At 43.5% G+C, this 144,179-nt stretch overlaps 2 protein-coding genes and 1 long non-coding RNA gene across 3 annotated transcripts; 1 reads left to right on the top strand and 2 right to left on the bottom strand.

The window, feature by feature from the left end:
- Positions 1-27,252: 27,252 nt before the first annotated feature.
- Positions 27,253-37,767, top strand: cd36 (CD36 molecule (CD36 blood group); the record flags this gene model as incomplete). Its single annotated transcript, XM_080754373.1, has 12 exons — positions 27,253-27,375; positions 27,831-27,991; positions 28,691-28,835; positions 30,970-31,125; positions 31,526-31,617; positions 32,031-32,080; positions 32,215-32,284; positions 33,497-33,684; positions 34,316-34,434; positions 35,192-35,265; positions 35,760-35,814; positions 37,591-37,767. 12 exons carry the CDS (start codon positions 27,253-27,255, stop codon positions 37,765-37,767), a joined length of 1,410 nt encoding a protein of 469 aa, XP_080610499.1.
- A 4,628-nt stretch (positions 37,768-42,395) lies between these two features.
- sema3c (sema domain, immunoglobulin domain (Ig), short basic domain, secreted, (semaphorin) 3C) lies at positions 42,396-113,321 on the bottom strand (the record flags this gene model as incomplete). Its single annotated transcript, XM_080754632.1, has 17 exons — positions 42,396-42,821; positions 50,594-50,724; positions 52,015-52,082; positions 53,829-53,986; positions 54,503-54,544; positions 55,147-55,235; positions 59,751-59,973; positions 60,547-60,691; positions 63,959-64,028; positions 65,059-65,173; positions 66,720-66,862; positions 67,790-67,909; positions 69,421-69,511; positions 72,967-73,086; positions 80,000-80,062; positions 82,165-82,325; positions 113,192-113,321. 17 exons carry the CDS (start codon positions 113,319-113,321, stop codon positions 42,396-42,398), a joined length of 2,295 nt encoding a protein of 764 aa, XP_080610758.1.
- LOC308309242 lies at positions 100,008-102,832 on the bottom strand. Its single transcript, XR_013963320.1, has 6 exons — positions 102,702-102,832; positions 102,018-102,091; positions 101,805-101,913; positions 101,139-101,214; positions 100,455-100,531; positions 100,008-100,171 (listed from the first exon to the last, which is right to left on the bottom strand). It is a non-coding gene; the product is annotated as an uncharacterized lncRNA (long non-coding RNA).
- Positions 113,322-144,179: the final 30,858 nt, after the last annotated feature.

The raw sequence follows: 144,179 nt of genomic DNA, 5'->3' as shown, positions 1-144,179 counted from the left end.
CTAATCAAATATGTCATGGTGATCATGATGAGGGCAATTAAGGCCCCGTACATACGGCAACGCTCTGTAGAGAAAGCGGTGAGGTCCCGGGATATTGCCGTTGCGTTTTGCCTTTTTATCAAGCGTTCATATGAAGCCGAAATGATGTAGTGTCCATGTCACCGAGTGAACGGCAGAAACGCAAGAAGCAACAACGCATGTTAGGCTTTTTCTCTCCTACAAATAGATACTGAACACCCTCCTCAACGTTGTGGTTTGGTGGCCGAGCGGTTAAGGCATTCTGTTTTCGGTCCATGAGCCCAGGGTTCGCGTCCCCGCTTGCCCACCGCAGACGTCTTTTTTTTTTCCGGCGATAAAGTTATTATTATTATTATTACATTATTCACATAACTCGGAAACGGCGCTGAGTCAGTTCATCGCCTCCGTCATGGATAATAATAACTTTATGGCCGCAAAAAAATAAAAAATAAAAGTTGTTCGTGGTGGTGAAAAGAAGTGACACAAGAGGGACGCGAGCCCGGGACCCGTGGATCGAAAACAGCATGCATTAACCACTCGGCCAACAAACCACAACGCTGAGGAGGGTATTCAGTATCTATTTGTAGGAGAGAAAAAGTCTAACATGCGTTGTTGCTTCTTGCGTTTCTGCTGTTCACTCGGTGACGCGAGGGGAGAGAGGAGTCAGCTTTTCCACCCAAATCTGCGGATCCAGATCGTTCCGTTTTTAACCCCCGAAAATGCCGTTGTCGTCTGAACGGAAGGCTTATCTGACTTTTCCTTTTGCGTTATTCTCGTTGCCAAAATGCAGTGTGAACGGCGCCTAAAATGAAGCAATAAGCCACAAGAGGCATGTGGTTACCTGGTATTTTAAAACGGCTGAGAGACGTAGTGAGACACGAGGCGAAGCCGAGTGTCTCCAACCCTCTCAGTCTCTCTTTCCCGGTCTGCGGACTTCAAAATAAAGGTTTTTACTTATTTATTTATTGTATTATTTTTTATAAAACTTTATTTTTTTTATAAGACCAAATGGACCCTTATTTGGTTTCATTTTATGCTCCCAAAAATCGTGAGAGAATCGTGATCTAGATTCTTGTGGAGGAAAATCGAGATTCTCATTTGAGCAAGAATCGCCCAGCACTACCGTGGACTTTGGACATGTAAAACTAGACTTAAAAGACTTAAAACTAAAACAGGAGAAAGGTGAGGGGAGTCTTTGGAAGGCTACAATTCAACTACTGGACTGGACTACTGTAGAGCATGCTCACCTTGAATGTCAACCCTTTTCTTCAGGATATCAAACATATCACGCAGCTTGTGCAAAGGCTACAACAAGAACGATTGTAGAGTGAAAGACAAATACAGAACATATTGATATGGCTACCATTCCATTATCACCAGATGAACACAATATACAGCATATGATTTGTGAAAGTGACAAACGGGCTTCACAGTTATGTCAGGTGTGTTCATATGCTAATGGTGAGCTGATTTCAGATCAATTGCTCCAGCCACCGAGGAGAAACGCTGTGACAGACAGACAGACAGACAGACAGACAGACAGACAGACACTCACTCAGACAGACAGACAGACAGACAGACAGACAGACATTTGGAAAATTATATGTTTGATATACCCAGCAGTAGATGTGTTAAATTACTGGCACTTGCATGTTATTTGTGAACAGGTTTAAGTACCTCGTCCATCAGTTTGACACAGTAATCCAGAGCACAGATCAGGGCTCGGTGGTAATCGTCATCGTTCTTGTTGGTCCAGTCGGGACCAACAGGGAGGGGAGGAGGCCTCTCATGCATCGGAGGACGCTTGTAAGAGATGCCCTTAGATTCCCGCCATTCTCTGAGCTTCTGCCTTTAGAACAAACAATAGAGGGAAAAGCTGATAATTAGCTGACATTTGACAGGTCAAAGACAGGATATTTACAGGTTTATGCCAACTAATTTAAAGACACTCTTAATATGTGTAATTGCTATAAGATAGAGTGCTATAATAGAGTAATCTACAAAGAGGGGAAAGTGACAATAATGTTCTTGCCTCAGAGCAAGAGTGGTAGGTTTGTGATATTTAAGTTAAATTGCCAAAAGACAAATTTATTCCTTTAAATTATTAATTAAAAACCTGACCACTGATATGGTCTACTCTAATACTTATGTCACCTGTTATGTTTCTGATACTTTTCTTGGTAAATGTTAATGTATTATAATTAACCTATATCTAAAATCTGAGCTGCTGAAGCAGGCCTTAATTGAACTTTTCACTCAAGTAGTTCCAGAGAGACGCAATGAGTTAGGGGCCAAAATACATCTGACTTGTTCTTACATTTATTACTGCTCAACAAGTCACAGTTCATCTGAGACTGGTATACAGTACAAACTGTGCCCTGAGTTAGAGTAAAACATGGTAAGGCAGCATTTAGTTCTTTCACAGCAGATAATTGACCAGTTGCTAATCGCTCCTACGTCTGGCTTTGTGTGTAGGTCCCTATGTATGAGTGTCCGTATATGAGCACGGAACTCCATGTATGGAAATAACCGATGTCACGGACATAACAACCCATAAAAGGAGATGTGCAGTGCACGCGTGTCGTGTTTGGTACCATGCGAAGTGAGCACCGCTCACAGGTGTGATCTTTTTGGTTAGAAAGACTTCCAGAGCCAGAGGATCTGGGGCTTTCTTTAATGCGTTCATTCAGTAACAGTCTCTCCAGCTCTTTAGTAAAGAGAAAACACTTTTTCAGGTAGGCTACAAATTTCAACTAATCAGGAGAGAGAGAAACACACAAAGATTATTTTTTCAACTTTTGTTCCAGTTCCAATTTCCCAGATTGAGTGAAATTGGCATCCTGACCTGAAAATGTATTTTCTGTGCTGGAGCGATATGAGACCCCTGTTATTGAACAAACACTCTATAGCAATGATTGCTATGGGAAATGTGGGAATATAGATCTATTTTACACTTAAACAAAATAAATAATATCACAGTCAAACAATACTGTTAAATGTGAACTCTGGCTGAGTATCAATTGTGCTTGGCTACAACAGTAATTTGATGAGTATAGTGACAGTGTCATGGACATCTACTCTGTGCACAACACTGTATGTGACTGTGAGAGGAAACAAACTTACATTCTATCCTCCTGAGCTGCTGTCAAGTTCTGTTTCTCTGTCTGAGGCATAACTGTGGCCTGTGCTCTAGGGGTCTTCGTGTCTGTGAACCATTCCACTGAACTGAGACTCTTCGCTACATATGGAACACCAGCTCTTTTTGAACTTGTACACTCCTCTCTCTTGTTATTACTCGCCCCTCCATGCACCCTGTCTTTCTCTGTCAGCTCAGCAGTATGCGTGGCCCTCTTTGAAACCCTGTTCTGCCGCTGGCATCCTGCCTCAGAGGTTCCGCCGGCGGCGCCTAAAATGAAGCAATAAGCCACAAGAGGCATGTGGTTACCTGGCATTTTAAAACGGCTGAGAGACGTAGTGAGACACGAGGCGAAGCCGAGTGTCTCCAACCCTCTCAGTCTCTCTTTCCCGGTCTGCGGACTTCAAAATAAAGGTTTTTACTTATTTATTTATTGTATTCTTTTTTATAAAACTTTATTTTTTTTAAAAGACCACCCTTATTTGGTTTCATTTTATGCTCCCAAAAATCGTGAGAGAATCGTGATCTAGATTCTCAAGATTCTCATTTGAGCAAGAATCGCCCAGCACTACCCTGGACTTTGGACATGTAAAACTAAACTTAAAGCTATACTGTGTAAGTTGCTCAACTAGTGGTCAGTAGCGCTATAGCAAACCGCGGTCGCGTCTGCTTTTTTCGGCCGTTTTTCGCCGCGGACCGGGCCTTCAAACCCCCGCGTCCGCCTCGCCCGCCCCGCCAAGTCGCCACGCATCCGTAGTGTCCCTCTGCGGAGCGCTGGGGAGGTTTACAAGCTAGACTTCCAGACCAGTGTGTAAACAAAGCTGTTGAAGCAAACTATTTCCTGAAGAGACCTCAAGATGCACTGTCATTGGCCGGTAGTGTATCATGTGTGTATGATCTGCAATGTGATTGGCCAACGTATACACAACGTATACGGATGATGCAGATGACATCATTTTGCCGCGAAATCCCGCCCCTGTCACGGCTAAGTAGAAAACATATAAAGAAAAGGCTTTTGGGGCTGAAATTAACGGAGTAGGGGTTCTAAAACTTTTGCGATTTAATAGTTAGGACAATTTTAAGATATGTTTTATAACAAAAGTTACATAGTATAACTTTAACAGACTTAAAACTAAAACAGGAGAAAGGTTGGAAGGCTACAATTCAACTACTGGACTGGACTACTTACTGTACAGCATGCTCACCTTGAATCTCATCCCTTTTCTCCAGGATATCAAACACATCACGCAGCTTGTCCAAAGGCTACAACAAGAAAGATTGTAGAGTGAAAGACAAATACAGAATATATTGATATGGCTACCATTCCATTATCACCAGATGAACACTATGGGTGTGCATCTGTGACGTCATCATTAAATGCTTTGGCAATGACCTTTACATGTAAACATAAAATAGTGGATATGGTGGATACCTAAAGGGTCCAGACACATTAAAACACATTGTGTGAGTGTTAACTAATAAAACACCTAGGTGCTGTTTGAGATAGTAGACAATACTACTATGCATTACCTCTATTTGGATGGCAAGGTAACTACACAACCCAAACCTATACAAGTGTATTGTGCTTTAAGACAGTGGTTCTCAACCTGCGGGTTGGGTATTGCCTGGCTCCAGCCAATAGACCCGCCCACTCTCTGAGTGGACTGCTTCTCTTAAGTGGCATATGACGCGCATCTTTCTGTCGGTGTCTTGGCGCACTGACCAATGAAATCAATGCAAGACGGAGGAGGGGTGGGTCTAACTTTGAAAATCAACAGAAACAGTGGAGGGAGGGGTGGCTCACCAGAGCTCTTAATTTCTCCCTTTGAACTTCAAAGGGGTTCTGAACTGCAGTCATTGATTGAGCCATACAAGTGTAAATAGCTCGTTAGTGCTTCTCTCTAATCAATGAAACATCAAAGACAACAACTTGATTCCTGTCATACAGGGGGAGGGGGAATGTTTTGTGTACACAAGTCAAACACAACCCCTCCCACCAGATCTCTTGTGATTGGGAATTTCAAAATGTAAATCCCCTCCCCTTTTAAATCAAATAGAATAGGGACAACTTCAGACTCAAGCTCCAGCGCAGAGTCTGAAATCAGGCTAGGTCGGGTATGATTAACTCAATGTGCAACATTGTTTTCTCACTCAACAGTAAACAAACCAACATACAGTTTACGTGTATAGAGGGTATCTGCAGATTTCAAAAATGACAAAATTAAACATTGGTCAAATTGTCACATATCAGAGTCAGAAATTGTGCTCGTCAGGGTGGGGGGTCCCCAGTTCAAATATGATTATTCTGCTCTGGGAGGCAACCCTGCAGGAGCAGACCAACATCACTAAACAAACCTCGTTCAGAAATAAACACACCCTGCATGTCTCTGAAGAAACTTCTTCAGAATTCACAGAACATAAAAGAAATTACAATTTAGGGATACAATTTCACAGACAAGCAGTTTTGCATCATGGCATTGATTCATTGTATTATTATTATTATTTTTAATAATTTTTATCCCACGATTTTGTAACCCATTTTCACCCAGTGCACCCCAAAAGCCATTTGGACGGTGGTGCGTTGATGGAGCCTCGAAAACAAGGTAACAACGCTGAAAACCCCCGTCAGAATCTACTGAATTAATTAATCATATACCCAGCAGTAGATGTGTTAAATTACTGGCACTTGCATGTTATTTGTGAACAGGTTTAAGTACCTCTTCCATCAGTTTGACACAGTGATCCAGAGCACAGATCAGGGCTCGGGTGTCATCGTCATCCTGTGGCACCGCCACAGTAGTACGCCTGACGGGAGGAGGCCTCTCATGCATCGGAGGACGCTTGTAAGAGATGCCCTTAGATTCCCGCCATTCTCTGAACTTCTGCCTTTAGAACAAACAATAGAGGGAAAAGCTGATAATTAGCTGACATTTGACAGGTCAAAGACAGGATATTTACAGGTTTATGCCAACTAATTTAAAGACACTCTTAATATGTGTAATTGCTATAAGATAGAGTGCTATAATAGAGTAATCTACAAAGAGGGGAACGTGACAATAATGTTCTTGCCTCAGAGCAAGAGTGGTAGGTTTGTGATATTTAAGTTAAATTGCCAAAAGACAAATGTATTCCTTTAAATTATTAATTAAAAACCTGACCACTGATATGGTCTACTCTAATACTTATGTCACCTGTTATGTTTCTGATACTTTTCTTGGTAAATGTTAATGTATTATAATTAACCTATATATCTAAAATCTGAGCTGCTGAAGCAGGCCTTAATTGAACTTTTCACTCAAGTAGTTCCAGAGAGACGCAATGAGTTAGGGCCAAAATACATCTGACTTGTTCTTACATTTATTACTGCTCAACAAGTCACAGTTCATCTGAGACTGGTATACAGTACAAACTGTGCCCTGAGTTAGAGTAAAACATGGTAAGGCAGCATTTAGTTCTTTCACAGCAGATAATTGACCAGTTGCTAATCGCTCCTACGTCTGGCTTTGTGTGTAGGTCCCTATGTATGAGTGTCCGTATATGAGCACGGAACTCCATGTATGGAAATAACCGATATCACGGACATAACAACCCATAAAAGGAGATGTGCAGTGCACGCGTGTCATGTTTGATACCATGCAAAGTGAGCACCGCTCACAGGTGTGATCTTTTTGGTTAGAAAGACTTCCAGAGCCAGAGGATCTGGGGCTTTCTTTAGTGCGTTCATTCAGTAACAGTCTCTCCAGCTCTTTAGTAAAGAGAAAACACTTTTTCAGGTAGGCTACAAATTTCAACTAATCAGGAGAGAGAGAAACACACAAAGATTATTTTTTGAGCGGTGGTCACACCGTCTCCATAGTGTGGCCGTGTGTGTGGGTGTGTGTGTGTGTCTGTCTGCATGTAGCCTCTGGTGTGTGGGTCTATCTGTATGTAGCCTCTGGTGTAGCCTGAGTACCCTGGGTGACCAGAGAGGTGCTGTTGAGTCTAGCCTGCCCTGAGCATCAACTGCAATACACACACACACACACACACACACACACACCCCCCCACCCCACACACACAGGCACCCCCCCCCCCCCCCCCCCCCCCACGACCACCGCTCAGTTCACACGGGTGTGATTTTTCAACTTTTGTTCCAGTTCCAATTTCCCAGATTGAGTGAAATTGGCATCCTGACCTGAAAATGTATTTTCTGTGCTGGAGCGATATGAGGAGACCCCTGTTATTGAACAAACACTCTATAGCAATGATTGCTGTGGGAAATGTGGGAATATAGATCTATTTTACACTTAGACAAAATAAATAATATCACAGTCAAACAATACTGTTAAATGTGAACTCTTGCTCTGAGTATCATTTGTGCTTGGCAACAACAATAATTTGATGAGTATAGTGACAGTGTCATGGACATCTACTCTGTGCACAACACTGTATGTGACTGTGAGAGGAAACAAACTTACATTCTATCCTCCTGAGCTGCTGTCAAGTTCTGTTTCTCTGTCTGAGGCATAACTGTGGCCTGTGCTCTCTGGGTCTTCGTGTCTGTGAACCATTCCACTGAACTGAGACTCTTCGCTACATATGGTACACCAGCTCTTTTTGAACTTGTACACTCCTCTCTCTTGTTATTACTCGCCCCTCCATGCACCCTGTCTTTCTCTGTCAGCTCAGCAGTATGCGTGGCCCTCTTTGAAACCCTGTTCTGCCGCTGGCATCCTGCCTCAGAGGTTCCGCCGGCGGAGCCTAAAATGAAGCAATAAGCCACAAGAGGCATGTGGTTACCTGGCATTTTAAAACGGCTGAGAGACGTAGTGAGACACGAGGCGAAGCCGAGTGTCTCCAACCCTCTCAGTCTCTCTTTCCCGGTCTGCGGACTTCAAAATAAAGGTTTTTACTTATTTATTTATTGTATTATTTTTTATAAAACTTTATTTTTTTTAAAAGACCACCCTTATTTGGTTTCATTTTATGCTCCCAAAAATCGTGAGAGAATCGTGATCTAGATTATCGAGATTCTCATTTGAGCAAGAATCGCCCAGCACTACCGTGGACTTTGGACATGTAAAACTAAACTTAAAGCTATACTGTGTAAGTTGCTCAACTAGTGGTCAGTAGCGCTATAGCAAACCGCGGTCGCGTCTGCTTTTTTCGGTCGTTTTTCGCCGCGGACCGGGCCTTCAGACCCCCGCGTCCGCCTCGCCCGCCCCGCCAAGTCGCCACGCATCCGTAGTGTCCCTCTGCGGAGCGCTGGGGAGGTTTACAAGCTAGACTTCCAGACCAGTGTGTAAACAAAGCTGTTGAAGCAAACTATTTCCTGAAGAGACCTCAAGATGCACTGTCATTGGCCGGTAGTGTATCATGTGTGTATGAGCTGCAATGTGATTGGCCAACGTATACACAACGTATACGGATGATGCAGATGACGTCATTTTGCAGCGAAATCCCGCCCCTGTCACGGCTAAGTAGAAAACATATAAAGAAAAGGCTTTTGGGGCTGAAATTAACGGAGTAGGGGTTCTAAAACTTTAGCGATTTAATAGTTAGGACAATTTTAAGATATGTTTTATAAAAAAAAGTTACATAGTATAACTTTAACAGACTTAAAACTAAAACAGGAGAAAGGTTGGAAGGCTACAATTCAACTACTGGACTGGACTACTGTAGAGCATGCTCACCTTGAATCTCATCCCTTTTCTCCAGGATATCAAACACATCACGCAGCTTGTCCAAAGGCTACAACAAGAAAGATTGTAGAGTGAAAGACAAATACAGAACATATTGATATGGCTACCATTCCATTATCACCAGATGAACACTATGGGTGTGCATCTGTGACGTCATCATTAAATGCTTTGGCAATGACCTTTACATGTAAACATAAAATAGTGGATATGGTGGATACCTAAAGGGTCCAGACACATTAAAACACATTGTGTGAGTGTTAACTAATAAAACACCTAGGTGCTGTTTGAGATAGTAGACAATACTACTATGCATTACCTCTATTTGGATGGCAAGGTAACTACACAACCCAGTTCAAATATGATTATTTGGGGGGTCCACCACCTGCTCTGGGAGGCAACCCTGCAGGAGCAGACCAACATCACTAAGGCCGGCTTTACACTGCAGTCAAATCCAGCCCAAATCCGATTTGTTCTCAAATCTGATCTTTTGGCCCGACTTTTCACACTGCATTTGCAAGTGACACAGATCTGATCTGTGCGTTCAGACAGCGTTAGCCCAAAGCTGCCCTGCGGCGACATGTATGCTTTGGTTACCGTGGTAACGACGTAGGCGTCATGACGTTACGTCACTACGTCGACGCTGGTTGATTACGTTCTGATTACGTTCAGGAAATGCGACATAATAGACCATAGTAAACACACGTTAATATTGTTTTCTCTCTTCTTTTCTTTACTCTTGTGTTTCGCTCTTCTCTCTCGTTTTCACTGTTTAGCTCACGTGTTTTTTCTCTTCTCTTTTGTTTTTCTCATGTGCTCAGTGGGCTGTAATCAAATAGTAAATACTCGCGCTCTGTAATGATGTAATTTACAGCCGCGATCGGGTCGCGCTGCTCGCGCAGCAAGTGACGCTTGGGCCAGTTTGATGTGACTTGAATGTGACCTGCATATAAGTCAATGGGGTGGATGTGGTTGCTGCTTTCAGACTGAGTCAGATGTCCTCAGATCCGATATGGATCGGATTTGAAACTACCTCTGGATGTGGTTTTTCAAAATCGGATTTCATGTGACCTGAATGTGACATGTTTGGATTTAGACTATTTTTAAAAAATCGGATTCCACTTTTGAAGTGACTCAGATCTGATTCAGGCTAGATTTCAGTGGCAGTGTAAAGCCGGCCTAAACAAACCTAGTTCAGAAATAAACACACCCTGCATTTCTCTGAAGAAACTTCTTCAGAATTCACAGAACAAAAAAGAAATTACAATTTAGGGATACAATTTCACAGACAAGCAGTTTTGCATCATGGCATTGATTCATTGTATTATTATTATTATTATTATTTTTAATAATTTTTATCCCACGATTTTGTAACCCATTTTCACCCAGTGCAGCCCAAAAGCCATTTGGACGGTGGTGCGTTGATGGAGCCTCGAAAACAAGGTAACAACGCTGAAAACCCTGTCAGAATCTACTGAATTAATTAATCATATACCCAGCAGTAGATGTGTTAAATTACTGGCACTTGCATGTTATTTGTGAACAGGTTTAAGTACCTCTTCCATCAGTTTGACACAGTGATCCAGAGCACAGATCAGGGCTCGGGTGTCATCGTCATCGTTCTTGTTGGTCCAGTTGGGCTGTGGCACCGCCACAGTACGCCTGACGGGAGGAGGCATCTCATGCATCGGAGGACGCTTGTAAGAGATGCCCTTAGATTCCCGCCATTCTCTGAACTTCTGCCTTTAGAACAAACAATAGAGGGAAAAGCTGATAATTAGCTGACATTTGACAGGTCAAAGACAGGATATTTACAGGTTTATGCCAACTAATTTAAAGACACTCTTAATATGTGTAATTCCTATAAGATAGAGTGCTATAATAGAGTAATCTACAAAGAGGGGAACGTGACAATAATGTTCTTGCCTCAGAGCAAGAGTGGTAGGTTTGTGATATTTAAGTTAAATTGCCAAAAGACACATGTATTCCTTTAAATTATTATTAATTCAAAAACAATGAATTATTGATAAGCTAGATAAGGTGTTACCTGACCACCGATATGGTCTACTCTAATACTTATGTCACCTGTTATGTTTCTGATACTTTTCTTGGTAAATGTTAATGTATTATAATTAACCTATATCTAAAATCTCAGCTGCTGAAGCAGGCCTTAATTGAACCTTTCACTCAAGTAGTTCCAGAGAGACGCAATGAGTTAGGGCCAAAATACATCTGACTTGTTCTTACATTTATTACTGCTCAATAAGTCACAGTTCATCTGAGACTGGTATACCGTACAAACTGTGCCCTGAGTTAGAGTAAAACATGGTAAGGCAGCATTTAGTTCTTTCACAGCAGATAATTGACCAGTTGCTAATCGCTCCTACGTCTGGCTTTGTGTGTAGGTCCCTATGTATGAGTGTCCGTATATGAGCACGGAACTCCATGTATGGAAATAACCGATGTCACGGACATAACAACCCATAAAAGGAGATGTGCAGTGCACGCGTGTCGTGTTTGATACCATGCGAAGTGAGCACCGCTCACAGGTGTGATCTTTTTGGTTAGAAAGACTTCCAGAGCCAGAGGATCTGGGGCTTTCTTTAGTGCGTTCATTCAGTAACAGTCTCTCCAGCTCTTTAGTAAAGAGAAAACACTTTTTCAGGTAGGCTACAAATTTCAACTAATCAGGAGAGAGAGAAACACACAAAGATTATTTTTTCAACTTTTGTTCCAGTTCCAATTTCCCAGATTGAGTGAAATTGGCATCCTGACCTGAAAATGGATTTTCTGTGCTGGAGCGATATGAGGAGACCCCTGTTACTGAACAAACACTCTATAGCAATGATTGCTGTGGGAAATGTGGGAATATAGATCTATTTTACACTTAGACAAAATAAATAATATCACAGTCAAACAATACTGTTAAATGTGAACTCTGGCTCTGAGTATCATTTGTGCTTGGCAACAACAGTAATTTGATGAGTATAGTGACAGTGTCATGGACATCTACTCTGTGCACAACACTGTATGTGACTGTGAGAGGAAACAAACTTACATTCTATCCTCCTGAGCTGCTGTCAAGTTCTGTTTCTCTGTCTGAGGCATAACTGTGGCCTGTGCTCTCGGGGTCTTCGTGTCTGTGAACCATTCCACTGAACTGAGACTCTTCGCTACATATGGTACACCAGCTCTTTTTGAACTTGTACACTCCTCTCTCTTGTTATTACTCGCCCCTCCATGCACCCTGTCTTTCTCTGTCAGCTCAGCAGTATGCGTGGCCCTCTTTGAAACCCTGTTCTGCCGCTGGCATCCTGCCTCAGAGGTTCCGCCGGCGGCGCCTAAAATGAAGCAATAAGCCACAAGAGGCATGTGGTTACCTGGCATTTTAAAACGGCTGAGAGACGTAGTGAGACACGAGGCGAAGCCGAGTGTCTCCAACCCTCTCAGTCTCTCTTTCCCGGTCTGCGGACTTCAAAATAAAGGTTTTTACTTATTTATTTATTGTATTATTTTTTATAAAACTTTATTTTTTTTATAAGACCACCCTTATTTGGTTTCATTTTATGCTCCCAAAAATCGTGAGAGAATCGTGATCTAGATTATCGAGATTCTCATTTGAGCAAGAATCGCCCAGCACTACCGTGGACTTTGGACATGTAAAACTAAACTTAAAGCTATACTGTGTAAGTTGCTCAACTAGTGGTCAGTAGCGCTATAGCAAACCGCGGTCGCGTCTGCTTTTTTCGGCCGTTTTTCGCCGCGGACCGGGCCTTCAGACCCCCGCGTCCGCCTCGCCCGCCCCGCCAAGTCGCCACGCATCCGTAGTGTCCCTCTGCGGAGCGCTGGGGAGGTTTACAAGCTAGACTTCCAGACCAGTGTGTAAACAAAGCTGTTGAAGCAAACTATTTCCTGAAGAGACCTCAAGATGCACTGTCATTGGCCGGTAGTGTATCATGTGTGTATGATCTGCAATGTGATTGGCCAACGTATACACAACGTATACGGATGATGCAGATGACATCATTTTGCCGCGAAATCCCGCCCCTGTCACGGCTAAGTAGAAAACATATAAAGAAAAGGCTTTTGGGGCTGAAATTAACGGAGTAGGGGTTCTAAAACTTTTGCGATTTAATAGTTAGGACAATTTTAAGATATGTTTTATAAAAAAAGTTACATAGTATAACTTTAACAGACTTAAAACTAAAACAGGAGAAAGGTTGGAAGGCTACAATTCAACTACTGGACTGGACTACTTACTGTACAGCATGCTCACCTTGAATCTCATCCCTTTTCTCCAGGATATCAAACACATCACGCAGCTTGTCCAAAGGCTACAACAAGAAAGATTGTAGAGTGAAAGACAAATACAGAACATATTGATATGGCTACCATTCCATTATCACCAGATGAACACTATGGGTGTGCATCTGTGACGTCATCATTAAATGCTTTGGCAATGACCTTTACATGTAAACATAAAATAGTGGATATGGTGGATACCTAAAGGGTCCAGACACATTAAAACACATTGTGTGAGTGTTAACTAATAAAACACCTAGGTGCTGTTTGAGATAGTAGACAATACTACTATGCATTACCTCTATTTGGATGGCAAGGTAACTACACAACCCAGTTCAAATATGATTATTTGGGGGGTCCACCACCTGCTCTGGGAGGCAACCCTGCAGGAGCAGACCAACATCACTAAGGCCGGCTTTACACTGCAGTCAAATCCAGCCCAAATCCGATTTGTTCTCAAATCTGATCTTTTGGCCCGACTTTTCACACTGCATTTGCAAGTGACACAGATCTGATCTGTGCGTTCAGACAGCGTTAGCCCAAAGCTGCCCTGCGGCGACATGTATGCTTTGGTTACCGTGGTAACGACATAGGCGTCATGACGTTACGTCACTACGTCGACGCTGGTTGATTACGTTCTGATTACGTTCAGGAAATGCGACATAATAGACCATAGTAAACACACGTTAATATTGTTTTCTCTCTTCTTTTCTTTACGTTTTTCTCATGTGCTCAGTGGGCTGTAATCAAATAGTAAATACTCGCGCTCTGTAATGATGTAATTTACAGCCGCGATCGGGTCGCGCTGCTCACGCAGCAAGTGACGCTTGGGCCAGTTTGATGTGACTTGAATGTGACCTGCATATAAGTCAATGGGGTGGATGTGGTTGCTGCTTTCAGACTGAGTCAGATGTCCTCAGATCCGATATGGATCGGATTTGAAACTACCTCTGGATGTGGTTTTTCAAAATCAGATTTCATGTGACCTGAATGTGACATGTTTGGATTTAGACTATTTAAAAAAAATCGGATTCCACTTTTGAAGTGACTCAGATCTGATTCAGGCTAGATTTCAGTGGCAGTGTAAAGCCGGCCTAAACAAACCTAGTTCAGAAATAAACACCCTGCATTTCTCTGAAGAAACTTCTTCAGAATTCACAGAACAAAAAAGAAATTACAATTTAGGGATACAATTTCACAGACAAGCAGTTTTGCATCATGGCATTGATTCATTGTATTATTATTATTATTATTATTTTTAATAATTTTTATCCCACGATTTTGTAACCCATTTTCACCCAGTGCAGCCCAAAAGCCATTTGGACGGTGGTGCGTTGATGGAGCCTCGAAAACAAGGTAACAACGCTGAAAACCCCCGTCAGAATCTACTGAATTAATTAATCATATACCCAGCAGTAGATGTGTTAAATTACTGGCACTTGCATGTTATTTGTGAACAGGTTTAAGTACCTCTTCCATCAGTTTGACACAGTGATCCAGAGCACAGATCAGGGCTCGGGTGTCATCGTCATCCTGTGGCACCGCCACAGTAGTACGCCTGACGGGAGGAGGCCTCTCATGCATCGGAGGACGCTTGTAAGAGATGCCCTTAGATTCCCGCCATTCTCTGAACTTCTGCCTTTAGAACAAACAATAGAGGGAAAAGCTGATAATTAGCTGACATTTGACAGGTCAAAGACAGGATATTTACGGGTTTATGCCAACTAATTTAAAGACACTCTTAATATGTGTAATTGCTATAAGATAGAGTGCTATAATAGAGTAATCTACAAAGAGGGGAACGTGACAATAATGTTCTTGCCTCAGAGCAAGAGTGGTAGGTTTGTGATATTTAAGTTAAATTGCCAAAAGACAAATTTATTCCTTTAAATTATTAATTAAAAACCTGACCACTGATATGGTCTACTCTAATACTTATGTCACCTGTTATGTTTCTGATACTTTTCTTGGTAAATGTTAATGTATTATAATTAACCTATATATCTAAAATCTGAGCTGCTGAAGCAGGCCTTAATTGAACTTTTCACTCAAGTAGTTCCAGAGAGACGCAATGAGTTAGGGCCAGGCCTGGAATTTCGTCATTTTAGGGGCAAGGCCATTTGGCCTTTGGTGTTGTCCTATTTTTTAGGGCACAAAGGCCACATGTCAGGGCAGGAAGGCCAACAAAAGACACTGGAGTCTACATGACAAGAAAGAGACACAGGTGTCTTCCAATAAGGGAAGGATTCCAAATAAGACTGATGGCTTCTTCCTTTCCTCGCACTGTATTTTGTTCCCATGTATATGTAATGTTACATGTTTTATATGATGTGCTAATAAACTAAACTAAACTAAACTACAACATATTGACAAGAAAGAGAAGCCACTGTGGCCTCAGGGCATGCCATTGGTTTGAGGGGCACAAGGCCAAACAGAGGGGCAACAACGGCCATGGCCTTCATGGCCTCCATGAAATTCCTGCCCTGGTTAGGGCCAAAATACATCTGACTTGTTCTTACATTTATTACTGCTCAACAAGTCACAGTTCATCTGAGACTGGTATACAGTACAAACTGTGCCCTGAGTTAGAGTAAAACATGGTAAGGCAGCATTTAGTTCTTTCACAGCAGATAATTGACCAGTTGCTAATCACTCCTACGTCTGGCTTTGTGTGTAGGTCCCTATGTATGAGTGTCCGTATATGAGCACGGAACTCCATGTATGGAAATAACCGATGTCACGGACATAACAACCCATAAAAGGAGATGTGCAGTGCACGCATGTCGTGTTTGATACCATGCGAAGTGAGCACCGCTCACAGGTGTGATCTTTTTGGTTAGAAAGACTTCCAGAGCCAGAGGATCTGGGGCTTTCTTTAGTGCGTTCATTCAGTAACAGTCTCTCCAGCTCTTTAGTAAAGAGAAAACACTTTTTCAGGTAGGCTACAAATTTCAACTAATCAGGAGAGAGAGAAACACACAAAGATTATTTTTTCAACTTTTGTTCCAGTTCCAATTTCCCAGATTGAGTGAAATTGGCATCCTGACCTGAAAATGGATTTTCTGTGCTGGAGCGATATGAGGAGACCCCTGTTATTGAACAAACACTCTATAGCAATGATTGCTGTGGGAAATGTGGAAATATAGATCTATTTTACACTTAGACAAAATAAATAATATCACAGTCAAACAATACTGTTAAATGTGAACTCTTGCTCTGAGTATCATTTGTGCTTGGCAACAACAGTAATTTGATGAGTATAGTGACAGTGTCATGGACATCTACTCTGTGCACAACACTGTATGTGACTGTGAGAGGAAACAAACTTACATTCTATCCTCCTGAGCTGCTGTCAAGTTCTGTTTCTCTGTCTGAGGCATAACTGTGGCCTGTGCTCTCTGGGTCTTCGTGTCTGTGAACCATTCCACTGAACTGAGACTCGTTGCACGCTGAGGCACGGCCTGTGGTACATATGGTACACCAGCTCTTTTTGAACTTGTACACTCCTCTCTCTTGTTATTACTCGCCCCTCCATGCACCCTGTCTTTCTCTGTCAGCTCGGCAGTATGCGTGGCCCTCTTTGAAACCGTGTTCTGCCGCTGGCCTTCTGCATCGGAGGTTCCGCCGGAGCCAACCTTCTGTGACCGGGGATTATTACCTGTCCCTTCAACCCCAGATCTGCGCTCTGAAGCCTTCTTTGATGGTTGAACTGATTTAGCATATTCTGGCACTCTCGCCTTCTGCTCTGGCTTGGCGGGTGCTGTTGTGGGTCTGGTGGAGACACATGTCGCTTTGAATGCTGTAGGTGTAGGAGGTTGATTCTGCTGCGATTCCTTTGTTGAATCAATAGCACTCTTGTTGTCCGCCCCTCTATGCACCTCGTCTTTCGCTTTCAGCCCAGCAGTAGGCGTGGTCCTGTTCGAAGCTGTGGTCTGCCGCTGGCCTCCTGCCCCAGAGAATCCTCCTGAGCTAACCTTTTGTGGTTGGGCATTACCAGTTCCCCCTTGAACTGATTTAATGGATTTTGGCGCTCTCTCATTCTGATGTGGCTTGACGACTGCTGCTGGTGACCTGGTGGATGCTGCTTTGAATGCCGTAGGAGGACGATTTTGAAGTGACGGCTTAAGAGATTTGACAGGAGGTGGTTTTGAAATGGTCTTGTTCAGTGTCTTGGTTTTGATGTCAGCAACTGAAGCCCCAGTGGCCGTGGTCCTTGTATGCTTGAGAACATCTGTGAAGGAAAATGGTTTCCCTCGAGCCACGGTGGATTTTTGGGCAACTGTTGAGACTAATCTTGTGGTATTATTGGAGTGTTCTCTGTTAGCCGTGGAGCTGGTGGTGGTGGTTGCTGTTGGGATGGTGGTTCTAGGCTGCAGGATAGAAGGAATGAGGCTGGTTCTGGTTTTGGCAAGGGGGCCAAGGCTCATTCTGGAACTGCACGTCATCTGGGGTGCTGATTTGGCTTCACCTGTAGGCCAACTGGCTCGATACTTTGGCTGTGATGTAGTTTGTTGGGGAATGTTTGAAAGGGACTTAGATGAACTAGGGCGAACAGGTGGTTTAATTCCCATATCAAGCTGCATTGAAGCTCCCTTGGAGGACTGAGGTTGGACTTTTTGGGCATCATTTCTCTTATTGGCTGCATTTGGAGGCCGGTTCTCTTTACTCTTGGCTGACTGTGAATAAAAAGAAAACGTCAAGTAAATCCATTCACAACACAAGTATGTATTTATAGTGAATGGCAGGTTCTTACAGACAAGACTCCATTGGAAACATTGTTCTTCATGATAGAGTTCAATGGAACTAAAGCTTGTGAAATTACTTACAGTGTGATAAAATATGAACCAAATTACTCCTCCGTGCTATAGGAGTAAAATGCACTGATCTAATCGGTGAGGTGAGAGATGTACACCACTGCAATAATTAAACAATTACAATACTCTCAATGAAGCCATGATTGTTGTACGTCAAAACCGGGTTCACCTTGGTATTCTTTATCATTATATAGTTTTCTATGCAGATTTGTTGTCAGTCAGAGCCATTCCTTTATTTAAAAAATACAATAATGAACATTTTTAAAAGCGGAGATGGTCTTCCATCCTGCTGACCTTGAGGTCATCCCTTATTTTATCTCATCTTGGTTAAAGGTATATTCAGTGATTGTATTTCATTCAAATAAAAATATAATTGGTACATTTTCCATTCATTCTCCTCACTAGAATGTGTCCTGACCATAAGGACTTCCACCATGGCCCATGTTACGAGCATAGCTAGATTTGGTTTTCAGAGGTGGCCAGGCAGTCCTCAACCAATCAGGGTAGAGTATGGCCGTAGTTATGTTATGATGTTTAGTTATGATGGTCAAAATAAAAGTTTGAGAACCACAGTCGCTCTGAATTAAGAACGTCTGCTAAATGCCTCGATTGTAAACTACTGAACTCAGTAGTCAACTCAGTAGAACTCATAAAATGCCAGTCTCGTAGTAAATCAGTATCATACATATCCTGAAGCTGGAGACGTAGGCCTACCGATATACAGTGATTGGGTCTAATGATCAAAACGAGAATATTATAATGGTGTAAAAAAATCTACTTCGATATTATTGAATGTTTTCTTTGCTTGCTATTTATTATGTGCATGAATTAAATACAGAGGGCTTCCAATGTAAAAAAGACCGTTAAAGGTCTTATTTGGGATGTTCCTTTTAGGCAGGGTGTTTAACTGTACTTGTACTGTACTACATTTCAATTGTATTAACTACACTTGTACTGTTCTCCATTTTTGTCTAATAAAATAATCAATCAATCAATCAAACTACTGTTATTTTCAAAATACAATAGAAAGAGTAAAATTAAAATGAATACAAGAGACAGTGTGCATTACACTTACGTCAGGCTTTACTGTGGACATGGCAGGCTTCTTAGCTTCCAGCTGTCCATCGCGGAGATATGGCCTGAGGAGGTCAATTAATGAATGTTAGATGTGTGAATGAATGCACAAAGAGGCATATAAGGATGTCAATCATAGGGCTGTCACGATTTCTGTTTGGCTTTTAGGCTTAGAAGTTGCACATGGTAGATATGACACATAACCTAAATATACAAAGACATTTACTGACATATTTGACAACTTTATACTTAAAAAAGAACATTGATAGTGGAAATAGCCGATCTACAAGCTCACAACGTGTTGCGACGCGTTAAGAGCTTGTAGATCTGCTATTTCCACTATTTTTTACTTTAAAAAAAATATCTGAACATTTTTCAACATGGAAACAATTATGATGATTAAGAAAACATAATCGTGATTATGTCAAATAATCGCGATTATGTGAAATAATTGCGATTAGACGATTATGTAATAATTGTGACAGCCCTAGAGGTCAATCATGAATACAAAGTTATCTTACTTAGGGTTGGGCGGTTTCAGCTTCCCCTTGGCTGCCAAGTATTCCATTAACTGCTGCTTCCGTAACTCTGTGACACACAAAAACAGACACATTATGTACTTAAACTCTACATTCTTCGTTGACCGGTGTCCCCAGGGGTCTATCCTTAGCCCACCCCCTTTTCCCTCTAAACACCAAATCTCTTCGCAGAAAAAGCAGACCCACATGCTAAATAAGAGCTTGTAGATCGCCTATTTACTCTATTCAATGTTATGTACCCCAAGACATCGCCAGAAAAGGGAAGCCAGGGTCCATGTGGTTGAAGTTTTCCTATGCACAAGCAGTACAATCCAACTAAGTACTCAGTGAGTACTCATGCAGTTGCTAAACAATGAAGTGTTGGGATAGTTTTGTGTTTTTTTCTCCTGCTGTACAAATTTACATAATAGGCCTAGTTGTATTCTTTAGATTAAGTACAGCCTGCCATTTGACTAATTCAGATGAACAATTATCTGATTATGCTCTTGAGCACGTTGTTTTTATTTAATTAAACTAGGTTTCCAATTCCTTTACTAGTCATCATGATTATTGTAGTTTCTTCCATTTACACCACAGAGTAGAGACAGTATATGATTTACAGTACTCCTTGGTGTTCATGTGACCTGACCTAAATCGTAAAATAAATACTGCCATTTGTTCCAAAAAGCTTTATACCCTGTATATATTTACCAATACAATGTGCCATAGCTCTGCCTCTGTTTACACAATGCTGTGTACCCCTTCCAACTGTATATTATGTTTTCTCATGCCAAGCTCCTTTGAATTGAGTTGACCTGATCAAATCAAGGTTAAGATTGAATGTGCGTTTGTCTTTATGCACTATCCAGGTCCCATTTTAACGTCAGGTTTCTAGATATGTTGAAATAGGCTATTCGATAATGCAAGATAGATCAAGACAGATGCTAATCAATACAAAAAGATACTTTGTCGTAAATCATTGTAACCACGCTATAACGTTACTGTAGCGTTACTGTCGCTAACGTCCGAATATAACGACCTCTACTGGAGTTATGATTTATTGCTAACGTTACTGAATGCCTTAATTTATATGTTCACATCAACATCAGATGGAGGATTTCACCCATGCTGGCCATCTACTCAATTCAATTCAATTCAAATGAGCTTTGGCATGAGAAAACATACGTTTGCCAAAGCAAGTTTTAAAACATAATAAAAACAGTTGAAAATGGGGAACATAATATTATACAGTTGGAGGGGGTACAGCATTGTGTAAACACTAACAGAGATGTCACATTTGTCGTTATACGCGTGTACAGGTCTGAAGCTGAAGATTTCTTTCTTCTCAATACAATTTCACTAGCATACAAATGAAGGAAAATAAAAAAGCCTCATATTTAAAACGTGTTTAAAGTTAGCAGCTCTGTTTTTATGCCTATAGCCTTCTTTTATCGCAACGGTTCACAAATCTTGCTGCTGAGTTCGCACATTTTTGTATTTCTCCCATTTTTTTGTCGTGCATGGTGACGGTTGGTAATTTTTACAAACTCACTCAACTCAAAAATATCAGAACAGAACGGGTTAGTTAGAACATCAATGAATGGTTATTGGCCCAATGAATGTTTTTTGTGTAAAACAAATGCTTGCAATGGATTCAGAATAATTAAAAACACCTAGTTAGACCCCTAGCTCTGGTCCATCGCGTCTCCTCCCGGAGACTTTATGTCGACCATAACATTAATGTTAAAATACAGCTAACCAGCTTAGCTAGGTCAGCTAGCCTCCAACGTTTACCTTTTTTGGAAAGTTTCGGATGCGGCTCCGTCGCGGTCTCCTCCTCGTCCATGATGGCTAGAATCCAATGTTTTCTTCTCTTCTTCTCTGTCACTGTACTGTTTTGTTTACCCGGCTACACACACCATGTGCTGCGCATAACAAGCCAAGCCTCCTCTCAACCGTGACGTTGCACAGCCGTGTTTAGTTCCTCAGCTCAGCTGATCAAGACTTCACGACGCCCTCTGGTGGCTCAAGTGAGAGTTGTTATAACTATTCACCTGGGATTTTTTATTATCAAACTTTTTCATGTCAAGGATCCCCAAATTGACACTTATTAGGCCGCGGACCCACCATTTGAAAAGATATGCCATATGGGCTACAAATGCATTTTCCATCCATTCCTCCCCACTAAGCACGCCGTCTAAAAGTGGTCTAATAGATGTATAGATTTGAAAGTTTTTAGTGGTCTAAACTTAGACTAGACGACTAATAGACTTCTAATAGTCGTCTAAATATAGACCGTCTACATTTAGACGACTATTAGAAGTCTATTAGTCGTCTAGTCTAAGTTTAGACCACTAAAAAACTTTCAAATCTATACGTCTATTAGACCACTTTTAGACGGCGTGCTTAGTGGGCCTCTCGTTGAATAGGCTACTGACCAATTTTGATTGAAATTAGACGCAAATACTTTTACAAAACCTCACTCACAAATATCAGTCTGCACAAACATTTCCATTTGAAAAACATGGCCCCTTCCCATGAGAGAGAGAGAGAGAGAGAGATAAAAAATTATATCATATATATATATATATATATATGTGGGTCAGTGACGTGACGCCCCAAAAAATGTGTTTTTAAAAAAACTTTAAATTGCAGGCATAAAAGTTATTTACTTTTGTTCTACTCACTCTCAACCTTATGGAAATACATTTTGTTTTTAGATATTTTATTGGAATCAGACTTTATTCAGCAGTTTGTTGTACTTGTGCCTAAAATCGTCATATGGTGTGACATGAAAATAATTGTTCATAAAATGAAAATGGAGTACATCTTTCTTAAGTTACTCACTTTATCAAAGTCCTTTATCATAACTAACCAGTGATCCACTATAGTTTTTTGAAAATTAATTATATCTGTATATTTTTTTCATAATCGACACTCTGTGTGAGGCCCATGTTCATGATCTTACAACATATTTTAAATGTATTCTGTCAAAACTTTCTCTAAAATTACACAAATATTTGTGACTCTTCCTGATAATATTCTCTATGTAATCCATACACATTTTTTTGGTTTAATCATTAATAAAGGTATGATTTCTCACTATTTGGAATGTCACACCAAATGATTTAGTGTCACACCGTATGATCATATCTTCATGTGTCAAAGCAAACTGTGTTTTAACCTACCTATTAGTGAGTACTGAACTTTACTGATTGATTAAACAATTACCCAGGATAACATGGCCTTAATATTTCTGAACAGGATATTATTGTAGGGCTTTAACATGGGATAAGAAAGAATTGTAGTAGTAGATGGATGATGAGGATGTGCACAGGAATGCTACGCACACCTAAGTCTTCTGCCGGCCCACGGCAGAAGGATCCTAAAGGGACAATAAGGCGCATAGCCACACTTGGAGCCAAGGCATTGAAGGCAACATTTTATTAACACCAATTAGTGGAAACAGAACTCAGCATTCAGGTAAATTGCTTTTTTTCCGAAGTCTCCTGAACTTGAACACAGCATTTTGTGTTGAACAAATGTAATTAGGAATCATGACATTACACCACATCTCCACTAGCTAAAGAGTGCTGGGTTGCGCAACTCTGATAATAGCTGATCTACAAGCTCTCGCAGCACAACGTGTTGAGAGCTTGTAGATCAGCTATTTTCGCTAGTTTTGTCTCGGGTCCTACCTTAACACTGTCCACTGTCCAGTCCAGTGAGTGAAAGTACAAAAGTATTAGATCAGATTAGATTATACATTTAGACTGTATTATTTGTACATCAGCCAGTCGTATTTGGTGAGGGTAGCAAACCGGCTGCCTTGTTGAGGTTCTGCTATGCCACAGACAACCTCCTGCTCTTCGTAGAAAATGCAGTCTCGCCCCTTTGGCTCCTCTCTCCTTGCTGGGTCATTGTTTAGTTTCTCCCTGTACTTTCTCGTTCTCTCAGCACTTGTCATTTTCCAGCTGACAAAAGAAAATGGAATGTATAGTTTAAGACAAAGAGAAAATATTGTTTAGATTGAAACAATATGTTAAGGTTTCTGTGAAGGGGTTTCTGCTCTGTCTGATGAATTTGAAGTATCACTGAATGAAGCTAAATTACATTTTATGTAAAAATGTTTAAAACAAATGTTTAAATGTACAAAAGAAACATGGAACGTTGTTATTTGTTGTTATATCTGTAGTTAAATACAGTATAAATCATATGGTGTGACAGTCAAGTCATATGGTGTGACAAGCAGACATGTCACACCATATGATTAAGTGTCACACCATATTACTGTTTTCTCCATTTAGGTTTACCTTGAGGCTACTATGCACACATTAGCATGCTAACAGCATGCTAGCTATAACAAAGCAGCCTAGATCTACATGGAAATATGACCAAAACTTCAAATAACTTAAGCTTTTTTTTAAGAAAAGGTGTCACACCAAAAGACATCCAGAATGGTGAGTTTGTCAACGTTTCAACAAGATGGCATTTCATGAAAATGTTAAAATCATAACTCACCTCAGACACCTGTCTTGCAGTTGTGCTGGGAGTGCTGAATAGCCTTACAGAAGAAGGACCTCTCTAGCCAATAGGTGTCCAAATAATTGCCTGTTTAATTTTTCCAAACTAGTGTCACACCAAATGATTTTGGGTTGGGGGACAAAATGTTTTTGATCAGAAATGACTGAAAACATTATGCTTTGACTTTGAGAAGATATAGGCTCAAAATAGACATTTTTTTTAGCCTAAATTCATTTTCAAATGATTTTTAGCAATTCTTTTTCTTAGTTTTATTCAAGTTCCCACTTTGAGAAACAAGGTCAGGACAGTCACACCATATGAGTTTTGCCATGTTTGGTTGAAGATTCTGAAGAAATGAGGAATGAAATGTTTTAATCTTGAGTAAGTTCACATAAAGCTTAATGTCCTGCACAATATTCAGAAGGTTTTTGACAAATATATTTTTTATTTATACATGTTTGACACCGAGGACAGCGAAAACGTTACGTCACGTCACCCACCCATATATATATATAGGCTATATATATATATAGCCTAGATATGGTTTGTATGTGTTACTGCATCGGGGGAATTAAAATGAGTAGCCTACTTAAGGTATGCAGCATATTACTTGAAAAGTATGCATAAATTGACATCTTTTTATTACTGTACAGCTCAGTGTGAATTCAAAACAGTGTAGATGAAGCCGTTTGGCAGTGTCATTTGACCCAGCAGCAGCCTGTAGCTTCACCTACACACCAAATACACAGATTAGCCTTTCCCTTGACCTATTTTCCCCAATTTCTTCTAGAAATGCCAAACTGTTCTACACAGAGTGGAGTGAAACGTTTTTTTTTCTCAGTTAATATCAGGCACCTCTTTCCTTTTGGATCATAAAAAAAATCTTGAATGATTACTATGGCTACTATTTCTTTTGGGTCAGGCCCTTTTTTAGCTTAGATTGACTGGCCTATAAACACTGAGGTGAGGATGAACTCCAACCAGGACCACACGCTGCCATGGAGGGACGGGTCACCTGGAAGAAAAACAACATAAATGCAGTTTTTCTTATGGTGAAAGAAATGCAAATGCCCTCTTTCCATGCCATACCTGAAGGCAGCATTCAAGAGAATTGCCTTGTCCAAACTCCCCTGAACTTGAACGCATCATGAAAGAATTCTCCTCTCGGTGTAGAAATGAATGCTGTACACCTCATCTCCAGTAGGCCTATTGCCTTTTTTATGCTTAGTTTAGTGTGGTATCAAGGAGTTTGGAGGTCTGCTATTTTCGATATTTTCACCAAAAAGCCCCTTTAGAAATTTCAGCCCCTGCCTCTCTAACATTCTATGCACGTCCATGATCAAGTAAATAATACACCCCTGAGATTTGCTAGCAGGCGTAGTACATACCAATGATTGGTGCTGTGAGAGTCTGCAGCAGTGGAATAAACACCCGATAGAAGAGAAACAGACTGAGCTGAGGCCAGCTAATATTATATGGCTCAGCTATGCTTGGCCATCTGGCCAGTGATGTATATTGGACCAGTTACCCATATATGGAGACCCCTGGGACCCATATATGGAGATCCATGTACTGTATATGGAGATATGTTGTGAGACCCCAAAGATGCTTATTCAGTTATCCATTATGTGAAAGTCCTATATGGGCTGTGTTGGCCATCTGTCTTAGCCATATATGGATTCTGTTAGTGTGGTATGTGGCCGATGTGGCCTCCATATATGGGCATTCCCATATGAAGTCCTGTTAGATATTTATTGGCTTAATATTGATGACATCAGGGAACTCCATATAGTGTGACATCACAGTGAAGCCAGAGTGTGATGTCAGAGCAGCAAACCCATTCTGTAAGAGTGGTTCCCCTGACATCACAGGGACATCAGAGCATGATGTCAGAGCGACAAACCCATAGAACCACAGTGTCAGGCATGACAGAGCATAATGGACTAAAATCTTGTTTTATTTGATGGCCTTCCTGCCCTGGCATTTGGCCTTTGTGCCCTCAAAAAATGGACAACACCAAGGGCCAAGTGGCCTTGCCCCTAAAATGAAGAAATTCCAGGCCTTGATATGATTCATGAAAATGAGACCAAACATTGTAATTAGCTGCCAAACAGACCTGGGGTGCAACTGAACATCTATAGAATCTATTATAGACAATATATCTGTATATCTTTTGTGAGCTTAGATTGGACACAGTTGTTTGTATTTGCTCAGAGAACACGATGACAAGAAGGTAGAGTCACACATGACATGTTAAGTTTATTAAGCACAGACAGAGAAAAATACACAATACATTTGAGAAAACTGAACATTTTAGCGTAACTGGAAGACATAATGTACAGAACTAAGCAACATTGAGAAACATTGACAAAGTTCTGGCAAGCAGATCACTTGTGAGTTGTGACATCTTGTATCCTTGGATGTTGGATCTGCGGTATCTTGATAAAGGAGAGCACACGGGGACAGAAACACTATAGGCTTTACACACAGCCTGAGTAAGTATATAAGACAATGTACAGATACTGGGATGTTACAACACACTGTAGGCCTATATGAGCCACCTTTTGTGTTGGATTTACTATAGGCCTACATAATAAAGAACAACCAGACTAGGTAAAGAAAAGGATGGCGGACTAGCAATGGTGTTGGGATGTTTTGTTCACTTTACCGTCTGCCAAGAAAAGTTACATGCATTAAGATAGGCTATAGATATTTTCTTTGGAGGCGTAAGCACTGACAAAAAAATAATAATAATTTTGCAGGTTGTTTAACATAAAGTCATATCACCCTCATAATCTTATTTATTTCCTATCTCCTCTGAATCCTCCGATAGCAAAGATTCTATCTCTAACCTTCCAGCCTTTCTCCCGTGCCCCGTTATCAGGTGTACTGATAACCGGAGGAGGCGGGGAGGAGGAGGAGGAGGAGGAGGAGGGCATGTGAGAGAGCTCCCTCTCCCAACCTTCAACCCTTTAATGTCATTAACGTCCATATCAGAAGAGTCCCTTGGCCGCTGCCAGGGGTGTCTGTACCTTTACCTGGCCTTCTGCAGCTTGCTCCTCTGACTGTACTGCCTCTCTTCCTGATCCTAGGACACACACACACACACAAACATACACACACACACGCTGACAGAAGGAGAACAGGAGCAGACGGACGGACAGAAGGACGGAGCAAGGCACACCGCCATGGGCTGCTGTAACAAGGAGTGTGGGCTCTTAGCTGGTACTGTGATTGGGGCAGTGGTAGCGGTCCTAGGAGGCATCCTCATCCCAGTGGGTGATCTCATCATTGAGGGGACAGTGGAGAAGGTACAGTGCTCGGTTTCACCCTGGGAGTGTGTTGGCATGTGTGTGTGTGTGTGTGTGTGTTTTGTTTTTGTGTGTGAGTGCGTGCATACGCATGCATCCGTGTGCAGTGCCAGTGATCAAGGTGAACCGGGAGAAACAGAGGGAGAGGTGCGCCTCTTGAAATGCCGTCAACCTGCTGGTAAACAGGGGACCGAGCGTGCACAGGGGACATGTGTCGTGTTTATTTACCATCAGCGAGCACGAACGTGAGTCTTTCTTGTTATTGCTGGAGAGATGACAAAGAGGGCACATGATAGATTTTAGCTTGTGTTATTTCAGGGCATTAATGATTCTGCAATAGAAGAAGAGAGCCAACCATGTTCAGATGCTGAGCAGAAGGGGGGTTGATGACCTGCTGGCAGCCTTGGAAGCTCGTTTTAAAAATAGATTGTCTGTGTGTTGTCTGCTGCGAACAGGAAGCTGTCATTGAGAACGGCACGACGGCTTATGACAACTGGGTGTCCACGGGGGCAGCGGTGTACCGGCAGTTCTGGCTCTTTGATGTGCAGAACCCAACGGATGTCTGGAGGAATGGCTCCACTCCGGTGTTGGTGGAGAGAGGACCTTACACATACAAGTACAGCATTCATTTCTTATTTCAGCTACTATACATTTATAACCGTGTTTCAGTAAACAGTATGTTAGGATGTTTTCCCTTTTCTTTCTTAAAAAAAAGGGAAAAAATGTGTGTATACATATATATATAATTATGTTATGTATAAAGTAATGTACATACAGTATTGACAAGGAAGCAGTGATGAATTTCCTTTTTTTTTTTACTTGAATTAAAGTATCAATTTGGCATCAAAATACTTACATTTCACACAAATGTATTCTAGTCTAAAATGTATAAAAATCCTTTGAAAATTGTAGATCTACAAGCTCACAACGCATTGTACATCGGCTATTTTCAAATAGATAAAGTTTATTACATGATATGATTAGAGAAGTACCCAGGTGATAAACCCAGGTTAGAGGTAACATCCTTCTCTGCATGTCACACATAGATAAGAGCGGAGAGCCAAACTGCACTCAGACTGTAGCCATAAAAATCAGGCCAGCATGCACTGGTGACTTGGTCCTATAATATTCAGATTGCTGGGACATTATATTCTATGCTATATCGTAAGGTCAAGGATAAATGACTTCTCATATCAATGCTTATTACAAGACAGCTCCCATAACAATGAATTGAGAAATTATTTGCACGCACACACAAGGCCATCAGTTCACTGTATGTGGTGATGACGTATCTATATCCATGTCTCTTCCTCAGAACAAGGTATCTTCCGAAAGAAAACATAACAGCTAATCCCAACCACACTGTGTCCTTCTCGCTACCTAATGGCGCCATCTTTGAGCCATCCTTGTCGGTGGGACCAGAGGAAGATGAGGTCACGTGCTTAAACCTGGCTGTGGCTGTAAGTGAGACATGCACGCACGCATGCACACACACACACACACGCACACACGCACGCACGCAGAGTGGTGTGATGTGATGCCTGATGCTCACTCTGGGGATTCTATGGCCCGCACTCAGTTGCTGTACAATTAGTAGTTGTCAAAACAAGCTAAGCCACATCAAACTATAAGCTGCATTGCAGTAGGTACTGTTACAGTAGCTCTGGTATGCAGCCGTTTACTAAAAGCAAGCTGAGAGGTATGCTGGTAAGGACTGTGTGATATGACAGAATTGCTGCGCCAGCAAAGTTCAGTGCAGATTGTAAAAAAAAAGGGAACAAAAAGGTGAAAAGCAGGACGTGTGATTTGCAGTACACAAAAACATGAATCACACCCAGTGTGAGGTGAGTGATGCCTTTGATGAGTTAATATCATTAAGCTATATATACCAGTAAGGCTCCCTAATCGGGAGATAAGCGACCGTAGGTCACTTATCTCCACAAATAGGGCAAAAATGTGTTTTGCCAAAATCCTCCTGATCCATGTTGATGACATGAGTGTAGACATACTGTGTAGTGATTTTTGTGATTTTAGGGCAAAATCTGTAGGAGCAGTGTCCAAAAATGTGTTTTTAAAAATCGGCCTGGAGGTGGCGCTATATGGGACAGATTCATGTTGATGGGATGAGTGTAGACATACTGTGTACCGATTTGCGTGATTTTAGGGCAAAAATTGTAGGAGCAGTGTCCAAAAATGTGTTTTGCAAGAATCGGCCTCATGGTGGCGCTAGAAGAGGGGCATGTGAGAAATGAGGGGTGGGGTCTCCGCGTTGCGTTGACGGACGAATAGGTACGGGCCCCGGCTCTCCCGGAGGCTCCTAGCCGGAGTTACGGCATTTTATGTGAGCTGCAGTGGAGGGGGTCCTCCACTGGGGGCGCCACCACTTTTGCATCCGTTCTGGAGCAGCAGGAGTGGGTGGTCCCCGGGAATTCCCCGTGAGCAGCCCCGTTGGGGTGGTAATTTGGTCATGTTTGCGCATTTGGTGATGTTTTACATCTGGGGGTCCCCCAGGGACCTGGGGGTCCCTGGAGCTCCTGGGGTCCTTGGAGGTTGTAGTTTGGCAGGCGAGGAACGTGTGTGCAAAATGTGGCATGGATCGGGGCAACGGTTGCGGAGATATGAGCAGGGCAAGAGTGTGACGTGTGAGGTGTGACAGACAGACTGACGGACTGACGGACTGACGGACTCACTCACAGTTTGTGCAGGTTTTGATAGTAAGTGCGACCTACGGTCGCAATGAACCAAACCAGAAGAACTGTGTGTGTGTGTGTGTGTGTGCGTGCGTGTGTGTGTGTGTGTGTGTGTGCGTGCGTGCGTGCGTGCGTGCGTGCGTGCGTGCGTGCGTGCGTGCGCGTGTGCGTGTGTTTAAATGGTCAGCCAATGGGTCAGAGATTAGATTACGCAGAAGAATGAGACCCCCAGAGGGCTGAGTGGTGTGTCGTCCTCATACATGCACCCTGCTCATACGGACATAACATACACGTTCTTGTTGGAGCGCAAGCATTCTGGGGCCATTTGGTTCAATTTGTACACTTCCAGAGTTACAAATGTATATTAATGAATACTGATCAACACGACTTTATACCTTAGTTTACTTTGATTTGAACTCATACTGCGTAGGCTAGTATGTACCGTGTATTTCCAAATAGTAGCCTGTGGGCAAATAGTAGCTGGGGGTCTGACCCCATTTTGCAAATCAAACACCATTCAATTAGACACAAATAAGGACAACTAGAGTTTTTCTGTAATAAGACTAGAAGCTGGAGGAAGAGAAGCTGTTGACTGTTGATATACTGATGACACAGCTCATGGTTAGAATCATATCCAGTTGGGGCTAAAAGGTTGTGATGATTATATAACTATAGTCCAGTTTATGGGTTTATGTACGTCGCAGGTCTGCTATTGAAAAGCGATAAGAGGAAATCGGAGTCTCCAGCTTGCCATTAAGCAATATCTGCTGCCATAAAGTAGCATCATTTCCCCACTCTTATCTCCCAGAGCCGTGGTGCCATATGATCAGCACTTTCATTGCAGTTTTGTTTGTGTGTTTGTGTGGAGTTATAGTGTATATTTATGTTCTTATTGTTTTTCCAGGGAGCTTATTCACTTGTTCCCAAACCGCTGCACATGATTCTGGAGGGGTTGATGAGGAATACCAACTCCTCTCTGTTCCAGCGCCGCACAGTGAAGGAACTCCTATGGGGGTACCATGACCCCATATTAAAAGACACCGTGGGGCTTTTCTCACCTGTAAGCAAACAAGACTATCAAACTAAGGAGACTATATATATTGTTGTTGTCGGGTGGAATCCTTGATTCAAAATAGTGAAAATAGCTTATCTACAGGCGTTGTGTGCTTGTGCTTGTGCTTGTCTGCTTTCACTAGTTTTGTGCAAGTCTTTTATGATGAGGCAGGGGTTTAGCTTAAGAAAAAACATTCAAATTTGAAACTTACAAGGTTTCTGCCTGACAGTGACGATATGCTGAAAAATAGCACACCAATATACAACGTGAGCTTGTAGAGCTGTTATTTTCAGCAAGCAAACTGTAATAGAACAAAGTATGACAGAGAGTCTGGCTTAAAACCTTTTTGTAATGACATTTTAGTGCTAATGTAATTATTTCAGCCTCCTGTGTATTTTCCCTATAGTACAATGGCACTTATGATGGCCCCTACAATGTATTCACTGGCAAGGATGACATCTCTAAAGTGAATATGATTGACCGGTGGCAGGGACTGAGGTAAGCCGTATTGAAATGATATAATAAAACACCAATCCCCCTGCTGGTCAAATTGACCCATGGGACAAATATTTGATGACTATGACTGGCTTTAATTACTGTTATCACCATGTTAATATAAATGGTTTATTAGATGTGGTTGTAACCACCACCACCACTTTTATATTACATCACACTGATACTGTTCACGACAGTATCAGTGTTAGCAGTAAAAGGGTTCAAGGGTATTTACACTATTTCCCCTCCGTGTTTAAACCCAATCACACACGCACGCACGCAAACAGGCACGCACACGCACACACAATTTCCTTTGGGAAACATGGAACCTAAATAGGTGTCCCCTCTTTCTGGGGTAAGACTGTACTGTAGTAATTTACTTTTGGTTTGTTCTCTGTTATTTTTCTCTCCAAAAGGGAGTTACATTTCTGGAATGACAAGTACTGTAACATGATCAATGGGACAGGTGAGCTTCACAGCAGTAGTGGACCACTGTTTTATCATACAAGTAAAGCTTCTATGACTCAGCTATACCAAACACCTAGCTAGCTCTTACAGTAGCTGTAAAAAGATCTCTCTCTCTCTCTCTCTCTCCCCCAGATGCCTCTTCATTCCCTCCCTCTGTGAGCAAGAAGAAGCCTCTCTATTTCTTCTCTTCAGACATCTGCAGGTGATGAGGAACTTCTGTCTATAGTTTTTGTAGTAACATAGATAAACACCACTCATTCACATTCACACTAACTAATTGTAACCAACATAATGAAGTGGAATGATTCTGTAGCCAAGCTGGTAGAGATGTTGTTTAGACATCTTGGACTGATTTGGCCGTCTCTAGATTAGTGATTATCCACCTTTTTAATTTCAAGGCCCACTAATTTGATATGCATTAGGCCACAGGCTCCATTTCGATACGATATGTATCTCTTCCCCAAACTAAGTTAACAGTCAAACTGATCAAAATAGACATTATTGTACATTCTGTTACTGAAAGTACAGTAGATAAGTAAGTATTTAGTTTCTTTACAACACTGGTGGCCAGTGTCAAGTGAAGAGGGCAGTGGTCCTCAATGTCCTGTCCCCAGCCAAGTGATTGATGTCAATCTCACCATAATTGCATGTACAAGTAAATATGACTACAGAATGTACAATAATGTCTATTTTGATCAGAGTTTGACTGTTATTTACTTATACATGCAATTATGAATCAATCATTTAGCTGGTGACAGGACATTGGGGACCACTGCCCTCTTCACTTGACACTCACTGGCCACCAGTGACTTACTTACTTTTACTTAAGTATATTTTCAGTACTTTTACTTCTACTCCACTACATCTCAGTGGCAAATATTGTACTTTTATTCCACTAAAATTATTTGAAAACTTATAGTTACTATTGTTACTTTGTAGATTTGATTATTATTACAAAACATACATTAAGTTAACCACTTACATTTCAATGCATTGTGAGCTTGTAGGTCTGCTATTTTCAAAGATATTTATTTTATACATTTGAAAAGACGTTGTGCACAATGATTACTTTAGTTTCTACTTTTGGTAAGTAGGCCTACTAGCCTACAACTGTACTTTCCTATGCAAAACTTCTAATAAACTTGTCTTACTGTCAGTAACCACTAGAGGTCAGAGCTATCCAACAACAAAATCTCAGCCTGGGACTGTCACTTGACTTTATACTCAAATGAGCCAATCTGATTCTCCTCAACGATGTTATATTGTAGGTGTTATGAAATGTTAGAACAGGCCAACAGGGCATGCAAATAATGATCAATAGGCCTATGGTTTCTTCATCAGTCAAACTATTTGATCCAGGTCGCCCGTGTGGTGCTGGTGCAGTTAAGACTGACCTCTTCCTTGTGTTTCACAGGTCGGTGTCGGCCAGTTACGAGGCCACCGTGAATCTGAAAGGGATCGATTTGTACCGTTTCACTCTGCTGCCGTCCACCATGGCTGCCCCGAACGTCAACCCAGACAACCACTGCTACTGCACGGACCCACTGGTCACCAAAGACTGCACCGTCGCTGGAGTGCTGGACGTCAGCCCCTGCCGAGATGGTCAGTAACTGGATACTGATAGGTGCCTGTGGGAAGAAACTGGGAAGTGGGTTGTCACTTGTCAGGGTTGACATCAAAATGTGTAGGCCTATTCTTTATTATCGGCATGCTTTGTACAGTAAGTAAGTATTTGTAGCCTACTTTACTTGAGTATTTCCAATTTCCAATACTTTTACTTCGCTACATTTATTTGAAAACTTTAGTTACTAGAACTTTGCAGTTATAAATTATATATAAAAACATAGGCTACATTAACCGATTTAGCCCTATTTTATACCTGGGATATTTGAAAATAACTGATCTAAGATTGTACGTTTGTAGATGCTATTTACAAACATTTTGTACTTTAAGTATATTTTGATGCCAACACTTTGATACTTTAACTCAAGTACATTTTTAATTCAGATTACTATTCAGAGTACTTCTACATTGCAGTATTGATACTTCTACTTAACTACTACTTAACTTTAAAAAGAAAAAAAATGCAGAGTAGTATAGCATGTGTACTGTACAGCATATTTGTGACTGTTATACTTGTTCATTGTTTTCATATAACAGTCCATATTGTTTCGTCATTGCACTCAGTTGCTTGCCACATTCAGATCTCATTTGTCCCTGGTCTTCTGAACAGGGTACCCCATCTACATTTCTCTGCCCCACTTCCTTCATGGAAGCCCTCAACTGAACAAGGATGTGTCAGGGCTCAGTCCCAGTGAGGAACACCATAAGACCTACCTGGACGTGGAGCCTGTAAGAGCGTAGGACTTCTCACTTTTATGTCCCATTAGCTTCAAGTTATATAGGCCTTAAGGCCCATTCCCACTGGGCCAGATAACAGATATCTGGAGATATTTAGGTTGGATTGTGTGTGATTCATCAGACTCTGATTTGTGTAGCACAGGGGTGGGGCAACCCTTTTGGGCACATGATCACTTAGCCATCACCAGTGGTGTTACGTGGACTGGATTGTTTAACTAGTGGCACTCCATTTTCATGACGTCATGCCGCTAGGTCCTAGTTGAAATTCTGTATTCAACACACGTGACAGAACACATTCTAATCTATATTATAGGCCTATTTCTCATTTAGTTACATTGTTAATTTTAGTTTCAATTAATTAATTAACCCACGTCCAGGCATGTGCATGTGGGGCGTGTGTGCGTGCAGCTTGAGAAGTAGTGCAACGGCTATCCACTAGGTTCCACCGTCATCTCACCCCTGGCTATCACCCAGTGCCAGACAGTGGCACTATAATAGGCTGCTAACTGGAATAATCTCAGTCATAATAAAGGCAATATTTGAATAATAAAACCTATCTTAAGAATGTAATAGTGAATAATAATAAATATAAATACTGAAAACCGTTAGAAAACCTTTATACACATCAAACACATGCTCTGGATTTATACTTACTTACTGGCTCTTTCATGAATGTTCTCCCCAAAGCTTTCAGGGACAGTTATTGTGGTGCTAATTTATATTTGTATGTGGTTTTGTTTACTATCAGACAACTGGGTTCACTATGAGGTTTGCCAAAAGACTGCAGGTGAACATGATGTATGGCCCATCCAATGTTATCACGTAAGTCATTAGTCCTTAAAGGAGAATTCCGGCCTAGAAGCTTTTCTTACCGTTAGTTATGTGTGTGTTGGTGTGTGTGTGTGTGTGTGTGTGTGTGTGTGTGTGTGTGTGTGTGTGTGTGTGTGTGTGTGTGTGTGTGTGTGTGTGTGCGCGCGTGTGTGTGTGCGTGTGTGTGTGTGCGTGCGTGTGTCTCGGCTGCTCAACAGCGACCCTTGGTCACCCAGTGGTATTGCAGCTGTTGGTACTGCATACATACACATACTGTGTACATAGGGACATGGGGACATGATTACACGCTAAGTCAAACGTGGGAAGCGGTTTGCACCACTCCAAAAACATCTGGATCAGTCTTTTGGTCTTGAGGAGTAAATAACACCAACTAATGGTGAGAAAAGCTTATAGGCCGGAATTCTCCTTTAACATCTCAGCCCATTAGAAGAGACATTCCCAGATGTAAATATGTACAAATAATGAACCATTTCCCTCTACTCCAGGGTGCTGAAGAAAGTAAAGGATTACACCATATTCCCTGTTGCTTGGCTGAACGAGGTAAAGTGTAATAATTTTTTATTGTTAGTTGAGCATTTCACCTGGGAAATGTGTGTGGTCCATTTTCTCTCTCACCAAGTGGGGGAAAGTTCTGTACTTAACCCTTAAGTTCTGTTCGGGTCATTTTGACTCGTTTTACATTTTTATTTGAAAGAAAAAGGTAGAAGTTTACATTGTATTCCACCTGAAACTCACTGGCCTTACTGCCTTAAAGATTCTTCTGTGATTAACATGTGCAAAAACATTTTTTGCACTAAACCCATGCTACAATGTTTGGAATTGAGACAAAGTCAATGTATGATGATGATTTGTTAAGTTAAAATGTATATTAGTGTTGTTTTTTTAAACCAAATATCCTCCGGGTCAAAATGACCCGTGAACAGAACCAAGGTGAAGTGAATCTGAACAGAACTTAAGGGTTAAAGGAGTAGTTCACCCCCAAAATGATTTTTTTCCTATTGATTACTTAGGCCATGGAGAATTGAGACAAAGTCAATGTATGATGATGATTTGTTAAGTTAAAATGTATATTAGTGTTGTTTTTTTAAACCAAATATCCTCCGGGTCAAAATGACCCGTGAACAGAACCAAGGTGAAGTGAATCTGAACAGAACTTAAGGGTTAAAGGAGTAGTTCACCCCCAAAATGATTTTTTTTCCTATTGATTACTTAGGCCATGGAGACTTGAGTTCAACAATTATAGTAAATGTACCCCCATTGATTCTGGATGGGGACTCAAATGCATTTGGGTAATGCATTTATTGTAATCAAATTATTGTCTTAGGAATGCGACAAATACATTTGTTTTTGATTGAACTCAAGTCTCCATGGCATGAGTAATAATTGTACCAGTACAAAAATGTACAATATTTGCTTCTGAGATGTAGCGAAGTAGAAGTATCCACCTCTTTCCGCGGGAATTTACTGGAGAATGTTTTGCACCACACTGCACCACATTTCCGGTTAACAGCAGACATACAAGCTCACGTCGCGTCGCAGATGCAACCGTTGTGAGCTTGTAGATCACACTCGGCTGCGGCGACGGAAGCTCCGTCCAATTTCTGCGCAATGCACGATGGGATGTTGGAAACTTATGGATAAAGTATTAACACATCGGATGCCCACGTGATCTCTGACGTATTATTTGCTGGTGCCCATGGCAACGCGTCATTTTACCTACCGGCGAGAGTACTGGCGAGAAAAGTATTCCGAGTAAATGTAATCCGAGTATGTCCTGTTTATTTCGCGAAAATCTTTTCTTTCAGTCAGGACCGTTTTTTATCATTTCTAAGCCACAGTGTTTGTGTTACGGCATGTAGAAGAGGCTGCCGTTTTGAGAAAAAAATGAAAAAAGGAAGGGAATCCGGAGAAACAAGCACTTTTGTGCAGCCGGTAAACAGGAAGTCAACGAGCCACACAGCGCGTCCGGATGACGTAATTGCGCGCTGCATGTTAGGAAATGGAGTTTGCTTCATCACCGCGGTAGCCAAGTGCAGTAGCTACAGTACAGTATAGTTTACTGTACAACGCGTCAAACACGTCGTTGGGCCTCCAGCGACATCAAAGAAATTGTCGCGTAGACACCACGTGGGCACCCGATGTGTTAAAAACATTGACATTACAAACATCAAATTAAAGTACCTAAAGTACCAGCAGCACTGGGTATCTTCGTTTTTTTGTTTATTATGCTTAGGCTATTTCACACACACACATAGTAGTACCACTGTCTCTCACTCATTCCGTCTCCCCCTTCCCCCTCTCCATCGTGTGAACCAGACGGCCTCTTTGGACGACGAGACGGCGGACATGTTCAAGGCAGAGCTCACGGCGCGCGTAGAACTGCTGGAGACGGTGCAGCAGGCGATGATAGGCGGCGGGGCGGCCACCTTCCTCGTCTGTCTAATAGGCTACGTGTGTGCGAAGAGGACGAAAGCGAGGAAAAGCGTTGCATGAGTCCCGTCTGCTGATGTGTGGTGTGTGGAGCACAAGCGCGTTCACGCTGCTATAGCCTATCGCAGTGGTTCTCAAAGCAGGTTTCAGGGACTCTCTGGTTCCTTTGGGTGTCTAAAATTGACGTTAGTGTCCATTTGGTTCCATTTGTACGCTATCAAAGCTAAGGGGAGACCTTCAAATTTCAAAGTTTGAGAACCACTGCCCAACTGGACCTCGGATTTTTTGATATCTTATCGAGCTGCACTTTATTTTATAATGTTAGGATTTTATTTGATACCAGGGGAGGGGAAGGGACTGTGATTTTGTTAAGTCTGAGAGTTGAATTACGTTGGCAATTATGACTTTGTTCATTCATTTGAGTGCTGTTTTCACTGCTATGACCACATCCCCGTTGGGGGTGTCGAAAGCGAGAGGAAACCCTTCACGGCCATGCTGTTAATCATTTGAGATCTTCACAGAGTGTGTGTGTGTGAGAGAGAGAGGAGTGAGTTTGTTATCCATCCCATACAGAAAATGTACACAAACTGTAAAAAAATGTTATCTTGAAACTCGTTATTTCTACTCTGGACTTGAGACTGAATAAAATGTGAATGAATGTCATTTTCATTTGTCTTGCATGCAAGGGAGCGTTCACAAGGGAATAGTCACTTTAGTCATGACACAGCATGAGTTTGTCAAAACTGATCCACATTCCCTGTGGCCAAAAAAAAAAAGAACTCACAGGCTCTCTTGCTGCCGAAACAAACCTCTCTATTGTGCACTTTAATGCCCAATTATTCCGTTTCCTTTTCACCTCAAGTGGCCCGTAAATCAAAATAAGAGTAAAATATGGTCTCAGGGATGATTATACTGCGGTTGTGTGTGGTACTTGGGGTTTGTTTGGTAAGAAAGCAGTATTTCTGCCCAGCAGGAGCCCTCTCTTGAGTTTTATGGGTTTTAAATGACCCTCTATAGGCTCCTGGGACCTTTAAAGTTAAATCTGGAGGGTACAGGTCAGACACACCAGGAAGTATTTAATTGCGATTAAGGGAGACTGCTTACTTGACTTTCTTTGAACATGATATTTGTCAATTTGACGTAGGACTATTGCAGATACCGAACACTTTGGTTTTACTTTTGTGGAAAAGAAATTTCCCTTTTAAAATAATCTGGCATCAGTATTGTTCTGGCATTAGACCAGATTAATTTAAAAGGGAAATTAAATTCCACAAAAGTAAAACCGAGCTGGTAATCCAGCCCTTGCAGAAGTTGCGTCGCAGGTTCGAGTCCCGATCCTGACAACCTTTTCTGCGTGTCAACCCCCCCATCTCTCTCCCCGTTTCCTGTCAGCCTACTGTACACCTATCAATAAAGGCAGAAATTTTTTTTTAAAAGTAAAACCAAAATGTTCGGGGGTGCGTAGAGTTGTTACGTCTCATTTACTACGACGTTGCGTTCGTCCAACTCTCCCCATTTCTGTAACCCGAACACACCCATAACCCTAGCACTAACCGCGCGCCGGAATAATGAGTCGTCTGACTTTCATAATCCTCCGATATTGGATTACATGACGTAATCGGACAATGAATTCTGCAATCGGACCTAATTCATTTAATCTTTTTATTCAGGCTGTCATGACATTAATAAATAGATATACACACACAGGTTTCATAATAACACTGAAATGACACTGACCTGGACTTTACATAATGCTGGTCTCGCTTGTTTCTTAAAAGGGACATGGGGACCTGTCATGGGAAAGGTTACACTGGATAGCCATTTGCATTTCAGAATGAAAACTTACCTCTGCAATTTGCAGATACGGTCATGGTTATTTGGTAGACTAGGTTTGAAATTCTATATACACGAGGGTCACAATGTAAACAAAAAGAGGGGACATGACATTAAGTTAAAAGGATAATAAACATGAGAAGCACTGTACACGAACAACAAATAATATTTATCTACATTAGCTATGCTTACAAAAAGAACAGGATTCTATTCACATAAAATGGGGAAAGTCAACCCTGCAATATCGCAAACTATGAGTACAGTTCATCGTTTCATTAATACCATTGATGAAGAATTCATCATTAGTCTCAGAAAATATCATTCTCAAGAGATATTCTTCTCTTTCAGCGTCAATTCAGAGTACTCCGATGTTCAGGTACTACTAGCATACATTTACCCGAGGAGAAAAACTAAAATATGCGTGTCTGCCACCTGAACTGTTCAAAGGATATAAAATTCCCCGTTCTGTTGCTAACCCTTTTAATACCTGGAACACATTATTAATTTAACCATTATTTTATGCTTTAACTATTAAAAAATTGCAGATCTACAAGCTTGCAGCGCGCTGCAAGCTTGTAGATCTGCTATTTTTGAAAAACCTTGAAGATTTGTGCAAGTCTTTGAATATTTTAACCCGATTCTATAAATCTCTTCTAAATCTTTCAAAGGTTTTTGAAAAACGCATGTTTCTATGTCCGTGGTTATCAAACTTTTTCATGTCAAGGACCCCTAGAATTATATGCATTTGGCCGGCTGACCCCCATCTCGAAATATTATGCATCAGGGACCCCCCAGAAGCAAATATTTGAGTTACAAATGTTATAAAATATATATATATATATATTCAAAGATTTGCAAGAAATGTCAAGATTTTTCAAAAAATAGCAGATCCAGTTAAAACATAAAATAATGGTTGAAGTGGTTCCAGTTCTAAATGGGTTTTAATGATGCATTTCATATGCATACTGTAAACATGCATCTGTGCTGGAAACAAGAGGTTATAATACAATATGGATGGATCCAAGGGGGTTGCTGTTATGTACAGAGATGATGTAAGCTGTAAGGCGTATGCAACAGAACAAAATGAAATGATTCTGGTCAACATCTGAGTTAAGACGTGGACTTTGGCCTACCCCCGTTCGACATTTCTCAGCTATTATTTTATTGAGGCCACTTATCAGGCAATCTGTGACTTGTAAAAAGACAGAGCTCGTCAATTGGGTATGGCAGGGGTAGGCTATGCAGCTGCCATACCCTGGGTCCAGGGTGGAAAATAAAAGTTACTTTTAAATATAAATCCATGAATGTCTCTTTGTCTATCTATGCTGGTTATTTTGTTGTTAAATTACAGTCAAATAACTACAAATGCAAAATTTAACAAAATGGTCACTTTAACAAGGTATTATAATTATATTCTCCACACTTGTATTCTCCCCATCTTGACAAAATGGTATATTCCCAGGTTCCGCAGGTCAGCTGCACAGGTGCAATGCATTATTGTTAATTGTGGCACGTTTACTAACATGCCAAGTTTAGCTGCACTTGAACAACTGTTCCAGGCTGCCATATCCAGCCCAAGAAACCGTAGAAGCGGGGAAAAAAAATAAATGTACTTCTTAAAATAAATGTATCATGCCTGTTGCTAAGGTATGGCAACATGAATGGTGTCTTGCACGCGCGCAAAGGCGCACGTGCAAGACACCAGTCATGTTGCCATACCTTAGCTTTTTCTGAACTGACGCCACTGGCTAGTCTTAAGTAAATGGTGCAGAAAAGACTAGAATGACAAATGTTTCTCAGGAATGGACGCTCTGCATAACGTTAAATATGCCCACACAAGTATGTATGTTGCTATGCTTAATGTCTGCAGAAACGAGTGAAGCACAATGTAGCGCTTAGCATAAAAACAACAATAACATTCATCGTAAAACATGCATCTCTCTCTCTCCGTCTCTTTCATTTCCCTTAGAATATCCATTCCTTGTTTATTTGCAAGGTTTCAACTTACCTCGCTTTATTGGATATTAACTTATATATTGGCTCAATCGTGTCCACATTGTGCCAATATCCAGTTTCTTTCTATTGCCTTTATAATCCGATCATCAACCACACCCATGTCTCAAGGTTAGTACTATCAGCTGAGACCACATAGTTTATTAGTTAGTATCACCTATAAACCGACAGGGTCACTTCAGTTGGGCAACAGGACACAGTGATATTAAGATGATTGTGTGTGCGCGTGCGTGCGTGCGTCTGTGTGGAAGTGTGTGTGTATCTCACAGTCTTTCAGGTCAAAGTACGTCATGCATACAGAACGAGATAAGAGAGGAGATGATCTCAGGACTCTCTTCTGACTTCCGCAAGTGCAGCACAGTGGGGTTCAGGGCGCAGAGGTCCTGTAAATGTCCTTTTAGAAATCAGAGGAATATGTGGTTATCAGTCTTGTCTCTGTGGCGTGTATCTGTTTGCATCTAGCACGAGGCAAGACCCAAATTCAGTGTGAGCATTTTTAACTCAAATCTTTGCTTCTGGGGGGTCCCTGGAACAAAATATTTTGAGATGAGGGTCGGCTGCCAAATACATATCATTTTGGGGGTCCTTGACAGGTTGAGAACCACTGATATAGCAACATACGTTTTTTTTTAAAACTGATCAGCGGTTCTCAAACTTTGTCATATCAAGGAACCCCTCAAAATGATATGTATTTGGCCGCGGACCCCCATCTAAAAATATTTTGTTTTCCTGGGAACCCCAGAAGCAACGATTTTAGTAAAAAATGTTCACTCTCAATTTGGGTCTTGCCTCAAGCTAGATGCAGAACAGATACAGGTGCCACGCTTTCGCCGTCCCTTCCCGGGTCAGACATCCGGGAGGTGGTTGCGTCGGTTCCGACTCCTGTTGCGGTCCAGTAGGGGCTTGAGCTTGGCCAGGTCCCCGCGCAGGGGCCCCGGGGGCTGGCTCTGGTGCTTCTGCTGGAGGCTCTGGAGGTTCTGGAGCTGCTTGCGCTCCTTGCAGTACTGCTGCACGGCCAGGCTCTCGGCGGGGCTGAAGGCGGCCAGCAGGGACTTGGGATGCAGCGAGGTGGCCCAGGCCCAGGGCGACTGCTGCTTGTCCGTCAGCACGCTGACCATGGCCTCGCTCAGCACGCGCAGGCGGATCTTGGCCACGGTGCGCTTGAAGCCGTTCTCCGTGGTCAGGCAGTAGTACAGGCCCTGGTCCGACAGCTGGACGGAGCGGATGAGGAGGCCGTGCTCCGTGGAGACCACGCGGTCGCCCAGCTTCACCTGCGGACGGAGGGGGGACACACAGGGGCGTCACAAGGGGGGGAAAGTGCTATTTTTTAAAATGTGTGCAAATGTGTGCAAATCTTTGAATATACGAATTGTTTAAGCGAACATTTGTAACTCAATTGAGATGGGGGTCCGCGGCCAAATACATATCATTTTGGGGGTCCTTCACATGAAAAAGTTTGAGCACCACTGACATAGAAACATAGGTTTTTCAAAAAAAACCTTAGAAGGATTTGAAATATTCACAAATTTTCAATTCTTTTTCAAAAATAGCAGATCTACAAGCACGCAGCACGGCACTTGGTGCCGTGCTGTGAGCTTGTAGATCTGCTATTTCTCAATAATAGAAAAAAATAGACGATCTACAAGCTCTCAACGTGGTGTGAAAAGACGTCTTGTGAGCTTGCAGATCTGCAATTTTCACTCGTTTGGGTCCCCGGCGAATGTCTAATTTCTCTTTCGGGTCATGGGCTAAAAAGTTAGGGTACCAACAACCACTGCTATAAATGATCATTCTGATTTATTTTCACACGTTCAAGATGCTGTGTTAACATTCAAGTGCTACTTTCACTAAGAGTTATTTCGTAATGTATTTTTTAGTGCTGTTCAACGATTAAATATTTTAATCGCGATTAATCGCATGATTTAGCTAGTTAATCGCGCGATTAATCGCAAATAAGTCATCAGCTTTTATCAGTTCACAATGTAACTTAACTCATACTCCGCGATCCCCGTAGAAACCGTAGATTTCCCGCTGTACCGCGGTGCCATGCCCGTAGATCCCGGAAGTTTAATTAGCTTTAATCATTATGAAAGGATTAAAAGTATTATCGCTGATTTTCGCTGATTCTGGCTCTTTAGGCCCGCCCCCCTAACTGTATCCGGTCATTTCCGGTCTGGACCGGATCTAGCTTTCCGTATCCGGTCTGAGCCTGGGCCATAGTCCCGCCTCCGTTGGTTTACATTGTAACAGAAGAGAAAGCTACTCGGCGATGGAACACTCGTTTTTCAATCGGATTTTTGCGTTTGGAAACTTTGATCCAGTCTCTACACGCCTGGATTATGATCCCCGCACATATCGTGCGTTTTGTGCGCGAACGTGTCCACTTGTTACCATAACGCACAGTTGGCTTTTTTCAATGTTTTTTCATGTAAACACTGGCGGATAAGCAGGGATACAGTGTGGCAATGGATATGTCTATTTCAATGGGTTTTTTTTTATTCGAAAGCTTGTCACCGAGTTTACCCGTCTACTAGATGAGTCGCACAATTTGGCAGCTGCTTACTACAGCTATGTTTAAAATGGCAGCAAAATTGTTAAAGGGATATCTTTCAAGTCTTTCGTGGCCCTATTAACTTGGGAGTGGAAAAATATGCTGGCTTTATGCAAAAGTATGCTAATCTTTTATTCAAAATCAATTAAAAAAATGAAATAGTATTGCATTAAACAGACTGCAGCTGATGGGTATAAGGATCTGCTTAATTTACTTAATCTGATTACTGTTGTGTCCACCTTTATGCTTTAATTATATTTTATATCAACAGGGATGGACCTTGTAGCCAAAATAGCCAATATTGTAGCCAATGTTTGACCATTAAGTTAATTACTTGTGAGACAATTAGACATGAGACATATGTATGTTGGTTTGTTTACTGTTGAGTGAGAAAACAATATTGCACATTAAGCTAATCATCCGGAGACCTCACCAAATAATATTTGAGATAATAATGTTGAGAAACAGTGTCCAAAGGCCAAATGGCTGTAATATATAAATGTGCGATTAATTGCGATTAAAATAATTAATCACGATTAACATAACGGTGAGTTAATCGTGATTAATTTAGTTAACTCGCACAGCACTAGTATTTTTGTAGATTTGGGTCCAGGGAGACACAAATAGTTCTCTTTTGGGTCTTGGGGTGAAAACATAATCAGTCACGAAAGAACTTTAACCTCAATGTGCCACAGAACTAATAATAATGCACAGTAAGTAGGTCAGCCAGACTTATTGTCAGTATTGGCTGAGAACGAGGATGTCCATCGCCTTCAATGCACAAGAGTGCAACACCCTCCATCATTAGGGCTGTCACAATTATTACATAATCGTCTAATCGCAATTATTTGACATAATCGCAATCATTTTGTCATAATCGTCATAATCGTTTACATATTGAAAAATGTTCATATCTTTTCAAAGATTTTTTTTAAAATAGTGTAAATAGCAGATCCACAAGCTCACAACGCGCCGCATCGTTGTAAGCTTGTACTGTAGATCGGCTATTTCCACTATCAATGTTCTTTTGTAAGTATAAGGTGGTCACTGGTCAATATGTCAGTCATTTCTTTGTATATTTAGGTTATGTGTCATATCTGCCATGTGCAAATTCTAAGCTTACAAGCCAAACAGAAATGTAATTGTCAGCAACAAAAACACAATGAAATCGTTAATCGCAATTATTTCAGTGACAATTAATCGTCATGTAAAATGTAAAATCGTGATAGCCCTATCCATCATCAGCTCCCGGTACTCATGGCACGGCCGTGCTTCTCATACACAGAGTTGGCTGTTGCCCGCGAGCCAACCAATAGGGTACACAGTATTTCAAGGCGAAATCCTATACTTCAGGCTTATTATTATGCTCTCTCAAAGCACTGACGGCCAAGTCTAAATCATTTGCTGTAGGTGCTGTTTGCACACTTTCAAGGGCTCAAGCTGTTCAAGGGGTGTCAAATATTTATGAAATGTCTCCCCGCTGAGAATCCCCTCGTTAGTCAGGGTCCATATCACATTTGATCTGTATCGACACTCATCAAAATATGCGGTAGCCAATAAAACACTCCCAGTGTCGTTCCCCAGGCAAGTGCGGATCAAGGCAGAAAAGCTCATGTGATTGGTATGACATACTTGCTGCTTGATGTAATCTATCTATAAATGCGACAAATCTCTGTCTGTTTGTTTGTAATCCGCGTATCTCGAGAACCGTTCGTCCCACCGGCTTCAGATTCGGCACGCGCGTTCCCCGCCGCAGCGCGGAGTGCAGTGCCGGGCCTCGACCCGACCCGACTCGCGGTTTTCCGAAACCGGCGCGAAACGTTCGGAATCTCCTTATGCGGAGCTGATTGTTGACATCAGGCTGTTCCGGAGGAAATCGGCGCAAGCGCTGAGTCATTGCGACATCACTTCATAAAAGGCTCTGACATCACGTACGCCACATGAGTCAACACAAAATCTCTGTGAATGTGTATGTATGTATGTAATCCGCGTATCTCGAGAACCCTTCTTCCCACCGGCACGCGCGTTCTCCAGATATGGGCATAAAGTCTGACATCAGAGTTTTCTGCAACCGGTACTGTGTGTGCAGAGATCTTCATATATGGGCATAAGTGGACAAAGACAAACAGATGGTCAAAACGGGTCCTATGACAACAGGTATATTGGGGTTTGCATTAAAGGGTGGGGCATTCATGGGGTTTGCATTAAAGGGTGGGGCATTCATTCCCTATTTCAAATTCGGCACGTGCGTTCCCCACCGCAGCAGGTAGTGCAGTGCTCGGCCTCGACCCGACCCGACCCGATACACGATTTTCTGGAACCAGCACGAAAGGTTCGGATTCTGATGTCTGACATCAGGATTTTCCGGAACTGGCACTGTGTCTGCATAGATCTCCATTTATGGGCATAAAATGGATGCAGACAGACAAATACAGATATCTCCATATATGAGCATAAATGGACACAGGCAAACAGATGGTCAAAGATCTCCATATATGGGCATAAAGTGGACGCAGACAGACAGATACAGATATCTCCATATATGGGCATAAATGGACACAGGCAAACAGATGGTCAAAACGGGTCCTATGACAACAGGTATAATGGGGTTTGCATTAAGTTTGTCTCCTCCTCCATCTGTTTGTCTGTGTCCCTTTATTCCCATTATGGAGATCTCTGTATCTGTCTGTGCCTCCGACTGTGTTGCAGACACAGTGCCGGTTCCCCCTTTAATGCAAACCCCATTATACCTGTTGTCATAGGACCCGTTTTGACCATCTGTTTGAAAAAGCGACAGAAATCTCATATATGGGCATAAAATGGACGCAGATAAACAGATATCTCCATATATGGCATATATGGGCATACAATGGATGCAGAATCACAAAGATCTCCATATACGGGCATAAAAGGGACACAGACAGACAGATACAGAGATCTCCATATATGGGCATAAAATGGACGCAGATAGACAGATATCTCCATATATGGGCATATATGGGCATAAAATGGACCCAGAACTATAACTGCAGTGATCTCCATATATGGACATAAAATGGACACCGACAGACAGACAGATATCTCCATATATGGGCATAAATGGACACAGGCAGACAAATGGTCAAAACGGGTCCTATGAAAACAGGTATAATGGGGTTTGCATTAAAGGGCGGGGCATTCATTCCCTATTTACATTGTTCCGAGTTGGCCAGGTCGCCGACTAGACGCTGGGCCGCCCTTGGGCGGCCCAGCTTCTAGTCTATCTATAAATGCGACAAATCTCTGTCTGTTTGTTTGTAATCCGCGTATCTCGAGAACCGTTCGTCCCACCGGCTTCAGATTCGGCACGCGCGTTCCCCGCCGCGGCACGGAGTGCAGTGCCGGGTCTCGACCCGACCCGACGCGCGGTTTTCCCGAACCGGCGCGAAACGTTCGGAATCTCCTTATGCGGGGTTGATTGTTGACATCAGGCTGTTTCTGAGGAAATCGGCGAAAGCTCTGACTCATTGTGACATCACTTCATAAAAGGCTCTGACATCACGTACGCCACATGAGTCAACAAAAAATCTCTGTGAGTGTGTATGTATGTAGGTAATCCACGTATCTCGACAACCGTTCGTCCCACGGGCACGCGCGTTCTCCATATGGGCATAAAATGAATGCCCCCATATGAGAACCGTTCGTCCCACGGGCACGCGCGTTCCGTCCCACGGGCACGCGCGTTCTCCATATATGGGCATAAAATGAATGCCCCCATATATGGGCATAAAATGGATAAAGGGACACAGACAGACAGATTCAGAGATCTCCGAGAACCGTTCGTCCCACGGGCACGCGCGTTCCGTCCCACGGGCACGCGCGTTCTCCATATATGGGCATAAAATGAATGCCCCCATATATGGCCACGGCACGGAGTGCAGTGCCGGGTCTCGACCCGACCCGACGCGCGGTTTTCCCAAACCGGCGCGAAACGTTCGGAATCTCCTTATGCGGGGTTGATTGTTGACATCAGGCTGTTTCTGAGGAAATCGGCGAAAGCTCTGACTCATTGTGACATCACTTCATAAAAGGCTCTGACATCACGTACGCCACATGAGTCAACAAAAAATCTCTGTGAGTGTGTATGTATGTAGGTAATCCACGTATCTCGAGAACCGTTCGTCCCACGGGCACGCGCGTTCTCCATATGGGCATAAAATGAATGCCCCCATATGAGAACCGTTCGTCCCACGGGCACGCGCGTTCCGTCCCACGGGCACGCGCGTTCTCCATATATGGGCATAAAATGAATGCCCCCATATATGGGCATAAAATGGATAAAGGGACACAGACAGACAGATTCAGAGATCTCCGAGAACCGTTCGTCCCACGGGCACGCGCGTTCCGTCCCACGGGCACGCGCGTTCTCCATATATGGGCATAAAATGAATGCCCCCATATATGGGCATAAAATGGATAAAGGGACACAGACAGACAGATTCAGAGATCTCCATATATGGGCGTGAAATGGACGCAAATAGACAGATATCTCCATATATGGGCATATATGGGCAGACGTACGCCACATGAGTCAACAAAAAATCTCTGTGAGTGTGTATGTATGTAGGTAATCCGCGTATCTCGAGAACCGTTCGTCCCACGGGCACGCGCGTTCTCCATATATGGGCATAAAATGAATGCCCCCATATGAGAACCGTTCGTCCCACGGGCACGCGCGTTCTCCATATATGGGCATAAAATGAATGCCCCCATATATGGGCATAAAATGGATAAAGGGACACAGACAGACAGATTCAGAGATCTCATACGGCATAAAGGGACACAGACAGACACACAGACAGACGGATACAGAGATCTCCATAAATGGGCATAAAATGGACGCAAATGGCATATATGGGCATAAAATGTACGCAGAATCACAAAGATCTCCATATACGGGCATAAAGGGACACAGACAGACAGATTCAGAGATCTCCATATATGGGCGTGAAATGGACGCAAATAGACAGATATCTCCATATATGGGCATATATGGGCATAAAATGGACCCAGAACTATATCTGCAGTGATCTCCATATATGGACATAAAATGGACGCTGACAGACAGACAGATAACAGATATCTCCATATATGGGCATAAATGGACACAGGCAAACAGATGGTCAAAACGGGTCCTATGACAACAGGTATAATGGGGTTTGCATTAAAGGGCGGGGCATTCATTCCCTATTTACGTTGTTCCGAGTTGGCCAGGTCGCCGACTAGACGCTGGGCCGCCCGAAGGGCGGCCCAGCTTCTAGTAATAATAATGTGGATGGATCTCTGATGGATGAAAAACTGAAACCTGTTCATTTATCACGAGGGATTTCCACATATTTCATGTTTCATTAGTTGGTGATAGATCAGAAGAAAGGCAGCTGTAGCGTGCGTGTGCAGTGGTGCACGTGCATACCAGTGGTGCAGGCGCATACCACTTAGGCAGCATTGCCACATAGGCATTGATGCCTGACGGCGTCACTGGTTCGATTCCCCATCCGGACGACCTTTGCCACATGTCGCTCCCCATCTCTCCCCCATTTCCTGTCAGTCTACTGTCCTATCTAATAAAGGCATAAAAACTAAAAAGCCCCCCCCCCCCCCAAAAAAAAAATCAAATCTTTAAAAAGTATACAGGTATTGCCATCAATAAGTACTTAAATTACCACAAGTAAAAGTACAAAATGTTTGAAAATAGCCACACGGTATAAAACAAGGCTAAAGTGTTTTATGAATGTTTTATAATATTATATTATAATAACTGCAACATAACTAGTTACTAAAGTTTTCAAATAAATGTAGTGGAGTTAAAGTACAATATTTGGATCCGAGATGTATAGGGTTATAGGGTTAGAAGTAAAAGTATAGGAAATTGGAAATACTCAAGTAAAGTACAAATACCTCAAATGTTGTTCTTAAGTACATTACTTAAGTAAATGCACTTGGTTACTTTACACCAGGGGTCTTCAACGTTTTCAGCCCAAGGACCCCTTAGTTGAGAGAGCAGGGACCCCCACAACGTTTTCATAGATTCCCTATAGTTTCATTGTTTGACAGCACAATCATCATTGTATTTTAGATTCATGTCAATTTGTGTTTTCAGATATTTAACCATTTGAACCAGCATCAATACATAACTTGACATTTCACTCTGTACTTAGTATGCCCTTTTCCCCCCTCTACACCAAATTTTAGCCAAAAATTGCCGATCTGCAAGCTCACAGCGCCTCGCAGCGCCAGGCGTTGTGAGCTTGTAGATCGGCTATTTTCGTCTAAAGTTTTCCGAATATGGATGCTCGGATTCAAGTGGTTAATACAAAAAGGGGGAAAAAGGTTTCTATCACACAAAGATTTGGAGGACCCCCTGTAGTGACTCTGAGGACCCCGTAGGGGTCCCGGACCCCCTGTTGAAGACCCTTGCTTTACACCACTGTGCGCTTGTAACCTTGCACTGACCTCTTTCCTGCGGTCGTTGTCCCTCTGGATGAGCCAGCGAATGGAGGCCTGCGGGGACTTGGGGAGACACTCCAGGAAGGTGGTGTTGTTTCTCACACCATACTGCGTCATCTCCAAGGCATTTCTGTAAGCTGACACACGCACAAACCCAACACGCACACATGCACGCGCACGCACGCATACACGCACACACACACAAGACACATCAGAGTGTTGACCCCTATGTGAGTTGCTGACAGACAGAAAAGCCATGTCTCAACAGTGAGGGTAGAAAGCTGACCTTAAAGGAGTAATTCACCCCTAAAATGCTTGATTACTCATGCCATGGAGTTCAATAATATTTTTTTGTATTTGTAGCATTCCCAAGACAAAAATGTGGATATAGTAATCAAGAATCAATGGGGATAAATGCATTGTAATCAAATTATTGTCTTAGGAATGCGACAATAAACAAAAAAATATTGAACTCAAGTCTCCATGGTGTGAGTAATCAATAGGAAAAAAAAAGTCACTCCTTTAACTCGTTCCCTGCCATTCACATCTTTAGTTTATTTCAAAGGCTCACGATCCAAACATGTTTTTTTTTTCTCCATTGTTTTACGCTAGATGGCGCTCTTTGCTAACCATTTCATTCTCAGACACAAAGAAATTTTTTCGCGGCTAGCACAGAAAACCTCTGTGTTTAGCAACGATCGGTGGATCGATCGGAGATAAATATTCTGTGAATGAGGTGTAACCTAACCTGCACCAAAACCAAACACCACCTGCCCTACAGTACACTGTTGCCAAACTACCCTAATTATTCAAGTATTGGACAACTGTTTTCACTGTCAAATAAGTCATTTTGGTGTATCACTTAGGCTGCAGCCAAACGGTTCGTCACTCAGCAGGATGAATGACAGGCAGGCTCATTAGTGGTGTCCATATGGCTGCTTCCACAAGGCTGGTGTTAATTTAGAGATGCAAACAGTTTGCGGAGATGGAACTCTCTATGGGACAAGAGCTCCTCCTTGCATTAAACTACACCCGATATTCATAGTCGAGTACGTCGCAGCCTTAATTGCCAGGTGCCACGTAATGCGCACGAGTTCACGCACACGCGACGCACACACTCACACTGTGCTATAACTTTCACATGAACCAATAAAGTAAATATTTTTCGCTAAACACATGATGTGACTGAAAGTTGAAATGGATGTAGGGAAATGACGAGACATCAGCTTTATTTTCCATACATTTTCAGTGCTTCCAAATTACACACCGTTGAAAATACTGAAAATTGTGAGAGACAACACGCCAGTCTTGACAGACTGATGAATCAGTGGGAATAAGTGCAATGCCTTGCCAATAATACAATGCCTTGCCAATAATACAATGCCTTCACCGGGTTTGTGAAATTCAGTGGCTTTGTAATTGTATACCTTTCAGATTGAAACCTCTGCACTGCGTGAGGGGATTGCCATGCATGACGTCCTGTCTCCTGCTTCTCCTATGAAAATGAAAAGACATATCATTATCCATTATTACGGAAGGGCAATTTCATTGTTATTTCACTCAGCATGGAGGACGCCTCATACTGTATGCATCAGGCAGGGGAAAATAGCAACACAAGCACATCGTGTTTTGCGAAGGAAATTGGGTGGCTTTGTGTTTTGGCTCCACGAACCAAGCTAAACTTGACCTGTGGCTGACAGGAATGTGGAGACTCACACTCAGGGGTGTCGCACCACATTCTGGGCCCTGGGTACTAGGATTCACTGCGTTATGTCGTGCTTTAACTATTGAAACTTTGCAGATATACGAGCTTGTAGATCTGCTATTTTTGAAAAATCATCAAAATCAAAAGTCTTTGAAGGTTTTTTTAATAACCTGTTTCTATGTCAGTGGTGCTCAAATATTTTCATGTGAAGGACCCCCAAAATGATATGTATTTGGCCACGGACCCCAATCTCAAAATTTTTAGATCCAGGGACCCCCAGAAGCAAAATTTGACTTACAAATGTTCGCTTAAAAAATACATATATTCAAAGATTCCCACATTTTTTCACGACTTTTCAAAAATAGCAGATCTACAAGCTAGCAGCGCGGTGCTGCGCTGTGAGCTTGCATAGCTGCTATTTTTCAATAGCTAAAGTATAAAATAATTCCAGGCCCCTCCACCTTGGGCCCTAGTAACACAGTCCCACTTTTCACCCCCTTGTGACGCCCCTGCTCAAACTCCCAGCTGCTTCTTAAGCAGAGAGGTGTCATGTGTAAATGAGGGCTGTCACTCATAGCTCGTTGTCTGTGTTATGTCTACCGGGGCAGGATATGCCAGGGGAATAAAAATGTTTCATTTGGGGACAGAGAGTAAAATTAAAGTGCACGCTTGGAAAGAGTGCCAGGACTTCCATATTTTTCCCTCCTCACCTCTTGCCGACGTCTAATTCATAGGCTACTTTGTGTTGAGGTGTTACATGTGTCTTTTATGTTTTTAAGGCATAACCTAGCTGTCAGTTGCTATTTCCATATCGTCTGCATACATGCTTCCCCAATTCTTTTTAGCTGGAGACCCAAAAGAGAAATTGGACGTTTGCCCGGCTGGGACCCAAATGAGTGAAAAACAGCAGATCTTCAAGCTCACAACTTGTCGCTTCGCACTGTGTTGTGAGCTTCGTTGAATCGGCTACTTTCAGTCATTCTTAAACATTTGTTTTCAAATGTATGGAATTTCTTGGATTTTTCTTTTATTAATTAATGAAATTACTTTACATCATCATTGCATTTCTTTGTATTCATGAAAATCCTTTTTTTTATTATCTTTTTTGAGAATGTTTTGAAATAATAACAATTAAAAACAAAATATAGGAGATAGCAAAAATAGCAGATCTACATGCTCACAACACCTCGCAACGCGAGGCGTTGTGAGCATGTAGATCTGCTATTTTCACAATATTTATCTGCGGAAGCGAGTCACATTAAATGTAATACCTACAATTCCAAGTGCTTGTCAGGGTGGGGGTCCCCTGTTCAAATATGTTTATTTTGGGGGTCACAGCCTAATTTTATATATATTTTTAACAGAAAACAATAAAAATTTAAATAAGCGAATATTCGACTTCGGTGAACAACATCGAATAGTGACATAGTGATATTCGAATATTCGAATATTTGGTGAATGCCCTATAGTTACAGTATATAAACTGTTTTTGCCTTACAATGTGTGGTGTATTTTCTTCCACAAGTCCACGTGTACCTTTTACCCGTGGGGTAGAAACGGGAGCAACTGAGTCCATCCCAGGCACAGTAGGGGTCTCGTGCCAGGCAGCAGTCGGCGCAAGCCGAGCCGTAGGCCTGACATCGGTGCAGCGAGACCTGCGAGACCCCGTACTCGGAGCTCACGTACAGCTGTTGCTGCAACGTAAACAGGTCAAAATGTCAGCAGGCCCCATTTGTCCTATAATGAGTGGAACGGCTGACAGGAGAACCAGGCCAGCCGCGGCTGAGCAATTATGGCTTATTATGCTTCACTTATCGTCGTTGTCGGGTGAAAACCTTGTATGTCCAAAACCGTTGGTTTAGCATTTTTCATTTAAAAAAAAGAACATACAAATTCGAAACTTGGAGATACGAGGTTTCCACCCGACAGCGACGTTATACTCTGCTGTACAACAAATAGCAGATATGCAAGCTCACAAAGCATCGCATAGCCAATGCGTTGTGAGCTTGTAGATCGGCCATTTTCAGCACGGGACACCCAAGTATGACAAAGTATAAACCAGGCATTATATTCCAGCATTCCTACTTTGTTTCATCGGCAGCCAAAAATATTTCTGCTTTGAACATTATACAGTAGGCATAATAGAATCACATGACTATGGACGGAAAGTCACAGAATAATATGAATATGAGTAGTATGAACTCTCTTACTTTTTTTGGGGAAATCCTGAGATTTGTTACTTGAGCGTGGTCCTGAAAAACAACACATACCATGTCATGTTTTCATCAGCGGTGTTCACTTCTCACACGTTTATCTCGTTCAGTGGCACAAACATCTCTGGCTTTCTTTGCATAACAGCTGGCTAGTCATTGTAAACAGATCATCGCGGAGGCCCAAAAACCATGTGAAAGCTGCGGAACATTGTCCTCTGTTGCCCAGATGTCCACGGTTCCACCCCCCGTAGAACCAGACTCGTCTGCCTGTTGTACCAGTATGAGTCCAGGTGTTTGTGGAGATTAAAGCCTTCTGACCATGACGCGTCTCTCTCTTGCGGCAAGGCTGAGCCGGAGTCGGCGGGCAAAGATAAAAATGGCGTGTGTGATAGTTCACCGGGGTCAGGGCCAGGGCTGTTTCAATATGTTTCCCATCACCCCTTGCTTCAAATCATCCACCTCCTGAATTCAGCAGAGAGTGGGGCGAACTTGGCCACAACACACAGGCCTCTGGCACAGGCCTGTGTGTTGTGGCCAAGCTCTCCCCACTCTCTGCTTTTGATGTGAGGTGTGCCGGGAAAGAAAAGAGATGAGAGACAGACAGACAGACAGGCAGATGTAGACAGAAAGACCCGACATACCTTAAACACTTCCAGCTCCTCCAAGATCAGATCTTCATCCAAGGACCGATTGGAGGGCAGCACAATGACCTTCTGCACTGTGCCTTTATCTGGGTGACGGAGGACACACACACACACACACACACACACACACACACACACACACACACACACACACACACACACACACACACACACACACACACACACACACACACACACACACACACACACACACACACAGAAATAAAATACACAGAAACTCAACGGAGACGGTCATTTGACAACCACATGAGACGCGCATACCTACACCCTCATGACCACGGCCGAGAAAGACCTCGATATGCGGTCACTGAAATTAGAACGCGACTCCGGGGAAAGAAACAAAGCCTGCAAGTCTGTTTTCCTTCTCTCGCGGCCCCTGTTTGCTTATGAATTAAGACGTAATAGCCATGAACGACCGGCATCCGCAGCAAAGTCAGCTGTGGTGGAGAACTGGGGGTGGGGTGTGTGTGTGTGGTGGGGTGGATTTAGGGGAATGGAAGTGCTTAGCTCCACACAGGGGAAGGACGAGGGCCACGGGGAGGGCAAAACGTAACACTGTCATCATCATCAATAACACAAACTGTCCCTGGAGTCGGAACACAGAGGGACGGAGGAGGAGGAGGAGGAGTAGGAGCTCCTGGAAACCTATACCTATAATTTCCAATACTTTTACTTCTACTTCTCCGCTACATCTCGGATCCAAATATTGTACTTTTACTCCACTACAATTATTTGAAAACTTTGAGTTACTACAGTTACTTTGTAGATTTTGATTATTATTATTATTATATAAAACACACATTACCCACTTCAGCCCTATATATACACATTTCGGCGATTTGAAAATAGCCGATCTACAAGCTCACAATGCGTCGCATCGCGACACATTGTGAGCTTGTAGATCGGCTATTTTCAAAAGATCTTTATACACTTGAAAACTTGGAACGGGCCATTCTGCATAACAAGTCCTTTCACTTTTGCTATAACTTTAAGCACATTTTCATGCAACTAGCTTGTACTTTTATTCAAGAACATTTTGGATTGCAGACTTTCACTCGTAATAGAGTATTTCTATATTGCAGTATCGACGACACTTTTACATAGGCTAAGTAAAAAATGCGAGCACTTTTTCCACCCCCTCCCAAGCCGTGGTTATACAGACGGTCTTGGCATCCGTTCAGGAATCCAGTGCAGGAGAGAGAGGAGAATCAGAAAGGAAAGGCTGGTCTGATAAACACAAGCAGCTGTGAGAGAGAGAGAGAGAGAGAGAGAGAGAGAGAGAGAGAGAGAGAGAGAGACTCCCCCGGCTGCGTACCGAATGCAAACATGTTGACTCACACACGTGCGCGCGCGCGCACAGTGCGCGCACACGCACGCACACACACGCACACACACACACACACACACACACACACACACACACACACACACACACACACACACACACACACACACACACACACACACACACACACACACACACACACACACACACACACACACACACACACACACACACACACACACACACAGGTGCACCTTGTGCGTGCTGTAAATGCATGTGCACATTTGCAAGCGCATGCACACACCCAAAAGGGCACATCATCTCAAAACAACACACTGAAATCCTTAGTGTTCACTTAAGTCAGAAGAGTGTACCAATGCAACCATGTCACTGGAGTTGAAGTCATTATATCAATTCTATTATTCTAAATTCTTCCTATCTGTGACCTAACAATATTCTTCTAGGCTACTTGCCAACTTTCCAAGTGTCTGTCACATTACATCATTATTATGCAATCGCGAAACTTGGCAGTTAATTCAGACATCTTATTTGATCAGAATCAGCTTTATTTTCACATCACAGGTTCACACAGGTGGTGGCGGGTGAAAATTATCATTTTTTGCACACTCCATCATTTTGTAAAGAAAAGTTTGTATAAAGGATAAATGGAACCAGGTCCTTTGGAGTAGAAGTATATAAATTCTAGTTTTTGTTATCTCTGAATGACCTCTCCCTATCTGTGACCTAACAATACTGTTCTACTTACCAACTTTCCAAGTGTCTGTCTCACGATTCACTGTTCCACCCACTGTGCAAACCTCCTCTGATAGCTCTTCATCAGCTAGCCCCGCTATAGCTAAGGGACTTATGAGCTCTCTGCAGTCATTTGCTCGTGAAATGCCTCATAAAAAAATAAGGATTATATTGTATTAATATATCATCACAGCGAAGAGCAGCTGCCTCCAGGATGTCACTGTAAATTACAAATTGCTTTTCAAATGACCTCTCTAATTAGAAAAGAGGGAGGGAGAATAAGCCACTGCATTCAATTAAGCGGAGAAGGAAGGCCATTATATTTCAATTTTCTGGGTGGTTCACAGTAGAAGAGATCCTCCAATGGGTCATTATGATTAAAATCACTCATGTAAACACGTTATAATTAAAGCAGCAGTAGTGGCAGCAGTCAATGTAAGAGATGGAATAAAAAATATATTATATTAGAATTAGGGCCATACGAGGACAAAATTGACAGTGATGATTATCTTGCGGAATAATTTAATCCAGATTATTAATCATGATTATTGATGACTAGGCTGGTGCCAGTTGGGCAACAGTCCTCAACAGTCCTCCTCGGGAACGCTGCAAGTCAGGATACTTTTTTACTGTGCAGAAACTAGAAGAGCTAACAGAGAAGCCTATATATGGACATATTGAGTCAGTTTCTGTTGTTTCAGCGCGACCTCAACCTAAAGCTTCTCGCCCTTAGGGCATCTTACTGGTTACCTCTGTTGACAAAGGGCCAAGACAGGATGTCCGTCCCCACAGGGGAGGAAGGTATCTATCTATCTGTCTGTCTGTCTCCAGGATTACGCAAAAACTACCAGACCGAATTACACATAACTTGGAGGAGTGAGCATTGGCCCAGCTGCCATTTCAGATGGAGGTCCACTGGCAAATATATATTTATATTATAATTATAATTTTGTTTTGAGCACCACTCGTATAGCAACATACAGTACATATTTCAGAAAACTGTTAGGATTTAGAATACAATATAATCTTCCTCAGGTGTTAAATCACTTCAACACTGCATACTATTCACATTGTGTGTGGGTGTAATCATGAGTCTAGCCACTCAAACCCTCTTCCTTAGTTTACTGAGATCCAGCAGGGCTAGTCTGTATGTATGGATCTAAATTCCAAATACTATGTCATCACGCAATGACATCAGAGCATTGTCATCACAACCAATGTACTGGTCTTTAAAAGTAAACGTCCAAAAAAACAAATGTCATTCAACAACTAATTAAACTCCGTATCCTGTAGGATTGTTGCATTAGTTCACGGTGGTGCTGCTGTGTGAAATGTTTCACTGGACAATAGATCTGAAAGGAGGACCTAAGGATTCCCACCATGCTGCTGTGGTAGTCGGACACAAGCTGTACTCATTTGGAAGGACCAACAACTACGAGAACAACAGGGATCAGATTGAAGTCCACATCTTCAACACATTGTCTTTGCGTTGGAAGAAGTTGCCCCCAGTGACAAATGGAAGAGGACAAAGTCCCATTGAGGTTCCCTCCGGGCGCTTGGGCCACACAGCTGTGCTGGTAGAAGAAATTGTGTACATCTGGGGAGGATGGTATCCTTACTACAATGTGTTTTATGCCTTTGATGTTGACACCCACAGCTGGTTCAAACCCAATACTTCTGGGACTATTCCAGATGCAAGGTGCTACCACTCAGCCTGTGTCCTGGAGAAGGTCATGTATGTCTTTGGAGGATACACCCAGCTGACTGGATGGACAAATGATATCTACAAGTTGGACACCACCATAATGGTCTGGTCTTTAATTAAAACCAGAGGCACTGCCACATCACCTGTTTTAGAAGGTCACTCTGCCACCATCATTGGAACAAAGGTGTTTATATTTGGGGGTTGGGTGTGGGGTCAGGACTACTACAACAGCATCAGAGTGTTTGACACAGAGACAAACTGCTGGTTGAACACACCTTCTGCACACCTTCTCCCAGAGGAACGAGCATGTCACTCAGCCTTTGCCTACAATGGAGAGCTGTACATATTTGGTGGCTGGAATGGGAAGCAGTACTTCAACAATCATCTGTGGAAATTCAGTCCAGAGAACTTTTCCTGGAGGCAGGTTGAGACCAAGGGGAAAGGCTCCTGTAGGATGTGCAGGATGTGCTGTTGCATGGTGGGAAGTCGTATCATCATCTTTGTAGGATACGATTACAAAGCAGACCATACAATCACTGATGACCTGTACATCTTTAAGTTCCTAGACTTAAATCCTAGCCTGAAGATGCTATGCAAGCTAGCAGTCACTCAGCATGGTCTGGATCGGTCTGAACTCCCACATGACATCAGGTGGGAACTGGCAGCCATGACTACCAACAGCAACAAAACGATGAGTATGTTCACACAAGGTCTGTCAATGTTTTATCATTAACCATAACAGAAAAATACATTTCTAGTTTTCCTCACGTACCCTGCAGTACCCCTTCGTACCCCCATTTGAGAAACACTGCTTTACCCCACTGGCGAGGTCCGTACCTGTGCCGAGGAAGAGGACCTGGTAGTTGCCGTCCGCGGCCATGACCTGGTCCACGGCCACGGTGGTGTATTTATAGTCAGCGTTGGTGCGGACCACCAGGGGTCTCCTGCCCATGGGGTAGATGGGGTTGAACATCACTGGGTGGTTCCTCACGAACGTCACCACGTCGTCCGGGAACTCCTTGGTGGTGTGGATGTCTGGGGTGAAAGCTCCCCCAGGACACTAGGGAGAAGACAGTCACAGACTTTATCCTGATAGGGCTAAGATAGGATTAAACAATCATATCGTTGCTGTCGGGCAGACACCTTCCAATGGATCCAATGCAGTTATTGTTTAATCAAAAGCTCTTGATAACAATTTTCTTTGGTTACACACTTATAAAATCAATGGACAGACTTAAAGCATGTCATAAAATGGCTATGTTTTGCTAAGCGTTCCTCTGAAACGGATGCATGTTGTGCCTGAACCAATCGCAGCAAAAATAGAAGATGTAGAAGCTCACAATGTGCCGTGATGCGTTGTGAGCTTGTAGCTCTCCGATGAAGTCAAACATTTATTTCACTTTTCGATTTGAATGACTTGAATCCTAGTGCCCCTTTTCTGTGGCAAACATTCAGCGAAAAATATCAGATCTAAAGCTCACAAGAGCTTTGCTATTTTCAGCAAAGAGATTTGTTTTTGAGGGCTAAAAAGGAGGGAGCCTAGTATAGCTCCCTGAGGGGCTCCGGTAAATGAGGTATAATAGGGTTTAAACTAAGTGCTTAGTGTCATTACGTGACCCTGAAGTGAACTCACCGTTCCGGGCCTGGGATAGGGGATTCGGCCCTGGAAGGCTGCCCACTGGAAGTTGGGCCCCTCTCTGTGAGCGAAGGGCCCGTTAAAGACGGTGAGGATGTCAGCCATGTTGTACACACACACTGCTGATCCTTTAAAGACGGAGCTGAGGACATAAGAGACACACACAAACACACAATGTCAGGTTTCCGTATAAAGAGGGAGCAGGTAAATGTCCTCATAATGTTGGTAGGTAAGCCGATAAAATGTCCTCATAAACCACCAATACCAACACACACAAACACACACATATCATGATACACACCAGAGAGAACCCAGCATGCACAACATCCCGGACCCACCCAGCTCAAAACAGCATAGTTCTTCCAGGACCCCGCTGTTTTGCGCAGATACGTCCGAGCCATACAATCTGGGCGGACCCGCTGCCACTACTCTAGCGGGGACACTTCGGTCCGGTTCCCAGGGTGGAATCAAATGTGGTTTGGCTCGGTCAGTTAAAACCGCATCACGTTAGCACATAAAATAGAGGCTTTGTTGCCGGGGTACAGGTCACCCAAAAAAGGTCGGAGCGGGAGGGAGAAACAGTGTGGAGAGATAGGAATAACACTACAGTGGGACCTCAAAGACCCGGCTGTTTGGTTTGGCTCTACTTAAAGAGCCAGCTTAGACTACTGTAGCCTCGATGTGATCCTTGGGTAACAAGTGGATCAGGGGGCCTGTGGCTGCGTCACCCCGGGTTAACCCAGACGAAACCAATTACGCTTCAGATTCAGAACAGATGGATCAAATGACTGTTCCTATAAGCCTGACATTCAAGCCTCAAGGCCCATGATAGCCGGCGTAATGTGTAGATTTGAATCCATTTGTTATCGAGTTACTTCATCTGGGTGATGGAACATTGACATAATACGCGAGAAGTACACCGAAGGAGATGAAATAGACCTAGTGTTGTACATTTGATTTAATGTGTGCCGCAAGCTTTAAGATATCACACTCGAGAGCCAAAGAGAGATTTGGTGTCTCCTCGAGACCCACACTATGGTGAAAATAGGCGCTCTACATGCTCCCAATTCGTTGCGATTTTTGTAATTATGGAATTTCTTAGATTTATTGAAAATATATTAACTCATTCTGAGCCCCAGACATTAACGGATTATAATGTCCAAAGTGCCTCCTTCAGGTCCCATTCACTTGCGTTGTCTTATTTTGAAGGCCAGAAGTCCACAGCGCAATCACTTCCGGTCTGACGTCATCGGTTCGTGCGCCGGAACCGATCATTGTCCACGTGGAGTTGTGTAATGGCCGACCGGGAGCTTTTATAACTGTGTAACATAAGCGAGCATCTGCCTCCATCCTAGCTTCTAAAGTGTAGTTTTGAGATAATGGACATTAAAGATGAGATCCCCCGTCCACCTCAATGTTATGGATGGGACTATTTTGTGCTGGAGGAGCCGTGATGATGCGAAATCAGCGACGGATTTCGTCTCCGGACCTCCGCCCATTGTACTCGGTAATGTATCCGCCGTTACAGTAATATATTACTTTTTGCGAGATATCTCGGGAATGGCACTACAGATACTCGAGTACATTTCGCGAGATATCTCGGGAATGGCACTAAATCGGTTAAAAGAAATGCTTTTTTATGTTGAAATGATTGTATATTTTCTTTACGAAACTAAAAAATGATATCTACTCACGACCCATAAAGATAGGTCTGCGCAAAAATTGGGTCGCGACCCAGTGTTTGGGGAACCACTGCACCAGAGAGTATTGATGGAAATCAAAATGTCCCCTGGCTTGATTTCAGCCTCCCCTCTCTCTACTCTCTCTTTCCTGTCATAATACAGCAGAAAAACAGAGAAATAATCACCAGGAGCTACGGAAGCTCATTAGTCACGGCGCAGTGAAATCCATGTGCATGCATAATGTTTCTGTGTGTGGTATTTATTTTCTTGGCCGAGCAAATGAGGTAGAATGCACAAGTCTTATAAATCCACTGAAAATAATGGAGTCTAAATAAGTGGTATACGTAAGTTTGCCATGAGAATGTCATTAAAAGGGTGACATTTACCATCTTCCTTCTTGCATAAAATAGTGGGAAAGGAATTATTTTCGTTGACGCCTCAGTAAATGGACTCAAATGTATGCCATTATGTACGTATATATATATAATATGTACACCTGCTATTAATAAGGATGGAGCATCATATGCACCCTGTCACCTGAATATTGTCACTGTCGGATAGAAACCTTGTATGTTCAAAACAGTTGCTATTTCATTATTATTAGGGAAAAAAAATAAAAAAATAAAAACATTTTAAAATATTAACAATACCAGATCTTCAAGTTCACTGTGAACTTGCAGATCGTCTCTTTTCACTTTGTGTGATACTTTTTTTTTTTTCAGATGCATGTCCTACTTCCTTACAACGAAGTAGGACATGCATCTGCAAAAAATAAAAAAATAAACATAAAACATTGACAATTGGAGATAAGAGGTTTCTGCCCCATAGGCTTTGTTCAGGCTGCAGGCAAATCCAATTTGTTTCTCAAAAATCTGATCTTTAGGACTGACTGTCCTCACTGTTATTTGCACGTGATCATATCAGACTTGTGCATGTATATATAAGTATATTGTATATTGTATAAATCAGGATTCATTGTCTGAGTGTCCAGACTGAGACACATCTTTAGAAACCAGTAAGACTCCCTAATCTGGAGATAAGCGACCGTCACATCGCATACACAAACTTTAGAAGGCAATCGTAGCCAATCAGGAGGGAATATGGGAAATGGGACAGATCCATGTTGATGACATGACTTTAGAGATACTGTGTACTGCTTTGCATGATTTTAGGCCAACATCTGTAGGAGCAGTGTCCAAAAATTTGTTTTGCAAAAATCGGCCTGATGGTGGCGCTAGAAGAGGGCCATGTAAGAAATCAGGGGAGGAGGTTGTGATTTGCCATCCAGTGTGTGTGCAAAGTTTGGCATCGATAGGACCAACGGTAGTGGAGATAAGAGTAGGGCCAAAAGTGTGGTGTGATGTGATGGACAGACAGCCGGTGGAGTTTTTCATAGTAACTTGCGACCTGACAGTCGCAATCATTTTGAATTACATTTCAAACCACCTAGGTATGGGGTATGCGCAAACATCCATTTCCATTAGGCCTCTTATTTAAGTTTTTTTGCTGTTCAGACTATAATAAAAACAGTATGATTCCAATCAGAAAAGGCCTTCGTTGGTTAGCCTGAACCATAGCCTTAGTGCCTGGCACAGCCACATTCTGCCTGAACATAGCCTTAGTGCCTGGCACAGCCACATTCTGCCGCTGATATACACATATGAATAAGCACGAACACCAGAGACTGCAGGAATGTTGCGGTTGCCCCTCTGCATGAAGGCTCTTACCTTGTGGATGTGAAGACGCCATACAACAACAGGGCTTTGGGCTGATCGGTTTCCAGCAAAAACACGCTCTCTGGATGGGAAAACATATGCACACTTTAATGGACACACACTGTCACACGCTTGCACACACACGCACGACTATTCTTCAAGCGCCTGGAGTGGAGACAACAGTGATGTATGAATTAATAAATGTCCTTGTTGACAGGCCCAGTCTGGTGCGCGGAATGGAAAACAGGAATAAAAAGCTGAGAGATGAAGGTTTTCGTTCATAAAGAAGGAGGTTAAGAAAATCTCTGGGAAAATATGTGTGTATATAAACCGATAGGAACTGACCAACAATAACACAGAAAGTGTTATGAAAAATGCCAGTGAAAGATTAAACAGGGTAACCTTTCGAGGAGGAACTGATCGCTACCGTTGGATGAAGACCCAAGATGTTCAAAAAGCAAACAGCCAGGAACTGAACAAAATGATTCCTAGTTTCCAGTTACCATCCATGGACTCTGACAGAACAGAGCATGTTTTGAACAGCTTACATGGGTCTGAGGGCCTTGAAACTCACTCATAACATGTGACGTGCTCTAGGCTCTAGTCAAGGGAACAGTACAAGTGCTGTATTGCACCAGGCTCCCAAACAGTGGGTCGGCTCGGGGTCGTGAATCAATTTCCTTTTTAACTTTTTTTATTTTGTACGATTTCCAAAAAGTCGTGGAGCCATTTGTATGGGTCGTGAGTCAATTGCCATTTTCATTTTTCATTTTAATTTTTTTTAAGATTTGAGAAAATAAAATCAGATATTTTAAAAACAATGTAAAACATTTTTCAAAAGAAATTCCATGAATGTAAAAATATATATATGGAAAACATTTTTCAAAAGAAATTCCATAAATGTAAAAAAAAAAAATACTGTATAAGTAGTGAAAATAGCCGTGTCACATCGCGTCATGACTCGTGAGCTTGTAGATCTGCCATTTTCAATACTAGTTTGAGTCCCGGGGAGACAATTACATTTCTGCTCTGGGTCTCCAGCTGAAAAGTTTGCGAACCAATGCTGTACAGGATCGAGAGTCCAGCAAATGCTACCCCGCTTTACCACTCACCCAGCTCATCGAAGTGGGTCTCGGTACCGTCCTCCTCCAGGACAGAACACACCATCCTGGCCTTTAGGAAGGTGGTCCACTTGTTCACCAGGCTCCGCTGACCCCCGATGTCATTCTGCAGAGCAACCAGCAAAACACCTCTTGTCATCATGTTGCCTGCAGTGCATGCATGCATCAAGCACCACATTACTTCCATCATAGACACTCGCTCTGACCTACAGTTAGAGGAAAACTAATATTGCGTGTTTTGAAGGTTCGATTGATCGATTGAATACTTTATTAGACAGAAATGCTAACAGCACGAGTACACAACAAAATTAAATACTGCTTATCCATCAAATACTGTTATAACAATACCCTGTCCACTAAAAATATGTAACATAATGTCTTATATTATCATAAAATAATATATCATTCAATATATCATATTTATGATATGATATATTGAATGATGAATGATATATTGTAATAAATCACATCCTACATAACACTGTATATCATATTCTTTATCATATCCCAGAAAGCACGGTCAGGACCTGGCTGGACCAATCAGTGACGTCTCGATTGGGGCCAGATCAAGTCAAACCATGACTAGTCAGATCTGGCCTAGAATATCACCTGATTTCAACCAAGATAAAAAACGGACGTCCTGGATTAATCAGAGAGGGTCCGATCAAGGCCAGATAAATATCATACCTAGTCAGATACTGTATGTCCCAGAATATAACCTTACATGCTCATATTTAAACTAACATTACACACAATAACAATAATCCTATGGTCCATATGGCGTCCTGGTAATGACGTCAAGATCGTCCCCATATGGGCTGCGATCTGGCCAAGTTCTGAACGTCATCATGAGGACGTTATCATAACATCATCATGACGTCATTTGGCTTGCAGGGATGGTATTTATCATATCATACAATATACTGTATATCATATCAGGTGCAATTCTGGGAAATTGCAAGTGTGGTTGGCTAAATATTGTGATGTCACGTGAAGCTTGACCAATCCTCAAATCCATGATATTGTCCAATCAGAAAAGGGACAGAAGAAGTCCATTGAACTCAATGGACCTCTGGGGTTTCTCTAGATGAAATAATAAAGCTGGACAAGAACTATAGTCTGGTTGCCCTGTAGGTAACCACACTAAATATACGTGTATATCATATCCTTCATAGACCATGGGTCTTCAACAGGGGGTCCGGGACCCCCAGGGAGTCCTCAGAGTAACTACAGGGGGTCCTCCAAATGTTTGAGAGATAGAAAGTTTTTTCTCCATTTTTATATTAACCACTTGAACCCTAGTGTCCATATTCTGAGAACGTAAGCCAAAAATAGCAGATCTACAAGCTCACAACGCCTCACGCTGCGAGGCGTTGTGAGCTTGTAGATCGGCTATTTTTGTCAAAGAGCTTTGGTGTAGAGGGGAAAATGAGCAGAGTAAATACAGAGTGAAAGGTCAAGTTTAAGTATTGACGGTTCAAGTGGTTAAATATCTGAAAACACAAATTGACATGAATCCAAAATAAACTGATGATTGTGCTGTCAAACGATGAAACTATATGGAATGAATCTATGAACAGGTTGTGGGGGTCCCTGCTTCATCTCTCTCTCAACTAAGGGGTCATTGGCCTGAAAACGTTGAAGACACTTACTGGACACACTCTGGCCACCATGGTGTGGATGTTTTTAGTGTTGCCACTGTTATCCGTGAGCCTCTCACGGAAGAAGAAATACAGTTTGGTGTCATTAGGGTCCGTTCCATCTGGTATCAGCTGGGCATCAATGAAGATTGGCTCTACAAGAAAGCACAGCGTTAAGCACCGTTGCCAGATAATGTGCGAGAGAAATAAGCAACTACAGTAGGTCTATGAAAACAAGCCCAAAAGAAGCGACTAGGCCACATGAGCATCGCATATTTGAAAATAGATCGATGTGCAAGCTCATAATGTGTCGCACCATGAGCTTGTAGATCTGCCATTTAAAAAAAAAAAAAATGAAAAAGGTAAAACTTTTTTCTTAAAAGTTTTTCTTACAAGTACAACACAAATCTGGTATGGGGGGGATCACAAAATACTTTTAGTTGTGGGTCTGTGGAAAATACATTAATAAGATACATTCATTTGGGGGTCTTTGACATGAAAATGGTTAAGAACCACTGGATTAAACAACATTAGGGAGCAAGTCCAAATAAGCAAGGCCCAAAAAAACTTCGTACTACAGTACCAGCGACAAGCCCAAAGCTGCTTATAATAAGCGCGCATGGCAACACTGACAGTAAGAGGCACAGCTACACTATTCTATATGCATTCAATTCACCCTTTGTCAAGTCCCACCCGTTGTCCCGCCCCTGTTCACACCCATTGGTTGCTGTGTCTTGGTGGGACATTCGGTGGGACACTTCATCCACTACCATGTTAATTCAGTTGCTTCATATTTTTATTTTGTGTGTTCAATTCTAATTTCAAACTTGGTTTCAGTAAAATGGAGCTGCTCAGTGGCAGTATAGTGACTCAGCATTTCTCCAAAAATTATGTTTTAGCAAATTCAACATAAAAAAAGGCAGAACCAGGGCGGGACAAGGCAGATAGAGCCTGCTGGTTGGTCAGTCAGGGACCAACCAGAAGGCTAACAAAGGGTGAATTGGGTAATGTCTCCCAGTTCTCAGTATTAAAATCTATTTGTACAAACGTCCTTGATCAGGACCATATGAAGGCGCGCTCACCACTCAGCCACTTGGAGTTGTGCTGGTCTGTCCGCACCGCGTTCCTCCTCGTCAGGCTCCTGAAGATGGCAGCATCCGTCCCCATGAAGTCAATGTACATCCCTGAGAACAGCTCTTGGTCTGGTCACACACACACACACACACACACACACACACACACACACACACACACACACACACGCACACACACACACACACGCACGCACGCATGAAGGAATTATCCCGCCATCACAAAGGCAGTGAGAAAAAAAACTATGCATTTCTCTTAACAGCCAATTACGTGCAGTGCCATTTCCCTCTGTTTAATACATGTCACTATATATAACAGATTGTATATTTTAAATGCGGGGCAGCCTAATTTTACGCTGATTAAAACGCCCGAGACTATTTAAACAAGGCAAGGGTAAATTCTGACAGCGTCGACGGTGGATTTACAGGCCCCCGTTGTTTGACTGCTAATAAGCGACTTTGCACTCGGCAGTCGGCACTGCCGCGCCGTGCCTTTTATCGTCCCTCCATCATATCATTGGTTCCAGGGCCATGTGTGTAAGCATGTGGCCAGCGTCCAAGCCAGCCTGCTCCGAGGGGAGTGTGTCGACAGCACCCAGACAGCCTCTCGGCGGGTCACAGAGGAGGACAGGGCGATACAATGCAAATAGAGCCTTTTTAATCTGAGCCAGACACAGGCTGGGATTGTCCTCCGTCTGAGTCAGAGAGAGAGGGGCCTGGGAGTGCTGTGCTGCATCATCACTTCCACAGCACTGACATTGACCCGAGCTCTATTTGGCAGGACCCCTCCAACCCCCCCTCCTGTCCCACGCGCGCCCTCGTAACTTTTCATCCCGAGCCGGGTGATTGGCTGTCCGGATGAAGGGCTGCTGCCTGCTGCCGGCTGCTGACATGACGGGGTGCTCGGGTGTCGGGAAAGGCGAGATGTGCGTGCGACGTGACGCCTCGGGCCGCGGAAACAGCCACCCGACACCCCTGTGACCCGCCGGAGATCAAAGGACAACGGGGGAGTGTGTAGCCTGACCCGCGAGGTCAGAGATAAGGAGGTGGCGCTGTGCGGGAGAGCCATAAGATGTGATGTCCAGGGACGTGGTTTCAGCCCGGGAAAAAGAGTTGGAGAGGCCCTCATTGCTCGCTCTCTATAGCGCTGCTGCTACTCAAAGATTTGCCATTTCAGATCATGACAAGTGACAAGCCAGTGGGCCAATTACATGAGTTATATTTCGTCATTGTCGGGTGGAAACCTTGTATGTCCAAAACCATTTTAAAATGATTTAAACTAGTGAAAACAGCCGATCTACAAGCACACAACGCCTCGCACCGCGAGGCGTTGTGTACACAAATGTGTACACAAATGTACACATTTGAAACTTGGAGATACAAGGTTTCTGCCCGACAGTGACGATTTACTTTGTTGGCCGCCCAGCCCCCAAAATGGAACGAAGGCCGACATTTTATTTTTATCTTTTTCCTAATGGCCGGCCTGGACCGGCCTGGAATGAACCAGCCGTTCGGGAGTTGTCCCGCTTTCCCAATGGCCAGCACGTCCCTGGTGATGTCTCTGTGCGGTATGCATGTGCACGCGCATTGGGGTGTATTTTATAGAGGGAGGAAGCACTTACTAAGCATGACGGAGACCGTGTTGACTTGGGGATTGAAGGAGCAGCGTCCTTTTCCAGATTCGGCTCTCGAGTCGATGTGGAACACTTGCTCCTGCCGGGGAGGAGGAGGGAGGAAGCGAGAGACAGGGAGAGACACACTTTATATGGGAATATCTAATGCAATAAACATGACAATATGAGCATACCAAATGTTCCAGAAGGTAGCCCCAGCTCTAAGTTTCCCTTCCTTTTTGGTATGAAGAAATACAGAGAGGCGGTCCTGGGCAATGGACCTTAACTGTCTGCACGGGACATTAAAAACAACATTCCGTCTAGGAAGGGAGGGGGGGGGTTTCCCCTGCTAACGTGTTGGATCGCCGTTGTTCCATCTCAGCTCTCATCTTCTAATCCCTTGGCAATCCCACTCCGGGACAGGTTCTGCTGTATCCTTCCTTGGTGACTGTTGTGCCATTGGAAGCCTCTGGTTTCATCATGGATTTCAAGCCAAACCGACAATGATGTAACCCAGCCCCCCCACATGCAAGTGACACTGGCCAAGGAGCATTTCTTCCAGGAGACGTGTGTCTGATCCAACAGCCCGTCTGTTTATGTGTTTGTAGCCCTCTGGACAGATTGTGTTTACTGGACCCTGGATTCTGCCGTGCCTTTCAGTCTGAGTCGGAGTCTGAGCAGTGCAGACATAGTCAAAACATAATGTCGCTCAAAAATGTTTCTCTCTCTCTCTCTCTCCCCTCTCTCTCTCTCTCTCTCTCGCACGCACGGCCTGTGACGATTCACTTACCTCTCGATTCGATTCGATTTCGATTCATAGGGTGATGATTCGATTATATCACGATTATTGTGTTTTCCTGAGATTTGCGATTCGAATCACGATTATTGCGATTTCCCCCAAAAAATTACAGCTTTTTTATATTGAAACATTTTAAAACAATTCTAAACAATATAAAACATTAAAAGTTGAATCATATACTTCAAATCAATGCAGCCAAATAAAGTCAGTCAATCTTTCTGACATTTATTTCAGCCAAAGTGCCAGTGGTACAACATTACAACAACATGTTCCTGGTCAAGATGCTAGAAAACACAGGCCTACAGCACTGTGCTAGCTTTAGCCATAATATGACATCCTCATGACCTAAATCTGTTCCTTTAGGACCTGTACTTACTCTGACTGAAAGTTGTTTTTTTTATAAATAAATAAAATCGGGAAAATCGATTCTGAACTTTGAAAATCGATTAATTGAATCGCCGGCATTAACATCACGATAATATAGTAAATCGTTTTTTTTTGCACAGGCCTAACGCACGCACGCGCACACGCACACACACACACACACACACACACACACACACACACACACACACACACACACACACACACACACACACAGAAACATCAGCATCCTGCCTTATCAGTTCCAGCTGATCTGATGCATGTACTCAGGCTAAAGGGCCACACTGTGAGCCTGCCATCAATACCTCACAGTGACAGCTTGTTATACTGTATTGATCAGTTGTCAGAGATGCTGGCACATTTGGGCTCAGAGGTCGAAAACGGAGCCGTCTGCCTGTCAGTGCCCCTGGAAATGACAAAAGGCACTGCAGCGTGGAAAGAAAGCCTGATTTGGAGGTCTTTGCCTATTAGCACTTGGCAGCGGCATGGTCTGTGGCTAAAGTTTGCTCTTTCAGTGAGCACTTTTCTCCTGGACGAGTTCCCCCTCTCACTTCCAGAGCTATGCGGCCGGAGATGAGAGGCTGTGCCCAGAAACCCTCCCTCCCAGCCCTTGCTCTGTCACTCTCTCCTCTTCAGTATCTCTGCCTGTTGTGTACACTAGGAACTGATGTGTAAAGTCATGGTGACTCTGCCCAAGCAAGTATTACCTTAGTTAGGAGGACACAGGTTCCCAAACACGTGGGTCAGGACCAGGGGGTCAGTTGTCCGGATTTAAAATGAAGCAAACACGGAACTAAATGTTCCTATGATTGACCGCTAGTTGCGCTGTTCTGGTACCAGAAGCAACATGTTCTCCATAGGATTCCATTAATTTCCCCTGAACTTTTACTAGTTTAAAGCCTCGTTTCAATCACCATGATATGCGTTTTGTGAAAATATAATTGATGTTAAAGCAGGGTATGCAGTAGGAGGGGCTTGTGATCATAGGCTTGTGATGATTCTTCTTCGTGTGCTTTATTTTCGTCAAGCTCAAGACAATGTCCCATGTATCCCTGCGGTTGCACGTGACCGTTGGCAGCCAATAGCATTCCTGGGCTGGTACCCACATTAAAACAATGATGGCGGCACCCAGACAAGGGCAAAACCGTTCCCACTGTCCATATTTTTTGAACATGGTCCCAAACATTTTCAAAAAAACATTTCCAAAAAACCAAGATTTGTCATGAATGAAAAACAAATTCAATGTCCTCCCCCCCCCCATTATAGTAGTGAAAATAGCAGATCTACAAGCTCACAACACGGTGCCACGTTGTGAGCGTGTAGATCTGCTGTTTTCACTAGTTTGGGTCCCGTTTAATTTCTTTTTTGGATCGTGAGCTAAAAAGTTTGGGAACCACTGCCTTAGGAGACTGCAGTGTTGAAACTTGTCAATTCCAAGTTTTGACTTCATTGAGAAGGTATTTGGATATTTTGGCAGAGCGGCAAGATAATTATGATCCCATCACATTGTACCACATTCAATTCCTTTACTTTTACTACTACAAGTTGTCTCAACATTACAACTCACTGATCGAACTTGGATAAAAAGAGAGGGGAGGGGCTGGGAGGAGAAGGGGCGGGATTAATGGACTGTGACATCAAAGTCCACTGACAGCTCTTTTCTGAGCCTAATTATTGAGAAAACCCCAGACCACAGAAAATCCACTGAATGTTCAAAGTTCCATTTCTTCTTGGTGTGATTGAGGTCAGGAAAAAAAATATGAGACCTTTAACCCATTCAGAACGGGTACACATTATTGTGTATCATTATTTTATACTTTAACCATTGAAAAATAGCAGATATACAAGCTCACAGCGCGGCACCGAGTGCCGCGCTGCGGGCTTGTAGATCTGCTATTTTTGAAAAATCGTGAAAATTTGAATGTTGACCCAATTCTATAAGTGTCTTTTGAATCCTTCTAAGGTTTTTTGAAAAACCTATGTTTCTATGTCAGCAATCTGGCCAACATCGTCAAAGAAAAGGTCCTTTTCACTTAACTGGAGCTCAGTTAGCCTGTTCTTGAGAGACTACTATGTCAGTGGTTCTCAAACCTTTTCATGTGAAGGACCCCCAAAATGATATTTATTTGGACACGGACCCCCATCTCAAAATATGTAGTTCCAGGGACCCCCCAGAAGCAACATTTGAGTTACAAACGTTCGCTCTGAAAATACATAATATTCAAAGATTTGCACACATTTTCACGACTTTTTCAAAAAATAGCAGATCTACAAGCTCGCAGCGCGGCACTCGGTGCCGCGCTGCGAGCTTGTATATCTGCTATTTTTCACTGGTTAAAGCATTCTAGGCCTAAGGAAATGACTGTGTCTACCTCTGGCCTGCGGCCTCTGTTGACATAGACACAGACTGGGCTGTAGGCTCCACTGCCACACATGAACAGATGGGTCCGGTTGTAGGGCTGCACCACTCGGATGAAGTTCCCACAGCCATGCTGGGAAAAAAAAAGAGACAAAGAAATGCGATGTAAAGTTAGGTTTGTCATACTATTTGAATTTGCGGAACAAAACAAATTATCTGTTGCCCTGTCTAACACCAGTAAGACTCCCTAATCGGGAGATAAGCGACCGTTGGTCGCTTATCTCCACAAATATCACAACCTCCACCTCTCACGTCATACGGGCAGCCATAGTTACACCTGGAATGTTGAATCTCCATATATGGAGATAACCTACGCATCACACAAAGTCTGACCTCACCAGCCCATACTTGGGCATGGACGACTTATATCTCCATATACGGAGATGGCCATATATGGAGATACGATGACATCACAGAGTCCACAGCTGATGATGTGGCGTGATGTCATACAATACACAAGCAAGCCCTATATAAAGGGGCAATTCTCACCAGGGAAGAGAGCATTCCTCGACTCAGACCTTATCGCCAGGATCAACTAAGCTTATAGCTTATCATCACATCCAACCATCTTAAGATACTCAGCTAGTGGGGAATGCTCTCTTCCCTGGTGAGAATTGCCCCTTTATATAGGGCTTGTTTGTGTATTGTATGACATCACGCCACATCATCAGCTGTGGACTCTGTGATGTCATCGTATCTCCATATATGGCCATCTCCGTATATGGAGATATAAGCCGTCCATGCCCAAGTATGGGCTGGTGAGGTCAGACTTTGTGTGATGCGTAGGTTATCTCCATATATGGAGATTCAACATTCCAGGTGTAACTATGGCTGCCGATGTCATACTGATGTCAGCAGTGTGATGTCATACTGATGCGGAGATATGAGCAGGGCAAAGGTGTGACGTGTGACGTGTGACCGACGGACGGACGGACGGACGGACGGACGGCCGGTGGAGGTTTTGATACTAAACTGCGACCTTACGGTCGCAAAAACAAAAGATAAATGACGATGATTCATCATTTAGTGTGACATCAGTACTATAAATCTCATGCCAGAATATATAAAACAAACTGGGTTCATAAAATTGTGGTTGATTCAATTATGCCATAATTGCAAAACAAATATCACACAGCTATTCTCCAAAACGTGGAATTAAAGGTTTCAATCATTGTCAATATGACAAGAAAAAGACCAAGAAAACGAAACCCTACTCATATGGGTTTTTCAACAACACGGACACAACAGCAGTGGATGAGGCCTATTTCCTGTGTCTGGGTTTTGGGCCAGGTCATGTTTATCACCCTTCCAGTATCCTATTCCACAGGAGTAAATGTAATTCAAACGTATCGCTCTCGTTATGAAACAGCTATACGGATGTACAATCACATACGGCACAATCCTTTGAGGCAAGCCCATGGCCCGGGTGGACCCAGCTTACGCTGATCTCTCATCTGATCCAACTCCATAAAATCTGCCTGGAGTGGCATGAGTGCTGGGCTTTGTGGGCAATCAATAGTCCGGGAGCCACAGGCCCAAAAGCTCAAAGAATAGGGTTTTACCTGTGTCGTCATGCCATACTTTTTATTTTTGTTTTTTCTATTTATTTGGTACACACATTGCGATGTGATTTTTGATGACTCATCACTTTTCACCGTTTTGTGGGGCTGAAATCTAGCCTAAGGAATGTTTTTCATGCAAAACAAATGCTTGCAATGGATTCAGAATCATGAAGAACCCCTAGTTTGACCACTCACATGCTACTTAACTCATTGCATGCCAGGCCCGATAGTCCCGAGATTATTTCAATGTCTTTCCCCGCCAGGCCCGATAATCCCGAAAAAAAAAAAAAGAAAAGTAGTAGGCATGATAGCAATCGCGAAATTGCATGTTTAACCCCCATAGCAACCCCATCTTTTAAACATGGCAGCCATCTTTGTTTACATTTTAGGAAAACATAATGGCTGCTATGAATGAATGCCTGAACGGATTTCCATTCGGATTTTTTTGTTTGAAAGCTGTGAGCAATGTGGACACACGTGGTGCATTATCTAGGCATGGGTGTGCATGATCCGTGCACTATGAATTACATGGAAGTCTATGGAGACAGGGGCAGGGGAGAGTACGAAGGTATTGTTAAATGGCGGGGAATGTGTTAAAGCAGATTTATTTTTGTATACTTTTCCTGTATAGTGACGTAAAAGGTAAATGGTGCATTTATATAGTGCTTTTATCCAAGGCGCTTTACATAGATTGTGCATTACATTACATTCACCCATTCACACACACATTCATACACCGGTGGCGGAGGAAACCATGCACCGGGAGCAATTAAGGGTTCAGAGTCTTGCTCAAGTACCCTTCGACATTAACTCAGGGGGAGCCCGGATTCGAACTGGGAACCCTTCGTGCTCTAATAACGGTTTCTCTACCCCTGAGCTATGCCGACGTCGATGGGACCATTTTTCTCGCAATGTTTCCGGCAGAGCAGGCCTCTCATTCTGTGTACTTTATTGACAAAAAAAAAGAAAAAAAAAAGAAAGTATGTTATGACATCACAGGTCCTCTCAAGTTTTGGGCCCGTGGCTCCCCGGCTAAGATTGTTGGGAGGTAGAGGAGGACGAAAGAAAGATCATGGTAGAAGATGAGGAAGGGTATAGAAAGGAGAGGAGGAGAAAGGGAGAGAGAAGGGAGGAGAACCCTCGAGAGGAGAGGAGCAAGTAGGACTACCCAGGGAACGGTTAGGAACTTGGCCATCTCCGTGGAAAGAGCAGCTGCTGCAGCTCACAGAATGCATAAAGCTCCGCTGAGAGCTGGAAAACAACTGCATTTCCAGCATCACACACCCATCTCTCTCTCTCTCTCTCTAACACACACACACACACACACACACACACACACACACACACACACACACACACACACACACACACACACACACACACACACACACACACACACACACACACACACACACACAGTTAACCTGCACACACGCTGCAGCCTGCCCATATCCAATTTCATATTCCCATAGCAATACTGTATTATGAGAAAAGATATCACGTCTGATTTCCTCGTGTATTTCCGATCCAGGCACTCACAGCCTTTATACCCTGCCAGACTATGCAGCAACTAGCCTCATGGCCCCATGTTCAGGTGGTGACCACAGAGTTAAGACCGGAGGTTTTGAGCAAGGAGCCAACAGATTTAATCAGTCTGGCGTTCTTGTACTTGAAGAGGTTAACCTACATTTCTCCTTAAATGCCACCCTTCGTTTCAAAGAACGTGTGGTCTCTCTATGGAGTCCCAGCGGACGCAGATTCTATCAGGGAAGAGGAACTGAATATATACAGATGGGGAGGGTAACCATAACAAACTGTCAGGGGCTCTGATTCAGGACCCACAAATAATAAAAAAGTAGAAGCCCAGTAAGGAAGGACGACTGCTTTACGAAGGTTTATTGAAACATACAGAGAGAGAGAGAGGGAAAAAAATCTTAAAAGGGAAGAAAGAGTCAAAAAGATGTAGGGGCCAAATTAAAAAGACAAAAAGCCACACAGGGGCAGGGGCGTCACAAGGGGGGGAAAGTGGGACTGAGTTACTAGGGCCCAAGGTGGAGGGGCCTTAATTATTTTATACTTTAGCTATTCAAAAATAGCAGATCTACAAGCTCACACTGTGAGCTTGTAGATCTGACATTTTTGAAAAGTCGTGAAAATGTGTGCAAATCTCTGAATATATGTATTTTTTAAGCGAACATTTGTAACTCAAATTTAGCTTTTGGGGGGTCCCTGGAACTAAATATTTTGAGATGGGGGTCCGTGGCCAGATAAACATAATTTTGGGGGTCCTTCACATGAAAAGGTTTGAGCACCACTGACATAGAAACATGGGTTTTTCAAAAAACCTAGAAAACATTTATAGAATAGGGTCAAAAATACGTATCCAAAGACAATTTTTCAATAGTAAAAGCACAAAATAATGCGTAATAATGCGTTCTCAGTCTAAATGGGTTAAAACCCCTCCCCTGTGAAGAACATTCATGGGGGGCCCGCACTGAATCCTTGTACGCAGGGCCCAGAATTTGGTGCAACACCCCTGCACAGGGGCACAGTAGGAAAAAGTGAGTGAGAAAGGGAAGGAGCGAGTAACACGGGAAGAAAAAAAAAGTCCAGTGATAAATTGAGAGGAAGGGCCCTGGCAGTGGTGCTGGCTGACAGAGGAGGGAAGAGCAGAGGAGAGGGCCACTGAATGGCTCCACACAGAGACAGCTCGCCCAAATATTTGTGGGAGCCTGTCCACAACAGCAGGGCTATGACTCAAGGCAGCACAAATCACACCGTGACTGAAAACAGCTTCTTCTCTGCTCCTACAATGCTGCGTTGTCCAAACCCTCGGGCTGCTGTGAGGGACCGGAGAGACCGATGGACATGTTGGCCTGAGCGTTAGCAAATTGGGTGTGTTGGTGGTAACGACAATAAGCTGTGCTAGGACGAAACTTTGCGGAGTAGCGGAGTTCCATTCCAGCTATTATTTGTGATATACAGTTCTACTTGCAGGGAAATGCTTGGTAGCATACTCGAGTGCTATTAATAATAATAAGTAGGCCTAAAAGAAAAATCGAGAAATAATTAACTCATTCTGTGCCTATCCCGAACATGTTCGGCTTTATTTCAATCCAATACAATTTTCTTTTTATTAATTGACTTACCCTGAGCTTCTTGTAGAGTCGTGGGTGGTCCTGGCTCGTCCTACGTTAGCCAGCTAGCCATTTTACATGGTCCGACGATATATTCCATTAAAAATGGTTTAAAATACATTTTTGAGACCCCCAATGTTCACCAAATGTTCAGCGCCGCTTCCGGAACGACGTCCAGTGTGCCTATCCCGAACATGTTCGGCTTTTTTAATGAAATGAATAAAATGATCCGAGGCCTTCTGAAGCCTGAGCCTAAATTTAAAATCCAGTGTTCCAAATCCGGGGGCCGCCATGCCGGCCGTTAGCCGCGAACGGCGCCGCGAATCGCCGCCGAATCCAATGAAAAACCACATCTTTGGAGGCCCATATCTCTGGATTGTGTTTTTAGGGATGTGGCGCGAGGTTTATTTACGGCGAAATCGCCTAAAAATGATCTTTTAAATGACAAAATGCTAATAGCTATTCTGTAGCCATTTTCATCCGGGACCTTTCCATGACGTGCACGAACGTGAGCACGCGCGTCACTGCAACGTGAGTCCCCGGATGCTAATGCGCTCGCCTATGGGACAAACCCTGGCATTCTTTGGTGCCCTCTAGGGGCTGGCACTGGAAGCGTTAAGACATTACACACTCCAAGAAGAAAGGCTCTATTCTTTACTATTCTCTTCTATACAACACTTATTTGCTCTTGTCTGCTGAACTACTCATTTGGCTCTAGTTTGAAGTGTAATCCCCGCAGATTTTGTTCTTTTTTTCAGAGTGGCCCAATTAGCCGAGAACAGAAGCACTGACGGAATCAGTTCGCAGAGCTCCATGTCTTCATTAAGGTCTTGTTTTTCTGCTCGCGACTGCATCTCTTTTCGGCATGAAAATCAGGCGCTGCGGTTATGAATTCTTTAGAAAAACGACATGGCAATGAGCTGTGTCCAATTTGTGCGCTTTGATGCTGGTTTATTATTCTATAGCGGTCTGAGGCGCTCCTCCCACGCCTACTTCTCATCTTAACAAACAGAGCTGATGCCAGGAGGACTCCGTCAAGTCAGTGACCCTCCAGACAGCTGCTAGCCGCTACACATGTGGACCTGGGACACTGTCACATGGGAGAGGACGGCAGCACGCACTGTGTTTCCAGCTTGAATCATCCCAAGGGACAATGATCTGGACGCAGATTATAAATGCTGCCCTATAAATGAAGACCTTAACCCTAATGATCATGATCCTAGATAAGGCTATTTAACTTGTGTGTTAAATAGTGTGTGTGTGTGTGTGTGTGTGTGTGTGTGTGTGTGTGTGTGTGTGTGTGTGTGTGTGTGTGTGTGTGTGTGTGTGTGTGTGTGTGCGTGTGTGTGTGTGTGTGTGTGTGTATGTTTCCGACTTTATTCCAGCTTTCCCTTCCTAGATAAATGTTATTTTGCCACGCTACTCCTCCCACAGTTTTGGTGGCACGCACTTGGGCCATATGTCAAATCGACCCGGCTTCATCGGGAATCGATGAATACATACATTATATAGTTTAATTCATATAAATGTATTCGTGAATTGACTTTCTCCATTGACTTTAAAAAGGGGAAATCGCGCTCTTTCGAACGACCATCATTTCAACCGGAGGGTTAGCGACTCACTCCACGCCACAGAGGTTAGGGTTAGGGTGAGGGTTAGAGTCAGGTGTCGAAAAGATGACATGTAGTAACAGCGACACGCTCCCCTTTAAAAATCACACTCGTGTGAACTGAGCGGTGGAGGCTGCGTGCGTGTGTGTGTGTGTGCGTGCGTGCGCGTGTGCGCGCGTGTGTGTATGTGTGTGTGTGTGTGTGTGTGTGTGTGTGTGTGTGTGTGTGTGAATGTGAGTCTGAACAACAGCGCCCCTCCCTTAACATGTGTGGTCAGAAAAGGTACTGCAGGCTACATACAGACACGGACCGACGGACGCATACATACATACATACATACCCACACACACGGCCACGTATAGGAGACGGTGTGACCACCGCTCAAAAATATGGAGATGACTGACATCATAGACCACATGAGACTGACACCGTATGTCCAGATATGGGCATTCCAAAATATGGGCTTAATACATTGATGACATCATGGATCTCCAAATATGAGCATAAAAGGGACATGGACAGACAGATACAGAGATATCTGCAAGTGTGACTCAGCTCAAGGCAACCACACTTGCAATTTCCAATTGCACCTTTCTAGTTCCTTTTTCTAATCTTTCCAAAATAGGGACACCTGGGTAAATTTGATTGAAAAGGACATGTTGTTTGATTGTTCTCACCGTAGGGTCCTTGCCAGCCATTTGACATTCCTCGATCTTGCTGGTAGACGCAGGCCAGAACACCTGCAGGGGGAAACAGAGAGGGGTCAGTTTAACTAGAGACCAGTGGGAAAAACCTGGTCTGGGAATGCTAAGTGGAAAACCACAGGTCACACTGTAAACAAAATGACCACCTTACAGTAACAAGGAAACTAACCACAACATTGGAGACAAAGGAATCTAAACAATGTAAAACAAAAAAGAAATAAATGCCAATTTAAAATCTGGCAACATGAATAATCCGTCTAATCCATGCAATTTTGTTTTTTTACTGAATAAATTACACAATGGTGGTAGCCTTTCTGTCACCGTCCGCGATGACAGCCTGTCACAGCCAGGAAAAAAATGCTGTGGTTTCAAATGTGGGAAGGGGTACTTAAAGGTCTGGTGCTATGAATATATCAGGCAATTTACTCAGGCAAAATGGACGTGGCAGAGCATTCCCTAGAGAAACATAAACGCTTTCCCCACGTGTATATGCTCTCCTCGGCTGTCAATTACGCCAACAACACCTCCCTCTCGGCATACGAGATCATAGTTATCAGTGAGCTCAAGAATCCTGCCCACGGCAGCACTATTAAGAGAACCATTTTAAGCTCGGCTTTGTTTACCTCAAAATGGGTCTGAACTTGGTACATCTGTGTAGTCATTTGCATAACAACACACAGATGCTGGTGTTAACACCATTTCACAATGTCGTCTTGGTCTTTTCACGTGTGCAATGCTATCAGGGGCCTAACTGAATAATCAATGCCTTTTGCATGTTCACCTTTTTGCACCCCTTTGCAATTTTATAAACGTCAGCACATTGCATCTCATCGATTAAAATGACCTATTTAAGGTAAATTGACATGTAATGTAGCCTCGTGAACCAGCCTTTCCCGGAAATCTATCCGGGAGCGAGGCTCCATGTAATATACATTAGGTAACAACAATATGGCAAGAACATAGGCTATGGCAACAACATATCCCTTTTCTATTTCATTTGACTCAAATGTGGTGGATAATGTTGACTTAGACCGTACATGGGCAACTGGTGGCCCGGGGGCCACATGCGGCCCCCACCTTCACTTAATGCGGCCCGCAGGTTGATATTGGAGTCCTGATATATTATTGATTTCAGCTATTGCAATTCCAAATATGGAAAAATTACCCGCTTCAGTCTATATTAGTAGCTTAACACATTGGGTGCCCCTAGATTGAGTCCCATTTATCCCCTCTCGATGCCCAGACCCACCACCATTGTATTGAATACGGCCCTGCTGCGTCAATGCATGCGCCATGACGTCACTTGGTCACATGACCGCAGACAGGATGTTGTTGTGTAACATACTGTATGGGCCAGTGTTGATCATAGCTGTTGATTGCCGATCAAAAGTTGGTCATTTTGCCACAGCCATAAAACAAACATCAGAGATAAAGGGCGTTAAAGATGGGGAAATGCATTGGAGTATATGGAGAAAAACGGCCGTGCGATGCTCTCAGCGTCGATTCGAAGCAACCCGCGGTGAATGGGCAACATCCCGGCGTAGCCCCGACCTTACGGTGAGATTTAAAGTTGTTACTGTAAATACAGTAAACGTGGCAAACGCGTCGTGGGCCTCCAGCGACATCAAAGAGTTTGACGCGTGGGCACCCGCTGAGTTAATGACTAGTATTAAAATGTATTGTATTTTTTATGTCCAATGTATTTATATTTAATAACATAAAGTTAACATAAGAACATAAATGCGTAAAAAAAAGGAAATAGATTCCAATTAAAAAATAGTAGATCTACAAGCTCAAAACGCGTCGCACTGCGACACGTTTTGAGCTTATAGTTCGGCTATTTTTGCTATGTATATGCATTGTGGCCCTCTGGAGTGAGTGTGAAAATGTAGTGGCCCTCTCCATCATCAAAGTTGCCCACCCCTGAATTAGACTCTACACCAAAGCTCTTTGCTAAAAATAGCCGATCTACAAGCTCACGCCCGAGGCGTTGTGAGCTTCTAGATTTGCTATTTTTGGCTACAGTTCTCAGAATATGGAGTTGTTCATATAAAAAGGATTGGAAGATTTGGAGGACCCCCTGTACTGAGGACCCCCTAGAGGTCCCGGACCCCCTGTGTGGAGGTGGAGGTGCTGACCTTCAGCGTGCCGTGGGTGATGTTGTTGATGTCCATGGAGAGAACGTGGTCCTTGCAGCCCACATACATCCTGTCCTGGTCCTCGTCCATCTGCAGGATCCTGTAGTCCATGGCCTTCTCGGACAGACTGAAGTGTTCAAAGGAAGGAGACACCTGTAGGTCTGAGAGACAAACATGACCCTCAGTCAGCACTGTGCAAGTACTCTAGATCTGTCACTGCGGTGGTTTTCAAACCCTTTTCATATGCTTGTAGATCTGCTATTTTTCACTAATTTTGGGCAACACTTTTGTACGATGAAGTAGGGCTTTAATTTACCAAAAGAAACATACACATTTGAAACAATATACTGTATATTTGCCTGTGAGATGTAGTGGTGTAGAAGTATTATGAAAAGGAAATATGCATTTCGTTGCGTAACTGTACTTAGTTACAGCTACGTTCCACCAGTGCCCTCAGATAACACAGGAAAATAATGACAATTGAATTGGGTTTTGTGGTAACTTCTTCCTGTATAGAAAGTAGAAACATAGTGCTGTCTACTTTAGATAACTTTCGGCCACTAGAGTCTGGGGAAACCCACAGTGCATATTTTGGGCAAGCCAGTTATAAAATAAATTCTTCCTCCAGCTCATTAAAAACATCCATTATTGTCAACACGCACGCACGCACGCACGCACGCACACACACACCATCTGTACTGAGTCCATTCATTTCAAAAGATGGAGAACTCTCCATCATACCACCAAAGTACCTCACTGTTGCAGCCAAACTCATGCATATTTATTCGTTTTTCAATCACTATTGAGCGCTCTGGGGGCCGGGGGGTTGGGTTGGGAGGTCGGAGAGAGAGAAGCGCTGAGTAGATCTATACGCTCCATCTCCTCCCCTCTGCTCTGACCCTCTCCAGGTTCCCTTTGTTTTGCCACTGCTAATCAACAAACAGGTCTCTTATGCTGTCCGTCAATGCCTGGGGCTAAAGTCACATTTTCATTATCGTGCAGCCGTAGACTTTTGAGACGGAGGCCTTTTATCTGGAAGGGAAGTGGCTTTCCTCCGCCACATCCCTCTCTCTGATCACAGGCTTTTGTTGGACGCTTCGACCATATGCCATGCAGAGCCTGGGTTGTTTAACGTTAAACAAAGATGAGCTTACCATGCGAATCATCTGTGGATTGAGTGTTTCCCACGATTCTTTACTTTGCACCTACCCGACATGGCCTGATGTGATGTATACTAGGCTAGTAGGTAGGGCTATACAGCAGGGGTCTTCAACGTTTTCAGGCCAGGGACCCCCTAGTTGAGACTGAGAGAGAGATGAAGCAGGGACCCCCACAACCTTTTCAACCTTCCATATAGTTTCATCGTTTGACAGCACAATCATCAGTGTATTTTGGATTCAAGTCAATTCGTGTTTTCAGATATTTAACCACTTGAACCGTCAATACTTAATAAATTTGACCTTTCGCTCTGTACTTGTAGTCTCCTCTACACCAAAGCTATTTGCCAAAAATAGCCAATCTATATCTACAAGCTCACAACGCCTCGCGCTTGTAGATCTACTATTTTTGGCTAAAGTTCTCTGAATATGGACGCTAGGTTTCAAGTGGTTAATTGCGACCGTAAGGTCGCAGTTTAGTATGAAAACCTCCACCGGCCGTCCGTCGGTCACACGTGCGGTCGACCGCACGTCACACGTGCGGTCGACGTGTGATGAGGTCACGATGAGTCATCTATGCCCAAATATAGATTTCTAGGTCAGATGGCCCATAGAGTTTGTGATGTCAAACCTAGCAACCCAATATAAACAAACCTGATGTCAGACCTGAAGTATCCTTTTATACCCATATATGGAGATACAGAGATCTCCATATATGGGCATATTAGAAAGCCCATATATGGGCATATACGGATGACATCAGGGATATCCATATATGGGCATAAAAGGGACAAGGGCTTACAGTTAAGAGATCTCCATATATGGGCATATCAGAAAGCCCATATATGTTCATATACTGATGACATCAGGAATATCCATATATGGGCATAAAAGGGACAAGGACTTACAGTTAAGAGATCTCCATATATGGGCATAAAGGGACAAGGACTGTTACAGTAGATATAGAGATGTCCATATATGGGCATAAATGAACAAGGACTGACAAACACTGAGATCTCCATATAACCTATGGGAATATAAGGGACGAGGACTGTCAGCTTGTAGACCTATTTTCTAAATATTGTTGTACATTAAAAACTTGAAATGGGTCGTTCTGCATAGTACTTGGGATTTGTTGATGTAAATGTTCACATAGAGTGTAATAATTGGTAAAACAAACTTTTGGCCTATTTGTGGGCCAAAAGCCCACAATTAGGGAGTCTTACTGGTATATAAAAGGAGGAAACAAAGTTTCTATCGCACAAAGATTTGGAGGACCCCTTGTAGTAACTCTGAGGACCCCATAGGGGTCCCAGACCCCCTGTTGAAGACCCCTGGGCTATACAGTATAATTGAAGTCGAGAGCATCTTGTGCGGACTAATGAGGAACACACAAGAGTTGCCTTGTTTTCACCTGACTCGGCAGAATTTAAATTGGAATTGAGGAGCTCCATTCAAGCAGAAAAGTACGTTTTCCCCCATTTAATAAAACAAAACCTCTGGAAGAAGAGAGATACCATCTGCTATATGCTTCAAAGCCAAGGCGATAGCATCAAATAATGCCCTGTTCAGGGGTGGTATTATTATCCCAGCTCCAAAGAGGATAAAGATGTTACATTATAGTCAAGGACCCAGTCCCTGATAATGGGAGAGGACCTGTGATGTTCTGCCGTACTTTTTATTTATGTTTTATCTATTAGTTTGGTCATTAAGGTCCACAGAAAGAGAGGCCTGCTCTGCCGGAAACATCGCGAAAAAAAGTTATGGCCATTTGTATATTCACTGTCCCATCGACTTCACTATACAGGAAAAGAATACAAAAAAAAATGTGCTTTAAGTAGCATGTGAGGGGTCAAACTAGGGGTTCTTCATGTTCTGAATCCATTGCAAGCATTTGTTTTGCATGAAAAACATTCCTTGGGCAACATTTTGGCACCCCAAATTTTTAAAAAGTGATGAGTCATCAAAAAATCTTCACTTTTCACAGTTTTTGGGGGCCGATATGTTGCCCTAGGAATGTTTTTCATGCAAAAAAAAATGCTTGCAATGGATTCAGAATCATGAAGAACCCCTAGTTTGACCCCTCACATGCTACTTAAACCACATGTATTTTCTTTTTTAAATATTTTTCTTTTCCTGTATAGTGAAGTCGATGGGACAGTGAATATACAAATGGCCATAACTTTTTTTCGCGATGTTTCCGGCAGAGCAGGCCTGTCATTCTGTGGAGCTTAATGACCAAACTAATAGATAAAACAGAAATAAAAAGTATCAGGTATCACCCCTATTCCTTGAGCTTTTGGGCTTGTGGGTCCTTGACTAATTGCGACCGTAGGTCGCATTTACTACCAAAACCTCCACAGGCTGTCCGTGGGTGAGTGAGTCAGTCCGTCCGTCCGTCACACTTTTGCCCTGCTCATATCTCCACAACCGTTGCCCCCATCCATGCCAAATTTTGCACACACACTCCTTGACTGCCAAACTACAACCTCCAAGGACCCCCGGAGCCCCAGGGACCCCCAGGTCCCTGGGGGACCCCCAGATGTAAAAAATGACCAAATGTGGTCACACGTCACACTTTTTCCCTGCTCATATCTCCGCAACCGTTGACCCGATCCATGCCACATTTTGCACACACACTCCTTGCCTGCCAAACTACAACCTCCAAGGACCCCCCGAGCCCCAGGGACCCCCAGCTCCCTGGGGGACCCCCAAGTGTAAAAAATGACCAAATGTGCAAAAATTACCAAATGACCACCCCAACGGGGCTGCTCACGGGGAATTCCCGGGGACCACCCACTCCTTGTGCTCCAGAACGGATGCAAAAGTGGTGACGCCCCCAGTGGAGGACCCCCTCCACTGCAGCTCACATAAAATGCCGAGGTCGCTTATCTCCCGATTAGGGAGTCTTACTGGTAACCAGCTTCGCCAAAAGTACATGGAAGTTGAGGCGTTGCCACCAAGGGTGAAGTGGTATCTCATAGCTAATTAGAAACACACTGGGTTCCTAACGAACGCCAAAACCACATTCTTAAATCTTCCCTTTTACAACACTCTTTAAGAGACCAAGGCCTTTCCTACACTCGGGGGGAAAAGTCTTAATTTAACAACCCTGGAGCTTGAGCTTCTGTTTCGCCTGGAGCAGGGGCGTCACAAGGGGGGTGGAATGGGACTGAGTCACTAGGGCCCAACCGCCCAAGGTGGAGGGGCCTTAATTATTTTATATACTTTAGCTATTGAAAAATAGCTGATCTACAAGCTCACAGCGCGGCTACAAGCTCACAGCGTGGCACCGACACCCCTGGGCTAGAGTGCAAACCTGGCAGAATGCCGTCATTAATGATGGCTGATTCCAATGGAGCAGCTTGACTGACTTTAATCAGCCTGAGCTTAATCACAGTTACCTCAAAGTTAATATACCGGGATGCGGTATGTTCTGGTACAGTCCAATACCCCTTCATCTCTCCTTCTACCAAATGTCCCTCTAGGACCCGGGAACCTCAGGAGTCCTTGAGGGGGTCCCCAGCTAAATGACTGACATTTAGGAAACCAAATTGAGTGACCCTTTCAGGTATGTACTGTAACTGACCTGTAACTGAGTGTACAAATGTACATTTGTATACACCCTCAAAGTTAAATTAACATGGAGATCAAAATCATATCAAATCCTTGGAAATAAAACTGCTTTAGGACATTCCACAGGCTGAACAATGTGTCCACGAGGGTGTGGTGCAAGGTGAAATAACTGTTAATATTATGGTGAACTTTGTATTGTTTTCACAGTGGTGGGAATTGGAGACTTTCATGTTTCCTCCCAAGGGATGGAAGAAGGTCTCGAACCGGAGCTCTGAGATGGAACGCAGCAGGGGTGTGTCACATGCACCCAGTATGTTGTGGGTCCAATTCTACCATTTCAGAGCTCAATGGACACTTTGGATTTTACTGTGTACTCTTGAGCGGCAGACTTGCCCCCTGGAACATGCTCATTCCATGGGATCCAATATCCAGAGTGTTTATTCCCTGGTTTCACGCAAACCTATGAGTCATCCCTTCGCTGCATACTGCAGAATAAGCCTCACAGAACCAAGATCAAAAGTTTGCGATACCAGATGGTGCACCTGTTCTCTCAAAATGGAGAGAAGGCTGCTGTTATGAATTGTCAAGGTTTTTCGTAGAAACACAATACATCCACTGGGACAGTCGAAACTAAAATAAAATCCCAACGTCGCGACCACCTAATGAGGTACGCTTCAAATGGGATATGGTTGCAGCTAGTGTTAGCTGCGTGCATGCATGCAAAATCCAAGCCGACTTGTTCATTCATCACACAAAATTCATGCATCTATCTCACCAACGCTGTTCCCACGACTCTCTTACAAACACAACAAACTAGCTTATCACCGATTTTCACGATCACATGCTGTAATGACATTATAACAACACTGGCCAGTGTCATAGCCTCCACAACGGAATTACACAGACATCTTCAGCTTTTCAAGTGATTAGCAAAGGGGACGATTAATTACCAAACAAACAAAAGAGGAAAAAAAGAACTGTGCAAATCCGCTCGCTCATAACGTTACCCTGACCACATGTGATTTATTAGTCATGAGTTTATAAGCGTTCCTTGTAGTTGAGATCACGCAGCTCATAAGAGGAGGAAGAGTGTCTTAAGTGTTTGTGGGGCGTCACAGCTCAAGCATCCACCAAGATGCAGTTGTTTACGATAACATTCGGACCACTAATTAACCACTTTGGCCCTGGCATCCCTATTTTGGGATTATGTGTGGATCTCTGTGTTTTGTACAAGCTCAAAACGCATCGCAATGAGATGCGCTGTGAGCTTGTAGATCGGCCATTTCCGAAAGAAAAGTGATTAAAACATGTTGCACGGAGGGGTAGAACAACAAGCATTCTTAGCCCGGTCTATTATCGCTATCGGGGATGACACTTGGGATGACAAAAAAAATTGAGAATGTTGCACCGCAACAGAGAGGCGGGAAAGAGGGTTGAATGGAAAGTAGGACAGGGTGAGGTGACGTCACCGAGGACATTTCTTTTCTTATGGACCACGATGGCTGCCGTCCTCATTGAAGGCAGGGAGGGTGTGAAGGCGGAAGGCGGGCGACAGTGGTGTTTGCTGGCTATTCTACTGTGCATGGGAGCCGGCGGACCTTGCGGTTGGCCATCAAGTACTTGGCAAGATTCCCAAAGGTCTTTTCTTCGACTTTAAGCATTGACCGACAGAGCTCTATAGGGGGGTTGGTGGTCCACAAGGGTGAGTAGTCACTATCCACCCAGAACCATACAATGGACGCGGCAGAGGAACAGAAAGATTAAAGGTTGCAACCTTAGAGACCTGTGATTCTCTCCCTGCCTTTGAGGTAGTTTGTTTGTGTGAGCTGGTCAAGCAGAAGCGGTGCAAAAGCCTTTTGTTGGGCAAAGAGACCACTGGGGGCATTCAATATTAAACAGCAGGTTGCTGTCTTTGCTGCAGTGCTGTAGAGCAGACCTCTCTGGTATCTTACAGTGGAAAATATGCCTTGCGTGTTCAGTAGCAAGACCAGCTGGAATGTATAAGTGCTGAAATAGAGCATTCAAGTCAAAAGGTCTGTAGGAAAGACAACTGACTCGTAGCCTACATCAGCATAAATAAATCGATGCTAGTGGATCCATGATTGACTGACAGGACATCGCTTCCTCCGTTCTCACAGGCATTTGCTCACTGCTAAAACATACAGTAGCCTACAATGAGGATCCTCTGACGGTAATGGGATCTAAAGAGAGAGAATACAGTAGACGCTGTCAATACTACTTTCCAGAGAACGTATCTAAGGGGACTACAAGCTGCAATCACTGTCCCGTGTAATTCAATGTTCTGTAAACTGTGAGGGAATCGATTTTTCAAGGACACAAGGCTGAGGGAGCAACAAAAGCAGCAAGCTACCAAGTCACTCAGAGGGGGGAAAAAAAGAGAAAGAGCAGTCTCTCTTAACGTGATTGTGGTGAAGAGCCAATTGGAAACAGAAAGAGATGTGGGCACCCGGGGAGGCCGGGCCTTGTCATTGTGCCCCTTTGGGGGATTGCAGAGGAGATTGCAGTGCTCACGTTCTGTGATGAGAGAGTGGAACTGTGGATTCCTTTTTGGATGTTGTGATCATTATAGCTTACAGGGGAAAGGCAACGCCACAAGAAAACATATCCCTTAGGTTTCTAAGTCCATATAACCATTTCTGACAGACTAGGCCTTCAAAAGTTGTTAGTGTGATCAAAGTAACTAAGTTCAACAGCAATGTTCCCTGCAGTAAACAACACTGTTATGGTTGTGGTTTTGGTTTCCCATACAAGGAGAGAGGCTCCTCATGTTGCAGGATCGTAAAGAGATAGCGATTTGCAGAGGCCGGAAAGTATGCCGGTAATCTTTCTGCGAGTGTCTGTCAACTGTAAATTTGGATCACCCTGGATTAAGTTTAGGCGCTGAGCTGGGTGGCCCAAGGTTGTGCCTTTGACAGCCTTTTGCACAATAAAATTCCTAATTTAACTCTGAAATTGTGAGAAATTGTGAAAAATCTGAAATCTGAGAGTTCCAAAGATTGTACAAATGGAATCAAATGGACGCTTATGTGTCACTGAGGATTTCCTTGTGTGGTCTGCGTATTCTGAAATGATCACTCATTCATTATACGTACAGCAGGCATGGAAAAGTAGACTGCTGTATTAATGTTTTGTTTTTTTAATGTAAATATAGCTGGAGATGAGTTTGCCACAGTAGGGCGATTTGCTATTTCCATATTTCCAGTATTGTTTGTCAAGTAATCCAGTGTGACTCATCAAGTTCCAATCTACAAAGTCTTCTATCAAAATGATGAGGTTACACTGTACTAATGACCAGTGGTGGAAAATGTTATACATTTTTTACTTAAGTAAAAGTATCAATACTGCAGTATAGAAATACTATATTAAGTAAAAGTCCGGAATTCAAAATGTAAATGTATGAAAGTGTTGGCATCAAAATATACTTAGTACCAAAAGTACAAAATGTTTGAAAATAGCAGATCTACAAGCTCACAACTTGTCGCAACACGTTATGAGCTTGTAGATCGGATATTTTTAGGTATAGGTATAAAATAGGGCTGAAGTGGATTAATGTATGTTTTATAATATAATCATTTATGGTATATCTGCAAAGTAACTAGTAATCAAATCAAATAATTGTAGTGGAGTAAAAGTACAATATTAGAATCCGACTAGTGGAGTAGTAATAATTAAAAGTATTGGAAATTGGAAATACCTAAAAACTGTACTTGAGTAAATGTACTTTACTTTACAACACTGGTCATGACAAAGTGACGAAAGCCCAACTACAATATGGGATTATCTTGTCCACTCAGTGTGAAACATCCCCTCAACCTATAAGGAGCAGAGATTAATTTAGAAGGCGAGTTGAATGGCCCTGTGGAGTGATAAGTCTTTTTGATAAACACCAGCCACTGAACACAAGCCACCCCATTAACACCGCAGGGACAGGCTGTGGGCCAACCTCTAACCGGTCCTTTGTGTCTTCCATGCAAATCGGCCCTCGCTACCTGAAAGGGCACCACAAATAGATTATCCTCATGCTAACGAGCCCTGGTACCGGGCCGTCTAACGCACGGGGAACCTGTTCCGTGGTTGTCAGGGGCAGCCGGTGGGAGGACCCCAATCACTCTCCTTGATAAATATTGAAGCTGGGGCTCACACTGCCACCACTTGTAATTCATCTCTCCTCACAAGATGGAGTGGGCTTCGCTGTGAAGGCCTGACTTCAAAACTTCTGCCAAATACCGCTGCTCTTTGTTCGGATTATACCACAGCCTCCTCAGTTGAGTTCTGGATGGCTGCACTCATCTAATACAGCGTTGGTACACTCATACATACTATGCCAGTAGAAGACTTTGTCCTGGCAACTAACAGTCCCTCTGGGATTTACAAAAAAAGGCAGTGACCTGAATGGGGGATGTCAGTTCCATCTCCCCGGGGACATAGCCCACCAGTGTACAGTAATGACTAAAGATTTATGTTCAGGTAAGGCCGCGGGGGTAAGTTAAGGTGGGATGCCTCTCGAGAGACCACCCAGGGGGACGTCTTCTGCAAGTGAAGTCAACAGCAAGGGTCGTCTGATTGTCTGTCCAACAGACATGCTCTGCATTCCCAGGCGGGCAGCAGTGCTCACTCCAAATACCAAGACACACTTCTCATCTCCGTAGACTTGCTGCAATTGCTCGTCATGAGCAAGAGCCAAGGCTCAGCAGAATGACTCTTAAAATAAAGTGCATCTCATTAATTCCCCTGTTGTCTTTCACCTACTATCTATGTCCAGACGTATCTAATGGGAATCATATGGCTGTGCGGGATGCCCGAGTTCGTATGCATGCCTTTTCTCACAACACACAGAAAAATGCTGCAGTGCAACGTCGCTGAGCAGACAGCACTATATCTAAATAATCGTGTGAGCGCAGAGTATTCGTTCTCCCTGGGTTGTGTACAGCTGTGTAAAGTAACTATGTACATTTACTTAGTACTGTACTTAAGTACAATTCTGAGGTATTTGTACTTTACTTGAGTATTTCCAATTTCCAAAACTTCTACTCCACTACATCTCGAATCCAAATATTGTACTTTTACTCCACTAAATTTTCATGAAAACTTTAGTTACTAGTGGCTTTGCAGATATAAATTATAATATTACAAAACACACATTAACCACTTTAGCCCTATTTTATACCTATTATACTATTTTATATCTACAAGCTCACAACTTGTGGGCTTGTAGATCTGCTATTTTCAAACATTTTGTACTTTGACTTTTAGTACTACTTCAAGTACATTTCGATGCCCATACTTTTGTACTTTTACTCAAGTACATTTTGAATTCCGGACTTTTACTTTGTAACAGCTAGTATTTCTACATTGCAGTATTGATACTTTTACTAAAGTAAAAAAAATGCAGTACTTTTTCCATCACTGTCTAAATAATGGCGTGAGCTCAGAGTACTCGTTCTCCCTGGGTTGTGTATACTGTACGTGTGTGTCTGTGTGCTTGTCTGTGCTAATGAGGCACTCTGCGGGGTGATGTTATCCAGTACCATGGTAGTCTTCATCGCGTGGCGAGTCCACCGAGGTGTTGGCTAATATTTCCTCCAGGAGCAGAAACCTGAGACACTGGCGTGTCCAGCAGACAAGCCCGCGAGCAGGCCTGTTTGCCCTAGTTAGCACCTACTGTAGGTCTCCTTCTCACCTGTCAAAAGGCTCCCCTATCCCTCAAACACTTGCAAACACACCAATAGGGAATCCATAGTGCATATTTTGGGCAGCCCAGTTATACAGTACAATAAATTCTTCCTCCAGCTTATTAAAAACATGCGCTATTGGCCCGGACCGCTGGCGTAGCGGTCCGGGCACCCATGGGCCAAAGTAGCCTGACGTTGTGGGTTTGAGTCCTGATCCCCGACAGCCTTTATGGCATGCTAACCCTAACCCCATCTCTCTCCCCCATTTCCTGTCAACTTACTATCCTATCAATAAAAGGCATAAAAAAGCCCAAAATTAAATCTTTAAAAAAATGCATCTCTCTCTCTCTCTCTCCCTCAGTGACCTCTCACTTGCCCACACCGGAGCCCCTAGTTATCTTTCACCCCTGGCAGCTGGTAAATCACTGTGTTTTTACAGTTAGATGAGCTACAGTCGCACAGAGACTGCACAGGTCTACGGGAGGTGGCAGGAGATATGGGTCAAGAGGCGTCTCAGAGTTTATGAATTTACTGGCCACGGTGGAGAGCCACAAGGAAGGGAAAATGGGACCCGGTAAGTCCCTGAAGCCACTGAGGCATGATGCCTTTGTCAGATTCAAAAGACTATGTTTCCGCAATGATATTAAGATATGGCCATGGCCAAATATTTCTTTCTGTGGTGTTGAGGGATGGACAACGTCCGTGAATTGGGTAACAGTCCCGAATGCACCTATTTGTCAGTCATGGTGGGGGAGGGTGTTTCTTCTTTGAAGGTCTTTCTGATCCGGCACTGTGAAGAAATGTGGCAAAACATAATATTTTGTAATGATTGGAAGGAATTCTGTCTAAATCTTTATTCCAGCGATAGCGAATGTTGGCGTTGGTTACTCCTTTTTTCCCACCGTTATGACTTTACGCCTTGGCTAAGCCTTTTGTAAAAGCTCCGCAGCTTAATACGTCCAGTATGTGACAAATTCTTAAACATTCCCGACAGCCAAAAGTGAGAAAATTCACACCGTCGAAAAAGAAAAGAGTCTTAAAACACATCTGTAAAAGCTGCCTCATCGTAAAATACAACCGACTCTACACAATTCAAAGGCTCGGGCCATGGAGGATCTCCAATCCGACCCCGTCCATCGTCAGAAAGACAGGGTCTTGGTTCACATTGATGCTCATTGATTACCTTTCAGCATGTTGCTGACGAGGAACAATAAAACATTCAACAGGGGGGGCAAGGTCAGACGGAGGAATGTCAAAACAACAGAGACATGCAGAGAAAAGCAGGCGGACAGACGAGCTGTCAGACATCTCAGACACGCAGCCCTGAGGGCATGGCGAGGCTGCAGCTCTGTGCGTTTGTTATCCTCTGGGCGGATGAAGTTCCGTCTCAGCCAATTAGGTCTGAGGACACAGCACTGATGGAGAATATGCATGTACAAACACCACTAATACACAGAGGAACATAGTACTGTACGCACACTCATTAAGGCATGCAGGCATTGCACACACGGACACAGACCAACACACTCATGGATTGTATACAGACACAAAGTGATGGACGGACAGACACATCCACAGGTGCACACATGAACACATACGCGGGTGCGCATGGCATGCATGCCTGAAAGTCACTCATTTTACCAGCAGAAACATCCTGCTGCAGTAGGTGCCTAATGTTAAACAGAAACAAATATGCAGTATATCGTCGTTGTCGGATGAAAACCTTGTATGTCCAAAACCGTTCGTTTTGCATTTATCATTTTAAAAATGATTAAACTAGTGAAAACAGCCGATCTACAAGCACACAACGCCTCGCACTGCGAGGCGTTGTGTGCTTGTAGATCTGCTGTTTTCACTACTTTTGTGTGACGACCTTGTATGATGAAGCAAGGCTTTACTTTGCGAAAGTAACATACAAATTTGAAACTTGGAGATACGAGGTTTCCACCCGACAACGACAATATGCTTCTTCCCATTAGAAAATAATCACTTTTAAGCCCCCATGCACCAAGTGAGACATACTGGTCCACTTTTGGTCGCTTCAGCATTGCCCTTTTCCCCCCCATGACCTCTGACCTTTTGTTGACCCCCAAAGGACTAATGCATGCTGTGGCCTGATATTGCCTCATTGAGCAATGCAGGCCTGCTGTCTGCTGCTGCAACGGGGTATAGTCTGAATGCTAAAGCGCTTCAGACATTTTCATAACACTAATTTAAGAGCTGGGAAGTAACATTTAACCTGAGCTATTAAGGATCTGGCTAAAGAAGACTCTGAACTGTTGTTCATTACCTTTCTCTTTGATTTACACCCCAGACATTACCTTACACGAGGTGAATGTAATATTGGCTGAGGCAGCTTAACCTTCATGTTACAATGGAGAGAAGGTTTAAATTGGTAAGGAATCAGTCTTACTGAAGTTTTTGTTGAGCAAGTAGTGTGGAATTCAAAAAAGATGTTAGCGGCAGATTTGAGTCATTATAAAAATATCCACCCGACAAATGGTGTGTCGACTTGTTTTATAATGTTAACCAGTGTGGAAAACTGTGGACCCAGTTTCACCGGTGATTCAGCGGAACGTTTTGCCACCAAAATGCAATCATGTCAATGGAATGTGCGTCCAATGATTAACACACTTGTGCGCGTACACACACGTGCGTGCGCATGCGCGCGAGCACGCACGCAGCAAGTAAACATCTTTAACAGCTTGGTGTCTGGCTACGGTATATGAAGAGTATCCACCTCGTATGAATAATGAGGGGTGAGTGAAGGTTGTAATGAGGCATGATAAAAGTGAAGTCTAATCTGGGGAAGCAGAGGGAGTGGGTGCACGCGTTGTTTGATGGGGTGGGGGGCGGTTGTTGATGGGCTGTAGCTGATATGACAGATACGTATGGTTCCTCCTCGTCTCCACGCCTGGTTCTGTTCAGGCCCTTGGCTGAGAACAAAGCCCACATGGCCCATTCCGGCATGAAGGACCACTCATTCAAACAACCGACGCAATCATCATCGATCTCGCGCAACGTCGCGACTGGATCTGCCCTCCGCCAGGCTCTGCTTCCAAAGGCGAGTCCGCACGGCAGGCTCACGCAGAGGCAAAAGATACATAAACAAGGGCATGTGAGCGTGTGCATACATATGCATATATGCGCATAGACACGCATGCACGCGCGCGCGCACACACACACACACACACACACACACACACACACACACACACACACACACACACACACACACACACACACACACACACACACACACACTCTTTCAAATAAACATTCTTCATGGTTTTGACGTTGCTATATTTCTGTCCTAATAGCAGGCGCACGCTGTATTGTATACTGCAAGTTTGCCAGAACAGGGTGAGACCGCGCTAATGAGGTTAAATGATCCGGATAATAAACACAGCCCACTGCTCAGACCAGTGGGATGAATAGGGCTGCATACTTTGATCATGTCACTCCTGGAAAAGGTATTTTGGTATTGGCGCACAAAGTCTGGTACAGTGGCGGAGCGACAGTAGAACAGTAGAACAATTTGTACACATGGTCTGTCAATAACATCAACAACAGTTAAGCTGCATATTTGGGAATGGTAAACCAGCGCACCATTTAAAGGGGCCCCACCAGGCCACCATGCTTTTAAGAATATATATTTTATATAAATATTGGTCCATAATACGGTTTTATACAGGTTTTAGCCTAAACAACCACAGATATTGAAATTTCATGTTCCCCTGTTTATACGTACAGTACAGCCCTGAGAGTTGTGTAGCATCTTCACAGGAGGCAGTGCGCTAATTCTGTCTGTTATCTCAAGGCGAAACTGCTGCTAATTCACCCATGTATTAGTATTATTAATTGTTGGCTCGGACCTGGCCTAGAGGTCCGGGCACCTAGGCTCATAAGCAGCTTGACAGCGCACTGAGGGTTAGTGTTACGGTCATTTTAATTTCATCTGATTAAAAGAGAGCTTTAAATGTCATTGAATGTGCACTGTCCACATTTATTGGCATTGATTCCCAGGGATGTATGGATATGAAATTCCCAAACTCTAAGATTATTCACTTCTTTCAGTATTTATTCCCCTACCCCCAACGCCCTCAAGTCATTGCCAATCCCCTCCATATGTATGTACTGTAGGTCCTGTTCCCTCCATGTATGTACTGTAGTTCCTATTCCCTCCATGTACACTAAGTTCCTGTCACTGCTGACATCTACTGTCTTGCCAGTGGGAGGGTGTAGGCAGCATCCAGGGCCGTAGAAGAAGAGACTCGCAAGTTCGCAACATGCTTTGATCTCGCCGCTCGTTCTATCTCAATAGAGCATTGCAGCGGAAGTGGTTTACTGGTGCCACTTAAAAATCGTCATTCATTTTCCCCATAGACCTTTACAAAGATATTTATAACAATTATGTTAAGCCTAGAACCAAGCCATCCAGGATGGCAGTGAATCATGACCATAAAACCTTTGATCCCATGTGAAAATATATTTTAAAGCTATACTGTGTAAGTTGCTCAACTAGTGGTCAGTAGCGTCCGCGTCTTTCGGCCGTTTTTCGCCGCGGACCGGGCCTCACACCCCCGCGTCACCCCCGCGTCTGCCTCCACCTCGCCGAGATCTATCTTTAGAGGGGTCCCTGGTTCCTGTGCGTTCAGGCATTCCGGAGAAACGGAGTGTTTCACCCGAGTATAGATAGATACACACGGGCGCCTACAAATATGGCCGCCCTATTGTGATAGCTAGCGACCCCACTTCAAGATGCGCTGTGATTGGCCGGCAGTGTATAACCCTCGCTGTGATTGGCCGGTAGTGTATGATGACGTAATCTTTGCGCGAAAACCGGACCCCGGTCAGGATCATAGAAAACATATAAAGAGAAGGCTTCAGAAGCTGAAAATAACGGAGTGGGTGTTCTAAAACTTTAGCGATTTAAGAGTTAGGACAATTTTAAGATTTGTTTTATAAAAAAAGTTACATGGTACAACTTTAATATTAAATTATTTGATATACTACATTTAATAACTACCCTTTGTTTAGCGATTTTCAAAATGTTCTTTTCATAGAAACAAAGGTTGTATGGTCATGATTCAATGCCATCCTGGATGGCTTTGTTCGAGGCTTAACATGATTGTTATAAATATTTTTGTAAAAGTCTATGGGCAAAATGAATGACGATTTTGTGGCACCATGTTCAATTGATCCATTTCTTGTAAAATGAACTGAATGTCCATTAACGCGCACAATCTGGTAAATAAACAAAAAAGTAAAGAGGACCTGGCGCATGTGAAGGAACGCACCATCCCCGACCAACTTGTACCCAGCTGGCACACGACGTCAGTACAACGTTGGGACAACGTTGTACTCCAACGTTGGATGACCATTGGATTTTGGTTGTAAATGAAAGTTTGTCTGACGTCCTAACCTAACGTTGGTTAGACGTCAGAACCTGATGTTGCTTTGACGTCGTAACCTGATGTTGGTTTGACATCTTAAACTAACGTCGATTCAACGTTAATCTCTGATGTTACATAGACGTTGATTAAAGGTTAGACTCCCAACGTTGGATACCAGTTGTATTTTGGTTGTAAATGAAAGTTTGTCTGACGTCCTAACCTAACGTTGGTTAGACGTCAGAACCTGATGTTGCTTTGACGTCGTAACCTGATGTTGGTTTGACATCTTAAACTAACGTCGATTTAACGTTAATCTCTGATGTTACATAGACGTTGATTAAAGGTTAGACTCCCAATGTTGGATACCAGTTGTATTTTGGTTGTAAATGAAAGTTTGTCTGACGTCCTAACCTAACGTTGGTTAGACGTCAGAACCTGATGTTGCTTTGACGTCGTAACCTGATGTTGGTTTGACATCTTAAACTAACGTCGATTTAACGTTAATCTCTGATGTTATATAGACATTGATTAAAGGTTAGACTCCCAACGTTGGATACCAGTTGTATTTTCGTTGTGAATGAAAGTTTGTCTGACATCATGACCTAACGTTGGTTAGACGTCATAACCTGATGTTGGTTTGACATCTTAAACTAATGTTGATTTAATGTTAATCTCTGATGTTACGTAAACGTTGATTAAAGGTTAGACTCCCAACGTTGGATGTTGAAAAAGAAAGTTTGTCTGACGTCATAACCTAATGTTGGTTAGACGACATAACCCGATGTTGGTTTGATGTCATAACCTGATGTTGGTTTGACATCTTAAACTAACGTTGATTTAATGTCAATCACTGATGTTACTTAGACGTTGATTAAAGGTTAGACTTCCAACGTTGGATACCGGTTGTATTTTGGTTGAAAATCAAAGTTTGATTGACGTCATAACATAACATTTGTTTGATGTCAATCTCTAATGTTATGTAGACGTTGATTAAAGGTTAGACTCCCAACGTTGGGTTTTTAAGTTTGATTGACGTCATGACCCAACATTGGTTTGATGTCAATCTCTGATGTCATGTAGACATTGATTAAAGGTTAGACTCCCAATGTATTTTTGTTGAAAAGTAAATCGGATTGACGTCATAAGGCAAACATTGATTTGATGTAAGCATCTGATGTTATCTTGACATTGAATTTTGGTTGGTCTCCTAACGTTGGATAAAAGTTATTTTAGTTGAATAAAATTGGACTGACATAATCCAACGTCAGCTTGATGTTAATCTCAGATGTTATGTAGACGATTACTGGTTCAACTCCAAATTTGGATACAAGTTCTAATTTGGTTAAATGAACATAACCCAACGTTGGCAAGACGTCATCCTCCAATGTTGGTTAGACATGTAAGCAAGAGGTGCATTGCTGTCAAAACCCAACATTAGGTTGACATCAATGACCAAAGTTGGAAATGCAAAACATCAGAGGGCGTGAAAACCAACGCTAACATCACATCAACTTCCAGACATATGACAGTATGACACCAAATTGTGTCAAGTACTGAATAGTGAATAGAGGGTAGCTCACACAGCAGTCACTAGGTCTGATTAAGCTTGATCCAGAAAAGAACATAACAGTTCACCTTTTTTTTACCTTAACACTGGACAAATAAAGAAATACATTAAATAATAGCACAGCCTACCTCAGAGAGAACTTCCAGACAGTTTCCTTTTTACTTGCATATGTCCCACAACAACAAAATTATTAATAAAATATATTCCGGTGTGTTCACAACAAAAATATAATAATTAAAAAATATAATCCAGTGAGTTCACAACAACAACAAAAATTATTTAAAAAAATATATTCCGGTGAGTTCACAACTACAAAAAATAATTAAAAAAATGTATTCCGGTGAGTTGCCAGATTAAACTGTAGGTCCAAACAGAACTACCAAGATCCCCCAGAATTCACAGTGTCAGTTCAATCAGTTCTGAGTGCATGCGTTTGTGTCCCGAGCTGCCTCCTCTTGCCTGCATGTCCAGTGAGCTACCAGGTTTTAGGTCCAACCAGAACTAATTCAAGTTATATCAGTCCATAGTGTCCCTCTTGAAATGGACAGTTCCCCTGTGTCTCCCGCCTCTGCTGCTTTAGGTTGTCCTCTGCTTCTGGGTTGAACGTCATGACGGCATCTGTAGAAAAAGAGAATACAAAATATGTAACATGCTGTCATAACCTTACACCACCACATTGTCATGTTTTGCAAATTAAATTATTTACAGGTGTGTCTACAAGGTCACAATGCATACAAAAACTTGAAAACTTCACATCATGTTCACCCTCATAACCTTAAAATAACAAGAGTTCAGTTGGTTAAGCAGGCCCTCACCCAGAAGAATTAAATTGTAAGACACTGAAAACCACAGAACACCCAAACCTTATACTGTGTTATGCTGTGCATTACTTCTTACTTACTTAAAAAGCTTGGTCACAGAGGTGCTTCTTCTCTCCATCCTCTCAACGACTGGACCCAAGCAGACACATCACGCCAGCTAAGAGAGAGAGAAGAAAGAAGGAAATAGGTTAGACCAGGGTTTCCTAAAGTGGGTGCTGTTGCACCCTAGGGTGCCTTGATGCCAGTCCAGGGGTGTCTCAGAATAATCTGATCATCAATATCACTACATCAATATCAGTTCACTAAGTAAAACTGACCTGATTTGTGAGGAGTTATTTTTCCATCTACGGCCAACTCTCTTCTGCAAAAATATCAGATCTACAAGCTCACAACATGTCACGACGCGCTGTGAGCTTGTAGATCGGCTATTTTTGGTGAACCTTCCTCCCAGAATAGGGATGCTGGGGTTCAAGTGGTTAAACATAAAGTATAAAGTTATTTTCAGTCAAGTTCTAATGGAAACTGATATTTCTCCAATGGTGTAAGATTCAAAATATTTACAGTGTACTTCAAGGGTGCTGTGGATTAAAATATTATTTACAGGGGCGAGGTGACCCGAGTCAAAAATGTTTGAAACCCCCTGGGTTAGACACCAAATCAAAGACACTTGCCATTGTATCAAAGGGAAGGACATGTTTTGCCCAATTACATTATTTACAGATTGGTGTGTGCCAATTGTCTGTCCTTGGTCAACATGAAGTTACCTTGTATTGCTCTAAAATACATCAGTCTTCTCCAAAGCCACCTTCCTTTTCCCCCTTCATGTGGTTACCGAAGAGCCTGAAGAAAAACATTTTTGTGAACAATATAGTAGGGTAAGGTTCTTTTGTAAACATGGCATATAATCTCTTGATCCCTTGTTGATCAGGTGGCCCAGGGTGGTCCGCTTTTTTAAACCCTCTACACCAAATCTGCTCAGCAACAGCAGGTCTATAAGCTACATTCATGCAAAATTGTATTTATTTATTTTCACATAATTTTCACATATCATGACATTGTCATAAGAGGGGGTTCCAGTGGTTAAGCTGCGAAAAAATGAAAACATGCAGACAGGCCATCGCCTAGAATAATTAAACAAATAATTATGCAGACACTGAAAACCACATCACACAAGGGTTAATTCATATTGTATGTTGAAACATGCAGAGAGGGAAGCAAGCACATCTCCAAAGATTTACAGGTGCCGAACCAAGGAATATATAATATACACACCATGGAAGGAGGAGGTTCACACACTGTTCCAGAGCTCCAGTAAATAGTTTATTAGGATAGAATAATAACTATTTACCGGAGCTCTGGAACAGTGTGCGAACCTCCTCTTCTTCCATGTTGAAACATGCACTTTATACTGTGACTCATATAAAGCCTACCAAGGTCTTAAAAGCTTGGTCATCACAGAGATGTTGCTCCTCTCTCCATCCTCTATCCTGTCAACCACTGGCACCAGGTCCGAAAGGACTATCAGACACGTCACGCCACCTGAGAGAGAAAGAGAGGTTAGACACCCAATCAAAGCGTTATAATTTTCCATCGCACAACAGTTTGTAGATTGGCTATTTAGTACAAAACAATGATCAGACTACCTGGTTGTTATCTCCCAAGAGTAGAAACCACCATGTCTATCCCAAAGGAAAGGCGGGACAAGCACAGCAGACACCTGAGAGAGAGAGAGAGGGAGAAGTGAAAACAGACTAGTGACTAGTTCATACATGTTTGCTTCCACATAAGACAGGACTGGACACTGCGTCACAAAAACAAGCAGCCACCCAACGTACGGCACCTGAGACACAGAGAGAAAGGAAATAAAATCAGCACAAAAAGAAAGGAAACTTGACTTCGGTCCATTATCTCCCCTTTAATAATACCAATTTGTATTGTTTTATATCATTTTTATCATTGATTCGTCACCTTTACAACAAAGTACAGCTTGTAAGCATCGGGCATTCGAGGCATGAGCTACACAACCTAACGTGTGGGTAGCGCCGATCAAGGTTTTGCCAAAATGGCTTGCAATATTGTTCTGCTGGCATTTACTCTCATTGTGGGCTTCCCTGACACTGAGCTTAAAATTAACAAAGTGTAAAAATGGTCAACATGTGTTGTTTTTTCTTTTCCTTATTACTGTGGGAGAGTGCAATCATTCAATCATTAAAGGGGAGATATAATGGACCGAAGTCACAAAAATAGCTGATCTACAAGCACGCACAATGTGAGGCTGTAGAATGGCTTCTCAGTTCAAATAAATCATTATTAATTAAGTAAATTACCTGGTTGGCTTAGCTCCCAGGATCACCTCATACCACCACAGAGACACCTCATGTAACAGAGAGAGAGTGAAAAAGGAAATGAATAGGTTAGATTTTATCATACTCCATCAAACAACAATGTTGCATTAGACACAAAATGATCTACAAGAACACATTGCATAATATGAGCATGTACAGTATATTATTTAGTACTTGACTAGTTCCTGCAGTGATTGGCTGCAGTAGATTGGCATTCAGACGTGTTTGTAACACCTGTGAAGTGCAGCTTTGGCAGTACAGGGTAAGAAGAGAAGGAGAAGTCTCATGCAAAAGTCATGCTGTATTCTATATTGGATCTTGGATATTATACCACAGGATGAAGATACCTTTTATTTTCCTATTGTGGATTACTACTGGATTTCCTGGATTAAAAAGGACTTTGCTAAAGGGTGGTAAGAGGAGACTTAACCTACCATATTGCATAGACTGGTTTTCTTTTCGATGTTGGAATTTTCTGTTGACAGAAGAAAAACAAAAGTTGAAAGACTACAAAATACATTACAAATGAGCCATGTACCACACACACACACACACACACACACACACACACACACACACACACACACACACACACACACACACACACACACTCCTGTTAATCACTTCTAGCTCCCACTCCCACTTTGAGAACCATGGCACAAAATCAGTGTTTGTCAATTATGCATTTGAGCCATGGACCACCATTTAGTGAGATTTAGCCTCTCAGTCTCATACCTAATAATTTAGGAATACAGATCATGTGTAAAAAATAATTTAGCTTGTACATTTGGTTTGATTTTACAGTAATTAAAAGATCTATAGGGGTCCATTTGGTTATCAACTCCCCATCATTTAGCTGGGGACCACCTGGAAGGCTGGAACCAACCTAACATTACTAAACAAACACTATATAAATAGCAATGATTACTGTCACAATAACACTATTTAACTGCTGAATAAATAATGGACCTTGGAAACATTATATAATGGAAACTTTTTTACAGGAATGAGGGTTCCTGTCACATATTAAAAGGGGTCTGCAGCCAAATAGTCATTTTGGATTTTGGGGTCCTTGACATGAAAAGGGCTGAAAACACTGGAGTATGAATTGTAAATAGTGAAGTTGTAAAAAGTACTGGAAGCAAAAGCAATCAATTAAAATAGCTTTACATACCTGTGTCATCTCCCTGCTCCAAAACTCCTTCTCTGTGTGCAAAAAGTCTCCATAATGTAGATTTAATCCCACAAATAGACTGGCAGCAACCTATCTTCCTGTTCAACAATCAACAGTGATTTTATTTAGTTTAGTTTTATCTTAAATCACTTTTAGACAAGCAGCTCTCAATGCTTGCTGTTGGTGACAAATGTAACTGCTGTGGGCTGTTTGGATTCAAAGTGGGGGTGTGCTCTCAGCAGAGCCAGTGGTAGCTGGCCACATCACAGTCACATGACACACAGCCAATCAGGCATTTGCAATTGCATTGTGGGCAGTGTAGTTGATTTTCAAACTGCTTTCCATAAACACACATATATTGTGTTCCTCTCTGTAACTACAAAGATGGCTCCCTTCATCTTTCATATGTTTCCTCCAAACTATAATATCCCAAAAGATAGGCATTAAAATGTGTTTTAATCAGATTTAATTACATATGATAATTTGCTTGTACAACCAATGTCTGCCCAACATTATTTTACTAACGTCCACATAACGTTGAAGTCTAACATCATCAGACGTTGATATTTGGTTGGTTTTAGGTTGTGTTGGTAACTAACCAATAACCAACGTCTGTTCAACGTATTATCCCAACGTCAGGTTGACGTCAGGATGATGTTTTTATTGTATTATACTCATTTCAAGCAGGATAGTTTTATATTAAGCTTCTGAAGCATTGAGGAATACAGTATGGTAGTGGATCTCAAACATTTCAAAGAAGAAACATTTCCATTAGAGAAGATTTTGATGAGTCAAGCAGTGATTCTCAACTATTTTAATTGCAAGAACCCCAGTTTGACATGCATTAGTCTAAGTACGGACCTCCATTTTATGGCATTTCTATCTGAGACCCCAATTTATTGTAAAATCAATGTTAATGGGTCCATTTTGGTTCCATTTGTACACTCTATGAGTTACCCATAAGGGTCCATTTCATTCCTAACTCTCATTTAGCAGGGGACCCCCTGGAACTCCCTCAAGGACCCCACTTCGAGAACAAATGCAGTTAATATCAGGTTGCCATTCCATATATCTTTACTGTTTTTAAACCATTAAGACATAAGGTCGATACCTTCTAAAGCCTGACCTAAGTTTTCAGAAAAAAACGCCTGAGGGATAAAACAGGGGTTCCCGTCCATAATGGGTTGTGTATGTTGGGCTGATTTGTACACTTTGTTCTATGTCACATCTATGATAAACTTCATAGTTAATAGTATGCGGTATTAAACTGTGGATACCCCAGGCTGGCTTGCGGTGGACATTTTTGTCTGAATGATATTTTTGCCATGGAGTGGACAATAATGTTACCAGTAGCACACAAAGAGCCAGTCTCAAATGTCTACTAGCACAGTGGTTCTCAAAGCAGGTTGAGAGGGACCTCAAAGTTCCTTGAATGCGGTCCAAATCGAACATTACAGGTCTGTAACTCTGAGAGTGTATGGAACCAAATGGACCCATAAACACTCTCAGAGTTATGGGTCCTTAAAAATAATAATAATACAAATAAATTGAGAACCACTGTACTAGTGGAATATAGTGTCATACATATCCTGAAGAAACCCTGGAGACTGGGACAGAAATTTAGTCTCATGATCAAAATTACAACATTGTTATTTAAAAACAAAATCTAAAATCTACCATGGTCAAAGGCAAGTCTCGCCACATGTGTCAATGTACAGACATTGATGATCCCTGTGCCAGGAGATATTATGGGATATGTTGTTTTTATCTTTAAATGGGTATACCCCATTTGATGGTGTCCCATAGATGTTCAACAATGACCTATTACAGCTGAGGTCAAGACCTTTCCATTAACAGTTAGCCATTTCTAGCCTATGTAAGCCCTTCTGTGGCTGAATGATATGCCTTTAATCATGGACTCTAGGCAAGATTCAGAGGTCATTGTCACAGCATTCTGCTGTGTACTGTTAGATAAGCATCATGGTGTGCCTATCTGTCTGTCTGTCTTTCTCTCTTTATCGCCCGAGTTTAGGCCACAATGCATTTTGTTATACCCCCACTGAAGAAATATAGGCCTACTTGTCCTCTAAGTTCCTGTCATTTCAGATTAGATACACTAGCTCTTATTTAGGATTCAAAACATTGAAATTGAAATGGTCTTGGACTTTAAGGACAACCCACATTCATTTATAATCGGCACTGTTGCGGCCTATCTTTAGTTTTTTGTTGAGCCAATGTAATGGTACGCTGGACCAATGAAGTGGCTAGTGTCCTCAGGGGTTGCTTATCAAGGAACTTTGACATTCTTGCTAGATACCTTGTTCACTATGTCCATGCCAATAAACTCCCCCGTTATACTGGTCTTGTTCACATCCAAGATTAACTGAATGCTCATGCTTACCTGTAACTACCATTACATTCAAGAGAGACACTGATAGTCCAATGAATGCTATGATCCAAATTAATTTAATTTCATAAACATTCAGATGTCCCTAACTGTAATGACACCTTACTGTCCCTTAAACTGCATACTTTATGTGGTCTTTAACCAGAGATGTTCTGTTTTTATCCCCAGCAAAGCATAATCCTTTGCAATGCATACAGCATTGTAAGTTAAGCAGTCAACCTGACGTTGGGATAATACGTTGAACAGACGTTGGTTATTGGTCAGTTACCAACAAAACCTAAAACCAACCAAATATCAACGTCTGATGATGTTAGACTTCAACGTTGTGTGGACGTTGTCATAATACCGTTGGGCAGACACTGAGGTTTGGTCGAATATCCGACAACAGCATGTCAGTGATTCAACATCAGCCTGATGTTGGGAAAACACGTTGAACACACGTTGGTTATTTGTTAGTTACCAACACAACCTAAAACCAACCAAATATCTACGTCTAATGATGTTAGACTGCAACGTTGTGTGGACGTTGTCATGATAACGTTGGGCAGACATTGAGGTTTGGTCAAAAATCCGACAAGAGCATGTCAGTGTTCGACGTCAATATGACGTTGGGATTATACGTTGAACAGACGTTGGTTATTGATTAGTTACCAACACAACCTAAAACCAACCAAATATCTATGTCTAATGATGTTAGACTGCAGCGTTGTGTGGACGTTGTCATGATAACGTTGGGCAGACATTGAGGTTTGGTCAAAAATCCGACAAGAGCATGTCAGAATTCGACATCAACCTGACGTTGGGATTATACGTTGAACAGACGTTGGTTATTGGTTAGTTACCAACACAACCTAAAACCAACCAAATATCAACGTCCGATGATGTTAGACTTCAACGTTATGTGGACGTTAGTAAAATAACGTTGGGCAGACATTGAGGTTTGGTCTAATACCGACAACAGCATCTGAGTATTCAACGTCAACCTGAAGTTGGGATAATACGTCGAACAGACGTTGGTTATTGGTCAGTTACCAACACAACCTAAAACCAACCAAATATCAACGTCTGATGATGTTAGACTGCAACGTTGTGTGGACGTTGTCATGATAATGTTGGGCAGACATTGACGTTTGGTCAAATATCAGACAAGAGCATGTCAGAATTCAACATCAATATGACGTTGGGATAATACGTTGAACAGACATTGGTTATTGGTTAGTTACCAACGCAACCTAAAACCAACCAAATATCAGCGTCTGATGATGTTAGACTGCAACGTTGTGTGGACGTTGTCATAATAACATTGGGCAGACATTGATGTTTGGTCAAAAATCCGACAACAGCATGTCAGTATTCGACGTCAAGATGACGCTGGAATAATACGTCGAACAGACGTTGGTTATTGGTCAGTTACCAACACAACCTAAAACCAACCAAATATCAACGTCTGATGATGTTAGACTGCAACGTTGTGTGGACGTTGTCATAATAACATTGGGCAGACATTGACGTTTGGTCAAATATCAGACAAGAGCATGTCAGTATTCGACGTCAAGATGACGCTGGGATAATAAGTCGAACAGACGTTGGTTATTGGTCAGTTACCAACACAACCTAAAACCAACCAAATGTCAACGTCTAATGACGTTAGACTGCAATGTTGTGTAGACGTTATTATAATAACGTTGGACAGACACTGAGGTTCAGTCAAATATCCGACAACAGCATGTCAGTGATTCAACATCAGCCTGATGTTGGGAAAACATGTTGAACACACGTTGGTTATTCGTTAGTTACCAACACAACCTAAAACCAACCAAATATCTATGTCTAATGATGTTAGACTTCAACGTTATGTGGACGTTAGTAAAATAACGTTGGGCAGACATTGAGGTTTGGTCAAAAATCCGACAAGGGCATGTCAGTGTTCGACGTCAACATGATGTTGGGATAATAGGTTGAACAGACGTTGGTTATTGGTTAGTTACCAACGCAACCTAAAACCAACCAAATGTCAACGTCTGATGATGTTAGACTGCAACGTTGTGTGGACGTTAGTAAAATAACATTGGGCAGACATTGAGGTTTGGTCAAAAATCCGACAACAGCATGTCAGTATTCGACGTCAACCTGACGTTGGGATAATACGTTGAACAGATGTTGGTTATTGGTTAGTTACCAACACAACCTAAAACCAACCAAATATCTACGTCTAATGATGTTAGACTGCAACGTTGTGTGGACGTTGTCATAATAACGTTGGATAGACATTGAGGTTTGTCCAAAAATCCGACAACAGAATGTCAGTATTCGACATCAAGATGACGTTGGGATAATACGTGAACAGACGTTGGTTATTGGTCAGTTACCAACACAACCTAAAACCAACCAAATATCAACGTCTGATGATGTTAGACTTCAACGTTATGTGGACGTTAGTAAAATAACGTTGGGCAGACATTGAGGTTTGGTCAAAAATCCGACAACAGCATGTCAGTATTCGACGTCAACCTGACGTTGGGTTAATAGGTTAAACAGACGTTGGTTATTGGTTAGTTACCAACAAAACCTAAAACCAACCAAATGTCAACGTCTGATGATGTTAGACTGCAACGTTGTGTGGACGTTAGTAAAATAACGTTGGGCAGACATTGAGGTTTGTTCAAAAATCCGACAACAGCATGTCAGTATTCGACGTCAACCTGACGTTGGGATAATACGTTGAACAGACGTTGGTTATTGGTTAGTTACCAACACAACCTAAAACCAACCAAATATCAACGTCTGATGATGTTAGACTGCAACGTTGTGTGGACGTTGTCATAATAACGTTGGGCAGACATTGAGGTTTGGTCAAAAATCCGACAACAGAATGTCAGTATTCGACGTCAGGATGACGTTGGGATAATACGTTGAACAGACGTTGGTTATTGGTCAGTTACCAACACAACCTAAAACCAACCAAATATCAACGTCAATTGACGTCAAATTAATACGTTGATACAACGTTGGAAGTTGACGTTGGTCCAACGTTGGATTTTGGTTAGCTGACGTCGCGACCTAAATCCAACCAAAAATCAACGTCAACGGACGTCGTGTGCCAGCTGGGTAGGAGTCGCTAGTGCAGCAACAGAGGCTGCCCTCCCCTGTCAGCTTTACAAGCCGCCAACAAGTTCAACTGTGTTTATTGGGATACATGCGGCCAAGCCGGAGGCGGTGGTGGACAGGAACTTTACCCCTGCACCACCCGGATGCCCCTTTCAGTATTTATTTTACATTTCATGTACAGTACATGATGTGCAAAAGAAAAAAAGAAAAAAGATTCAGCTCTCCTGCCTTCTCCCTGGACAAGAATTATGTGCCCATGGATTCCCAGTGCAGTTAAACCTTAAATAATTCACTATGGTTCATGACTTATTGTTACATGTCATTGTAAGAATATTTGATTGGATCTGCAGCGCATGAAATTGAAAATATAAATGAATCATAACAGCAAGTTTTTAGATACATTTAGTCATATTTTGATGATTCGCTTTTTGCCTTTTTGATTGCCAGCTTAATTGATTTTGGCCGATTCAACAATAGCAATACAACGATAGAGATACCAAATTCACCTGTTTTCAGTTACTATTCTCTTCCGTGAGCTGTGTGCCATCATGATTTCACCTTGTTTTGAGATCATTTCTCAATGGGCAAATGAAAACAAGGGCCGGGTTAAACACTCAAAAGAAAAAGATATTCGAAGCAGATGAAGGACTTGTAAATATGCTCCATCAAAGGGTTAACCTCAAAACGGCTCGAGCTGAAATAATGCAAGCCAGTGTTTATTATCTCACCAAGCTGAGGAGAACGGTGGCGTTTGACTGTTTATTATTTGGGTTTAGCTTGCATTCTGGAGGCAGTGTTTTTCACCGTTTAGTATGCGGTTTTAGTCGCCGCCTCGCCACATTCGCCTCCGTGAGGGAGAGAGGAATGTCAGAGACAGCAACTTCTCCGGTAGCCTATGTAGTATGTACAGTGGTTCTCAAAGTGGATTTCAGGGACTCTCCATGTTCCTTATGGCAAGTCTGTAACTTTGACAGTGTACAATTGGAACCAAACGGACCCGTCAGGGTCCGTTTGGTTCCATTTGTATGCTGTCAAAGTTAAGGGGAGACCTTCAAATTAAAAAGTTTGAGAACCCCTGGCCTAAGATGCACACTTGGGAGTGCCGTGAACCTGCCTTACCCCTGGATAGGGTTTCAGGAGTGACAGAGGGAGAAAGCGGAGGAGGGTATTCCGCTGTCTACGTCCACGTTACGACCCCCAACCCGGTGGTTTCTTGTTTTCCCTCAAGGCCTTCGTTTGGTTAGTTCCAGGTCATGATAATAAAAAACAGCATTACATCTGGGAGCAGCAGAATCCGGCCACCAGGAGTGACCCTTTGAGCCCCCTGCAGGTGCCAAGCCACCTGCATAGTCGCAAGCGTCCTGACCTCATTTCCTATAGCCTCTCTTCATTCTTACAGCCGCTCTTCATTCGTATAGCCTCTGTTAATTCCTCCCTCTGGATCGGTCTTGGAGAGAACCCAATTAAGCATCCCCAAATGATTCCCTCCTCGGCGAGGACTTCCAGAGAGTTGTTTATGGGGGAGAGAGAAGCCTCCACTTTGGGCCTGAGTGTCTCCACGGCCTCCCTGCATCTGGAGCTCACCCATGGTGAACTCTCAAGGTCAGCCGGGAAATATGAGCCTCGCTTTCCTCGACTTAACCATGATTTCTAACTCACAAATGAACATGGGGTTAATTCTCTGCCCCATGTGCTTGAGCTCGGGTCCTGTGGACCGCCTTAAATCACAGCTCGAATGGAAGCCTCCTCTGGAATCTACAGTACTGTCTAGCTTCTAAATTCCCACTGAGCAGCTATTCCTCTGCTATTCCTGCTGTCTTTCTTGTAATGTAATGAATGTGTGCCGGGTTTATTATGCCACAGTAAAATACACACATCAATAATACAGTACAGTGACATATATTCATTAAGTTTCAAGGCCCCAAGCCTCCATTACAAAATGAGAACACAGCAGTTCCCAAAAATATAAACCGGAGGCCATTCTTGCATGCAAGTAGCATTCCCTCCGCAGCTAAACAAAACTACAGCAAGAAAGGAATTCGAATCAAATCTGCACCTGGAAAAGGAATTAAGCCTTCCAGAATTACCGGTAGTGTCTCCCTGCCTTATTTGACCCATTAAGCCAGCCATTTGGAAGCATACAGGAGTCAGTGAATAATTTCACTGAGCGTCAACAACCTAAGTAAGGGATAGATAGCATTGTTTTTCCTGTCTGCAGAAATTACTGTCTGAGTGCTTTTTCCAAGCTAACGTGCTCAACACCCAGCACTGACAGCCTATCTGGGTACGATAGCTAGATGTCTCTCCTACAGCTGTTTTCCAGTATTCTGGAGTCAAGGGAGAAAAAAATAGGCGAAAGCAGAGAAAACGAAAGGAAAAGATTAAGGGAGGAATGAAGAAGGTATGATGACAAATGATGACAGAATATGAAAGAGACCTTTTTGGAAGAAGGGAGGGGGTGAAAAGAAGGAAAGTTTGATGTTGTGATACAGCAAAAAAAGAAACCAACATGGCATCTCCGGCAGACTTGTGCAAAATGCCTTACCACAGACACACATTACAGACAGTCACTCTGCTCAGTCACTGTTAAAAGCACAGTGCACGTGCGCGCGCGCACACACACACGCACGCACGCACGCACGCACGCACGCACGCACGCACGCACGCACGCACGCACGCACACCCTTGACCCCCAGTGCTCCGCGTTCAAGGGCAACATCAAAGGAGTTAAATACAACGACAAAATGAAAACCAGAAGCCCCCCAACAATGCCCACCGGCCTCCTTCCATTATGGTGCAGCGTGGTTAAAGTTTAACAAGGACCAGGGCTTCAGGGTCATCCTAACAAACGGTACCATCCCGCGGAGAGGTACGGCCCACGCCGCTCCGGCACTCAGCGGGGACAATGGAACGAGCGCCGCCAAAGCACTCTCAGACATGACCCCTGAACAGGGGCGTCACACCAAATTCCGGGCCCTGGGTACAAGGATTCACTGCGGGCCCCCCATGAATGTTAACTATTGAAAAATAGCAGATATACAAGCTCACAGCGCGGCACGAGTGCCGTGCTGCGAGCTTGTAGATATGCTATTTTTGAAATGTTTTGAAAATGTGTGCTAGGAACCTGTTTCCATGTCAGTGGTGCTCAAACTTTTTCATGTCAAAGGACCCCCAAGATGATATGTATTTGGCCACAGACCCCCATCTCAAAATATTTAGTTCAGGGACCCCCAGAAGCAAAATTTGAGTTACAAATGTTTGCTTAAAAATACATATATTCAAAGATTTGCACACATTTTCACGACTCTTCAAAAATAGCAGGTCTACAAGCTCTCAGCTGTGAGCTTGTATATCTGCTATTTTTCAATAGCTAAAGTTTCTAGGGCCCCTCCACCTTGGGCCCTAGTAACTCAGTCCCACTCCCCCCCCCTTGTGACGCCCCTGCCCCTGAATATGAGGAGTAAGCGTGCTTCCTCTGTGATCGTGCCTGTATGGAAACCTGCCCTTTCATTACGAGACTAAGGACCAGAGCGTTGATCCGATCCCCAAGACAGCTATAGTTGCTTCAAGATCTGCGATGACAGTCACAGTGCGCAGTACCTTTCCTCTGGCATGACTTCATTTCCAACCATTTGTTAGGCATTAGCACGCAATAAACACATCATCAGGAGGTCGCGCTGTAATGCTTTACGTGTGTGTGTGTGTGTGTGTGTGTGCCTGCCTTTCTTTGCTTATAATGTTCCGGGGCATTTGCGAGAGAGAGCACAATGAGGTCTATTTTACCTTCAAAGGAGAGGAAGACCCTGGGCTGAGGCTGAGGGATGCTGGAGACACAGCCGAGGAGCAGGGAGAGAGCCAGGAGGGTCATGGTGGGCCACGGAGGAGGTCTGGTCAACCCCTCTGGCCAGCCCATGACTGCACGGCTCAGGAACCACGCCAGGTCACCACTGCCTGTGGGGGGATAAGGAACACACGTGTTTATTCAGAGACCAGAACTGTGCATCTCCATGGTCCAAATTAAGCCATGCTGTAAGCTTAGCTGCGTGCCTGGTGTAAAGAAAAGTACAAGTAATGGTGCCAAAGGTTGAGAGGGGACGGATTCACTCAATAGTTTCACTGACAGTTGGATTTTGAGTTAGATCTTTTTCTATAAAAGTTAAAGGTCTGAGTATAACGCCAGAAACATAAGCCATATTTAAATAAAGCAGGGTCACGAACAATGAACACCTCAGTCCTGGCCCGTCCCCCCATGAGAACTCATTTAAAAATCCACTTGTCCTACAGCATAATGCAATAAAATTGATTGAAAAAGAAAGAGACAATGCTGAGCAAAGATCAGAGCTTAACGAGTCAGTTCAATTCCGTTGTTGCACTTTTACCCAGTCAGATGGCCAGGCCTTAAATATGGATGAGATAAATCTGCACAAAAGGGCTGCCAATGAAAACACTTCCTCTCAGGCCTCCGCCACCAATCTCTCATTCCATTACAGGACAAGAGCGCCTCAATTATTGATAAGGACAGGTACAGCCTGGGGGCATGTCCTCCTGCAGTACATATAGCCAACCTCCATGGCTCCCAGAAAAGGCCCTTCGCCTTATCTCACCCGTCCCCGGAAAAAATATTGCCTGCAAGCAATGCTGCCTGAGCTGTGAAATACTACACCGAAAACTACAGATAGAAAATTGCTTTTTTTTTGGCTTGCGAAGAAGGAATGTGTATACAAGAGGTTGTTCTGTGTTCTTGTGGTTTATAGATGAGCAGTAAAAGATTGATGATGCAGGAGACCACAAAGCTGTGCGATTTCTATGAAACTTTAAAGTTGGAGCGCCGCGCGGATAAGGCGGAGTTGAGAGTGTGAGGCGTGGTGGATCATGGCATGAATGACATATTGGTTTTATTGCGCACTCGAATTCTTACAATAACACACAGTACCATGTGGGGAGTGGTGCATGTGTGTGACTGTGTGCCCACGCATGCACGTAAAGAGGGATCACACATGGAAAACGTCCACAGAGAGATCTTTTTGGCTGCACTTTAGAGCAGGGGTCTTCAACAGGGGGTTGACCCAGAGTTACTACAGGGGGTCCTCCAAATCTTGTGTGATAGAAACCTTTTTTTCTCCTTTTTTATATTAACCACTTGAACCCTAGTGTCCATATTGGGAGAACTTTAGCCAAAAATAGATCGGCTATTTTCGGCAAAGAGTTTTGGTGTAGAGGGGGAAAAAGAGCGGACCAAGTACAGAGTGAAAGGTCAAGTTTATTAAGTATTGACGGTTCAAGTGGTTAAATATCTGATAACACAAATTGACATGAATCCAAAATACACTGATGATGGTGCTGTCAAACGATGCAACTATATGGAATCCGGGGGTCCCTGCTTCATCTCTCTCTCAACTAAGGGGTCCTTGGCCTGAAAACGTTGAAGACCCCTGCTATAGAGGAACAAAACAGCCCCGTCCTTTAAGCTCCAACATGCAGGCTCCAAGCATCCGACAGCTATGACCTGTCCCAGGCCAGCCCCCGAGGATGAAGTCCTGCTCCAACAGCCCAGACTTAAGCCGCTAAACTTCTAACTTTGGCTCTCTCTGGACAGAGAGAGAGAGAGAGAGAGAGGGATTGGGGTGATCTTCCAGCAGGCTCTCTGCTGCGGCCTGAAGACGTCAGCCTCACAGCTGCTCAAGTCATCACAGAGAGAGCCGTGCTCCCGGTGGCCCGCTTCTGAGTGTCAGGAGTCGTCGAGTGAGATAAGACACAGGCCTGCCATGACACCCCGACGGGTCAGGATTAGACTCTTGCACTTCCTTCAGAGCCACCGCGGTAATGCAGAACTTCCACTACACCGGGGGTATGGATGACCTATACGTACATACGTTATTATAGCACTGGTTCCCAAACACTGGGTCAGGACCCGTTTGAGGGTTGCGGACACATTCTTATTGGTCACGACTTGAGTAAAAAAAAACATTTTCTTTTCCTACATTTAAATAAATATGCATGTATTTCAAAAGATAAAAAAAAAGATGTATATATATTTAAAAAAATAGTTGTAACATTTTAAAACAAACAAATCTAAGAAAATAATATAGAAAATTTCAGAAATAGTGATAATAGCCGATCTACAAGCCCACAACGCAGTAGTAGATCTGCTGTTTTCACTAGTTTGGGTCCCGGGCAAAGAGTCTAATTTCTCTTTTGGGTCTCGAGATAAAAGGTTTGGGAACCACTGTGTTATAGAACCCCTGAGCCAGGGTTCGAGTTATGTGGGTGCCAGTAGGGGCTTAGCCCCCATAGATAAAGTCTGGGACCCCATAGTCAAAAACCCCTATGGGGTCTCTTTTTTTCCCAAGTGTGTTTTTTTTTTTTTTTTTATATTTTTTTTTTTACTGACAGTCCCACATATCATACCTAAATGTCCAAATAGATAAACGTATTCCCACCATACATTGCCGGCAAATATCGAATTTTCATAACACAAGGATTTTCAGTTTCACAGTGCAAGGAGTGCAGTTAACATAGGTGCAATACAGCCAGCCGCCTGCACTGTTTGTAGCGGGGGCGCTAGCGAGATAGAGATAGTTGAGAGGACTGAATTTTGCACAGTGAGGAAGAAGAGAGACGAACGCTCCGTGCAGTGAGCAGCTGAGGAGAGGGGACTGGAGTGGACTAGTGGAGGAGAATACGTTGAATCTTGTCTTCATTTTACAATGTGAAGTTAATTTGAGCAACACAGCACTGTTTGTGTTTAGTGGACACACATACTGTACACATGCTGTTACCCAAACCACGCATGCACACCCACATTAATAAATAATTATGAGAATAAAAGTAGGCTATGTAATCATTATTAAAATTATAATCATTATAGTCTTCACTAAATGGTCAGTCCATAAATGTAGGCCTATTTGCAAATGGAAAGGGGGGAAAACAGCTCGTTTACAATTCACTTTTGCTACCTCTGAAAGAAGTAAATATCATGGAATTAAATTTATATTGGAGGTGAGTGAGAAAAGGAACAAATATTGATGGTTAAACTTAAAACTTAAAAGTAAGACTGAACAATGACATCACACCGTTTAATCCTACTATTAAACGGAGGGAAGTAGGGGTGCTGGGGGTGCGGCCGCACCCCCTCCCCCACGTCCCACCGCACCCCCTAAAGGGGGGTTGGGGGGAAAATATTGCCGATCGGCAAGTAGAGGCTCTGACATCATCAGTGGCGTGAAGTAGGAGCTATTGGCTACTTCTATTTCCAGTACAATTTCAAAATAAACATGTGTTGAATGATCGATTGTATAGACAAAAAAAAAAGAAAGGCTCTTGTTTTGAAATGTGCTTCTGGGCACTGTTCAGAGAGGAAATGGCTTTCAAAGGACTTCCCTTTTAACTTGTCTGTCTGAACGTCTGTCTCTCCGTGCGTAACTGATGCGTCATGGACTCGGTGGATTATAACAATATGGCCATAAAGGAATATACAGAACACCAAGACAACACAACCTAGGCATTAAACATCGCCCTCTGCTAGCCCTGGCGTCCTCACTGGTGAGTCGTGGGCTCGTGGCTATAGACTTGTAATGATGAATGAATGCTATGTTATGCTGCTGTGCTGTGCTGCCTGGCTAGGCTAACGTTTGGGCTAGCTAGTGGCTAATGGCTATGGTGTACCAGAACCATCGCCAATGAAGCCTGGGTTTCCGAGGCTAGCTGTTTCCTAACACTGGGGTCTGGACCGATGTGGCGGACACGTTGTATGGGTCACAACGCACTGAACACAGTGCGAAGCAACTCGTTGTGAGCTTGTACATCTGCTATTTTCACTACTTGTTTGGTACAAGGTAGTAATGTCTCTTGGTTCACGGGCTAAAAAGTTTGGGAACCATCATACTTGCTGTTGTAGACAGGTTCACGGGCTAAAATGTTTGCTTGCTGTTGTAGACAGTGGTGTAAAGTAACTAAGTAGATTAACTGAGCTCTGGGAACTGAATGATTTTATGAAACTGGCACTTGTTGTCTGACTGTTGGTACCAAGAAATCCAGACTATATACCAAAAAATACCTGATTTAATATGATTTAATATAGGAAAATACTCGTTTTAGCCGACTTTATACCCGAAAAATAGGGCCCCCATAACTATGGGGGCCACCCCCATAACTATGGGGGCCCTATTTTTCGGCGGCGCCTTCGGTGCCGCTAGAGGGACCCCATAGCTCTCGGAGTATAACTCGAACTCTGCCCTGAGCTAATTGTGTGACCTAATTGGTCCCTTAATAAGCAACGCCTTCCGTTTGCAGATGTGATCAAAAGTTACAGGCCTAAACATTTTGTCTGGCAGAGCCCGGCCGGCACAAACCAGAAAAAATAACTCTGCCAGGAATCTCAGCGATGACAATTAAATATGTCTGCACAAAAGAGGTCGGTGTGATTGAGTGGAGTCATATATTACGGGAGTGACATAATGATAATTGAGTTCATCGTGTGTTCCCTGGCTGACGGCCTAATGAATTTTCCATCTGGGAATTTTCAGAGGCACCGTCGAAAACTAATATTGATAAACATATGAAGTTTTACGGTTGAAATGTTTTTCTTCGGCTGCCGAACGGGGTCTGTGTTCATTTGGTTTTCCTTTCTGCCCCCGTTATTGCCTCATACACATGAATACAATTTAGTCTGTGTATACTGGGGCAACTGAAGTAGAAAGCTCTCCCATCTGCTTTCAGGTTTGATAGATGACGAGTCCCTTTGGTCTTTCCTAAATCATTCTTCCTGAGTAGAGACGCCACCTCCAGCGAAAAGCCAACCGCATTAAAATTGAATGTACATGAATTACACATATAAATGACATTGTGTAGTCATCCGGTATCATAAATAGAAATAGATGGTGAACAGAGGAGAATTTTTGTTCAATTAGAGAACGGAACTTTCGAACCATGTAAACGATCTGTAGGGTATACTGTCACTTATAGCTTGTGTACACACTGCTTCTAACGTGGGGGTCAGGGCGTGTTCACACCCCACCCTGTCACCAACCAGTCAACAGCACCTTTCCTGCTGCATAGCCAAACACACGCATACCGGTACACTAACAAGAGCATGCTAAGTAAAGCTGAATGAGTATATGACAAACACCTTTATTTTCCACGTTAGATCTACCATATTCAATCAGTATTCAAAGCTATTCAGACTTGATGTGTCAACACATTAGCACGGGATAATCCCAAAATGCACACAACATAAGTTCATTTAAAATAGAACCTACACATGTTCTATTCAAGGGAGACCAGAAAGTAGTTATCAAAGCTGACTTTAAACACACAGCGTCGAATAGGAGAGCCACAGTTGAAATATAGGAAATAGGGTTGCACTCTGATTTCTGATATCCTGCATTCTCACCCTGCACCTGTCAGCCTCCTGCCTAACACTTCCTCCCTCTCTTTCCCTTTCCTCCCTCTCTCTCTGTCCAGTGAGTCATCCCTCTCTCTCTCTCTCTCTCTCTCTCTCTCGCTCATGGAGGTCCCCTATCCCAGTGTTTCTCAAACATGCACATTTCAAGGTCTCCCCTTAACTCTGACAGTGTACAAATGGAACCAAATGGACCCGTCAGAGTACGCTGTCAGAGTTACAGAATTGTATGGGTCAATCTAGACTCCCCCCTAAAGGAACCCACAGAGTCCCTGGAATCCACTTTGAGAACCACTGCCCTATCCCATCCAGCCTGTCCCGTGTCCCCCTCTCTCTCTCTCCCCAGGAGGACTCACCTTCCGAGGGCTTCCCTCAGCGCTGCCGTGGTCTGACAGCCCAGGTCGCGAATGGAAACCCAGTCCTTATCCCCTTCAAAACACTTTGGTTCCACCACAGATGATCCCCCGGCGGTGACTGAATATCCCAGAGGGAGAAAGAAAATGCTGCTATTCCATCTAACTGTCTACCGGACAGGGCTTGACTGAGAGAGTGGAGGAAAGAGAGAGAGGGAGGGAGGGAGAGAGAGAGAGAGAGAGAGAGAGAGAGAGGGGGGGGAGTAAGAGGAGGAGAGCGCAAAGAGAGAGAGAGGGCTGGTGTCCTGTTACACACTCTACCAAAGCCCCCCCTCCTCCCCGCCTTCTCCTCCTCCCATCCCCTCCCTCTCTCTCTACCTCCCCCTCTCTCTCTCTCTATCTCCCCTCTCGCCCTCTCTCAGCTAACTAGACAGCATACAGATCACCTAACTCTTTATAGTAGGCTGCAATCATCATCAACGTGGAGGACTTCTACCTTTACACAGACACAGAGGAGGAGAGACTGCAGCCAGTGAGGTTTAGAAAGTGCTCTGAGAGTAGTGAGACTGTTGATCTATACCGATGGCTATGAGCCCACAACAAAACAGACTCAAATGAAATCCAACACATACTGTATAAATATTTTCCATTATTTCTTTCCCCCCACATTCACTCTGATATTAAATGGTAAATCTGTTTGCACGTCTGTGCTTGGGCAATTAAAACAAAACAAAAAAACCAACACACAAATATTTCAAACTACAGACAGTCGTGGGTCGGATATTAAAATGCGATGATGAAACTGAATTTTTTCCTGTGTTGATACAAGCCTTTTATTACGCCAATTTTAACACAGTCGTTATGCTCAAATTTCCTCCAGTTTATTTCGTGGCTCGCCTTGCCACAGCAGTCCCATATTTTATTATACGTTTTATTAAAGCAAGGCAGTAAAAGAAAGGTCACGGGCCAGGCTTCATCCGATGTGGCCGACATTAAGAGAGATATGCTCTCGTTTCTCCAGTCACAGCGGTGGGCTCCATCTCCATCCAGGAGCAGGGGCGTCACAAGGGGGGGAAGTGGGACTGAGTTACTAGGGCCCAAGGAGGGGCTTTAATTATTTTATACTTTAGCTACTGAAAAATAGCAGATATGCAAGCTCACAGCGCGGAACCGCGAGCTTGTATTGCTGCTATTTTTGAAAACTCGTGAAAATGTGTGCAAATCTTTGAATATATTATGTATTTTTTAAAGTGAACATTTGTAACTAAAAATGTTGCTTCTGGGGGTTCCCTGGAACTAAATATTTTGAGATGGAGGTTTGTGGCCAAATACATGTCATATTGGGGGTCCTTCAAATGAAAATGTTTGAGCACCACTGACACAGAAGCATTAGGTTTTTCAAGAAACCTTAGAAGGATTCAAAATATTCTTGACTTGCACAAATTTTCACTCGGTGCCGCGCTGTGAGCTTGAATATCTGCTATTTTTCAACAGTTAAAACACAAAGTAATGCGTTTCCAGTCTAAATGGGTTAAACCCCTCCCCCTATGAAGACCATTCATAGGGGGAGGGCCCGCAGTGAATCCTTGTACCCAGAGCACAGAATTTGGTGTGACACTCCTGTCCAGGAGCACGCACACTCCACATATCACTTTCAGACAATAAAACAAAAAAGAATGGGAAAAAAAGGCACTTTGCACTCGGCACACCTCTACTTGAAAAAGGGGGGTCAGTGAATAAAACAAACTCAGCATGGGGGGTAAGTGGTTAAAATGCTAAGAAAAAAGAAGTTTCAAATCTATGTCAAAACACCACTGACACAGAATGTTTTCCACCACAGACGTAGCTCAGAGCCTGAGATGGGCTGCTTTCAGTGGTGTAAAGTAACTAAGTACTCAAGTAGTACAATTCTGAGGTACTTTTAATTCACTAAAGTATTTCCAAATTTCAGTACTTTTACTTCTACTCCACGACATTTCAGAGGCAAATATTGTACTTTTACTCCAATACAATTATTTGAAAACTTTAGTTACTACCGGTAGTTACTTTGTAGATTTTGATTATTATTACAAAACGTACATTAACCACTTCAGCCCTACAGAATATACATTTCGGCCATTTGAAAATAGCCGATCTACAAGCTCACAATGAGTTGCGATGCGACACATTGTTAGCTTGTAGATCGGCTATTTTCAAAAGAGTTGTATACATTTGAAAACTTGAAATGGGACATTCGGCATATCGAATACTTTTAGGGGTGGCAGTGGCTCAGGGGTAGTGAAACCGTCATTAGAACACGGAGGGTTCCTGAAGGGTTCCCAGTTCGATCTCTGTAAAGCGCCTTGGATAAATGCACCATTTACGATTTTTTTACTTTTGGTAGATTAAGTACATTATATGCCAATACTTTTGTACTTTTACGCAAGTACATTTTGAATTCTGGACTTTCACTTGTAACAGAGTATTTCTACATTGCAGTAGTGATACTTTTACTTAAGTAAAACATTTGAGTACTTTTTCCAGCGCTGGTTTTCCACCCCCGACGTGGCTCAGGGCCTGAGATGGGCCTGCTTGTGGTGCCAGAACACAGAACACAGACCACAGGATGGGATGTGTTTTATGGCATCACCTCGTTTGGACGTGTACTGTACAACCCATGCAGGGCGCCAAAACCAAACCGCACGATTAGGGGTCTCGGACTAGAGCGCGGTCCTTTGGACAAATCAATGTTATAATGCGTTACCCCTCACCACACGCTACCCTCTCACCAAATGCCTTTCTGCATACTCCATTTCCATACGCAGCTCCAAAAGAAGTAAATCATGCCGGGCTTGTGTTTCCATGAATGGGCACATTTGTGTTAAATGTTGAACTGAGCAGACTGCTGTTCATGGCTTTTTTTTCTTCTTTTTTTTACAGAAGGAGCTGCGATGTGAAAGACGGAGCACTTACTGTATGTGCAGACTAAAAGGTCACACGAAAGCCGACTCCAATTCAGGTAAACACACAGGAACTTGCTGTTGAGAGTGCGAGCCTCGTTTGAAAGATTAAAAATGAGAGAGCAAGCGATGCAGAAATGGGGGGCGGGGGCGGGGGGGGGGGGGACCTAGAATGTGAAGAGTAAGGGATGGGGGCTTCTGGTACTGTAGCTGAAACAGAAGGAAATAATTACCCCTCTCTCTGACACACTGGGCTGATTTACGCCTCTCCAATTAAACTGTCAGGATGGTGCAGCCGCGCAGCGCAGCCTTTTCATTGGACTGTAAAGCCTTGTGCGCTCATCACTTGAGAGAGAGAGAGAGAGAGAGAGAGCCTGATGAGGACTGAGGAGACACACAAAGGCAGAGGGACAGACAAAGGAGGGAAGAGCTTCAGAGACGGGGGAGAAAAGAGAGATTGACACAGAGAATTAAGGCTTATCTTTTACTGTACCCACCACAGGGCTCCGGCAGTAAATTACCTTAATGAGTGAAATGAGCCAAAGAGCCACTATAGGCGAGTGAGTAATATTAGACGGGAGACGCGATTCTAGAGGACATGGGAAGGAATCACCCCTCAGCTGGGAGATCCTAAAGCATCTTATCCATCTCAACCAGGCACGTGCACACATAGACATCAAAGGGGGCTTGAGCTCCTGCCCTTTTATCCGTCTGTAAAAAGTGCCCTCTCCAGACCATGAATGCAGTTTTTACTATGGTGAAAGAAATGCAAATGCCCTCTTTCCATGCCATACCTGAAGGCAGCATTCAAGAGAATTGCCTTGTCCAAACTCTCCTGAACTTGAATGCAGCATTTCTTAAGTTGAAAGAATTGCCTCTGTGCAGAAATCCATGCCATACGCCACATCTCCAGTATTCACTTGATTATGCTTAGTTCAGTGTGGTATATCAAGCACCGAAAAATTTCCGCGATGTGTTGTGAGCTTGGAGGTCTGCTATTTTTTATATTTTCACCAAGGCCCTTTTAAAAATTTCAGCCCCTGCCTCTCTAACATTCTCTGCACGTCCCTGTCGTGCAGTTCACGCAGCTCCCTGGCTGCAGGCAGCCGTGTGAGAAATCAGAAATGTCTTCTGCCGTGTTTTTACGCGAGCTATATGGAATGGATCCTTAGTGTACATAAATCCTCCTCCTCTGTACGTTTCATTTGATATGTTCAGAGTGTAGCTTCAACACGCAATCCGTTTGAACAATGCCTGAACCGCTGTGCCTCTGATGCACATGACACACAGGTGGTAAAGGAATATAGTTGTGCGTGTAAAGGGTCTGGTGACACACACACATGCACACACGCACGCACGCACGCACGCACGCACGCATCTTTGAGCAACCTGTCCCTTGTTAGTGCTGCAGATGTTTCGTATTTGTCACCCTGAAGTTAAATGCACACAGGGCCAGGGGTGGTTCCACTCTAATTCTGACACGCATATCTCCTTCATGGGGGGATACGCTCCTCTTAACATGCTAATTTTCTGTCACCACTACTTTGCTACATAAATCCTTTAAGAATTAAACATACATTTTCATTTCACTTCGGTAAATACATTACCTACATTTCTTCTTAAAGTCTATTGTTATTTTATTCTAAATGCACTCTTCGCATACCTTTGACTCAGAATAAGGCAGTTTTCATGGCCTAGTGGTTGAGGCGCATACCACATAATAGACTCTAATGCAGCCTGACAGCGAGTCGTGGGTTCGATTCCTGAGCCCCACGGCCTTTGCTCTCCGTCTCTCTCTCTCCCCCCGTTTCCTGTCACTCTTCTACACTGTACTATCCATATAAAGGCAGAAAAGCACCCCCCCCCCCCCCAAATAAAAAAAAACTAAATATAAAAAAGCAGTTTTCATGTACAAAGTCCTTTCATGTGGTAACCAACCACTACAAATGGCCAAATTGCGAAAAGTGATCCAACACACACACACACACACACACACACACACACACACACACACACACACACACACACACACACACACACACACACACACACAGAGCCATTTGTGTCTAAAAGCTCAACACTGCTGAGCATATATGCAATATGAAAACATCCCAATCAACCGTCTGGAAATGATTTGACAGCCATTATTCATACACATCAGAATCAATAGGCATTGACACAGACCCTGTGAGTAATAAGATGCCTGAATCAACTGCTGATTGATTGATTTGCACGTGTCGCGTGTGTGGCACGGCTAGAAATAAGGCTATATTGTTCTCTCGTCGAGGCAGCTGCTTTGATTTCACATGGCGTCTCTCCATCCTGCGTCAGGCACTTCAAGAGACCCATGAAAAGGCAGGAAAAACAAAAAGGCAAATAGACATGAATAATGGGATACCTAATAAGCTGCCAGACACCAAAGAGCGGATCTGATGAATGCTTAAGCAAAAGGCACCGTCGTTCATTTCCAACCGTTCACTACGAGAGATTAATAGAGAGGTTTAGCCACCCCTCCGACGAGAGGTAAAGAATTCTGGCCAAAGTCACGCTCGATGTCAAAACAGCTTGAGAGAAATCACCCCGAGAGCCTTTCTAGCTTTCTGAAACGGTCGGCTGGAATCCATACATTACTGTAAAAGTTGAACACAATGTTATGCCCTGTTGGAGTCAGCACCTCTGAAGTTGTCCACACTCCGTAATATAAAAGGAGACTTGGCATCGGAGAGAGAGAGAGAGAGAGATAGAGAGAGAGAGAGAGAGAGAGAGAGAGAGAGAGAGAGAGAGAGAGAGAGAGAGAGAGAGAGAGTTGCTCTGCCAGAGGGCATTGCCATCACAGAAGGACATCAGCCGAGTGAGATCTCACATTGCAGAGTATATGGAGGCTCCAGAAATAACAACCACTGCCGAGGCTCCATGGTGCAGTAGTCTGGGATCACTTCACTTTTCGGGTTTGTAACCGGTCTGGAGCGGAAACCACAAAACGTCATGTTGTAGTACTAAAAGGACTACAATTTGCCGGAAAGATCAAACCGAGTTCAGTTTTAACCCAACATATTCCCCTGCGCTCAAGGACATACTTTTAGGACCTACCTAATAAACTCCTTGATGCGGAGTAGTTTGGCTTTTGAAAACTTCGTTTGGTATATGCATCTTTTAGTCCAACCTTTAGCGACTGGCAAGACTACACGAGGCTACTCGAGCATTTTAATAGGGATTGTGGAAACAAATGGAGGGAACCAAATCAAAGCGACGCCGCTTCTTCTAGTGGTTTCCGCGCTCTAGGCGTAAACCAAACGGCCTGTTGTGAACGAACACCAGGCTTTTTCTCAGAAAGCCTGGTAGGCGAGGTTATGGTGCAGAGAAGAAGGGATGAAAGGAGGAATGTTTCAAGACACGGGAGAGAGGAGAAGAGTGGATGGAGAAGGAGACGAAACAGAAGAGTGATGGGCCGAGAAAAATGGACGCATTCCTTTTTCCGACTCAACTACAGCATATTGTGGAGTGAATCATTCCTATTTATGAACGAGCTAGGTTCCCTGTCAACAAGAGCAACCCCCCGACATGGTTTGGCTTCTATAAAACCAACAGGATCTCCCTGTGCACCTGATTATTGTCCGATTACACACACCATTTGTCTTTAGTAGTATTTCAACTATGTTGGGTGGAAACCGTGCATGTCCGAAACTAGCCCTGAAACATGACGGTTGTATTACCCAGTACTCCGCTTAGGGTTTAGGGTAAGGTTTAGGGTTAGGGTTAGGGTTAAGACTTAGGGGGCGTTCACACCAGGGTTATTTGGTCCGCTTAAAAGGGACCATGGTCCTCTTTCTCCTTTGGTCCGCTGGTGTGAACGTGCAAAGGGACCATGGTCCCTTTGTTTGGTCCGGACCATGGTCCTCTTGAAAAGGCAGGACTCGGTCCCCTTCCAAACGGACCATGGTCCGGTCCTCTGCTGGTGTGAACGGAGCCGGACTTTATAGAGGACCAAACTTATGTCTGATCAGCCTACTACATTCTGCATTGTGTGTTGTTCATTGAAAAACAATATGGAAAAAATAATAAACGACTACTAGTGAAGCAATTGTAACTTCGGCTACAAGAGACTACACTCATCAATCTTTGTTAATTGCAGTTGTGAAGCTGGATTAATAATTAGTTCTAAAAGCATGAATTTCTTACGGGAATCATTATTGATATGACCCGACCGCTGATATGTCTTCATGACCTGCAGTAGGCTACACGTTAATAATTGTATCGTCTCCTCTCCCTGTGAGCCGTCACTGCGGTGTCTTACATGGAAACTGGTGACCCATCGTGTGCGGTGACTCCAGGGGTCGCTCTCCAAACACGGTGATCATTGTTTGTTTTGACACAAATACAGTCACAAATAAAACTAAGGTCACCATCTTGTGTACAACACAGGAGGAGGAGGTGGCGCGGCGACCACAAAACAGAATAAAGTCAAACTTGGCTTTTCTTTCGAGGCATTAGGATTTTCGCTCTCTTTTCGCTCTCTCGCTGTTCCCTGAGGACAGGCGTGCACGAGTCAAACTCTTCACGTTGTTGCTGGGACGGCAGTATGTCCATGTCATCGGGTGCGGTGCACAAAAATAACGGATTTAAAAGCTTACAACACTGTCCGAGTGTCCGATGCACGGCTGTTATGTTTCATGGCTAAATGAATCATGTGGTTTAAAAGAACAGATCTGCAATTAGCATCCCGTTACATTAATATGTTCTTTTTAAGCATGCGCCACCGCATATAAAGTTATGGCTCACACGCATATAGATTCAACATTTGGGATTATACATTATTTTATTGTTTTTATTTAGGTTATTTATTCATTTAGCTTCACATTTCCAACCTGATAAGGATAGGAAATATCATTATGGACCCGTTGCTTCACTTGCTTGTAAAGAAAGAAAGAGACAGACAGAGAGAGATTTGATGTGGAAACGGTGATGCTTATTATGTTCACGCATTCTTGCGCTATTTATTGTTAAATGAATCAAGGAGAAGGCTTTATACAGGCTATGTTTTGAGAGAGAGAGAGAGAGAGAGAGAGAGAGAGAGAGAAAGAGAGAGAGATTCCTCCACCCATCCATCGCTAATTACTGCCTGAAATGCGTGAGTTTCGCTTCTTTAAAAAAAGATATATAGGAAGCGGCTGTGATTAATAACACAAAATTAATTGGAATTGGCAGTGAAGTAATTTTCCATAGGAATAGCCTATTCTGTCAATAGATCAACAGCCGCCTGTATGACCACGTGTCAGTTGTTTACATATTTGGTTCTTTTAACAAAAGTCCCGTGTGAACGCTAACCGGACCAAATTCAAAATGCAACAATGTAAACATTTGGTCTCTGATCCGGACCTTTTAAGCGGACTTTGGGTGAGAACGTGCCCTTATTCACCAGGTTAGCATTCACCTGCGTCGGCAGGTTAGCGTTCACCGGCGATTCAAACTACTGGCCACTCGAAACAAGGACACATCGAAATGCTAGTACGAAACGTACTTACTTTTCAGAAAATGTACCAGAAAAAATAACCTGTGATCCAATGAATCCAATGTAGTTATTTAATCACAAGCAGTTATTAATACTTTTCATTGGTTCAATAATCAAAACCCATAGACAAATTTAACGTCCAGCTTTTTTGCAACCTTTATTTTGAAATTGACAAGTAAAACAGGTTAGCATCAGCTGACCGTCTCGTCTCCGCGGGCTATGGGATGGGATCATCATTCATCGGGATACATTTTTTTCAGATCTTATATTTTAGTCTACTGTTTAAGTTTAAAACGAGGATGTTTGTACATCAAAGGGGGCTTGAGCCCCTGCCCTTTTATCCGTCTATAAAAATTGCCCTCTCCAGACCATGAATGCAGTTTTTACCATGGTGAAAGAAATGCAAATGCCCCCCTTCCATTTGCCATACCTGAAGGCAGCATTCAAGAGAATTGCCTTGTCCAAACTCTCCTGAACTTGAATGCAGCATCTTATGTTGAAAGAATTGCCCTCACTGTGTAGAAATCCATGCCGTTATGCCACATCTCCAGTATTCACTTGATTATGCTTAGTTCAGTGTGGTATCAAGCAATAGTAAGGGGATTTTATAAGATATTTGACCAATCTGCGAAGTAAATCGTTACCAAGAAATTTCTTCACCAATGTGTTTCTAAAGGTGTGTAATAATATGTACTAAAAGGTTGAAATTCAACTCCCGGGGGAAACCTCGTAAAAAAACGGATTTGTGTTTGTATCCCATTAATTTACTATACAGGAAAAAAATACAAAAAATAAATCTGCTTTAAGTAGCATGTGAGGGGTCAAACTAGGGTTTTCTCATGATGCTGAATCCATAGCAAGCATTTGTTTTGCACGAAAAACATTCCTTGAGCTAAAATTGGACCCACAAAATGATGGTTTAGTGATGAATCATCACTTTTCACCGTTTTGTGGGGTCCATTTGTAGCCCATGGAATGTTTTTCGTGCAAAACAAATGCTTGCAATGGATTTAGCATCATGAAAAACCCCTAGTTTGACCCCTCACATGTTATTTAAAGCAGATTTATTTGTTGTATTTTTTCCTGTATAGTAAAGTTAATGGGACACAAACACAAATCTTTTTTTTATGAGGTTTCCCCTAGGAGTTGAATTTCAACCTTTTAGTACATATTATTACACACCTTTACGATTCACTTCGCAGATTTTCTTATGTTCCCCTTACTACAATGCATCATCCGGCCGTAATCTTGAATTAGACTCGTAGTAGTGTCTGCATAAAGTATTCAGCTGTGGAACTTTGAGCTATGGGAATCACAGATGAATGGCGAATGAAATTATGATTCATGAAAAGTTTCCAAAATGTTCCATAAATAGGCAAATATATCAGCTCTATGAGGACTATTTATAGATCGTCTATTTTCGCTACCATTAGGGCCTTCATAGTATAAGATATGGCACTCGTTTATTAAAAAGCAATACATGAAATATGAGATGCAAGGTTTCATGCCAAATGAGATGATATTTAGACTCGAATTTTAAGTCTTGCAAAGTTTCACAGGCAAAATGGAATGCAGAGTTATCATCAGGTGCCTAATAATAGAATTATCCATCAGTGTAATGCAATCTGTCATACTAGTAGGACCAGGAGTTTGGACTGGGTCCGTTTGAGGCCTTGCCAGGTATATAATGTCTCATTACCCTTCACACTAGGCTACTGGTGAACTTTATGAACTCTTTCTACTGTGTGCCTAAGATAACTGGTTGGGTGTGCACGCACAGTCGCACGCACGCACACACGCACGCACACACACACACACACACACACACACACACACACACGCACACACATACACAGTTCCATTGCATAACAACTGTCGAATACAGTTTTATCCGAGTTGGTGCGGAAGGATGCAATAAATTAAATTATATTTCTCTAGTCTAGTCGAAGCATTAAGACTCCTAGGAAGGACATAGTGGACTTCAGCCATGATTTATTACACTTCCTGACGCTACTGTCCTGAGCTCCACGCGCAGTAGCAAACATCTGAATGCCTAGCTTCATGACAAATGTTTTCATGATAGATGAGTGGAGAGAGTGAAACATATGATCTGAATAATCATGCATTCTCTCTTCTAGCTAGTGGATTTTCCTTTGGGGGCAACGGTGGGGGCTGATGGGCAAGGAGGGTTGCGAGCTTATGAGAAACAACAAAATAAATAAGACCTTAAAACCTGGCAAAAACAGTTGTGTGCATTAGCGCAAGATGAGGATAAAGGAAATCATTAAATGGAAAACATTAAATTAACTTCTGAAAAGCCTACTAGTCCTTAAAACCTGGCGAAAACAGTTGAGTGCATTAGCGCAAGATTAGATGAGGATAAAGGAAATCATTAAATGGAAAAAAAGAAATTAACTTCTGAAAAGGCTTCTAAGCCTACACTAGCCTACTAGTAAAACTAGTAGAATGCCCGACATCACGGAACACCATATATGGGAATAAACGGGTGAAACAGTCTGCATGCTGACATCACGATATTAAACAGTGTCGCCACCATGGTACCATGCTGAAACAATGCCCAAATAATGTCAGTCTGACATGATGAAACAAGTGACCAAATTTGGAGATGACTGACATCACTGACTGACATCACTACAGTGCCCAAATTTGAATTACATCACAGACTGGCCTGGACACGGAACACCATATATGGGCATAAAAGAAAGCCAGACAGATAGACAGAGATAAGAGATCTCCATATAATGTATGGGCATGAAAGGGACACAGACAGACAGACAGACAGACAGACAGACAGACAGACAGACAGACAGACAGACAGACAGACAGACAGACAGACAGACAGACAGACAGACAGACAGACAGACAGACAGACAGACAGACAGACAGACAGACGGATACAACGGGTATTGCACAACTGGACACCCAACGGGCACTGGTCTGGGTTCTCCAACATTACTTCTGAGACTCCTCAGGGACATCCAATCCCTCAGTGCACTCATATACTGTACTGTGCACACCCCCGGGCACAGGACTAGTTTCAGTTAAATAATGACAGTTTATTTCTTTATTTTACTTTTATTTGGACGGGACAGCGCATATAGGGATGGGAAGATATGAACATTTCATGTCACGATTATTGTGAGAATAATAGAGAAATTGCAATTTACGATATTATCGCGATAATCAAAATATCCCCAAGATCAATTATACAGGGCGGAACATTTGCCGCTGCATTGTAAACCTACTGTATATTTAACCTATTTAATCATTTTCACATGTTTGATTGTCCATGAACCATCCCTTTAGTTGGATAAAGGATGGACACTCTCTTATGTTATGGGTAGATTGTTTCAAATTGCACTTCCTTGAACCGAAAAGGAATTTTGCGCGGCGGCTGTGCGTCTAGACTGCACCTCACCAACGTTAAGGACATGATTTAATTGTATCATGCAATGAATTAAATCAAGCCCTCAACAGTCATTATTTAATTTCAAGCAAGCTTTCCCCCCACACCACGTCCATATCCGCTCCCAACACAACAGTGTTCCCCAGGTTGTTGTTGTTGTTGTTGTTGGAGTCTTGAGTCCCTGGTACATAATCAGTTGAAAGTGGAACACCATTGCTGTACAATGGCACGTTTAACTTCTGTATCTCCTAGTGGGAAATTTCCTTGGGGTTGCCATGTCTTTCACATTGTCCCTAGCTAGCCACTAACAACATTTGTAAAACTACCACACATCATTATCTGCCTGCTTTTGTGTGGTATTAGTCTGCAGATGCAACCAAATAAACTCGCCTTTCAAACGATGAGCACGCCGGTGAGAGAGAAAGCAAGAGAGACACGCGGGCAGTGGTGTAAAGAAACTAAGTACATTCACTTAAGTAATGTAGACTACTTAAGAACAATTTTGAGGTTTTTGTACTTTACTTGAGTATTTCCTTTTTCCAATTATTTTACGTCTACTCCACTACATCTCAGATCCAAATACTGTACATTTACTCCACTATAATTATTTGAAAACTTGAATTACTAGTTACTTTTCAGATCTGAATTATATTACAAACCACACATTAACACTTTAGCCCCATGTCAGTGGCATTTTGAAAATAGCTGATCTACAAGCTCAGAATGAGTCGCAACACGTTGTGAGCTTGTAGATCTGCTATTTTAAAACATTTTGAACTTTTACTTTTGGTACTTTACAGTAAGTACACTTTCACACTTTTACTCAAAGTACATTTAGAATTCTGGACTTCTACTTGTAACCGAGTATTTCTATATTGCAGTATTGATACTTTTACTCAAGTAAAACATTTGAGTACTTTTTCCACCACTGCACATGGGATTGGCAGCTGTAAAGATGGCCCAGTCTGCTATACACCCAGACAATACTGCTCATCCTGACACACATTTCATTCATTCTCCTTATCACCCAGCCAAATCCATAATGGCTTTTCATGAACGCCGCAGCTCATTAATTTCCCATACAAACTCTAACCCCCATTTGTAACATCACTTCCTTTACAAATGATTGTGCTGGATTTCATTAGATTTTATCCCTCATTTCCCAGCTCGGTTTTCATTGATTTCAATCATCTCTAGTGTGTGTACACTCATGCATTTGTGCAGTTGTTCTGCCTTTCATGTTGTGGAATTGAAGTGGTGACCAAGAAGTGAATGCTACAACACAAACCCAGCTGTATAGTTTACTCTATTGTCAAAACACCTGAAAACAATTTCCCCAGCTCCTAGTCTATCAGCTTCCACAATCTGACATGATGAGAATGAAACAACTTCTGTCTGGAACCCGACAACCACACAAAGCATTTCAATGAGGAGGGAAAACATCAGTTTAGAACCGATGGACGGCTGGATTGTTCATCAGTTTCCGGACTGTGGCGATAAAAAATGTGAAAGACCAGCGCATAAAAAATAGTAAAAAGAGATGTGGCTATTTATGTGGGCTTGTCTGGCAGGTAGCCCATGCAAGACAGACTGAGGTCTATTATTCTGGACAACTAGTCATTCATAGGGTTGAACAGCCGCCCCTTTAATAAAAAGAAAAAGAAAAACATCCGCTCAGCCAAACTTACTGATAAGTCTCAATGAGGGACATGCAGGTCTCTATTAAATGTTGTGGTATTAAAAGCATGAGGTTTACATCATGAGGACTTTCATCAGATGCTTGCTATTTGTTGGTAAACACGTTCGATTCACATGGATGGATGTGGCGCCTACACTGCTCATCAGGTAAATGGAACGTTTGATGTAGATCGCTGATGTCATGAAACTGACCCGTAATTGAACCTTTCCAGAGCGGAGGCACTCCAATTAGAAGAAAATCGGCCCCATTACATCCAGACTAGACTCATTGGCTACATCAAAGTAGCTTCTCAGACTTCGCTTGAAAAGTGTGTTTAGGTCCATAGTACCTGGTGGGCTTTTAAAAATAGAATATCTGATATATATATATATTTTTTTTGTCAGGGGCATGTTGGTTTATAGCCGGGGACCCAGTCCCTCAAAATGGGAGAGGACCTGTGATGTTCTGCCGCACTTTTTAGTTCTGTTTTATCTATTAGTTTGGTCATTAAGGTCCACAGAATGAGAGGCCTGCTCTGCTGGAAACATCGCGGAAAAAAAGATTATGGCCATTTGTATATTCACTGTCCCATTGACTCCACTACATAGGAAAATAAATATATTAAATATATTTTCACAGTCATCACAGTGATGAGTCATCACTTTTCACAGTTTTGTTGGTCTGTTTTCTAGCCCAAGGAATGTTTTTCATGCAATACAAATGCTTGCAATGGATTCAGAATCATGAAAACCCCCCAGTTTGACCCCTCACATGCTACTTAAAGGGGAAGACCACCCATTTTCAATATTGAACTATGTCATTAACACTTTCTAAGCCGAAATAGAATGGGGGTTGGTAGATTAGCCGTGAAATTTCTATTATTGTATTGTGATCGAGACATAATATTATGTTTATAAACATGAGCCCGCAGCCCCTCCATCTTGAACAGCGCCGTTGTTTTTTCTTTTTTTTTTTTCCCCAGGTCAGTAACTCACCGTGATTTTCTCGATCTCCGTTGGGATAGAATGGGTGTTTTGGCCGATCATCGATCTCCCCGTGCGTTTCGCGTGCGCGATCCGTTCACGTAAATGTCCCCGCAAATAATCCATGTGTGACTCAAGAACAGACCTGAACATTTTCGCTAGCATAGCCCCAAGTATGGCTGCAGTAGGAGCACCAGGGTACAGACAGTAACCGAATGGGATAATGTGCCTTGGAAAAGGAAAGGCCAATGACATCACTTCTGCTTCATCTCAGCCCAGCCATGAGCTATCGATGCACGAGTGGTGACTAGGGAAGGTTAGACGATCGCCGATTTTCGGATGAAAATCATTTATTTCGGTAAATACGGGAAAGTACGGGAAAAGACGATTGGCTGCCCCTCCCCCCCTAGGAAGTTCGATATAGTACGGTTTTAACATTAAGGGGCTCCCCGTGGCTTGGAAAGGGTTAATATACCTTAAAGGAGTGTGGAAATAAAAAAAAAGTTCCCCCTCTTCTGCCTAGAACTGGATGATTGATGTTGGGGTTTGTATTCCAAATAACAACGTGATGACATCACACCGTTGTACTTTACAATACAAACCTGACATAGTTCAATATTGAAAATGGGTGGTCTTCCTCTTTTTCTTTTCTTATATATATTTCTTTTCCTGTGTAGTGGAGTCAATGGGACAGTGAATATACAAATGGCCATAACTTTTTTTCGCGATGTTTCCGGCAGAGCAGGCCTCTCATTCTGTGGACATTAATGACCAAACTAATAGATAAAACAGAAATAAAAAGTGCGGTAGAACATCACAGGTTCAACCTTATTCCTTGAGCTTTTGGGGTCCCCGACGATTAACCTCTAGCTCAACTCTCCCATCAGCAATGTAGTTACTTGGCCAGTGGATCAAAAGGGTGATAGGAATCTACAGTGATTACTTTGACAAGGTACACCCTTAATGATGGATGCTGATGAGATACAAAAAAAGCAATCAAAGACATTCCTAAAAATAACGGGGGAACAAAAAAAAGGAAAGAAAAGAAAACCTGTTGTAACAAGAACATTCTGCCCCAAATTCATTCATCATAATTACACATCATCTTCAGCAGACAGCTAAGACTGGATTCAGAGTCAAAAAGCTCACTGGAATGGTTTGAAGTATGCTTTATCTTCTCCATCTAAACTCTTGTAATTTGACAGTCATCATGGATCACTGTGGGTGTCGTCTGCTGTTCCCGTTAAGATTCTCGTGCGAGAATTTCAATCAGTTGAAGGAAGGGATTCGCCACGGGGCTTTCCTCCATCCTCCGTCTGCCAAGAAGGTCACTCAATAGTTCAGTAAGTTGATGTCAAACGGCAATCTATGTTCTCCAACCTAAGCAGAACATGTCGACGTCGAGCCTCAGCGGTCATGGTTCTCCGATTGAGCCTTCGTTAAAAGGTCAGGGGTTACCTGTCTGTCACAATCCCAGTGTCAGTTAGAGGGCTGACCTCAATGACCGACTGAAGAAATGCAGAGTTTGTGCTACCGCTGTAAAGCCTTGAATAAGTCAAGAAGTAAACATTCTATGCCAGGTATTTATTAATCCAGGTCGGTAGACAGTGCCAGCATTGATCCTCATTGATTGTACCTTATTTGGAAGACCCACAGAAGCCACGAGCGTGTCCACGTTGTGTAAATTCACGCAATTGTATCATCGAATAAAACGTTTTCTTTCATCCAGAAAAGAAAACATTTTTCTGCAACTGTTGAAAATAAGCGTTACTTGGCGATCGACACAATCTGTAGTAGAATCTGAGATAAATGCATTTTTCTGCATCATCATTCTGCATTCATGAGACCACGATTTGATATAAAACCAGTAGGACTCCCTAATCGGGAGATAAGCGACCGTCACGTCGCATACACAAACTTTAGAAGGGAGTCGTAGCCAATCAGGATGGAATATGGGAAATGACATACTGTGTACCACTTTGCGTGATGTTAGGGCAAAATCTGTAGGAGCTGTGTCTAATCGGCCTCATGGTGGTGCTAGAAGAGGGCCATGTGAGAAATGAGGGGCGGAGGTTGTGGTTTGGCAGCCAAGGAGTGTGTGTGCAAAGTTTGGCATGGATAGGGGCAACGGTGGCAGAGATATGAGTAGGGCAAAAGTGTAACGTGACGTGACGTGACTGACTGACAGACAGACTGACTGATAGACAGCCAGTGGAGGTTTTGATAGTAACTGCGATCTGACGGTCGCAACAATGAATAGATCAATTGATGGACATAGGCCTACTCTTCAATGGCACAGAACACGAATTTCGGAAAAAAATTACATATTTGTCAATGGCATCAAAATGTGTTGTAATGAAGCCTCGCTGAAAATCAAAATCACTTTGAGGTCTCTGGAACTTATAGCTCTGTCTCTCTGTAGAAACAGCCAAATGGTCTATGGAACTATAAGTTCCGTGAAGTGCTGTATACATCCAACCGTCAAGCTAAAGAGTGTCAGTGCCATCCATCATGGAGAATGTAAACACCTGATGTTCCCTGAAGACTCTTATTCATACTTATTTTCAACACCGCCAGACAGCTAAATGGGACACTTAGCGGCCACCGTGGCATTATTTGAAAGTGTAAAGACGGATGGATATAGATTGCCTTCATATACAAATACAAACCCCTCATTCAGTTTAGTTTGACCTGTCAAGTGTTTCAAACTATCTCTCAGTGCGTCTCATCGGGGTTCTTTTGAGATTTCTTCAGAGTTCAAAGTTCAGTTTCCTCCGACTCATTACGAGCGGTTAGACCCTCCTCACTATAGACGGAGGGATCAGGGTCTCCTCTGGAGCCCATGACTCAACTCAACCGCCATCACCAGGGACGTGCTGGCCATTGGGAAAAGCGGGCCAACTCCCGAACGGCCGGTTCATTTCCCGGCCGGTCCATTTCCCGGCCGGTCCAGGCCGGCCATTAGGAAAAAATTCAAAATAAAATGTCGGTCTTCGTTCCATTTTGGGGGCTGGGCGGCCAACAAAGTAAATCGTCACTGTCGGGCAGAAACCTTGTATCTCCAAGTTTCAAATGTGTACGTTTTTTCTCAAAGCAAAGCCCTGCTTCATCATACAAGGCCGTCGCACAAAAGTAGTGAAAACAGCAGATCTACAAGCACACAAGGGCGTTGTGTGCTTGTAGATCGGCTGTTTTCACTAGTTTAATTCATCTTTGATAACTACAAAACGGTTTTGGACATACAAGGTTTCCACCCGATGTAATTGGCCCACGGCTTGTCACTTGCCATGATCTGAAATGGCAAATCTTTGAGTAGCAGCAGCGCTATAGAGAGAGATCTCTCTATAGCGCGCAATGAGGGCCTCTCCAACTCTTTTACCCGGGCTGAATCAGGGGCCCAGCATGTCCCTGGCCATCACTTTGCATACGGCAGCCTCACAGGAGCCTCAGCCCCCCCAACACACACACTAGCTGCATTATGAACAGATGTGCCAGGAGCCTGAGCCCCTGATCTGGCGATGCGTGACGAATGGTCGGATTTCGCCAAAGCTCAAAGGTCGGGCCGTATCCCTTACCACGGCCCTGGCATTAAACACAGATGCATGATGTCACTGGGAGAGGGCGGCGAGGCCTTTGACAGGCCGGGACTTCCCTGTGGGCTCTGCGATCCCAATAACCAGCTCACCGTGAACCGTGAAGTCCCAGCCATCCCTGGGTACTGCCCCCAAGTGATCCAGCCCCATCGGAGCTACAACTTTCACTCACCTTCAACTAGAGATGGGATTTATGGCTCTTAAAGTGAGCTGGATCTCTGGGATCCGTTCCTTACAAAGAGCCGTTCAAAAGACTGCCTCATTTTAGTTACAACTTTTGATTATAATTACAAATCACTTCAACCCTATATACAGTACATTTCGGTCATATATAAATTTCCGCCATTTGAAAATAGACGATCTACAAGCTACAAGATCTACAAGCTCACAACACCTCGCGCTGCGAGGCGTTGTGAGCTTGTAGATCGGCTATTTTTGGCAAAGTGCTTTGGTGTAGTTGGGAAAAGAGCAGACTAAGTACAGAGTGAAATGTCAAGTTTTATAAGTATTGACGGTTCAAGTGGTTAAATATCTGAAAACACAAATTGACATGAATCCAAAATACACTGATGATTGTGCTGTCAAACGATGAAACTATATGGAATCTATGAACAGGTTGTGGGGGGTCCCTGCTTCATCTCTCTCTCAACTAAGGGGTCCTTGGCATGAAAACGTTGAAGACCCCTGCATTAGTTCATTCATGCTTTCATTCAAAGTCAAACAGTTCTTTGACACAAACGTTTATGGGTTTCTTTCAGGCTGAATATGATAGCACGGTATATTACTCAGCCTACAATGGTATGACATTTGGACCGTGAATCATGTGCAGAGTATTATCTCAGATTTTGGATGGTGTGTTATCTGCATCATTATTGGATAATCGTTGATACCTTACAGCTGCTCTCACATTGGAAACTTAAGGAGACTTCAATTTGAAACACATTTTGTTTGCTAACCCGACCGGTAGTTTCTTCTTTCCAAACAACCTGCACAGTGTTTTCCACTTCATCGTAAAATTGTTTTGCTTTTCAACTGAGTTTTTCTTAATTATATCTACCAGCAAACAGATCAATGTGGTCAAACAATGAATTTGAATTTCAAGTTCATGTTGAGTATCCTCAGCAGACAGATTTGCGATTAATACTGTCATGCAGTCTTACAGTGGTAGAAAAAGTATTCAAATGTTTTACTTACAGTAAGTAGCCTAATCAGTATCAGTATCAATACTTCAATGTAGAAATACTCTGTTACAAGTAAAAGTCTGTTAATAAAAATGACTTGAGTAAAAGTACAAAATGTTCTTAAAGTACTCATTATGCAGAATGTCCCATTTCAAGTTTTCAAATGTAAAAAAATCTGCAGATCTACAAACTCACAATGCATCGCACTGCGACGCGCTGTGAGCTTGTAGATTGTCTATTTTCGAATGGTCGAAATGTATATAGGGCTGAAGTGGTTAATGTATGTTTTGTAATAACAATAACAATAATCAAAATCTACAAAGTAACTAGTAACTAAGGTTTATTGTCATACCTCCAGACAAGGTCCCCCTATGGGATAACAGCGCCATCTGGCGATGCAACAGAGTAAAACTCATAAGCTCCCGTACGAGAAATGTCATTTGTCGGAAGGGCTGTCAATCACAAACGAGGGCACCGCCCCCGAGTGTATATAAGCCCTGTGGGCTATCATAACTTCCTCTTCCGCACCTCTGCTTAGCTGCAACTAGAGTGTCGCGAACTCAGCCATATAAGTGTTAATTCTGTAAAGTTTAGCCTAAGCGACGGCTAGGAAGTCGGCCACTGGCCTTTATAGATTATCTCCCGTACGTTTTCTACTTCTATATTCTTCCTACAGTTCGGTCTTTTCTTCACTTTCGCTTTGAGTCTTTTACTTCTTCTCTGTACGTTCTGCCACGTGTTTCCCTGCCCTAGCTTAGCTTCGCTTAGCTTCGGTTAGCTCACGATGGCGGCTCGTCGGCCCACAGTTAGCAGCCTGCTAGCCAGGGTACCGAAGAAGTGCGGCCTTCCCAGCTGCAAAGGCCTCATCGCCAATGAAGATACTCATCCGTTCTGCATTGTCTGCATGGGGGTAGGACACGCCTTGGCCTCTCTGTCCCCTCCGGCCCCGGCCACGGGGGTGAACTGTACTGACTGCCTCCAGTATGATGTTCCAGCCCTCGAGGCCCGCTGTGAGATCGCTGGCGCTGGTTACGGCCTTCACACCACGGTCTCCGCCGGATCCCTCCCAGACACCTCTCCTCGTGTGCCGGACAGCGCTGTACGCCACAGCGCTGCTTCTCGCCACGTGGTTAGGCCTCCAGCGGCCTCGCCCTCAGCTAGCTTCGGTAGCCCCGATGCTAGCGGGTCTGCTGCCCCTGCTATCCCTGCTGTTTCTCCGACGGGCTCGACTGGTGCCGTGCCCAAGAAGAGAACATGCAAGACCGCCCACGTTGCTCCACCGCCAGCTGCAACCTGGACCGTCCCCCCCAAAGAATTCCACCCTCTAGTCGTCGGTGACATTCCTCTCTCCTTCTCCGTCCCCCAGCTACGGGCTATGCGGCCACCTAGCCCCGTCTCCTGGCATGCTAGCGGCGGAGACGAACCGGAGCAAGAGGACTACGACATGGATGAGGTGGACACGGAGGGTGAGTACTCGGAGGAAGACGAGTCCACTTTCCCCTCCGGACAGGGCGGAGGCGCGGCCAGGGTGGTTCCTCATGCCGAGGCTTCCACCTCCGCCGCGTCCTCCCAAGCCCCTTCTGCCTCTCTCCCCCCTTCCATGCCGGCTGGGGCGAGAGGGGCAGCGGCACAAGACCCAGACTCCATCCCCATGGACGAGCTCTCGGTGCTGGAATGTGCTACCATCCGTTGTGGCCTGGAGCTGCCGCTCGGAGACGCGCCACTCGGACCACGGGCTAGAGTTCCCCTCCTTGGCCAGGACATGGAATCCTCTCCCCCGCTTCGAATGGAAAAGCTCCCACTGGTCCCAGGCTTTGCAGAGGCCCTGCATTCAACCTGGACTACACACAAGGACCCCCCCAAGCTCCCCTTCTTGGTCGACTGCCGCGACGCAGAGAAGGCGGGAATCCCCTTGTGTCCTCCCATGGACAAACTGATGGCGCAGTCCCTCGTCGGGAGCATCAAGCCAGGTCATGAGCGGACCGGTCCTGGAGGCCGCAATCCCTTCAACTTGTCCGTGGGGAAGAAGCCTCCTGGGTTTGCCATCCCCTTTGACGACAAGCAGTCTTCCAGGGTTAGGAACTCTTACAGAGCCTCCACGCTGGCAGCCAGGACGATGAACGCCACCCAGCTGCTGCTTTTCTCCACCAGGCGCCTCCTTAGCGAGATGCGGGAGGTGCCTGACGAGATGGTGGAGGAAATGGACAAGTCGCTGCGCATGCTGATGGACCTGAATGTCCACGCCATCGAGTGGCTTGGACACGGCATGGATTACTGCATCCAGGCGGAACGTGCCAGGTGGCTTGATAAGGTAAAGTGTCCTGGCAGTTCCGGAGAGGAGACCGAGAAGGTCCTGCAAGACCTCCCCGGCCACCCTACCTCCCTCATGGGCGGTGGACTGGAGCTTCTCCGCCAGGAGGTGGCGGATAAGAAGATCACTCTGGAACTCCTGGAGGCCACGACGGACCCCCAGGTACCCAGAAAGGAAAAGAGACAGGGACGGAGCAAGGCCCCTGGTCAGGCTGACAGGGGGTGCTCTTCCTCCAAGCAGGGGAAACAGAACAATCCCCCTAGGACCCCCTCTTCTTCCTCCGCGGGACCCCCTCGCACTGCAGCGGGGGCTCAGGCCCGCTCCCAATCCCGCCACCCTCCCAGGCACGGGATACCGGCCAGCTCCCACAAAGCCCGTGGGAAGCCGCCGCGAAAGTGACACTGGACTCTGGCGGGGTCCCCCTGAAAATTCAGGGGACCCCCCCTTGCAAGCGCAGACGTTTGGACAATATGAACATTTTTTCTTATGCCAAGAAAGCAATGTTTATTCCTCCTCTGTGCTCTCCTCCAGTGCCTGTATTAAAAAGTGTGTTGATAAAACAATGCCTGTTTATTTCAAACCCACCTGCTTTAGTACAGACGACCCCATTTTGCATGAATTTAGCCAGTGTAGAGAAGTCCAGGCTGGAATTTCTTTCCACTCAGAAAATATCGCTTCCTCCAGTCACGCAGACAGGTTACAAGCAGAATATTTCTCTTTGCAAAATGTTCCCAGACAAGCTAATTCCTATTCACAATGGTATGGTTTCACTAGTGTGCAATACCCCTCTGTCTCCACCGAGCGGCACTGTTATGCCGACTCTAGTTCAGGACAGGAGTTTGGTCTTAGCGTCAGGGAAGAAGCCAATACATATCACCCAGGGTCGGCCTCGTCTTCCCGTAAGGAAGCATATAAAGGCCTTAGCACAGGTTGTAAACGTAAATACAATTCCCCGAGCCGGGGATTATGTTACTTATGCGATGAACCCTGTCCCCCGGGCTCCACGCTATGTGCCGCCTGTATTTTTAACAAGCGAGGCTTCTTGGAGGTCACGTGTCCGTCTCCCACCGGATACGGAAATAAGCGTACCGGAAACGGAAACGCTCTTTCCTCCGGTGTCTCCGCGCCTTCCGGCCCGGCGTCTAGCGGATACGGATACGTGCCCGGATACGGAACCTCTCGGTCCCGTCCTTCCTCTCCCTCCCGGCCCAGTAGTCCCGCTCAGGCGGTACAACCCCAAGGCTTCTCCGTTGCTCAGCAACACGTTAGCACAGTGTGCAGAGCAATGGAAGCGTTGCAATCCGAATCACTGGGTGTTTCGGACGGTGACACGGGGCTACAGACTACAGTTCGCGGAAATACCCTCCCTATCCAGCAAGGTTATTTACACTCGAGCCCGCGGCTTGAAAGCGGATGCCTTGAGGGAGGAGATAGACTCACTATTGCGCAAGGGCGCTATAGTGGAGTTATCACGCGACCAGAGCCGTTTAGGCTTCTGGAGCCGTTATTTTCTGGTTCAGAAAAAAGGAGGGGGGCTGCGTCCGATTATGGACTTACGTGCTCTGAACAAGCACTTGAAAAAGTTCAAATTCAGGATGCTGACGTCAGAGTCACTGATGAAATCAGTGAGACAGGGGGATTTCCACTGTTCAGTGGATCTGAGGGACGCTTATCAGCACATCCTCATTTATCCCCCACACAGGAAGTTCCTGCGGTTCGCCTTCGAGGGGCGCCTGTACGAGTACACGGTCCTCCCTTTCGGTCTTTCCCTGAGCCCTCGGGTTTTCGTGAAAGTGACCGAGGCAGCCATTGCTCCACTGAGGCATCAGGGAGTCAGGCTGGCGAACTACATAGACGATTGGATGATTTCCGCCGCCTCCTGCTCAGAAGCGGCGCGCCATACCAATCTGGTGTTGTCACACCTGAAGGCCTTGGGTTTCAACGTAAATTTTGGCAAAAGCATGTTGTCACCCTCCCAGCAGATTTCCTTTATAGGAATATCTCTGGACTCGGCCACCATGTCCGCTCGCCTCTCCCCGGAGAGGGTGGACAGGTTTCTGACTTGTCTCGGCTCCTTCCGACTGAACCAGGTGGTCAGGTACAAGGAGTGCATGAAGTTGACTGGGCTGATGGCGTCAGCGGTGCAACTTCTGCGTCTGGGCAGGTTTCATATGAGACCTTTCCAGCGGTGGTCACTGGCGCTCAGGATTCCTTCCCTGCAAGGGTACAGGAAGGTGACAGTCAGCCAGGTCTGCATGGACGCTCTGGTCCCATGGAGGGACCAGGCGTTGTTGACGAGTGGGGTCTCCATGGGCGAAGTGGTGTCACGCAAGGTGATCACCACAGACGCCAGCCGCTCGGGGTGGGGCGCCACCCACGAGGGGCGCTCAGCCAGGGGCCTTTGGACCCAGGCCATGTTGGAGTACCACATCAACTATCTGGAGTTAATGGCGATCTACTTGGCGCTCAAGCATTTCGAACCATTTCTCCGGGGTTGCCATGTCCTGGTCAGGACGGACAACACGGCGGCCCTGTATTATCTCAACAAACAGGGCGGCCTCTCCTCGCGTACGCTGGATCAGCTGGCGCGCGAGATGACCCTCTGGTGCTTGCCTCGTCTGAGGTCCATCAGAGCCTCCCATGTCCCGGGCCTTCAGAACGGCGGCGCCGATCTGTTGTCCAGGGGGGAGCCTCGTTACGAGGATTGGTCTCTCCACCCTGCGGTGGTGAGGCAGATTTTCTCCAGGTTCGGTCAACCTCGAGTCGATCTCTTTGCCTCCCAGGAGAACGCGAAGTGTCCCCTTTACTTCTCAGTGAGGGGACCTTCTCCTCTGGGGACGGACGCGTTTGCTTACGAATGGCCACAAGGTCTTCTCTACGCGTTTCCACCCCTGGAACTGATCCTTCCCACTCTGGAGAGGATCAGATGTTCCAACCAGGAGGTTCTTCTGGTGACACCATCCAGGGGAGTGTGGAGGTCTCTGATCACCCCACTGCTCTCTCGACCCCCTTGGCGGCTTCCCTTGCACAGGGATCTGCTGCGCCAGGCAGGGGACGAGATCTTCCATCCAGACCCACGGGGCCTAGACCTGTGGGTTTGGCCCGTGAGAGGGAGAACCTGCTCGCAGCAGGCTTCTCACCGACGGTTGTAGCCACTATTCAGAGTGCTAGAGCCCCCTCTACTAGGGCTGTGTGTGATGGAAGGTGGAATGCCTTTTTGGACTGGTGTGAGCTACAGGAGCCACCTGTGGTGGCTCATTTAGCTTCGGCCCAGAGGGTGTTAGATTTCCTGCAGGACCGCCTGGACCTTGGTCTGGCGTTCTCTACACTGAGGGGTTATTTAGCGGCTATTGATGCTTGCCACCTGGGGGTGGCAGGTAAAGGCCTTTCTAAAATC

Source organism: Nannobrachium achirus (assembly GCF_963921795.1).
Source record: "Nannobrachium achirus genome assembly, chromosome: 23".
Lineage (NCBI taxonomy): Eukaryota > Metazoa > Chordata > Actinopteri > Myctophiformes > Myctophidae > Nannobrachium > Nannobrachium achirus.
Note: the sequence above shows the minus strand (reverse complement) of the source record. Positions and strands in the feature narration are given on the sequence as shown.